At 42.7% G+C, this 144,179-nt stretch overlaps 1 protein-coding gene and 1 long non-coding RNA gene across 9 annotated transcripts; both read left to right on the forward strand.

Annotated features, from left to right (window-relative positions):
• The first annotated feature begins 998 nt into the window (after positions 1-998).
• OSR1 (odd-skipped related transcription factor 1) lies at positions 999-99,603 on the forward strand. Of its 8 annotated transcripts, none has more exons than XM_070236611.1 (5): positions 92,455-92,732; positions 93,144-93,207; positions 93,362-93,617; positions 97,234-97,933; positions 98,689-99,603. In XM_070236611.1, the coding sequence occupies exons 4-5, from the start codon at positions 97,266-97,268 to the stop codon at positions 98,822-98,824; spliced, it is 804 nt and encodes a 267-aa protein (XP_070092712.1). In that variant the 5' UTR covers positions 92,455-92,732; positions 93,144-93,207; positions 93,362-93,617; positions 97,234-97,265; the 3' UTR covers positions 98,825-99,603. The 8 variants fall into 8 exon arrangements, with proteins under 8 accessions (XP_070092716.1, XP_070092718.1, XP_001503434.4 ...); XM_070236610.1 differs by having other exon boundaries at positions 92,516-92,732; positions 93,144-93,273; XM_070236612.1 differs by lacking the exon at positions 92,455-92,732 and adding an exon at positions 94,607-94,751.
• A 14,949-nt stretch (positions 99,604-114,552) lies between these two features.
• LOC138917759 (uncharacterized) lies at positions 114,553-115,803 on the forward strand. Its single transcript, XR_011426206.1, has 2 exons — positions 114,553-114,706; positions 115,388-115,803. It is a non-coding gene; the product is annotated as an uncharacterized lncRNA (long non-coding RNA).
• Positions 115,804-144,179: the final 28,376 nt, after the last annotated feature.

Consider the following 144,179-nt stretch of genomic DNA (forward strand, 5'->3'; position numbering starts at 1 on the left):
TATCATTAGCCTCTTTCCTTTGAGGTTCTGATGATCAAGAAAATGAAAATAATAGGAATGTAAATGGCAAGTGCTTTAAAAAACAAAGGCCATCAGTGCAGGCGGAAGCATGAAGCTGGCTCAACAGCTCCAGCCCAGCAGTAGTGTTTATTCTGTTATAAGGTCAGGGCTTCTTCTGGAAACAGACACTGAGCAACTATGTGGATTTTGTTGATTTAATACATGATTGTATATATAGAAAACACTCTGCACATATGTAATATTTGGCCATGTTTCAATTAGCTTCTGTGTGTGCGTACGCACATGCACACACACACGCACACACGTGAAAACAAAGAGAATAAAGTTAGGAGAAGTTCAATGAAGTGGTTAATTTCTGGAATTTGAAATCAGAATACCTAGTCAGTTGCCACCCTCCTGCTATGAGTACCTGGGCAAGTCCCATCACCTTTCTGAGTCTCTCTTCCCTTAGGTATAAAATAGGGGTGATTATTAAACTCATATCCATCTCACAGGTAGATATAAGGATCAAATGAGGCAGTTGGTGTGAAAACACTTTGAGTATGGTAAATTGTGAACTAAGTATTAGTTATTATTCTTATTAGAAAGAATTCCCTGCTGCCAAAACTCTCACACATAAGTATAACTCTGTCAAAGGTATCAGCATTAACATAGTTCGCACATACCTGGTGTTGATGCAAATAATCCATAACCAACCTATAAATCGAACTGGGGTGAGTTGATTATGAGCCAGAGTGAGGATTATAACTCGGAAGGCCTTAGAAGGTGTTCCAGGGAAGCATGGGTTTCAGTAGTCTTATATCTTTTTAGAACAAAGAGGATACATTAAACACACCCAGGATACATTTTCGTCAAAATTTCAAAGAGTTATTCAGTTGCAAATTTAGCAGGTCAACATGACCTTGATGTCAGCAAAGGAACTAATCCGGGTGTTACCAATAGGGTGTTACCAACAGGGCGTAGGAGGGGAAGTATTCATTCTTGTCTTAAGAAAGTGCATTCTTTATTTTAATGGATAAGCAGATGTACAAGGTATGTTTGGTAGCCCATAAGTCAGGCTTTTTAGTTCAAGGCTAACCACCTTTGGACCCGAATAGTTACCCCATATACCTCAATATGTGAAAATCTCTTGTCACTGGGACCTGGAATCTGACCAGAACACTTAACATGCAGGTAAGCTCTTTTTGTTGTCTGCTAGTAAAGAGAATGCATACATTTAAGTTTTTTTCTAGAGTTGGAGAATCAAAAGTAAGTTGATATAATATGTGTTTGTACCTTTTTTGAAAAGTTGAGCTTTCATAGCACAAATACGATAGATATCTTTAAAGGGTTTTAAAATGTAAGTGTTTACACCCCTTTCCTGACTCCAACCCCTTTCCCACCTGCTGCCAACAAGTGCAGACTTCTAAAGGAGAGTCCTACAGGTTTGTGGTGCTGATCTGGATAACTGATGGAAAGAAGACTAAAGCGAGCCTAAGAAAAGCTGAATTGACTTGCCTTATAGAAAAGCCAGAGGAAAAGCAGAGATCTAGAAATGTGGGAGGAAGGCAGAGTTAGAGAGTTGAGTTTTTGGAGTGTTTGGGGCACTTTCCAGATACTGAGAAAAAGGATTTAGTTAAGATCGCCATGCTGTGATGAGTGACATTTTAGAAAGATAATCGTTTAAAAATTTTGAATACGTTTTTTCCAGTCATTTTATTGAGGTCATATTGGTTATAACATTGTGTGATTTCAGGTGTGCATTATTGTTTATCAGTTTCTTTATAGACTGCATCATGCTCACCCCTAGTAGTCTAATTTTTATCCATCACCATACATATGTGCCCCTTTACCCCTTTCACCCACCCTCCAAACCCCCTTCCCCTCTAGTAACCACTAAACTGTTCTCTTTGTCCACTTGTTTGTTTTCTTCCACATATGAGTGAAACCACACAGGGTTTGTCTTTCTTTGTCTGGCTTATTTTGCTTAACATTATATCCTCAAGGTCCATCCATGTTGTTGCAAATAGGACAATATTATCTTTTTTATGGCTGAATTGTATTCCGCTTTTTATATATACCATATCTCTATCCATTCACCAGTTGATGGGCACTTGGGTTGCTTCCACGTCTTGGCTATTGTGAATAATGCTGCAACGAACATAGGGGTGTATAGATCTCTTTGAATTGCTGATTTCATGTTCTTTGCATAAATACCCAGCAGTGGGATAGCTGGATCGTATGGTATTTCTGTTTTTAATTTTTTGAGGAATCTCTATATTGTTTTCCATAGTGGCTGCACTGGTTTGCATTCCCACCAGGAGTGTGGGAAATCCTCCACCTCCTCTCCAACATTTGATATTTTTTGTCTTGGTAATTATAGCCATTCTGACAAGTATAAGGTGATATCTCATTGCGGTTCTGATTTGGATTTCCCCAATAATTAGTGACATTAAATATCTTTTCATGTGCCTGTTTTGCACCTTATATACAAACCTCATGGTAACCACTAAAAAAAAATCAGAGCAAACCAATCATCAGCAATATTGGCCTATAGTTTTCCTTCCTTGTGTTGTCCTCGTCTGGTTTTGGTATCAGGGTAATATTGGCCCCATAGTATGAATTAGGGAGTGTTGCATTTTCTTCAATTTTTTGGAATACTTTGAGAACAATAGGTATTAAATCTTCTTTGAATGTTGAGTGGAAGTCTCCAGAGAAGTCATCTGGTCCTGGACTTTTGTTTTTTGGACAGTTTTTGATTACCATTCAATCTTTTTACTTGTGATTGGTCTATTCAGATTCTCTATTTTTTTCTTGATTCAGGTTTGGGAAGTTGTAAACGTCTAAGAATTTATCCATTTCTTCTAGGTTATCCAATTTCTTGACATATAGCTTTTCATAATATTCTCTTATAATGCTTTGTATTTCTGTGTTATCCATTGTAATTTCTCCTCTTTCATTTTAAATTTTTAAAATTTATTTGAGCCTTCTCTCTTTTTTCTTGGTGAGTCTGGCTAAAGTTTTGTCCATTTTGTTTATCTTCTCAATGAACTTGCTCTTAGTTTGATTTATCCTTCCTACTGTTCTTTTAACCTCTAATTTCATTTATTTCTGCTCTAATTTTTATTATCTCCTTCCTTCTGCTGACTTTGGGCCTTGTTTGTTCTTCTTTTACTGGTTCTCTTAGGTGTAGTTTATGATTGCTTATTTGAGATTCTTCTTGTTTGTTGAGGTGGGCCTGTATTGCTGTAAATTTCCCTCTTAGAACAGCTGTTACTGCATCCCATAAGAGTTGGTATGTTGTGTTTTCATTTTCATTCGTCTCCAGGTATTTTTTGATTTCTCCTTTAATTTCTTCATTGATGCAATCATTGTTCAGTAGCATGTTATTTAGTCTCTCAGCTTTTTTCCTGTAGTTGATTTCTAGCATTGTGTTTGGAAAAGATGCTTGATATGATTTCAATCTTCTTAAATTTATTGAAGCTTGACTTGTTTCCCAACATATGGTCTATCTTTGAGAATGTTCCTGTGCCCTTGAGAAGAATGTGTATTCTGCTGTTTGGGGATGGAATGTTCTATATATATCTATTAAGTCCATCTTGTCTAGTGTTTCATTTAAGTCTACTATTTCCTTGCTGACTTTCCGTCCAGATGATCTATCCATTGATGTAATGGGGTGTTGAGGTCTCATACTATTATTGTGTTGCTGTTAATTGCTCCCTTTAGGTCTGTTAATAGTTGCTTTATATACTTTGTTGCTCCTTTGTTAGGTGTATATATATTCATAAGCATTATGTCCTCTTGGTGGAATGTCCCTTTTATCATATACTGCCCCTCATGACTCTCATTGTCTTTTTTATTTTGAAGTCTGCATTGTCTGATGTAAGTATGGCAACACCTGCTTTCTTTTTCTTGCCATTTGCTTGGAGCATCATCTTCCATCCCTTCACTCTGAGCCTGTGTTTGTCTTTACAGCTAAGTTGTGTTTCCTGGAGACAGCATATTGTTGTGTCTCGCTTTTTAATCCACCCAACCCTCTGTGTGTTTTGATTGGGGAACTCAATTCATTTACATTTAGAATGATTATTGATATACTAGGGCTTAATACTGCTCTTTATCTCTTGTTCCAGTTGTTCTATATTTCCGTTGTTTCTCTTTCCTTTGTATTTCTGACTGCCATTCAGTTTGGTGGCTTTCTCTTATGGTTTTCTCATAATGTATGATTTGTGGCTCCGTTCTGATTTCTTGTTTAGTGGTTACCATGAGGTTTGTATATAAGATCTCATAGATAAGATAGTCTATTTTCTGATAGCTTCTTATCTCCATTAGCCAAAGCAGGTTCCATCCTTTTCTTCTTCCCCTTTTGAGCTATTATTGTCACAAATTATTTTGTTTTGTGTTGAGTTTTGACTGTTATAAGTTTTTATAGTTTTTTTAATGCTTTTGTTCCCTTTATCTTTTATGTTATAACTAAATGTTCTCTAACTGGTTCTGATAGAGAGCTGCAATCTTCTGATTTTGTCTATTTATCTCCTTGCTTGAAACTTTGTAAACTTTTGCCTTTTTGTTTCAGCTATGGGGGCTTCCTCCATCATTTCTTGTAAGAGAGGTCTAGCGGCAATGAACTCCCTTAGCTTTTGTTTATCCAGGAAAGCTTTTATTTCTACATCATATTTGAAGGATAGTTTTGCTTGATAGAATGTTCTTGGATGAACGTTTTTGTCTCTCAGTATCTTTAATATATCATTGCATTCTCTCCTAGCCTGTAAGGTTTCTGCTGAGAAATCCACTGAAATTATGATAGGGGTTCCTTTGTAAGTTATTTTTTTCTGCCTTGCTGTCTTTAGTATTTTTTCTTTGTTGTTGACTTTTGCCAGTTTTACTATTGTATGCCTTGGAGAATTGATATAATTAGGAGTTTTATTGGCTTTATGTACTTGCAAGTCCAGTTTTTTCCCCAGGTTTGGGAAGTTCTCAGCTACTTTTTCTTTGAACAAGCTGTCTACTCCTTTCTCCCCCTCTTCTTCCTCTGGAATACTTATAATCCTTATGTTACTTTTCCTAATTGAGCTGGATAATTCTTGAAGAATTTCTTCATTTTAAAAAAATCTTAGTTATCTCTCCTCCTCCAACTGAAACATTTCTATATTTCTGTCCTCTAAATTACTAATTATTTCCTCTATAACATCAGCTCTACTTTTTATGGTGTCTAGATTATTTTTTACCTCATTGATTGTGTTCTTCATATCCAGGATTTTTGTATACTTTTTTTTAAAGGAGTTCAATCTCTTTGTTGAAGTGTTCTTTCTTCTCATTAATTTTATTCCTGAGCTCATTGAACTGTCTTTCTGAGTTTTCTTGTAGCTCATTGAGTTTCTTAATGACCACAATTTTAACTTCTGTCATTTAGATTATAAATTCTTGTGATTTCAGAATTGTTCTCTGGAGACTTGCCATTTTCCTTCTTCTCTGAAGTGTTATTATAGTTTTTCATGGTGTTTGATAAATTTATCCCTTCCTGGTGCATTTATGCTAGTTTCAAGTTGTAGATTCCACCTACCACCACTGGAGGGAAGCAGGAGCTGTGTTTCTGATCCTGCCCCATCTGTTGGAAGTTGTGTTGGTAAGGATGCTATGCATTTGCATGAGCTTGCCACAGCCACTTGGAGGGTTTCTCTCATGGGAGCAGGACCTCTGTGCTCAGTGGATGGGTTGTGCAGGCCTGGGCCAGCACTGTGCTCACTGGTGATTTGGCTCAGCTGATGTGATTTGTGGGTGGGGCACCTTCACAGCGGCTGAGCTGCAGCCACTCAATGGTTAGCATTCCTACTGCCAGGCCACTGTGGCATGGTGGACACTCCTGCAGGCCAGGCTACCCTTCCAGTAGCATTTGCATGCAGGCTTGGCTGCCCCTACCTCCTCTTAGGGTTGCACCAACTGCTGTGTGAGGCTCTGCAGCCTGGCTCCCTGCCTCTGAATAGCAGAAGGGGTGTGCTTACCTAGTTCCACTGCTTTCTGGGGATCCAGTCCACCCACCTTTGGATGTATAGCTGTGTGGGTCTCTCAAGTGTCCTGTTGTGCTGTGTGGGTATCCTCTGTTGGTTATTGAATGTCTGTTTAGTTGTAATTTAGAGAGAGAGAGACAAAGGGAACACCTCACTCCACCATGTTGCTGACATTTCTCTCTGAAGATCTTTTTTTTGTATGTTGTTCATTGCTACCCCCCTTTACCATTTTCTCAGACTTTAAGAAATGATTAAAGTTTTTTTGTAATTTCTCACGAATGCCAGTCTTAGATCTCTTCTGAATTTGATTGTATTTGAACTAGGACACTAGGCAGTCAGCTTTATGTGGGTTACATAAAGATAATTTTTTAAAAGTGACCATCCTAAGAACTTTAACATATATTTTGAAGTTGAATAGATAACAAATTACAATTTCAGATATGAAAAGATTCTGGCATATTTTGCTGAGAAATATGTGGTAAAATGTGGAAACAGAAATGCACAAGACATACATGAATCTCTCTGTATCTCTGTAGCAAATGTGGAATGGCAGAAGGCTGAGAAAAATCCAAAAACTCAGGTCTATTGAGAAGTTCCTCATCATAGTGCAGACCTTCTGCACCAGTAATCAGACACCTTTCCTCTTGTCCTGCATCTTTAACTGTCTAAAGAGAGTCTTAGGCCCACAGTCTGTTCCAACTGGATGAGATTGTTGAGATCATCTACTCATATCCTCTCATCTAATGGAGAACACTCTGGCATAAAAGACTTCAAAGGGCTAACCCAAGGTCAAATAATTAGCCAGGGACATCTGCCTCCATGGTTCAGTATTTTTGGTACCACATCACATGTCCCTGCAAAGCATTCTCACAAAGACCCACAAGCTCAGGGCTCTTCTAAAAGAGATGCACCAGAGAGGTGGGTGATGGAGAGAAAAGAGTCCTGCCACACACTGGAACCACTTTCACAGGAGTGCCTGCTGTCTCCCCTGATCTCCAACCTCAACAGCATAAGGCAGCAAACTGCTGCAGGCAGGAAGTGAGATGCTGCTAGATGCAGTGTGGGGGTCTCTGCTGGTAGGGCTTTGCCTGCTTGATGAATCCATCTCTAGAAAATGGCTATCCTTGTCTATGTTGCTCAGGGCCTACAAAGTTATGTTAATAATCTCCTTGGCTGTTAAGCAGAATGGATGAGATTTCACATCTGTAACATTCACCTCTATTTAATATGCACACTGAATATTATTAGACAGGAAGTAAGCATAAGGCTGTTTCAATGACTGCATGTAATAACACATAAGATCCATTTTTCTTCTTACTTATAACAGATTGGCAAAGACCTGAGGTGAAGAGTGTAAAATTGCTGAAAAAAATGTAGCTTGAAATTCCTAGACTCTATGAAATTCCTTTCAAATCTTCTTCCTATTCCTGAAAATTTGTTTTCTAGATTTAGTGAGAAGAACTTCACTCATGGGATTTAAAAGAAAAAGTACAAACATACTATATTTCCTGACTATCATCAAACTGGAAACATCATGTAAACATGTAGCTCTTATATTTTACTTCTTTGGCTTTAAATTGCAAATCTTCCATCTCTGAATTATGTGAAAAGCAAAATGAGAACTGTGGGAAGAAAATGCATGGCTCTGTTCAAGTTCTGAGTGTTTGAGTATTGGCAAGAACTAGAGATCGACAGCATCACAGGAAATCATGAAAAATTATTTTGTATAGTTGTCTCTCCTCCTGCTCCTCCTCTCTATTGTGCATGTCTCTTTAGTTATCAAAGGTCTCTGGAAATTTCCTCTGGCTTTAAAATGGGGCAGGAGCCTACTGCCTTTGATGACCCAGTATAGCATCCAAAAATACTCACAGAAAATACATAAGTATTTTCCATATGTCTAACCTAATTTCTAAATATAGGCTTCTGCTTCTGGCTATGATGCAGTAGTTTGTGGCAGACTCAACCTCCTGCCAAGAATAACTAGCAGTTTCATTTGAAAAAGTGTCCAAGGGCATGAAGGGAGCTACTGACACAGCAAGGACTTGAGAGGCCAGATCCTGGAGAGAAAGGAAGTTCAGTGAGGCAAGCACACTGATTTTCTACTCAGGGCATTTGGAAATTTTTGTGTAGGGTAAAGGTTGAGAAGCTACTCAGAGGACCACTTCTAACGGGCAGAAAAATGGTAGAGCTTTAGGAAATATTAAGGGCTAGAGAGCAAAAGATGAGAACTCTGGACTTTCAGGGCAGCTAAAATGTGAGGACTAAGATCCTGAAGAGAAGAAATGTGCAGAGAAGTGAACCTGACATTTAGCACCAGTTTTTTTCTCCAGCCATCTGACAAGCTGTGTAAGGCAAGAAGTTGAGAGGCTAAGCAGAAAACAACTGAAAAGCAGAGTAGAACTTTTTGCAGTTATGTGATGCCAAGAAACTTTTAAAAATGGAGTTTAGAACTTGGAAAAGAGGAGCGATCATTGTAGACACCTTGGGTTCTCAGTTGGCACCACTGGAGGGTTATACACTACAAGTGGAGGCCAATCAGAGGTAGACCAAGGCTTTCAATGATGCAATCCACTCTCAATCAATTCACTCTCTGATTGGATTGAGATCATCTGTCCCTTCCTTTTTTTCCAAAAGAGACGTTGAATCCTTTCTGAAAGAAGATGACATCATCTAAAGCGTTAAATTTTTTATACACAATATCTAACATGCAATAAAAAATGATCGGGCTTGCTGAGGAACAAGATCTATTTATAAGAGCAAATAGAAAATAGAAACAATAGGTGATGCAGAATAATTGTGATTAACATGTTCAAGAAAATAGATGGCAATATGGAGAATTTCATCATAGAACTGGAATCTATATAAAATAATCAAATGGAAATTCTAGAACTGAAAATCCTCATATCTTATATTAAGAAATTGATAGATGGATTTAACAGCAGATTAGATAGAGCTGAAGAGGAGCTCAGTAAGCTTGAAGATAGATTAGTAAAAAATATTTAGAGTGAAGCGTGGAGACAAAAAAAGATAAGAATTGTAGAAAAGACTGTAGAAAACACAAATATGGTGAAAAGTCTTACAGGGTTTCTAAATTGGTGTACTCTTGAAATTTTGAGTCACATAATTATTTGTTGTGGGGGTATATTTGCCCTGGGGCAAATAAATAAATCATCCCAGTTGAGAGCCACTAGTCCAAAATAAGTATAATGTCAGAGAGAGAACGGAGCTGAGGCAATACTTGAGGACAAATGGCCAAGAATTGATTCAAGAAGCACTACAAATCCAGCACCTAGGCACATCACGATAAAACTGCCAAAAACCAAAGATAAAGAGAAAATTATAAAAGTAGCCAGAGGAAAAAAAATACATTTCTTTTGAAAGAGTAACTTTAAGAGGAACAGCTCACTTTTCAACTAATGAAGGAAACTATGTGACAGTAGAATGGTATCTCTAAAGTGCTGAAGGAAAATACATGCCAACTTAGAATTCTACAGCCAGCAAAAATATCACTCAAAAATGAAGAAGACATAAAGACATTCTTGACAAAAGCTGAGATGTCTCATTTCCAGCAGGAAATGACCTACAGGAAGTAGTAAAGGGAAATGTAGGAAGGAAGGAAAAACAATGAAAAGGTTAAATCTAAGTGAATGTTGACTCTAAAACACAATAACAATTACGTCTTATGGGATCTAAAAGGTATGTAGAAATAAAATATATGGTAACAATAACACAAGGTAGGAGGGGTTGTACAGAAAAGAGCTAACGTGGCAGGTCTGAGACTGCTCTCACTAGGAAGGCCTGCTTGCAAGGTTGACTACACAACTGGGAACTTGAATTTTAGGGAGATCCCCACCATTCTCTGAACTGAGAAGAGTGGCTCACTGTGCCTAAATTGTTTGTGCAAACAATATGGTTCATGCTGAACACTTACTTTCCTTCTGGAACGTTGGTACATGTTAAACAGAGGGTGTCTATATGGCCAGTATCCAATCAATACCGTGGGTGCTGCGTCTCTAATGAGCTTCCCTGGTAGACAAGCATTTGACACGTGTTGTCACAACTTGCTGCAGGAATTAAGCATGTCCTGTGATTGCACCAGGAGAGGACTCTTGGAAGTTTACACCTAGTTCCCTCTAAACTCTGCCACAGGAGTCTTTCCCCTTTGCTGATTTTGTTTTATATATTTTCACTGGACTGAATCAAAGCTGTGAGTATAACCATATGCTGAATCTTCCAAGTGAATCTTGGAGACCCCATACAGGATCTATTAGCCTTCAAGGTTCAAATATTCAAGGTTTCCAAGGCTCTTTCAATGTGAGGGAAATAGTGAAAGCACAAATTCGCATTAGTATCTAATAAATCAATAATGTATATTGTAATCTTCAAGATAACCACTAAAGAAAGAGTAAATAAATGTTTACTTAATAACCTAATGGGGATGGGATTTAGAATAATAACAAATACTTGATTAAGGCAAAAAAGGGGAAAAAGAGAACATAATTAATGGGCCACATGGAATACAAATATTAATATGGCAAATATAAAATCAAATATATTCACAATTATGTTAAATATAAATGCTCTATATATCCTACTTAAAACATGTATCAGACTAGGTTTGATAAAAAGTCCAAAAAAGAAGACATACCTTAAATTTACGGAGATAAAATGATTGAAAGCAAAAACATGGAAAAGATGTATCAGGAAAACCAGTGGTGTACTGGAGCTTTCTCATAAGGACTTATAAGAGTTGATTGTTAAACATTCAGGAATTTTGCAAGTCTGTTGTTAAAACTTTGGTTGCTTGAGATTGGTCATGGTAGGAGAATTCACACCATGGGAATCTGCAGATGCTACAAATCAGGGCTTTTTGCTTTTCAGAGATCTGGTTTCCAAGCACCCAAATGATGCAAACCTTAATCACAGGAAAGCTGATTCAGCTATGCCAATAATCTTCTCTAAGCCGGAAACATTAAAAAGATAAATTCATTTTTTTCCCCCTAAGGTTGGCACTGAGCTAACATCTGTTGCCAATCTTTTTTTTCTTCTTCTCCTTAAAGCCGCTCAGTAGATGGTTCTATATTCTAGTTGTAGATCCTTCTGGTTGTGCTATGTGGGACGCCGCTTCAGCATGGCTTGATGAGTGGTGATAGGTCCACACCCAAGATCTGAAGCGGTGAAACCCTGGGCCACCAAAGTGGAGTGCACGAACTTAACCACTCTGCCGTGGGGCTAGCCCAGACATTCATTTCTTAATTTAAAAAAGTATTAAGCCACTAGTAAGTTATAACAATTTCAAATTTCCTTACATCTTATAACTTATCTTCAAAAAATAAGAAGCAAAAATTAACAATTTAAAGAAGGCATATGCAGATTCACAGTCATGATGGAAGATTTCAAAACACTTTTCTAAGTATATTGGAGGGATTTTCTGCTTTTGCAACCCTTATGACATGAAATGGAAGTATTAGAATTTCTCCTCAATGATCTTTAGAATTTAGGTTTCAAGCAAAGCTATCCCAAATCACCTCATCTACTTTTAATTGTTGAGCAAAAGGAATTTTGGATATTTGATATGGGTAATGGCTAGTCATGTGTGTCTTCATGGTAACATTTACTGAAATCCACTTTGCCATTCCCTGGTTCAGGCATTGATTATACCAAGAGGAGCAAGCTACTGTCTTTGCTCTCAAGAATTTAATCTAATTGTGATACAGACATAAAAGCAAGTAATTGCAGAAAAAAGCAGTATATACTCCATGATCAGTTAGGATACCTCCCATTGCAAATAATAAAAACCCTGACACAGATTGTTTTTAATGTTATTCATCTAGAACTTGTGAATTCTATAATCCTGGAAAGTTAGAAATAGATGGACAGGATCTTTGAAATCAACTAACCCCAAGGCTCTAATTTTAACATTAAAATATAACACAACACAAATACATTAAAGTTCCGAGTGGTGACGTGATTTATGTATGCACATACAGCAAATTAATTGTAGTGCTTGAGATGAGAACCTCCTATTCTTTATCCAGTGCTATTCTTGCTCTGCCACGTTGCACACCTTGGTTCCTTTTGAGTCCATTCTTTCTTGAAGCAAAGTAGTCTCTTCCCTCAAACAAATAATCTGGCTAAAAAGATGATACAAATGATTATGAAAGATTTCATATGGATTTTCATTCATTCTGAAATATTTACACGTTCATAAACTACTGCAATTAAAGCTTCTCAAGGCAAATAATATGTTGATTTACTTATTCAACCATCAAATGTTTATTGGTATACTTATGTGCAAGATACTGTGCTAAGCCCTGGGGATGTGAGAGTGACTTCACAGGGTACATTATCAGTGGTGTGTGGGTGGAAATGTCTGAACACAAACCTAAATATTTACTATAGTGATACATAATGCCATAGTGGTATGCACCGAGAAAGTGTATATAAAAGGAGATAAGACTTCTTTTGAATAATTTTTTATGATCAGAAGGCCTATAAAATATGGTAAATACATCACAAGCTTTGTGGGAATGAATGTGTATGAGTTTGGATGTATGTATGTATATGAGAAAGTGGCTGAAGGTGACTGTGGCAGTGACATAAGAACTAGACTCAATACTGTTAACCCAAAAGAAGTTACCAAATCACTGGAAGATGGGAGAAAGACAAAGGTAGTCACTAACCCATTGGCAGATGAGACGAGGATGAACATACCAGTATAACTGAGGTAGGAGCCTGTTTATATTAAACGATGTCCAAACCATCTTTGGACAAGCTCAGGAGAATGGACTGTGGGACTCTGAGCGCCCTCCTTGCCCTTAGAACATTTGTGAAATAATTGACCACAGATGGTTCCTTCAATATATTGTATCATGTGACCATGTTACTCTGACAGATAATGGTTGCAACTAAAGATCAGTCCTCCAGCCAAAATAACTATCTATTAGTATACTATTCAATACGGTAGTCACTAGCCACATGTGGATATTGAGCACTGGAAATGTGGCTAACCTGAATTGAGATATGCTCCAAGTATAAAATACACATAGGATTTCAAAGACGAAGTATGGAAACAAAGAATGTAAAATATCTCAATAAGTTTTTACTCAATACATGATAAAATGTTAATAATGTAGACAAATAAAATAGCAACTAAATAAAATATTAAATAAAATATTATTACAATTAATTTTACCTTTTTTGTTACATTGTTGGTGTAGCTAAAAAAAATTTTAAATTTCGTATGCCTCTTACATTTGATGCTGGCATCACATTTCTGTTGGACAATGCTGCTGCGCTATGGGCTGCACCAGAAGCTCATTAGGGTACTTGGTGCAATGACTCTGCCCAACAGAGGAGCCCCATGTTGAATGGTGACTATTAGCCAATCAGATTCTTTCTCTTGGGGAGTTTTGAAACATACATAAATACGTAGAAACACAACAGAAGAGCAGAGAAGAGATGCGTGCAGAGAAAAGGAAGTTGGGTCAGAAGAACTATGGGGGTCCTTAACTTAGGAAACAGTGGATGGCCACTTCTGAGGAAACAGAACTGCTCTTAAACTATGAATACCTGTCCATTTTCAAGAGGCCTAGTTATGTGGTTTTCCATACTTTATTTCTTCTCTACATAGTCTTGTGATGTCTCTGTCATTTGAGGTACCCTAGTGCTTCTCTGTTCCATGAACCTCAAAATATCTCAACCCTTAAGCCGAGGAACAGAAAGGGCTAGAGAAGTTGGTATTTTCCTGGGAAAAAGGAGGAAAGGAGACTTTATCTCTGTGAGAAGATAGAGCTTTTTAGAGCAGCAAATCTTCTTCATCTCACTGAGTATGCGCCCTGTGTCTGCAAGGATACAATGAGAGGCGTGTAAGGGCTTAGTTAATGCAAAGTACATAGTGGCCACCGTAATCGTTATTCTTTTGATAATTTTTATCACACTTATTTTTTGTGAAGACTGAGTTAATGCAGGTACAGCACCACTTTTAACACTCACTGGAGAATTCTTTTCCTCTTTGAGAAAGAAGGTGAACGAGACTCATAAGGTGGCTAGAAAGAGGGTTAAATTGAGAATGAGTAATATTTTTTTTTAGCATAAAAAGTGATCTGGTGCACAGTATCAAAAAACAAGCATCTCTTTAAGGAACTCACTCTCCACCCTTTTGTGCTAATCCTCGATTACAGCTAAGTCAGTGCTGACGTTGGACGCCTAACAGCCATGCTCAATCCTTTCTCCATATCAGTGGTTCTCAAAGTATGGTCCATGGACCAGCAGCATCTGTAGCAGCTGGGAACCTGTTAAAAATGCAAATTCTTGGACCATCATCCCAGACCCATGGAATTAGAATCTCTGGGGGCCTATTCATCCATTTTAACCAGCCCTCCAGGTGACCTGTGTAATTAAATCTGGAGAACGACAGCTGTCTACCTTTACTGACATAGTCTCCCCAGCTGGAGATGCTCCACTCGCTTCTCTGTCCATATTCAATCTTGGAAGCTAGCTTCTTCCTCTACTTTCTCTAGGAAGTCATGCTAAACTTCTTGAGGCCAAAGGAAGGTTGTACTGTCTTGCTGAAATGTCACCACACCTGAGCTAATTCATATCCAATTTTAACTTGTTCTCCAAATGGTTTCACATGTGTGAGACAATGAGCTTGATACTCCTTGAGGGTAGGATTTTTGCGACCTCCCTCTCACCTCTCTAGTAAGTACACAGTAGATATATTTTCCACACTGAATTGAAATCACACAAAACTCCTTTGTCTTTCCATGGAAAATAGTGATAATCCTCTTGAAGGTCAGGAGTGACATCCCAAGACTGGCCTTTTTGTCTTCTTCCTGCCTGAGATGAGGACGTCTAAGATCCAGGTGAATGGGTTTTGGAAGCCTCTCTCTCCTCGCTTAAAAACTTTCTCCTTCTCTGGCAAACATGCCAGGGAAGCCAGCAGCTTTTTTTCTCCTTTTAAAACACTGAGATGTTATTGCAGCTTCAGAGGTGTTGCTGAATTTTTAAGAGAGCCTCTGAGAAACGGAGATAAGGCTTAAAAGTCCTCGACAATTTGCCTGCTCCCTTTAAGACCTTAAGAAACTCTTTAGGTACGTTAAAATGTTTTCCTTTAATTTTTAATTTTTGTTTTACGATAAGGCTAATTAAAGCAACACCTGTTTGGAATGATATAGTTGGTGCTGGGTCAACATTTCCATTCGTTTATAATCCAGCTGTGAAAACTCAATTTGAAGTAAAACTTGGGTGTATAATATCCAAACCCAGGGGGATTCAAAAGAAACACTAATATACCAGTGTGCATAATAGGGGGCAAAGAAAATAGAAGCAAAGTGGTTTCAGGTGCTCTTTAGCACTTGCGTAGTGGGCAAACCGTTTTTACGACCACGGTTTGTAGGTCTTCAGCTCCTCATGTAGGTAGGATGCCTTTGGGTATTTAAAAGGAATGAAAACAGGCCAGTTAGTCTATGTAAAATACTAGCTACTGTGCACGGGTGGTAATGAGGCTTCTCTCATCAGAAGGGTCTTAAGACGTGAAGTGACTACTCTCGTGTTTCTCTGGATTTAGGACCCCCTGGAGGCATCCTGATGTGACAGATGACAGTATGTCTTGAAGACCAATGGGCTGCTTCTGTCCTCCCTCCCTTTCGGGAGGCTGAAGTAGAGATTTATTAGCATGTCATGTAAAGAAACTGGAACTTGGGTTCAGGCTGGAAATAACACCGCACACTAGAACTTGCCCTACAGTGGTTCTCAAACACTTTTTAATACCTACAGAGAGACCAATAAATAAAGCAGATAAAAGTGGAGCTGCTCAGATTGAATTAGGAGGAGAGCCTAGAGCCCCCAGCTGCTCAGCTCAAAGACACTCAAGCCTGGCAGAGGCTTGATGGAACTGTTAAGGCTGTGAGAATCATAGTTCGAAAACTACGGTCCTGCCGATGATATGAGCGGGTGACCCAACTCTAAGCTTTATTTTGTTATGCTCTTTTGGAGCAAGAGTTTGGCCATTTGATGAGTAAAATAAGTGGTGAGCAGACTTTGCTTGAAGAAACCTTTGAGAAACCCTAAAGCTCCAAAGAACTGGTGGAGATGGGAGTTGTGGCTTCAGCTGAACCAGAGAAGTTTTATATGTGGGATGTTTTGTAAATCTCTGAGCCCCAGAATTTTTTCCCTAGGAAATGGGGATGGGAATTCCTGCCAAGTTCATAGAGTTTGTTTGTTTGTTTTTACTGGGGCCAGTCAAAAAAATGGTAGAGTTTAGATGATTTTGCTGTTAAATTGAAGCCATTGGGAAAGTCTGAGACAAAATAGAATGTGAGCTACTATGTCAGAAATATAAGGCACAGAGAAGGGAGACATTTTTCCTGGAACCATTGAGATAAGTTGTGTGGATCACATATGGATCGTCTCACCAGCCCTCCATATACCTTCACATCTTCAGTTCACTTTTTCCTCTCCTCTTTCTCACATCTTAGACGTTCATGCTGCCCACATCTCTCCTATGTTCCTCTCATTGTCGAAAAATTTCTGCTGCATCTAAAGTAACCATAGACTCTTCAAGCTGGGCAAGATATCAGAGATTATACTATCTGCCTTCCAAGTTTACAATTGAGAATTCCTAGTTTAGAACTCAGGTCCCTGGATTCCCAGGCCAGGCTCTTTTGAATAATGGTGGAGATGCCCAGTTACTCTCTAGCAGGTGAGGATGTTGCCACCGTGACACTGGCCACGTCCCCCTGGTATCTCTTGCTCTCTTTCTCTGGGATTATGGAGAGCCAGAGGATCTCATACTATGAGATTCCACGAGGGAGCAGCTGGCCATTTCCTAAAGAATTTGTAGCAGGCGGCAGCAAGGGTCCTATGCCAACTCTCTCATCTCAAATACTTTACCGTCTTCCAGTATCTCCCACCTGACATCAAACCCTTCTAAAGGTGTCAGTGACTGAAAACACTTTGAGTCTAGACGCTCTTGGGAATTTTGTTTAATTATGGATAAAAATTTGTGTCGAAGTTATGAATTTCTGATGGTTGGATTTTGAGTATCAGCAGATAGAACACTGGCGGCCAGAGGCACCATCCCAGGGTCCTCGAATCCTGCTTTCCCGGCAGTCTCTTCTGCCTGCAGGTAGGCTTGACCAGGTGTTTCCCACACTCCTCTTTCATTTTTCACCTCAACAGCACGTTAGCTCCTTGCAGTAGTGACCTGTACCAGTAAGGAGAGAAGAAGGGGAGATGTACAAGGCAGTCCCACATCTCAACTTTCTAAGATGGTCACAATTTCAATTGTTTGGATACTCCTGGAAAAGATGTTAGAAGCCATTGTAGTATTGTGGAAATAATATCTTAGTACAAAACTACATTCTCTAGACTCTCTTTGCAGTCAGGATTAGCAAAAATATTCTTTTTCAGGCTCATGTGTCCCGAGTTTTTGAGTTTCTGAAAAATATGGGTCCCGTAAATAGGGAGTAGGGGACGCTCAGATGATTATGGCCTATCTTGTGCTTTGGAGCTTATGAAGCTAGGAAGAATTCAGGAGAGGAGGTGAGGGCAATGAATGGCTTTTGTTTGCCGTTTGACAACCCGGTGATGACTGGAGAACACTCTGGAGGCCCAAAGAGCCATCTGTCATGTGAGCTCAACAGCAACCTAAACCTACTTGATGGGATGAGGCTGGAGGCAACTGAGGGCTGCCAAGTCTCCAGCCCCCTGGGAAGAAGCATGTAGTATCTCTCGAGAGGTTAGGAGCCCCTTATTTCCCCTGGGCTTCCCCACATTTATCTCACACGACTCACCAGGCTGGAATTTGACCTGTGCAGTCCTAATTCCTTTTCCATGTGACTCTTCTGAGATATGGCTTCCCACATAACATTCCCAAAGCCAATCACACTGTTCTATGACTGTAACAGAGAAGCCCCAGAAACGAAATCAAATGGTAGCCACTTAATAAAGCAGCTGGTTGATTGAACGGAATCAGTTATGAACAGCCAAAACCCTTCATTTTGCCAGTGCCAAACTTGAGGCATGGAAGTTGAAATGGTGAACCCTAGTTCCCAGAGAAGTTAGTGGCGGAACCAATCTGGGAGCCCAGATCTTCTGCTTGTCCATTCCTAAGACTGGACCCATCCTACAAGCACAGTCATGGGGAAAAGAGGATTCTTGTTCAAAGGCATATTCCTGGGGAATTTCTGTGAAAAATGCCAGGAATGGGGCTTTTCATGGGCCATTTTTCAGGATTAGCTCTAAGCTTTCATGCCAAAGCAGAGGCTTCTGGGCCCAAAGGTTGAAGAGCAGTTGAGGAAGGCCAGTGTGGGTCCATGTGTCATACGGTGCCTCCACCCTATATTTCTGTTTAACCCACGAGAATCTGGCAATGGTACAGAGAAAGCTTTGATTTCTTTTCTGCCCTATTGTATTTGCCAGGAGTCAGGAATGAGGATGGGGTTCTACATGGAGGAAAAGGTAAGGAATTTAGGAGTTGGTTGATCTGACAAAGTTTTACCAATTATCACCTGTGACTGAATTTAAGTGCTGTTTAGCAGGTAAAAATGACAGGACTGAATGGGTTGAGGAAAGAGAGGAGCATGGCATGAACCTCAGACTAGGCATCGAGCTGTTCTGCCTAGAACCTTGAATGACACGTGACATAATGAATGAATAACATAGACTCTCATAAGATTAATTGCTCTATTGTGTGCTGGAGACTCCAAATATTGTAATCTCCTTTATCTTAAGCAAGGGAGACAATAATGAAGATTACAGGCTGAAAAAAAATAGGAAATAAAACAAGAGGTGGAGCTTAATTTCCACCCTCCACCCCCGCTCTCCCACAGGAGTGTGGACTGGACTTAGTGAGTCACTTCCAAAGCATAGAATCAGGTAAGGGGAAAGCAGAAAGCTTAAAGTGGAGCAGCCTGGCTGACACTACAGTAAGAAGGTGATCAAAGTTAATATCATCAGTGTTGTCATGTGGATCTCCTATACTCCTGATATGAAGTGATAACCATGAGAAGAACCCAAATTGGGAGTCATTTTACAGACTACCTGGCCAGTACTCCTCAAGACTGTCAAGGTCATGAAAAACAAAGACAGACTGCCCAGAGGATATTGGGGAAATATAACAACTAAATACAGTGTGGTACCCTGGACTGGATCTTGGGACTGATAGTGGAAAAGCTGTGAAGTCCAAATACATTCTGGAAGTTAGTTGATAGTAACGTGCCAATGTTGGTTTCTGAATTTTGATAAATTTACCGTGGTAATGTAAGATGCTAATGTGGGGAACTGGACTGTTTTTGCAACTTCTCTGTAAAACTAAAATCGTTCCAAAACAAAAAGGTTATTAAGAATCAAAGAATCCACCAACGAACCAATAATTTCCTTTGGCCCTATCTCTCTCCTCCCTTGGCTGACCTCCTGAAATACCACATTTACTGTCTCTTCCAATTCGTTCCCAACCCACTTCTTTCTGGTTTCTGCTCTACAGACTGCACTCTCTGTGCTGTAGTTGGCACAATTGACCACTCTCTCCTTGAAACTCTATCCTCCTTTGGTTGTGATTCTCCAAGTCTCATGGCTGAATCTTCTCTGCTCATACTACACCTGCCCTCTGGATGGTCTTATCTTCCCTGTGTCTTCAGTTTCCACACACTGTATGCACCAATGATTTTCCTTTTTCCTGAAAATTCTCCTGCCTACTAGAAAGTCCGTTTGAGTGTCCCACAGGCACTCACTCAAAATATCCCCAAACTCGATTCCTTTTTCTCTTTCCCCTTCCTTGAAAAACTCCCTCTACTCCCTATATTGGTGAATGGCGTTGTCATTCATCCAGTTGTCCAAGCCAGAAACTTCAGAGTTTACTCAAGTCATCTGTTTCCTTGCTTCCCATGACCGCCCCAAAGATCTCTTGACTCTGTGCCCTCCTCTCAGTCTCCACTCTGCTGCCTTCCAACCATTCTCATCTGCCCTGCTGGATTCTCTCCCTTATTTCTGCATCTCTTCAACCTCCACATTTCTAACGATGATATCTCTAAAAACAAAGTCTAAACATGTGACTCCCTTCTTAAAACTTTTGATGACTTCCTGTCACTTAAAAAATACCTAAATTTCTCGTACATGGTGTTCAAGGGCTTTTGTCATCTGACTTTCCCATGTCTCTGCAGTTTCATCTTTGTCTGCTCCTCCACCGTTCCCTAAATTTCAGCCACAGTGAACTCCTTGGAATTCTCCAGTTCTTGGACACATCATACCTTTCTCTCTCTTTTGACTTCTGCACACCTAGAGCGCCTCTCCTTTGCTATGCCCAGCACTGCCCAGTAAGTGTTTTATGACTAAACTTCTTCAGGCCTCATCCTGTGATAAACTGAGGCACAGGGAGATTCAGTAGCATGTTCCATCTTAATTCATGAGCAGCCGTCTCTCTCATTGAGGACCTTGAGCTGGTGGGAGTTTTCCATTATTGATTCATTGTTTGGTGATGACTTCCCAGAAAAACAGAAGGGATTGGGGCATATGATCTGGTGGTTACCGGGATTCTTTATGCAAAGAGGAAGAAAAAACTGGGAAGGAATAAGTGGGCCTTTTATAAGTTTGAGACATGTGAGATTAAGAGAAAAAAGGCAAAACACTCTGCAAAATGGCAGACTACTCCTCAGATTTAAAACATTAATTTATAATGATAATCCCCAAAGAAAAACATCCACTTTGGCAAGTGATTCCCAAATTGGAACGGCTGATGGATGGCCAGGGAGCGACTGCTGAGATGAGGTATGGTGCTGTCCAAGGAGAAGAGGGGCGGACATCAGTGAATTATGGGCTCTAATTCCACCTGGGACTGCAAGTAAATAACAAAGTGCCAGAGTGAGGCTCCAGATGGTTTGTGTAGTGAGTGTGACCAGAACTCCACTGAGGAATTGGAGCCTGGTAATTCAAACCGGGCCTGTCTTTTTATGTTGTAGCAATTCACAGACTGGCCAGATACTGTCTATTGGGTGTGCTGGTGGCCCCTTACCAAAACAGACTTCCTTGGAAATGGCTGATACAAAATTTGGAGGCCATGTCACATCCTGGCTAAGCCTACTGCTTCCTGGAAGGTGATTATTGATCATTTCAAGGAAACCTCAGGCTCAGATCAATAAACTTGTATACATGTCAGTCCTTTCCATCTCTTGCAAAATGAACATTCTAGGCTAGAGGAGACAGAACTGGAATAAGAAATTGTCCTTTTCAACCCCCACCATGGTACGATGTTTTATACCTCCCACTGCTGGCTCTCTCTTGATTAGACGATAATGAGGACTTGTTTTCACAGAACTGCGTGAGAAACGTGGAGGGCCTCCAGAGGCCTATACCATCCTTGGGTCACAGGTGTAGCTATTCAGCTGACAATATAAGTGAGCTTTTCCTGTGCCTCCTCTCTATACGCCCCAAGGGGCTCAAGCACCTGGAGCAAGCAAGGTTGGGGGAGACGCACTCACTTTCCACATGTCACCTGGAGCAGAGGAAGCCTGCAGGCCAGTGTTTAACAACCTTAAGGAGGAAATGGAACAGGAGGAAACAGTGCCTTAGGCGAGCAGGGAGGGAACACAAGTAGCAGACTGCTGCCTAGGGACTTCAGGGCATGATGAACTACTTAAAGACAAAGTCCCATGTTGACATCATTGACATTCAGACATACGTATGCCTGAGGACAAGGCACAGATTCTTTAAGTTGAGGAAACACAGCTTTTTCACTTATTCCATCATTGACAAAACACTTTTGAGGATCTACTACCTGGAGGATCAAAAAAGGGATAATAGCAGGGCCAGCCCGGTGGTGTAGTGGTTGAGTTTGCACCTTCTGCTTTGGCGGCCTGGGATTCACAGGCTCGGATCCCAGGCACAGACCTAGCGCTGCTCATCAAGCCATGCTGTGGTGGCATCCCACATAAAATAGAGGAAGATTGTGTGGGGGACTGGTCTTGGCCACGCCAAGGTACGTCTCTTTGGCATGAGGATTATTGGGCTGGTTGCTTTTGATAAACTGGGACAGGGAAGAAGGCTCTGAGGAGTGGAACTTGCTTGCACTTTGTTAGGAGACATTTACATTGCAAAGGTAAATCTCTATCTGTAAAGGTGCCTCCCTCTCTGTACCGGGAAGAAGAAAGGGGATGACCTTCTCTCTAGAAACTCTTGATCAATGGGAAAGGCAAGGACTTAAATCTGCATAATAATCTTATTCTTGTTTCTGGTAACCTGCTATAACTGACTTCCCCCACCCCCAACATCCTCCTTTGTTGTTAGCTGAAGATGATATTTAAGTGGGGGCTTCAGCCATTTTGGCAAGTTGCTCAGCTTGCCTGACCTCTCCCATGTATACATGTTGTAAAGCTTTGTTTAATTTTCTCCTGCTATTCTGTCTCATGTGAATTTAATTCGTTCTGCAGCCAGATGAACCCAGAGAGGGTAGAGGAAATGACTTCCTCCCCTACAATTGGCATAGATGTTAGCTCAAGGCCAATCTTACTCACGAAAAAAGGAGTACAGCATGTTTCCTGCCCTTTAGAATCATTGAATCAATACACAGTCATTGAACACATTCTATTCACGGTGCTAGGTGTAGGACTCAGAGAAGAAAGTTATTGTCCCTAATAAAGTGCTGCTCACAAACTAGCCTGAGAGACAAATTTTTAAAAATGGGTCTCAATAGAGGTCATTTTAAGAACGTGATGGATCTCCCTGTGGAGGGACATTCAGTACTCAAGGTTTGGAGGAGCCTAGAAGAATTTTCTGGAGGAGGTGGCGTTTCCCCTGAGACTTGGGCTATTTGAAGAGGGGAAGAGGTTTACTCAGAATGGGGAAATGAGTGTTTAACAGTTCAGAGGTGAGAGAGAATCTGGACTATGCATGGCTTTGCATGGGGACTTTATGCTGAAGATTCTGAGGAGCCCTAAATAACTCCATGTAAGGGCATGATACATTCAGAGACATGTTTTATATCACTTGTCAGCTAAGTGAAGGATGGATGAGGCAGGTGAGACCAGAAAACCAGGGGAGCCAGAGAATGAAGAAAATATGCCCCAGTGTTCCTTAGCTTGTGTTCCAGACTTCCCACCTCTAGCAATTGCACAGATAGCAGAATATATAATGTTAATTTCCAACAACTGCTGTGAGTGATTTAAAAGTAGAATGGCTTGTCCATCCTCATAGATTTCCCAGGCAGCTTTTGGTAGGATGGAGGCCCATCTGCTTCCCTTGGCTTAAAGCAAAGACAGCAGTGTGGATAAACCTTTCCATGTTGTCCTACAGGCAATTTGTGGGCGTGTTCCTTCTCCATAGGTCCAGGCATGGGGGATGGCCTGGGTCACCAAGGGTCTCTCCTTGCCAGAGAGGCAGAGGACTTGGGGGTGGCTGCTCCCTGCTGGCACAGGCTCTCATATTTTTCTCGTGCTGAATTGCTGGGGAAGTGGTTGAAATCAGAAGCAAAATGCCACATTGTACGCCCACTGAAGTCTGGGCTCAAGGGAAAGTAAAATGATTGCCAGAGTGTTAGCTGTTCCCAATCCACTCCTGGACCTTAAGCTGTCTTGAACAGAGTTGCCAAACAGCTTGGGAGAGACTGGCCTTTGGGTGGGTGTGGGCAGTGGAGGGGGAAGGGAAGGGAGCAGTTGGCTCTCCATCTCAATGATTTGTTCAGAAGCAGCTCCCTTCCCGCGAGGCTCCGGGATCGCTGGTCTACAGCGGGGTGAGTCTTTGACTTTGTATGAGAACTAGCTTAGCTGTCAGATATGCTGATTTGACCGTATATGCAAGTAAAGGGTCGTTTAAACTGATTTGGAGATTTTAATCTTCCCTTTGTCATTTTAGTTGGGAATTTGTGGGTAAGATCAAAATCTAGTGCTAAAACCTTGGAAAGGAATTATCATGTTGTGAAAGAATGGTACTTTTTCTGTGGATTTCTGGATGGTGTTCTGGGTGTTCACATGGAAGAGTCTGTGATTGGGAGGTGATAATTTACACATCTGGCAGTGATCAGGCACCGTGGAAAGAGCCATGTCCTGGGCTCAGTAGACTGGGGTTTGCTCCCTGTTCTAATTCAGTGTATTACCTTGTGCAAGTCCCTCCATTCCTCAGGCCTTGCTTGCCCTGGGTGAAATGAGGGCACTGATCCTCCCAGTCAGTCCGACTCTTAGATTTTAAAGTGGAGCAGACTGGGGCCCGGAGACAGTACTCATGCAAGGTCTCGGAGTGAGTAGATGTCAGAGCCATGAGCAAACTCATTTACCATACACCATAGTGAAAGCCCTTCCATCCCACCATGGCATGCCCGTGTGCTCTGCCGTGAGAATGGTCACACCAAGATCACAGATCTCCACGGTTTCCCCTCTTGTGTGGGTGCTGATGTGAGACTGGGTATAGCTGAATAAGAGAAGTATTGGAGAGTGAAACAGCAGGAGCCTTCTCGCTTTCCCACTGCATACCGATTTCATAGGATGAAGGTCAGAAGGTACAGGGCAGAGAAGAGGGGACAGAAGGGAGGGTCCTCTTTGGCCCTTGCTAGTGAAGAGTTGGTTCCTAGAATGTGTCTGCATGTTTCTTTCATTCATTTTTGAAACACAGAGAGCTCTGTCTGGGAACCTGGCAGGACAGCAAGTCTTTTCACGATGACCACAGTGATCTAGGATGATTTATGACTTGTTGCCTTGAAAAGCACACGCCCAAAGTCAGGCTCGGTGCATTCTGGGCTGCAACTGTGGTCTCCAGCCACAGGAGGGATTAAAAAGTGGTGTAGACCACTCCTTAGACACCATTCAGAGGTGTGGGAGAGAGGGCTGGAGCCCAAGCCCTCCTGTGGTTCCTGTGTTCACTGACATTTTCTATAGGGAAGGGAAGGCACAGAAATTGGTACATTTAGGGCAAAACTGAACATAAAATTCTGACAATTACTTTATATGAAGAAAGAACAGAGTCTTCAGCAGTAGAGCTCAAGGCAAAATTTGTGTACTCCTTGACTTTTTCTATTTTAATTTCTAAGAAATATATATATTAGTTTAATAATAACAGTAATAGCACATAGTTATAAAACACTAAGTGCCACTCTGCTAAGTGCTTTGATTTATTAACTGATTGAAGCATTATTATTATTTCTGTTTGAAAGGGGAAATCAAAGCTCAGAGAGGTGAAGTGTCTTGCCCAAGTTCACACAGTCGACAAATGTTGGAGCTGAAATCCAAACCCAGGCCCAGGCTTGGAAGCCCCGTATCATACTGCTTCTCTGAACAGCAAAAGTTAAATAACATTACAAATCTTATAACACAAAACAGCAGTTCTCGCTCACCCTTCCCCCCCCCGATTTTTGTTCTCCAGAAGTAGCCATTTGCAGTCTTTGCTGTTGTTTCCTCTAACGTTTGCTTCCATATTTCCAAATACGTCTATACTATCTGTCTCAACTTTTCAATGTCAGACATTATCTATTGACTCTGTTCTGGGGAAGATGAGGCTTTAGCTCTCTTTATACCACTTTCTGCCCCGGCCCTAAACACATATGTGTTTCATCTCTCCATTCCTCCTTTATACTCACAGCACCATTTTTAGTCAAATCAATATTCAGTATCTAGCATTATGTAATTATTAAATATTATTCAGAGAGGAGCCATGCAATCTACGATTACTCATTACCCTCTCTACAACCTTTTGTTGTCAATAATTCCTTCTTTTGTTTCATTATTGTTATCTGTGTAACTAAATCTTCCCCAGGTTTTCTAACAGAGCTGTAAAGCACTTCTCGATATGAAAAGATACTTCAGGCAATCCTTCAGGCTTTGTTTTTTTCTCGAGTTATTCCTCCTAGAGCCATCTGTCCTGTCCTTCTCTGCCAGTCAGGATTGTTTATGCTCTAGGGCTAATGCATGGCTGGTCGCCTAGGATTTGTCTGGATCATCAGCCTGGGAATTTCCTTCATCTGACTTCTAAGTTGGATTCGTGGTTTCCTGAACCTCATGTCTTCGTCTTTCTTACTTTAGACCCTTATATTGGGGGGATCATATCTTCCAGTAGCTTCTTAAGAAAAAATACAAAAACCAAAAAGTTTGTAAAGCCTAGCATGTCTGAAAATATCTTTATTCTACTCTCGTATTTGATTGTAGTTTGAGTATAGATTTCTAGAGTGGATATAGCTTTCTGTAAGAATTTTAAGGCATTTCTCTACTGTTAACTGGCTTTCAGTGCTACTTTTTGAAAAGTATGAGGCAATTCTTTATTCCTAATTCTTTGTGTGGGAAAAATTCGTTGTATGATTTTTCTCTCTGGAAACTTTTAGGGGCTTCTTTTTATCCCAGATTTCATGATGATATGCCTTGATGAGTCTTCTTTTTAGTTCAACATGCTGGGCATGCAACATTCCCTTTTGATCTGGAAAACTGTATCCCTTGTCTCAAGAATATTCTCTTATATTATTTATTTATTTACTTGAGGAAGATTAGCCCTGAGCTAACATCTGCTGCCAAGCCTCCTCTTTTTCCCGAGGAAGACTGGCCCTGAGCTAACATCCGTGCTTGCTTCTTCTACTTTATATATGGGATGCCTGCCACAGTGTGGCCTGCCAAGCAGTGCTTAGGTCCACACCCGGGATCCGAACCCTGGGCTGCTGAAGTGGAATGTGTGAACTTAACCACTGTGCCACCAGGCTGGCCCCTCTCTTATACTATTTATTTTTTCCATTTCTCTCTCTGATTAATTCCTTCAGATTAGCTCATCAGTTGAATGTCAATCTTCATGGGTTTATCTTTTAATTTTCTAATGTTGGTTTTGCTTTCCATCTATCTTTTTTGTTATACTTTCCAAATTTCCCTAAACTTAATCATCTATGTATTCTGTTGAATTTTTAAATGCTAATTTTAAGTGCTATAGTATTTTGAATTTCTGAGAGCTTTTCTTGTTCTCTTTTCTTTTAGTAGCACTTATTCTTTTCTGCAGAGATTTAATGTCTTTGATTATATCTGAGAATATTCATTCCTTTAAGAAAATGTTTCTTGATTTCTCAATTGCTTCTGCGTCCTCTGAGTAACTTTTTCCTCTCTCACTCTTTTTCGTTTACGGTTTGGACTTCTATTAGAAACAGTGCAAACGTCTTCGTGCAAGTGAATGCACAGAGATTCATTTGTAAGTTGAGGCCCTAAAAAGCCGATTTGAACCTGTGTACATGTTGAGTAGCTGTGACTGGGGTGGAGAGAGGAGGAGTGTTCATTAATCCGTGGGCTTTGCCTTGGGATTACTGGGTAAGGACCTGCTCTTTCACTCGGTTCCAGGATAAGAAGGTTTCTCTTCCCTTAGGACTGAGTAGATTCCCTCCGGAGGAATTCTCCAGCCCCTGCCTGGGCAGCACAAGTCTGGCTCCTGGTGTTCTGGCTGCTGAGCAGGGAAAGGTGGTCTCACCATGTGATGTGCAGATGGTCACTTACACTCCCTTTTATTTTGGTGCCTCACCCCTACCTTTAACTGGGCCCGGGTCCTCAAGTCCCAAATCTCTCCAGAGAGTAAATCTGTCTTGTGCCTGACTGGAAGAAAGGCAATTGTCTAGTTGCAGTGGGCTGAGGGACGGTTCTGGGAACTACTTCTTATATAAGCCTCAACCAACCCCTGCTTTCAGGCTCAACTCACATCCCGGCCCTTAGAGATACTTGACACCTTCCAATCTCTATGCCTTTCCAGGGTTGTACTGGGTGAATCAATTGGTATCTTTTTGGGCCCACGGTCCTTTTACTGGCAGTCAGATTTTAGTTACCACCTATTTATCTGTTTTCTATTTGCTAAATTTTGTTGACCATCTCTTGCCTGCTGTAATCCTGTCTTTCACTTTCTTTGACATTTGGGGTTCATATCTTCTATTTTCCTTTATTTTAACAATGTTGGAGGAGGGAGTGAAGATAAGTACCTACTTGACTTTCAGCAGACCTCTTCATCCACATGCTGTTGGTTTTCCATGTGTAAAACGGCTGAAAATATCAGCTCCATTTCCCTTGCAGCATCATTTCTGTGGTTCACCAACATGTCTCATGCACACGTTCACTGGAAAACGATCCCTGACGTTCAGAGCTTTAGGGGATGTAAAGGATATAGGGGACCTGGTTTCTGCCCTCAGGGGGAGGATAGCAGACCACTCCTGCAGAACGGAAGGTGGACCACGTGGGCAGGAAAAGGGAGATTTCTCGGTTGGGAGGTGATGGGGTCACAGAGTAGGTAAATTTTGAGTTGTACCCTGAAATTAGAGATGGGATTTGTAGGTGAAGAGGTGAATGGAGCATTATAAGTGGTAGCAGAGTTCAGCAAATGCTTGGGGTAAGAATTCACAAGGCTGTTGGGAAGAAGAAGGTAGGAGGCCAGCCTGGCTGTAGCAGAGAGCTCTTGTGAGCCTGCTTGGGAAGACGAGACAAGAGAAAACAATTAGAAACAGATAGCAAAGCTTTTTTGCTAGAAAAGAAAGTATAGACTTAAGTCTACAGGCTTGGTCTCCTTCAGTTTTGTAAGGAGGTGAAAGAGTCCTCACGTTTTCTCACAGCTTCCACTCCAGAAATTAAGAAGTTTCACTAACATTTGTGTAGCTCTGATGCAGATGTATAGTCCACTGTGGGTTCTAGTTAGGTGTGTATATTTTGCTCCACGTTGCACCATTCTTTGCTTCTTGAAGTCACGTCCTCCTTCCTTATGCTCTTTTGAGTCTTTCGGTGCCTCATCAAGAGACTCACCCATAGGAAGTGCTCAAGAAATATTCATTTAAATCAGTGGTTCTAGAATTGGGCTAGTGGTTCTAGAAGTGGGTAGAAAAATATGGGGTGCTTTTCAAAAATACCAAAGCATAGACCCCACCCAGAATAATTATATCAGAATTTCTGGGAGTGGGCCCAGACATTGATATGCTAATAAGGTTCCTTGGGTGATTCTAATGTGCATCCATGTAATTCAATGGGCAGGGGTAGGCAGAAGTGAGAGGAGCACTAAGGCAGATTAGCCCAGGGGGCCCTCCCTAGCTCACAGTTTTTCGTGGACCCTGATTCCCCACATCTCTGAAGATTCACCATTGCACCTGGAAAAGTTTTGGCTTCACTATGACTTTGAAGTGAACTTTAACTTCTGAAGAAATCTGTGATGACACAAAAGGCAGGTAAGATATATAGTTGAGAGATCAGCCCCCACATGTGGAAATGGTTTGTTACACTCTGGAATGTACCTGTGAAAAATGTAGCTTTGAAAATGTTAGTAGCAGATGCTTCTGTTCATCCGCGTGCAATTTACTGATTATGATGTGCAATCACTTCCTCTCCAATTCCAAGTCAGTTGTCTTCTGGAGCTGTTTCCCTCAATCATGTCTGTGGAGCTAACATGTGGCCTGGCCAGACTACCCCTTTATATGGTCATGATTCCTGGAGGCATCCCAGGCTCCCATAAGTTGCCTGCCCCCTGTCCCGTCTTTACAAGCGTAATGACTAAGGTGAGACCTATTTCTCTGAGAGGCCAGGATACTTTGTTTCTAGGAAGCAAAGCTTCTGGCACTAGGTCAGTGGTTCTCAAACTTGAGCATGCATCAGAATTACCTAGAAGGCTTGTCCAAACACACATTACTGGCCCTCCCCCCAGAGTTTCTGATTCAGTATGTTTGGGATAAAACCCAGAGAATTTGCATTCCTAAGTTCCCAGGTGATATCAATGCTGCTGGTGATATCAATCCAGGGACCACACTTTGAGAGCCACTGTTCTATGTACAACAGCAAAACGCTAACGTTAAAGGGAGTAGAAAAATAGAATTGGTTAGGTTTTCAAAGTGGTATGGATTAAGATAAATGCTTATAAAGGCTAAGAAGAGAGAGGAATGGCTATGATTTCTAATGTTTTAAGAATTATTATGTGGCTAACCTATGTTACCCTCTAGCAACAAGGAATAAGGAGTAAATGTGTACATGATTTTCAACCACAGGCTGCTCTGAGTTATGAGTGTGCAGATGAAATTACGCCATGAGATGAGAATTCAGAGGGAGGTTATGTCTTTGCCATAGAATATTTTCAATCAGAAGTGTGAAGCTTTATCACAGCCTAAACAGACTTTTCTAATAAGAAAACCAACTTTGCTGACCACGGTCCTTACCAAACACACAAAGCTCACAGCCTTTGCCTGAACCTCTAGCAGGACCAGCTCTTAGCTGCATCCAGAGGGTACGGTAGAGTCAGAGTGAAAACAGAGTGAAAAAAAGGAAAGAGTTCTTTCTCTGATTTACAACTCACATTTTTATCTACTGTTTGTATCAAGTAATAACTCTCTCCTAGGATATTAAATGGGTGCTGAGGAAGCCCAAAGACAAAACATTAATCAACCCTGTGTTTTCTCAATACCCCAGTAGAACTCATCACCTGCTGTGTACTCAGGAAGCCCTGTGTTAAGGCTGTGATTGAGAAGATAAAAAATAAGTCTAAGAGATGATCTCACCCATCAAGAAGCTACAGACTATTTTGTGAATTCAGGAAAGACAGAGCTGACAACCAAATGCTAACACAACCTTAACGGGAAGTAGAAGTAGAGAGAAGGAGAGTGTTGGGGAATCAGATTCCTGTAAATAGTTAAGCTGATGCCACCCTGAAGACGAGGCAAATCTTTAGAGTTCTCGTTAACAGAAGGACAGGATTTGGGGCTTTGCAAAGGTTGGACTGCGTCTTCAAATTCCCTTTTCAGCTTTTGCTTCCCAAGCTAGTCCCCATAAATACCTGCCCCCCCCCCTTCCAGTCCAGTAGCACATAGAGTATTCCCTTGTACGTAAGACGGGGTGGAAAGGGCTGTGAGCTTTAATACCAAACAGCCACGGGCTTTGCGAGAGTGGTTTCTACACCTTGGCTGGCCCCACCCACACAGCGACTGGAAAAAAAATGTATGTTGGGCGGGAGGGGAAGGGCAGAGCCTATAAGGAGTACAGGAGATGGAACATTTAGCTTAGAGCACTTAGAAATACCAGCTAAATCCCTCAACGGTACTGGAGTCTCCCACTTTCCTGGAGTTTAACACATGTCCCTGGAGTCAGGACCAGTGGGAAAGACCCATCAGGTACTTCTCGTTCCTCTCTCTGCAGGTGAAAATACTCCTGTGTAACCTCTACATAGGAAATCCTGCACATCTATTTGTTTTTCACCCAGCAAAGGGTAGAGGATCTTTTTAAGTTGTATTTTTTAAATACTAGGGTGCTCTTCTAAGGACTCATTAGGGGAGATATTTAGATATTCTTTCCATTGGCACCTCATGATCCAAATTCTTGCCTGTTAAATATAAAAAATGAAAAAAATAATAATAATCCCAAAGAATTATTTCTTTTAAAGGATCCAACTTAACATCTGTGGAAACTAAGCATAATTTATTTTTAAATTAGTTTAAAAATGTTTGCAGTATATGCCCAAACTTTTCCAGATGTTACAACAAGTAAACACTATTAGATCAAATTTAATTTGGTTTGGTGTTTTAATCAACTTTTACCTTGATTTTTCTTTTGTGCTTATAGCAAAGTTTACTTGAGTGTTGGAGGTGGTCTTAAAAGTGTTAATTTTAGCTTTTCTTTGTAACACAAATACACACACCAAGGCATTTTCTTATTATAAACTGAGTTAGATAAACTTTCGGTGTAGCTCTGCTTCATTAAACCAGGAAGTTTATACACCCTAACAAAAAAAATATGTATTTCCATTTCATGTTGGCATCAATGGTGGTACTGTGTATAATGTTGTTAGTACTGGTAGCTGGAATTCTCCCTGGGAGACTGATGAAAGACAGATGACAATAAAAAGGGCATCAGAAACCAAAAATAAAATGTGAGATGTGGCTTTAGAAGCAAAGGCACTATTTCCTAAGGCAGAAATTGTTTCTGGGACGTGGCCTGCAAAGCTCAAGAGGAGACTGAGTTTGGGTCTTCCTATGTAACGTGGCAGCAGTGGAGGAGGCTGGACGTGCTCAGGGAGAAGAAAGGGCATCCCCATCTTCCGGATTTACAGAGAGGAGAGGTGCTTTATGGACTGTGTGTTACTATGTTACTTTTCAAGAATAGTGTTCTGAATTGTTTTGAAGGTCATGAAATGTGCCAATTAAGCTCCTGTTTAAGGGGCTGAATGACACAAATTATAGTTTAGCCATGTTAAAGGAGTGGGCCAAGGCGGAAGTCGACATTTGATCCTGATTATAGCAAGTCTTGTTTGAACAAGGTTCTTCTGGATTCTGTGTGTTAATAAAGGTAGATGACTGTGCGTGTCTACGAGTGTATTTTAATTATGCATATCTATTTGTAGTTAAGAAATAATAAAAGGCAATGTTAACGGCTTCCATCTTCCTTTCCACACTAAGGATAGCTTTGTCTTTGCTGGTTCTACTCCTGGAGTTGATGCACAGATATGGATAATGGGTGAGAAGGAGAAATAAAAGCAACGAAACCAATTTAACTGACTTACTCTGGAAAGGACAAAGAAGGACTTGCAGAAAAGAGGAGAATAGATTGTGAAGGCATGAGGATGTGGGCAAGAGTGACAAGGGCCAGCTCAAGACAAATTTTGGAAAAGTTTTGGGGGTACATTTTGAAAGAGAGGGAGAAAGACTGGGCGAAGTCGTCATGCTAGGATAAGAACTTTGGGGTAATGACAGAAAAGGGGGGTTATAAATAATTCTGTAGTATGTTAAGAATGGCTTTTGAAAAGACTCACTCAGTGTTCCCAGCGAACCCCCAATAACCAAGCACTGTTCTTCCTTGTTTTTCTTATGAAATCTTTTCTTTCCCAGGTTTCCCTGGTTGATCAATCTTCATTTTGGAAATATCTTTCCTTGGATTTCCAGAAACTTTACTAGATTGCAAGCTCATAAAAATCTGTGATAACTTCTCCTTTACTAACATGGCAGTACCACACAATTTTCGTCTCAATTTTTTTAGATACGGTGGGCTTTTACAAACCTACTTAGAGTGAAAAATGCCACTTTTGTCTCTTGGAAAGTGGATCCTAGTCTTATAGACACATTTGACTCTTGTTGTCTCTTTTTTCCCCCTTAAATGGATCAGGTTGCTCTTTGTTTTTTAACAGCTTCATTCTGTTTCTCTTTCTTAGGTCATTGATATACGCTTTTATCTTTAGTTCACACCATATTATTTATTTTATTTTGAGGAATTAATAAAATCAGAAAAATGAAGTGATTAACAGCTCCATTCAACCCCAAATTAATAGCTACTATATGTCACTATATTTCCTTCAATTATGATACCTTTTTTAAACTATCCTTCACAGGGGTGATGTAATTAGTTATCGCAGGCCTCTGCTCTGATTGCCAACATCAGAAAAGCCAGATAAAACACAAACATCATATTTTAAACACATTGGAAAGCTCTGGAAGCAATGAGGACTAGATGGACTGAATTTTCAGGCAACAGAGAACCATTCAGAGGGAGCTGAAGATCAACAGAGACTAGGAATCAGGGTGCCACTGCTGGGGCAAAGGAAACCCAGCAAAGCTTTTAGTGGTCTGATGGAGCTAAAGTGAATTGGTGTCTTAAGAAACCTCATATATGTGGCCATTTTCCCCCATAACACACTTGATGAATTTAAGGCTATGTGGAAAGTTAAAAAAAGTCTTAAAGCTTGTGGAAGTTAGGGAGAAACTAATTGCAATCTCTAGTTCTCAAAAGCAGAGTCAGCCAGAAAACAAAAGCAGCAAGAGTGAACCCCCTAGAAAGTGTGGTGAATTAACACTGGGCATCTGTAGGTGCTTCTCCCTTCGGGACTTTCATCAATTCTGGCCCTAGAGTGAGGTTTGAAATCCAGGCTTGGTTTCTGGCAGAAGACTGGGACAGGGGACAGAAAAGCAACAAAGCTTTTGGTGCTCCCCTGCAGTTGGAGTGTCAAAACTGGGAGACGAGCCTTTAGCACATGGCTCGTAACCCTTCAACGTATCTAGAAAATTTTGAAGCACATGGTGGGGGCAGGAAGCTACAGATTAACTTTTTGTGTTTCAGAGTAAAGGCCAAAAAGGATTGTAAGGCTATGGTAGTTAAGACCGTGGTGGTAGCATAAGCAAAGACGCATTCCACATGGAACAAAATAGAGAATACAGTCTAGAAACAGACTTACACGTATGGTCACCTGACGCATGACCCATTTTATTGATCTACTCGAGATTCTAAATGTATTTGTTACGTTGAGCTTGAAAATCATGTTATTCAAGATTCCTAGATGTCTGCTTTTTTTGATCAAAATAGTTTCTGAGAGAAGTAGGTTAAAATCCCCCTCTCTGATAGCGTTTTTGATAGTTTTCTTCCTAATTGTCGTATTGAGTTTCGCATATTTTGGAGGTGTTTGCATAGGAATATATTAGTTCATAATTGTCCATTTCTTTATCGGTCTGTGTTGTTTTCTGGTAGATTTTCTCAATTCTGTCTTACAAGGAGCTAGTCTTTCTTCAGAATATCCTGTCTATTCTTTTTCTAATTCTTTTACTTCAGCTCTAATTTTCTAATGGATTTTAATGTCTACCTTTAATCTCTCATAACTTCTAATTCTTCCATGATGTTAGCTCCTCCTTTGGCTCTTTGAGAATTTTAAACATCCAGTATTTATTTTAAAGTCTTTTCGGAATACCTCTATCATGTCTATGTGGTCAAGAGCAAACAGTCCCAGCTGCTGGTTCTCTTGACTTCCTTTCTTGGCACCAGAATCCTCCTACACTTTTCTTCATTTTTCTCCCTTCCGATCTACTATTGGAAGGATCAAGTTTTCTCTGTTCCACCTTGTCTCATGCTCCCTTGGGTTGGAAGTTTTATGTGACATTTTTATTTTTGAGACTGGTATACTTAAAATTTTAACAACCATGATTGACTTTAAAATATCAAGGAGTGTCATCTCCACATTCATAGCAGATTTGCATCACTTCAAGACTACATGGGAACACTTAAGCCTCCAGCCATGTTGGAAGCTCGAGTAGTAGCGAATGTTCCCCTTGTTGGTTGGATAATTCCCACAGCGCACACAGATCTGAGAGAATTTCAAGTTCCAACAAGCCAGAGTGGAGAGACCAGACTGATCACCCAATTCCTCAATATATTTTTATTTCATGAATGATGACTTTTAATAAAGTAGCCTGCACTTGCAATTCTCATAATTGCAAGAGATCCACTACCTCTCCTTTCTTCTTGAATACCTTAGTTAAGAAAATGGTGACAATTGGTGAAAGGGCCAACTTCAAATACATCTATTCCTATGATTTCTCTTGCCATCTATACATCATGGGTCCCAAACCTTGTATTCCTTCCACCCAGATTCAACCATCTATTGGACATCCCCACTCAGAAGCATCTCAAATGGATGGAAATCATTAAATCAGGAAAGAATGAATTAAAGTAACTATAGTGCTGTGATACAACTTATAATTGTTTCACATGTTTAAATTTTATCTCTCTAGCTAAACTGAGAATTCTTGAGGTCAAGTATCTGGGTTGTATTCTGGCTTTGCCACTTCCTGTGTCTCCTTGAGCAATGTTTGGTTTTCTCACTTATATAGTGAGGACACGCCTTTCTCAGATTTGTTTGAGGGCCAAAATTTAAATGAGCTACTGTATATGCAGTGCTTTGTAGACTGTAAAGGATTGTGAAAGTGTAAGATACTATATTCCTGCATTCCCCAACAGCACTTCGTCCACATGCTTCTGCATTCCCCCACAGTCACAACAGCACTAGACAAAAAGAAGGAGCTCCACAAATGTGTGCATGCTGATGGACTATTCAGAGATTGCAGGTTGAGACTAGGGGAACACCAAACCAAGAATAAGAGGACCTGGCTTCACTGTCATCTGGACCGCTAACTTCCTATGTGAGCTCAGGCAATCTCACCTCTTTGAACTTGTTTTTTTTTTTTTTTCTTTTTTAACCCAGATAATCTCTAGGAATCCTTCCTGTTCCCATGTTAGGTATTTCTGTTAGCCCTGCTTTAGAGCTCTCACAACGAGACCCCAGTGATTCTTCCGACCCCACATCCTATCTCTACCGCCAGATCAACATTCTGTTTTCCTTCTGTGTTCTACTTTCTCCACCTTCTCAGGTGAGGCTCTGGACTGTGACAGTGGATTCTCCATTGAAATCTCCATAACAAAAGGAAAACAAATGTGTCATGCCCCATAATCCCACAGAACTCTTTGCCAATGCTAGTCATTTCAGTGCCCATTCCTCACAGTGGACGATTGAGGAAGAGCAGCCAGCTGGCAATTTTTTAAGATAGTTAACAAGTTTCTTGATTTAGAAAGTTGCTTTTCTCTTCTTCTGTCAGCTGGAAGGGGCTGGGACCTGTTTCTCCCCCCGGCATGGGGTGCTGCCTGTGTCTGCCTTTACACAGTAAGTCCTCAAGGCTCGTATCTGGCTCCATCCAATCTTGGCTGTGTTCACCTGGATGGCCAGTGACCAACTTTCTGTCTGACTTCTATTTGTACTCAAGGTGGAAATGAGGGTCCCACAGGCAAAGTCTCTTCCACTTCTGGGGCTGTTTCCAAAAATAAAGTTACTGTAATATCCCAAAACACCAGGCACAGGACAGAGTAGTCACAGTTGTTCACTGGCCTTCCACCTCCTGGTGGCCATCAGCCAGCAGACTGCAGGGCCCCTGAAGGCTGTGTGATGAAATGTGGTCCCCAGAGTCCTCTCTCCAACAGTTTTAGACTCACCATAAAATAAACTGCCACAGGATGCCACCTCCCCCAGTCCCTCCCAGGGCTTTCAGAGGGCACTGGTGACATACAGATGGCCCTTGAACTTTCCTCTCACAACTTCTGTTTCCTAGCAGTTCTGCTTTGGAACTTTTCCCACGAGCTTCAAAAGTATTCTCCTCTGCTCTGTTTTTATACTCAAAAGCTATAAAAATTTGCAAAACATTTTTTTTCATGTAGAGGCAAAAAAAAAAAAAAAATCACTTCATGTATAAAATTTCCCCTCCTCTCTCCTGTATCTCTATCATCTCTATGTCTATCTCCACCATCTCTTTCTCTTCTCTCTCTCTCAAACATGACCTGCACTCAGGGATCTGAAATTCTTTGAAGAAGAAATGGAAGGAGAAGAAGCAAAGTTGATAGAAAAAAGAAAAGAAGGTCTGCATTTAGATCTTGGCCCCAAGATGCCAGCCTTCCAAGAAGCCCAGGTTCTTGGGCGCCGAGTGTCCTATGCTGAGATTGACCGAAGCGTGTCTGCAATAATTTAAACCCAGCAGCAGCTTCGGCACTATTCTTCACAAGCAGAAACAGAATTCTCTTTAGGGATCTAGACCTAGGAATTTGAAACACATACATTTCTGCTGTCGACGGCAGGCTGGAGATGGTGTAGGGCAGAGGGGGTGGGGGTGACAGGTGTGCAGAGAGATGGAAATTAACTGGAACCTCCTGAAACAGAGTTGAATGTGCCCGGATTAGCCAAAGGACAGAGTGATCTGGTGTGGCCAATAGGCTGCAATAGTGGAAAGAGATAGTGAAGAATTGCTCTTTGTAAGGACGCCCTCTGTGCCACAGTGTGCTACTCAGTTGTTGGGTACTTTTGTGCATCGTGTTCCTCATTATACAAGAAAATTGTAACCAGAAGGTGAGCTGTTTTAGAGAAAGGGTTAGATTTGTTGTTTCCCTGTATCTCCCCAAGCTAGACAGAGGAAATGTCCTTAGACTCCAGCACATGACTCTCTCAATTCACTTTATGAAAAATTTTTCTGATAAATGTTAAAAAGATTTTCTATTATAACCTTGCTCTATTCCCAAACTCAGAGACTAAGGTCTGCACTAAGTACTCAGTGGGCAGCTGTCCCTCCCCTACCTGGACGTGACACATAGGACTGCTTTGTTGTTGTTGTTGTTTTAATATACAACTCCTTGCACAAAAATCTTGAAAATAGGTCTAAATTAAGTTATCAAAACTAACTCCAGATGAAGTAGAAAATCTAACTAGGCAGTAGGGTTGTAATCAACATAAAAACTTAACAAACTATACCACCCAAAAGGAAAATGGCCATAGGCCCAGAAGTTTTTCTAGTGAATTCTGTCAAGGCTTCAAGCATAAATTTTTTAATATTCTATCTAAACTCCTTCAAAGGATAAAAATGAAGTTTGAGCTTCCTAATACATTTTTAAAGCCAGAAAACTTTAATACTAAAAAACAAAATAGGAAAACAAGCAATAGATCAGCATTACTTGTGAATGCAGACCCACAAATACCAGATATATTAGCTAATTAAATCCAGCTATATGTTAAAAGAACTACATACCCCCCCAAGTTGAGTTTATTCCAGAAATGAAAGGATGTTTCCTCATAAGAAATCAATCAACATAATACACTTTGTTATTAGGTGAAAGAAGAAAAGCCATGTGATCATTCCTTGAGTTGTTGAAAAGGTATTTGTTAAAATATCTATTTATACAACAATAAAAAACATCTCTTAGAAAACTGAATGGTATCATGCTTCCTTAACATGATAAAAAATCTGAAAACAAGAATTGTATTTTATAATGAAAGCTACAATAATACTTCTTAAATCCATAATTACCACTCTGTCTTAATTACTAAGGCTTCTAAATTATAGCAATAATGAATCGTGTGCCTTCCTCCATGTTATCAATCAATATTTTGTTTGTTATTGTCGTTCCTTTACTCTTTGGTGAAAACTCTGTCTGAGTTGAATTTGATTGTTATTGCACTAAATGTATAGATTAATTGAGGGAGAATGGAAAAAATTATGATATTATCTTTCTGTGAATGAAGTTTCTATATTTTTCCATTTATTCAGGAAATTATTCCTTTCAATAAGCTTGGTAATTTTCCCCATAAATTTCTTAAACACATACTGTTAGATTTATGCCTGAAAGTGCTTTTTTCCCTAAGTTGCTACTTTAAATGAGATATTTTATTTCCTGTTACGTTTCAATTAGACATTGCTAATTTATGACTGTATGAGTTTGTTAAAGCTGCCATAACAAAATACCACATACCGGGGGGATCAAACAATGGACATGTATTTTCTCACAGTTCTGGAGCTAGAGGTCCAAGATCAAAGTGTTGGCAGGGTTGGTTTCTCTTGAGGCCTCTCTCCTTGGCTTGCAGATGGCTGCCTTCTTGCTGTGTCCTCACGTGGTCCTCTGTGTATGCGTATCCCATATCCCCAGGGTCTCTCTGTGTGTATCCTAGTCTCCTCTTCTTATTAGGACACCAGTCCCATCAGAGTAGGGCCCATTGTTACAGCCTCATTTTAACTTAATTACCTTTTTAAAGGCCCTGACTCCAAATGCAGTCACATTCTGGATTACTGGAGGTTAGGGCTTCAATGTATGAATTTTGGGGGCACACAATTCTGTGATATCAGTACTTTCTAGTAGCAGAGGAGAAGTTATATACCTGATGACTGTTATATAAACATGGAATCAGCCCATAACAAATACTATTATTTATTTCTGTATGTTAACCTTTCTTATTCAAATTAATAGTTTATATTTCTGTTAGCGTTTTAAGATGGACCATCACATTGTCTGACAATAGCACTTCCAGTCTTCCTTTCCATTTATTATTCCTTATGTAAAAATTTTTCTAGCCTTATTGCATTGGCTACACTTGCCAGGGCAATGATGAATAGAACCAGCGAATGTGCTCATCCTGATCTTTTCTTTGACGTTAACAAGGGCACTTCCAAAGTCTCACATTAAATGTGTTCACTCTGTTTTGGAATCAACAGTATTTATCGAATTTCCTAGTGTAACCAACTTATTGAACAGTCTGGATTCAGCAATATGCAGGCAGAAAGAAATTTTCCTTTTTTTCTCCCCTTATCACTCAGTTGACTTAGCTCTGTTGAATAGTTCTTTCCTACCTGGGATGGAATCCTAATCAGAATCCCTAGTTTTGCCAGTTGTCTCAGTTAATAAAATGTCCTCCATCTACTTTAAGGTTATGAACAGTCAAGTCCAGTTTAATAATAAAACTCCAGACTTTAATCCAACTTCAAATTCTCCTGTGCCATATGAGGCCCATCTCAGGCTGCAAATACTGCAATGAGAGGAAGGGGCATGGCTGCCTCCTCACTATTTCCTCATTGTTCCTTTTTGCAGACTCGCTAGTTGGTGTTTCGGCCTTTCCAGGGTTGGTCTAGGGTGGGAGCAAGAAGAGGTAAAGGTAGAAAATATCTTCCTTGACTATCACTGCTATTCTCTGGATATGGTGGATGTTGAAAAGCTGACTTTTCTTTCTTGGAGTGCTTTTATGCCCCTTGGAAGTGGCACTGTCAGTGGGATTTCTTGCATTTAGTTCCCTTCACTCAGGCAAATCCTCGTCCACTGGTCTGTTACGACTCCACCTTCAGGCTGCTGGCTTCCAGTGGCCCACCACTCTGTAAGATACCTTCATCTCTTCCATTGGCCTTTTGGGACAGTGTTCCTTTCAAGATAGCCCATTCTTGGTTCCCTTCTGTGGAACTGTGAGACGGCCAATAAGAAACACACTCATGCCTGCTCTCACCAAATCAGGGGAGCAGGAGCTCCCCATATGAGGCATTGTCTGTGCTACTCCAAGGTGCCTCCAGATAAATCTTCTTGCTTTTAGACTTCCCAAGGCAAGCACCCACCAATCCTAAGTGCCCAAATTAAGGGACACATTCAGATTTTCCAAATGGCTCTATCAAAGGCCCTCTCATTTGGTGTGAGGTGGAGATGAGCACCTTCTTCCTCTCCCCAGTGCATGCATATGAGATTGCACAGTACAACTCTGACTTTCTAGCCTTCTTAAGGAAATTTTAAAGTTCTTTTATGTTGACTTGAGATGGGTGATGCTGATGCTGACAGAATAGGAACTGGACTATCCTCTTCCAAGTTCTTCATGAGTGGTCGATTGAGCAACTTACTTTAGAATGTGAAGATTCTTAAAACTTGTCGCTTTGCTCTGAGCTTTTGAAACCTCACCCCTAATCCAGAGACGATAGGAAAGATCTGATGTCACATTCTGTTAGACCAACATCTTTTGTTTTCTGTTTAACATAAATGGATATTAAATTTTATCAAATGATTTGTCTCTCTCTCTCTCTCTATATATATATATATATTTTGTGAGGAAGATTAGCCCTGAGCTAACATCTGTGCCAATCTTCCTCTATTTTATGTGGGATGCCGCCACAGCATGGCTTGATGAGTGGTGCTAGGTCTGTGCCTGGGATCCAAACCGATGGACCACAGGCTGCCAAAGCAGAGCACATGAACTGAATCACTATGCCACCGGGTCAACTCGATTTGTCTGTATTTACTGGGATGATCATGTAATGCTTCTCTTTAACAAATGGGATCATTTGTATCAGTGGATCTTCTAATGCTGAACCATCCTTGTATTCTTAGGAAAAGCTCTACTTGTTTATAATGGCTTGTTAATATTTAATTCAGGACCGTTACATTCATACTCATAAGTTGGATTGGTCTATAATTTCATTTTCTTGTACTGTTCTTGCCAGATTTTGTGTCATGATTATGCTAGCCTCAAAAAAGGTCTTGGGAAAATGTTTTTCTGTTATTCTTTTAATTATTCTTTTCTCAAATATTTGGTGGTCTTTCTTATAAAATAACTGCAGCTTGAAGTCTCTATGGAAGAGAGATTTCTGAGTACTGATTTGATTTCTTTAGTACTTATTGGTCTATTGAAATGTTTATGGGTCTTCAGTAAATTATTTTCATTCATATTTTTCTAGAAAGTTGTCTTTTCATCTAAAATTTCAAATTAATGCTACAAAGTTACTTTTAGAAATTTTCTAAGATTACTTGTATCTCCCCTGAATCTGTAGAAATGTTCTATTTTTTCTTCTTAGTATTTTTTATTTGTCTCTTTTCTCTCTTTTCCTTGTTCCTTTTTGTTAGAAAAGTGCCATCTTTATGTCTTTTAAAAATGAAAATATTTTCTCCTGTTGATAATTTCTATTTTATTGAATTTGCTATTTGTTAAATTCTCTTACTGTAGTATCTTTTTATCTCTATTTTTTTGAGTTTTCTGTTCTTTTTTTGGCTTCTATTTTTTGAGCACCTATAATTTTTATCTTCTTCTTTTTAAATAAATCATTGGAACGGATAAATTTCCCTCTAAGTACAACTTTACTGCAACCCATGTTTTGATATGCTGTGCCTTTTAGTTATTTAGTTCCAAATATTTCATTATTTACCTCATTATTTTCCTCTTAAACCCATGAATTACTTAGAAATGTGTTTTTAATTTTAATGCATATACATTTTAAAATTATCTCCTAAATATCAGTTTCAAATTTAACAGGATTGTGGTAGAGAATGTGATCCTATATGATCTCAAGTTTTTATGGAATTTCAAGTCTTTTTGGCTCAATAGGTTGTCAATCTTTACAAATCTTTTGAGTGTACATAAAAATAATGTCTATTTTTTATTTGTTGGTGTGCAGGGTTCTATATGTACCTATCAGATCAAGTTTTTAATTTTATTGTTCACATTTTCTGTTCTCACTAATTTTGTATCCAGTTGTTTTGTCTGAGTCTGAACAAGGCATATTAAAACCAGCCATTTTGAACAGTCTGGACAGTTTGACATTGACGTGCTGTAACACAGGCTTCTTTGGGTTTACGATTCTTGGTGTTCATTTAGCATCTTTTTCTGTAAATTTCTGTCTTTCATCAAGTTTGTATGTTGCACTGCTTAATATTATCTAAGAGATCCCCAGGGCCCTGTTCTTTTTAATTTTTTTTCTCTCCGTTCTTCACCTTGAGTAATTTCTATTGCCCTGTCTTCAAGTTACTGATGCTTCCTTTGCCTTGTCCTTTTTAGCTGTTAAATTCATCTGCAGATTTTTTTTTTACTTTCTGAAATAGTATTTTTTGGGTCTAGAATTTCCTTTTTTGTTCCTATTTCTATTCTATGATTTCTTATTTCTCTGCTGAGATTTTTATTCGTGGAAAGCATGCTCTTTTTCTTCATTGAGCATGGCTATAATAACAACTTTAAAATCCTTGCTTGTTAGTTCCAACATCTGGTTTATCTCAGCGTAGGACTCAATTGATTTTCTTTTCTCTTGAAAATGTATTCCATTTTTTTGGTTCTTTGTATGTTAGATTTTAAACATGATGCTTGTATTTTCATGGCATGCAACTTGGAGATCATGTGAAAGTAGGACATATTTACAGCTCCCATCTTGGGTTCCCCTAAGGCTATACATTCATGGGGGAGATGGTAGGAGGAATGTCACAAACTATCTTTCTCTCTCCTCTAAGTAGATATAATCAAATTCATGTCAATTAGATATGTTTATGTGACTGCACTGTGTGTGTGTATGTGTGTGTGTGAGTACAGTTAAACTTTTTTTTTTAAAGATTTTATTTTTTTCCTTCTTCTCCCCAAAGCCCCTGGTACATAGTTGTATATTCTTCGTTGTGGGTCCTTCTAGTTGTGTCACATGGGACACTGCCTCAGCGTGGTTTGATGAGCAGTGCCATGTCTGTGCCCAGGATTCGAATCAACGAAACACTGGGCTGTCTGCAGCGGAGTGCGGGAACTTAACCACTCGGCCACTGGGCCAGCCCCGAGTATAGTTAAACTTTTAAAAACTGTTTGTATGTTGCTATCATCTTTGAAGATTACACAGAACTTTCCAGTAGTTATGTCACAACCAACCTTAAGGTAAAATATATTTCCCAAATATCAAAAACTTGTCTTCAAATGAGCCCAAGAGACTTTCTTTAAAATCACGAAGAAGTTCATAAACAAAGGCAGATTTGCTTTCAATTTTTGGAAATTCAGTTTATGCCAGTCAACTTTTAAATGTCAATCATGCATCAAAGAGATGAAGCCAAAGTCATTTTAACTTGTGGAAGATACTGCTGAACACTCACTGCCTTATCTGAGTGGAAGGAAAGAACGTCCCCATATCACTGCTTTTGTGATTTATGTAGGGAATTTGTTTGCAATACTTCAATATGGTACTAAGAGGTGACAATCCTTGGCAGAAGATGCTATTTGTATGTGAAAAAATTCTGTTCTCCTTCTCAGTACTTTCTCCCTTATGCTAAAGTTGCTCCGTTAGACTCACTTATTTCCTTAGAAAAATGTTGATAATTATCTAAGCTGCATGATGACTACAGAGAATCCATTATACTTATTCTCTGTACTTTTGTTTGTGTTTGAAAATTTCTGTAATATAAAGTAAAAGAAATTACTTCTTTGTGGTTAAGACATAGAATCACCTATTAAAAATTTCAATGAATTTCCAGAGGGAGATGATTCTTAGTATAATGCTTCAGAACATCCCATTTTGGGCATAAATATGAGCTTTGGAGATTGACTGCTACATTTGAATTCTGACTCTGTGTGACCTTTGTAAAATTAATTAACCTCTCTGTGCCTTGGTTTCCCCTTTCTCTTCCCCTTCCTCTTCCCTACTCCCATCCCCTTCCTGTTTCCTTTCATTTTCTTCTCCTCTCCTCTCCTTCTCATAAAATTGCAAAAGAGCCAGTGCTGGGTACTGGATAAAGCACTGAATGTGGCATTAGCCTGAGTTCAATCCTGACTCTGATTTTGTCAATCTCAATGTGTGAACTTGGCAGCTGAGGGCCAGTTTCCCATCCATATAATGAAAAGCTTAGATTGAATGGTGTCTGAATCTATTCTCCAGCATACAGATGTTGACTTCTCTAAGGGGACAACCAGTAGACACCTTTCTTCCATATCTGGATTCAAAAAGAAACAAAACAATAAAGAAAACAAAATGAAAGATAGAATCAGCAGCTTGTAGAAATAAAACACCACCTGTAAAACTAATAAAGACTACGTGGAGAGATATGGTGCAGTGTGAGAATCCATTGGATTTGCTAATACCCATCTAGTCACAGGCTATGCTGGACCAGAGCAGCCTCTCCATTTCTTTGAGGAGCATCAGAGAACATGTGCCATTTGACAGCATTCTGGCCAAAAAAGAGTGAGCAGAAGCGTATGTGGGTCAGCCAGAAAGTCTCCATGAAACGGAGGTGGGATGCATCCTTCTTTCCTTCCTACTTCTGCTATCCTGGAATGAGCTTATGATGTTTGGCGCTCTTGAAGCTATTTTACACTATGAAATTTTTCATAATATCCTCTTAATAACTTGGGATCTATAGTAATATCTCTTTTCATTTCTGACACAGAGTATTCATGTTTTATCACTTTTAAATCAGTCTTGCTAGGGGTTTTTCAATTTTATCAATCTTTTCAAAAGACTCTATTTTTTGATTTGGTGATTTTCGTTGTTGTTTTATTTCTATTGTTATTTTCTAGTTCCTTGATTTCTGCTCTTATCTTTATTATTTCATTGTCTATACTTTTGAGGACTAAATTTGTTCATCTTTTTCTAGCTTCTTGAGGTGAAATCTTAGATCATTAACCACAAACATTTCTTCTTTTCTAATATATGCATTAAAGCTATAAATCTTCCTAAGCACTGCCTTAGGCACATTCCACAAATTTGACTATATTATATTTTCAACATTGTTGTGTCAAAATATTTCCTAATCCTCTTTGTGATTTCTTATTTGACCCATGGACTATTTAGAGTTGTGTTGATTGATTTCCAAACATTTGTGTGTTTTCTAGATTTTTTTATTCATTTCTCATTTAGTTTCAGTGTTATGGAGCATATTGTCTATTTCACCATGAGACACATAGTTTGGAGAATGCCTATTTTGTAGTTCTTGAGTGCAGTATTCTGTAAATGTCATTTAGGTCACATTGATTAATAGTGTTATTAAAAATCTTCCATATCTGTACTTCTTTTTATGGGCTCATTCTGTCATTTATTTAGAGAAGTATGTTTACATCTGAAATTATGATTATGAAATTTCTCTTTTCATTCTGGCAATTTTGTCTTCCATGTTTTGAAGCCATATATGAAATGAATATATATTTAGAATAGTTAGGTCTCTGTCTTAAATTGACTCTTTTATCATTATAAAACACTATTTGCATACCTGTTAATGCTTCTTGCTTTTAATTTTTTTTAGTCATTCTGGATTTCTTATGGCTGGTATCTGCAGAGAACATCTTTTTCCATTCTTTTGTGTTCAACCTATCTCGTATTATTATATCTAAATTATGTCTCCTATAAATTGGGCTGCCGAAGTGGAGTGCGTGAACTTAACCACTCGGCCACGGGGCCAGCCCCCGTTGTATTATTTTAATAGCAACTTCAGAGGTTGCAATTTGCATCCTTAACTTAATTCATTATAACTTAAATTAGTCCTTTATTGCTTTATTAAACAACACAGAAAACTTTACAACAATGTAACTCCTGTTACCCTTTTCTTCACTTTTGTTCTCTGGTGGTCATATATTGTGATTCTACACATATTTTAAAAACCACAAGACATTGTTAAAATTGTTGCATTAAAGAATTGAGTCCTGGCCCGGTGGCATAGTGGTTGAGTTTGTGCGCTCTGCTTCTGCGGCCTGGTGTTTGCAGCTTTAGATCCCTGGCACGGACCTGGCACTGCTCATCAAGCCATGCTATGGCAGCATCTCACATAAAATAGAGGAAGATTGGCACAGATATTAGCTCAGTGACAATCTTCCTCAAGCAAAAAGAGGAAGATTGGCAATAGATGTTAGTTCAGGGCAAGTCTTCCTCACAAGAAAAAAAAAGAATTGAGTCCTTTATTTATACTCACATACCTAGGTACCCCTTCTGGAGATTCTCATTGCTTCTTCCCATTCTGTGCTGTCTTGTAGGATTATTTTCCTTCTGCCATAAGAGCTTCCTTTACTGTCTTATACCTTGAGTCTGCTGGCAGAAAATTCTGTTGACTTCAGTTTGTCTAGAAATATCTGATTTCTCATTTATTTCTGAAGGATTTTTCTTGCTAATTGTTGAATTCTAGGTTGTCTTTTAGCTCTTTAAACATGTTATTTCAATGTCTGCTGACCTCCATAGTTTTTGTCGAAAGGTCTGCTATAATTTGCATCATTGCTCCTTGAAGGCAATTTGTCTTTTCATCCCCCCCTATGGTGGCTTTTACAGTGTTTTCTTTATCTTTCGTTTCCAAGTTCCTTTTGTGGGTTAATGTGCTTCATCAGTTATGTAAAATAATTGGCTATTATCCTTTTTGTTTTATTTTCTCTCTCCTCACTTTTAGGTATTTGAATTATATATGTTAGAACATTTGGCGGTGTTCTACACACCTTTCAAGCTTGATTCTTTTTTTTAATTCATTTTTTCCTCTGTGCTTTAATTTTGATAATTTCTATTGATCTGTATTTGACTTGATTAATTCTGTCTTCTTTTCAATCTGGTATGTTCTGAAGCTCACCCAGTGAGATCTTAATATCAGATCTTATATTTTCCAAGTCTACAATGTCCATTTTGATTCCCTTTAAAAGATTTTAGTTAATGGTCTATTGAAATCCTCTGATTTTATATCATTTTAAACCTTTTCCTCTAATTTATTTAGCATATTTATAGAGGTTATTTTCAAATCCACATCTGCTAATTTCAACAGGTGAATCATCTGTGGGTTTACTTCTATTGTCTATTTTTTTCCTTGGTTATCAGTCACATTTTTATCCATCTTATCTCTCAACTTTTAATTATATTTTATACACATGTATGAAAAAACCATAGAGACATCAACCACAGAGTTAATGTTATTTTGTCTCAGAGAGAGCTTACCCATTCTTTATTAGGCAGATAGAGTGAGGAACTGATCATCTTCATTCAATTAATGATTGAGCTGGGTCAGGGCTAGGTTGGAGTTTTAATTAGAATCGATTCATTTTTCAATTCAAATTTCATGAGTGTTAGACATGTTGCAGTTTATTTCAGGTGTTTCCCAGGATTTGGGATTCTAAACTTCAAGAGACTATAGGAAATTTTATTCTGCCTTATCAGTCTAGTCCTTCAGCCTTTCCCACTAGCCTAGCACTTAGCAAAAAGTTTCATGGGGGAAAGTGGCTCTAGGTTTGAAACTCCTCCAGACTCTGATTCATCCTTCAAGCCCATGCAAACATGAGAAGCTCTGCTAGTTTCTCTTTTTATCCAGCAGAATTCTTCTGCCTATCAAGCCTGATCTTCATTCTGTGCCGAGACTCAGTAAATTTCCCCAAGGTGGAAAACATTTCTCAATCTCTGCTCACCTAGGAAGCCCTCACTGGAATTTAATTTAATTTAAACCTCTTTGCCTTCACAACTCTCTTGTGTCTTTTAGGTCTATTGCTTTTGTAATTTATCCATTTTTTCTTGTTTTTATGAGGTGAGCAATGATCACTCACTATTTTCTACATCCTAACCTAAAGTGCAAGCCCTGCTCTTGCATTTTAAGTGACTTTGAGAATGGAAATCATATGATGAGCTTGGGAAAATGGTAAGTACGGTAGGCAAAATAACGTCCCCTGTCCCCACAAATAATCCCCATGTCTCTACCCCTGCAATCTGTACGTATATTACTCTACATGGCAAAAGAGATTTTGCAGATATGATTAAGTACCTTGAGATGGGAGATTATCCTGGATTATTTGAGTGGGTTCAATGTAATCACAAGAATCCTTAACATGGAAGAGGGAGGCAGAAGAGGAGGTCAGAGTGATGAGATGTGAGAAGTAATCAACTTGCCATTGCTGGCTTTGAAGATAAAGGAAGAGAGCCTTGAGCTGAGAAACCCAGGTGGCTTCTGGAAGCTGCAAAAGGCAAGGAAATGAATTCTTCCCTAGATCCTCCAGGGAGGAACGCAGCCCTGCTGACACCTTGATCTCGTCCCATTGAGCTCTTGTTGGACTTCTAACCTACAGCTGTAAGATAAAAATTGCATTGTTTTATATCACTGCATTTTTGGTAATTTCTTAAGGCAGCAAGAGGAAGCTATCACAGTACTATAGGAGCCCAGGACCCTGATGACAGAGTTCCCTAGACTGCTTAAACCTGGGCTTCTTTTACAAGAGAGAAAAACCATCTTCTAACTTTTTTGAGCCCCTGGCATGCTAGAATAGTCTGTATCAAACAACCAAAGCTAATCCTAACTAAGCAGTGGCCTCTCCCTCCAATCCAACCCCTGAACCGCTGACTCTACAGTCATACTCTGAGGCTTATCATCACCTGACATTCAAACTCTCTCAAAAGTTACACTCTCTACATGCTAGCTCATGTTATTCCAGTTTTGTCTCTTCAATTTATAACACTACACCTGTTATTCAAGTGCAATGTGACCTCCAATGCACTGAATAATTTACTTTTTTCCCATCCACAGGCCTGTTCTTTCTTTACTTCCCTTTCTATACTGCTTAGCTTTCACATACAAAATTTTAACCATCTTCACAATATCTTGGGTTTTTTTGCCATTATTTTCTTTTGTTATTCCTCCTGGCAGAACCCCAACCATTGCTGAGTCCAAACTGCTCTGTTTGATCTGGGACTCCAGAACATAGCGAGAGGAAAAATCACATCTTAACGGATTGAGGTAGGGGTATGTGTGTGTGTGTGTGTGTGTGTGTGTGTGTGTGTCCGTTGCTGTGGTCCAGAACTGCATATATATCTACCACCTTAGCATATATATCTACCACCTTAGCATCTCTACTTTGGATTCTTCAGGTAGCTCATACTCAAAATGCCCTAAATTGAATTTGAAATCTTATCCCACAAACCTACTCCTCTCCTATTATTTCCTGTATTAGTAAATGGTACAACCATCCACCCAGTTGTTTATCTAGAAACCTGGGCATTACCTTGACATCTCCCTTTTCCTTCATAACTAATCAATTCACCAAACGCTATTGATTCTACTTTCTAATTACCTTCCATATGTATCCATATAGCTCCTTCCTTACTGCAGAATCCTTAGTCCAAGCTTCCCTCATCCTTTGCCCCTATTTCTTCTGTAGCCTATTTCACTTCTCTGTATCTACTCTTGCCACTCAACCATAATCATTGTTCATCCAGAACCCAGGTTGTTTTCTTTAACCTCTTATTACAATAAATAAATACACATGGATAAAATCAGACAGAATATTAAAATAAAATAAAAGCCATATATACAATACTTAGATGTATATGAATGTGTTACTTTGAAATGCTTCAGAAAAAAAATCACAGGCTTCATACCATTTTGTCTCTAAACACGTTAGCACACGTCTCCAAGAAAATAAGGATATGCTCCTTCATAACCACAACACTATTTCTACACCTAAGAACATTTAAAATAATACCATAATATAATTTAGTGAGTAGTCTATAGTAAAATTTCCCATATGGTCTCTAAAGTTTCTTTTATAGCTGCTCCTTCTGAAGTCAGGAGCATACCTTGCTTTGATTGTGATGTCTCTTCAACATTTTTTAAAGGACTGTTGTAATAGAATATTCCCCCTTGGTCCCCATGCCCACACAGAGGTTTTTTGTGATGTTGGATTTCTAGAGAAAATAGGCCAGTTGTACAGTGTAATGTCCCATAGTCTAGATTTGCCTGTTTCCTCAAGATGATGAGGGGGTGATTTTTGGCCCTCTGGACTCCTCTGTCTTTTGTGCAAATACGCACTTCCTTCCGTTCTCACAAAACCCAACGTCATTTCTCTGCCTAGGAAACTCTTACCATCACTTCGCCTGGTTGGATCCTATTTACACTTCAGCCCTCAAATTAAATATTGCTTCTTCTGACAAATCCTTTTCGACCTGCTAAAGTAGGATACACCTCGCTTTTTACATGTTCTCAGAGATCTCAGAAATTCTCCTCCACGGCCCTTAGCGCAGTGTCATTTAATTGCCTGTTACTAATGATTTCACATGTGTCTCCCTCACCATCCTGTAAATTCTATGAGCACAGCGGCCATTCCGATCTTGTTACCTTTGTAGCCCCAACACTCATCACTGAACTGAGCTCACGCTAACCGATCAAAAATTTGATCAAGTTTCTTACTCTCTCTGTGCCTAAATTACTCTATCCATAAGAGGTGAATAATAATAATAATACTCGCCTTATAGACTTTTAAGCAGTAAACAAGATAAACCCTATAAAACCTTTAACATAGTACCTGGCAAACAGAAAGAGGCCAGGAATGGAAATTCATGGTAATGAATTTAGTAATTCTGAAAAAAATGCCATTTTTCAGAATTACTAAAAGTTCAATATGCAGATATCGTTTGCCATTTGTACACACACAATTTGTAATTTATTAGAATGTTTACAATCTCTTACTCAAAGCTGCCATTCACCTAAAATGTGTATTCCAGTGTCTCTTGGTTGATAGGCTCAGCTGTCACACAGTATTTCTTTGGCCAGTGTTTCAGAAGAAATACCTGTAATTTGTGTTAGGAGAATAAGATACAGACAAGAGAGTAGAAGATGATTTTCCATTGCATAATTTAATTAATTTGTGTATTTATTTGAGTGCCAGGAGTATTGTATTCGTGACAGTTCATCAATGATTGTATTAATTAATTATTTTGACATGTAGTTGACTTATCTCTTGGAGAAAAATAATACATTTCAAACTTAATTTCCCACTGTGTCAAAATCTTGTAGACGGGATTGCTTGGCACCAGGGTGCAGAATCCCAAACACATGGAATAGTTAAAAACCAACTCTCATTAATGATTTGATTGCCTCAGCTCCATTTGTAATGTAAATCCTTCAGGGATGCTTTCTATTCTTAGAAGAAAAGTCACAGTCTGGAGGTGCGTCACCTTCACAATCAGCACCCCTTTTAGCTCCTAATGTGGAACATATGGTGGTTGAAGAGGTTACAGTGTTACAAAAATGTCATTACAGAATTTCTCTATGTTCACATGTATCATCTGTCATGTAATTGTTTGTTTTACAGCCCATACCTATAATGGGCTAAGTGGGGACTATTTATATCAGTTCACAATGAGTGCCTTTAATTAGTATTTCATGCAACTGGAACATGTTAAGAAAGCTGACACAAATCTGGCTGGGTTGGGAGATTCCATGTGAATTTCATTACGGAATTGCTAAGATATTACAGTTGCACAGGTACCAAGGTTTCTTCAGCTGCCATAAATGCTGTGTAAGTTCAACATGTGTGAAAATGACAAACCATCACATTGGGTCTCACTCAGCTGATGGACAGGTGCAACTTGTCCACTTTGTACCCTAACCCCAAATTCCTCATGAAAGCTCATCCAGGGGCCTGCATAGGCATGCAGATAACACATCACAGAGTTGTGCAAACCTTGGGAAGAATGCCGGAAAAAGAAACAATGGGCAAAGCCTTTGTGGTACAAGTGCTTAATGCTCAATGAGAGGTTGGCAGTTGGATAAAGTATTTTTGTTAACTGGTGCAAATGGTTTCATTTTCCCTATTCTCATTTTTAGACACTTTTATTGATTCAAAGACACCTCATCAACATCCTAGATGCACTAATGCAAAACTGGGTTTAGTAGACAATGAAGACTTAGTTACATGTCTAGACCTATAAGAAAGCATCTCCAATTAAAATATTGAAGAAGAGAGCTGTGTCAGCAAACCATCCTTTGATTCCTTTGAAAAGGAATCCCCACCTCTGACTACAATAGAGGCTGGCAGGCCATTCTAAACAAACTCTGAGCAAGTCCACATGACGTGCCCTCTCTCCCTTTTAGGATTTTGTAAGGTATGCACAGTATATTCAATCTGTCATCTTGGTTTACAGAATCAGACAACATTTTCACATGTTGATCTCAACTTCAGAAAGAATGCTAATTGTTTTGTCAAACTAAAATGAATTTTCAAACAGTGAAGTTTTATAATTTTTTTTTCATGGTGATTTATTACTGGGTGGAAAAACAATCCTTTTTTTTGACAACATGGTCAGTGTTACTCACAGAAGTTAGTAATAGCTTTATGATGTTTTCTGTGAAATCTTTAAAGTACTGTTTAGTGATGATTTATGGAATTTCTGGTGGGTATAACTTGTGTTCAGAAGCTGCTTGTGCAGGCCAAAGTGTCGTTGGTTGGTAAATATACCCCAGACCACTAAATTTCTCTTTCCATCACAGAAAATCCAAGAGTCTGAACCACTGGAAAATTACTCATAGGTCCCTGCATCTGGTCACCTATATTAACCCAAAGTGCATAGATTAGGACAGTAGTTGCTGGTGAACATGCGTCACCTCTGCCCGACAACAAATTCAGGAGGTCTTATTCGTAACTGTCCTCCTCATTCTCATTTCCTCTGGGCAGCAAGAGGACAAACACCTAGTACACATGTTCTTACCACATCTTTAGCCATGCTGGTCTCTCTGCAAGCTTTGTGCTGTGGATTTTATTCATTTCCAGAGAAAACCATCAACTTCTCTGTCTGCATCAGTAGCAGGATCTCTATGTATGACTCTGTCTACTTCCACATCTACTAGACGACATCATCTATATGCACATAGTCATAACTGACCTCTGACTTTAGACAACACATTCACTTTGAGTCTCTTTAGGTCTCAAGATTTTAGTTGTATCTGATATAAGCAGCAGATAGTTGATTGTGAGTTTTTAATGCAAACAGCAGCTCTCTTTTTCTTACAGAAGTCTTGTCCTCATTATATTTGCTGTTACATTCAAATGATGGTTATCATCTTTCAGTGTTCTGCATTTATATATGATGTGATTCTTGTATATCTCTTTTTGCATAAGTGGTATCCATAGTAACTTGTACATTTTTCATTTCAATTGAAATCAGATATGAATATAAACTTCCTTTATTTTTGTGTTTTTCAAACATATTTAGCATTAACACTTCAACACAAATACTTTAATTATTTCCTCTATTGGTCACATTAAAAAGTAGATTTTTGAAGTCCTATTAAGGCGATGTATGGCACCTTGCTGCCTCCAAGTCAAGATACAGAATGTAGCACAGAACAAGATAAAAATAAAAGATTTCACATATAGAATATATCCACGGCCTGTATTGAGCTTTTGGGGTCTCTGAGGTTACTCTAAGTCCTCTTCTGCCCGTAAGAGCCCCTCCAGGGTTGGTTCATGCATCCTCACTGAAAACAAAGCCTGGGGTTGCAGCCTGCACAGGATAGCTGACTTTCATTGGATTTCTGGTGACATCAAATAAATGCCATGGTCATACTGACTGGATGCATGCAGAACAATCCAGTGAGGGAAAAAGAGCAGATAGTATCATCTCTGAGCTGGGAGTTCTTGTTCCAGTGCAGGAAAGTCCCTATTGAACAAGTGGACACTGGACTAGAATAGGAGAGGGAAGCAGAAATGGATATATCAGGAAACAGACCCAAACCACTAAACTGAATGGCATATGGGACGTAATGAACAGGGAGGTGAGATATACGGCAGGGCTGGGGCTCAGGATGGTGAATGATGCAGGCTAGGAATTAGCTCTAATGCTCCAGGTATATGGTCTTCTTACTAATTGAGTCCATTGTACCAAGCCAGAATCTTGGTGATATGCTGACCCAATTTAATGAGAGAAAGTGTCAGGATGTTTTTTTGGGAACCTTAGGCAAACTGGAGGATCATGGTGCCATGAAAAGGCCCTCAATAACTGCTTGTTTAATTGGCTTTTACTCCCTTACTAAATTCTAACCAAATAAAATATCCTAGGCAAATGATGATTGAGACAGAAATGTATCTCTAAAAAGAATTTAGAATAACTATGATGGCACACAAAATAATAGAGCATCTTCTATCTAATATATCACCTGTATTAATAAAGTTCAAAGACCTTTTATTCTGAAATCACCGAGAGTTGGATAACAAAAAAGTTTGTCTTACATGTAAGTCAAGTAGGGATTAGGTTCTGGCTAATCCCCTTAAAATCTCTTATTGAATAGAGAAATTGAACCAGGAAGAGTTTAAGTACTATGAAGACAAAACCATTCTAACTTGTTTCATTTGCTTGGGTTTGTAAACGTGCATACACATCAACTAGATCAAATTGGAAGGAAGACAATGTAGTTGATACCAATAAAATCCTCTGCCAAAAATGATCACTAGAAATACAGTAGCTTGTAAACTAAATATGCTTAAAGCAGCAGAAAACTATGACAACCAATGTATTATATGAGATTGTATGATTAAATCTAACTATGTGGATTCAATTATAATTGCAGATGTAGGAGTGGGTACATTGGCCAACAGACTTGCCAAGCTCAGCATGCACAATAAAGTAACAAAAGCTGGGACCACAGCATGAAAAGAATCTCTTTGATAGCATGCTGCCCCAGGAGAATAATTATTGCGAGGTGGACTAGGGCTAGAACAGGCTAGAATATGATTAGATATGATGATGATTAGATGGCTCCTTGCACAGTTAAAGGAGTGCATAACAAATACTTGAAATACCAAGTACAGCACTGTCAATAAGGCCGTGCCCTGCAGCTTGTTCATGGGCTGATTTAAGACAGCAGAGCTCACCACTGTCTCTGCCACTATGCTGGCATAATTGATGACACTCCTGGGGGTGGGGACAAGAAGGGGATGTATGTGTGCCTGAATTAATAAATGGCTTCTTTGCAAATAGTATGACTTTCAATCAATAGACTCAATATCTCCTTAATCCCTTGAACTTTTTCTTTATTAGGGCTTCAGTATGTATTCTGTTTTATTGACTGGATTCTTCACTTTGGAGACTCTACTCACCTTTAGGTCAGATTATCACCCCTTTTCTAATTGCTTTAATATCTTGATCTTTTTTTCCCCTCCATGTCCATTACGATTATTTTAGAACTTTTCTACGTCCCAGTAATTCAGTTTTAAGTAGTCAGCTCTGTTACAATCTGTTTCTAATTAATTCTATTTTCTGTGATATAGAAAATATAATTAACTAGTGTTAAGTGATGTTTTGGTCCCTGGTTTGTTTTCTTAACTCTAGAAACTCTCTTTCTATCTTATTCTGTTGTTTGAACATCTCATTTCTGAGATTGCCTTGACTGGATCCTTTGTCTTTCTTTTGCACCTGGTATCCCGTTTGTCTCTCATCTGTTATCATCAGCTTCAACATCTTCTCTTCCTACAATGTATTTGCAAGCTTTTCTCAACCTTTTTCGTGTTTAAGTTGAGCAGCTCCATCCAGCTCTTCTTTTCTTTGTATTGATACAGCATGGGTAAACTCTCTTCAAGTCCCTTCCCATCTTGGCTGAGAGCTGTCTTTCCTCTTGAAGGTGCAGTCCGGGGGGTTTTCTGTACCCTCAAGCCCAGAGGAGGGAGAAAAGGGGTCAGCAGTTTGAGAAAAACCTCAGCCAGGTGTATGTGCAGCCTTAGTTTGCAGTTGGATTTTAACTCTCATCTTGGGTTTTGTTAAACTATCCTTTCCGCCAAATCCCACAGATAATTTTGTGTAGGAATATCCTTACATTGTGGTTTGATCCATTGAGCTTTTCAATGTTCCTTGTAACGCATTGAAGCATGAAATTATTATTTGTATCCAAAGGACAAATAGAAAACTGAAAAATTAAAAGTAATGATTTCTTAATAGATGTCTATAAAATGTCACATTATGCCAAATGTTTTCATTGTTAAGTTTGATATTAGTAAAAAAAAAAAAATCCGTTATATTTGAAAGGAATTACAGGTTCAATTTTTGTATTTTGTAAGAATTCCTGAACTTGCATGATTATTCTGAATTAATTACTATAATTTTTAAATGTAATAAACTACTTGAAACAAAAATAGCTTTAAAAATAAAATATAAAGGAATTTCCAAAAAACTTACAGGCAAAATTTATATTTAATGGAGGATGAAGGTGAATTTTAATATATTTGTTGTATTAGAGTAGAAATTCCAAAATAAGATTGTCTAGGAACTACAAGCATATAAATGTCCCAGTATTCTTGGGCTGCAGTTGTATTCCCAGTCCAGTCAAAGGGTGCTGAATCCTCTGCTTCAGTCAGAGAATTGCCTGTCATCATTCTGTTACCCAACCTCACTTTTCTGATGCCAGCAGCCATTTCAACATTCTTCCAAGTGAAACAGGGAAAAGAAATAGTGTAAATGCTTGTAATAGATCCACGTCATACTTATGGTGGCCCAAAATCTTTGGAAAGCCTCTCATGTAGTTTGGTATTTTCACACATTATGGGTCCTGTGTCCCCAGCATAGGAACCGGAAACTAATTTGTTAATCTTTGTGTAGCCAAGGCATATATTCGTATATGACCCCAGTTGCCACCAGTTATACTCACCACCCCAGGCTGCAAGAAAAGAAGATGGATCTCCTAGTGAAATCTGTGCTTCTGCTGCCTATTTTGCATGCTGATGAGGAGGAAGCTCAATATAGAATCTGTTTTGCTGGTCTAAGAGGAAAATAGAGCATGGTGGAGACATGAGGTATTCAAATGCAAGGAAGGCAGAGATCCTAGCAACAGCACACCTGGTGCAGGATCTGTGTGTGTGTGGGGTCCCACAGCACCTGGGCACAGAGATGATGAGATCCCCCTTGCAATCAATTCTGTGATGTGCTTGGGTGTTGTTCCAGACTGCACAGCAGCCAGTCTGATTCTCAGCTCTCCTAGAGTTGCTGTGGGTTTTCTTCAGGAAAAAAAATTTAAAAACAAAGAGCCCAGAACTGAGGAGGAGAGTGACATCAGCAACATGGCAGAGTAAGTTGTTCCTTTTGTCTCTCCCCTCTAAGTTACAACTAAATGGGCATTCGTTAATCAACAGAGGACTCCCTACACAGCACAATAGAATTCCTGAGAGATCCAGAGAGCCATACATCTGAAGGTGGATGGGCTGGATCCTTGGGAAGTGGTAGAACTGAGTGAGCAGACCCCTCCTCCTCTCTGCTGACAGCAATCCAAGTTGTGGACCTCACACAACAGCCAGCATGACTGTAAAAGGAGGTAAGGGCAGCCCAACCTGTGCCCAAACACTTTCAGAGTGGTGGCCCAGCCCACAGGAGTGCCCACTGTGCCATGACAGCCCCACCGATGGGACTTCTCCTTGCTGAGTGGCAGCAGCTCAGCTAGCGTGAGGGAGCCCTGCCCACCAAATGAAGTGGCTCAGCCAAGCCGCTCGTGAGTGCAGAGCCAGCATATGTGTAAAAGAAGTGCCTTTCCTCTACCACCTAGTGCAGCAGCTTGGCCTGTCCCCTGCTGAGCACAGTGGTTCCCTACATAAGAGTGACCTGCTGGTAGAGCACAGGGGCCCCATCTGTGCACGACTAGCCAAGTGGCTGAGGCCAATTTACAGAAACACTAAGCAGCCCCACCAGCACCACTTCCAGCAGACAGGGTGGGATCAGAAAACATAGCTCCTGCCCTGCCTGATGGTGGCAGGTGGAATCTGTGACCTGATACTCCCACAAATGTGACAGCAAAGGATCAACTCATTAAACACCATGAAGAACTACAGTAACACTTCAGAGCAGAAGGAAAATGACAAGTCTCCAGACACCAATCATAAAGTCACAGAAATTTACAATCTATATGACAGATAATTCAAAATGGTTGTCATAAAGAAACTCAATGAGTTAAAACTTGAAAACATAGCTCAATGAGCTCAGGAATAAGTTAATGAGCAAAATGAATCTTCACCATAGAGATTTAAGCACTAAAATAACCCAAACAAACAGAAATTCTGGATGTGAAGAACACAATTAATGAGATAAGAAATAATCTAGAAACCATAAAAGATAGAGCTGACATTATGGAGGACAGAATTAGTGATTTAGAGAATAGAAATGTAGAATCCTTCAGGTGGAGAAGGAGAGAGAAATAAGATTTTTAAAAAATGAAGAAATTCTGGGGCTGGCCCCGTGGCCGAGTGGTTAAGTTCGCGCGCTCCGCTGCAGGCGGCCCAGTGTTTCGTTGGTTCGAATCCTGGGCGCGGACATGGCACTGCTCATCAAACCACGCTGAGGCAGCGTCCCACATGCCACAACTAAAAGGACCCACAACGAAGAATATACAACTATGTACCGGGGGGCTTTGGGGAGAAAAAGGAAAAAATAAAATCTTTAAAAAAAAAAAAAAAAAAATGAAGAAATTCTTCAAGAAATATCCTACTCAATTAGAAAAGCAACATAAGGATTATAGGTATTCCAGAAAGGGAGAAAAGAGTAGAGAGCTTGTTCAAAGAAATAATAGCTGAGAACTTCCCAAACCTGAGGAAAGAAGTAGACTTACAAGTACATGAAGCCAATAGAACTCCTAATTACATCAATGCAAAAAGACCTTCTCCAAGGCATATAATAGTAAAACTGGCAAAAGCCAATGACAAAGAAAAAATATTAAGGGCAGCAAGGCAGAAGAAAATAACTACTAAGGAACCCCTGTCAGGCTTTCAGTGGATTTCTCAGCAGAAGCCACATGGGCTAGGAGAAAATGGAATGATATACTCAAAATACTGAAAGACAAAAATTTTCAGACAAGAATACTCTATCTAGTGAAACTATCCTTCAGATATGATGGAGAAATAAAAGCTGAGGGAGTTCATTGCCACTAGACTTCCGTTACAAGAAATGATGAAGGAAGCCCTCATAGCTGAAACAAAAAGGAAAAGGTTTCCAAACTTTGAGCAAAGAGATAAATAGACAGACAAAATCAGAAAATTGCAGCTCTCTATCAGAACAGGTTAGCAAACAATTATAACATAAAAGATAAGGGAAGGAAAGCATCAAAAATAACTATAAACATTTCAATTTGGTCGCAAACTCACAACATAAAACAGAATAATTTGTGAGAACAATAACACAGAAGGAGGAGAGGAAAGGGATAGAAATTACTTAGGCTAATAGAGATAAGAGAGTATCAGAAAACAGACTATCTCATCTATGAGATCATTTATACAAACCTCATGGTAACTGCTAAACAAAAAATCAGAGCAGAGCAACGAATCATAAACAAGAGAAAACCATCATAGAAAACCACCAAACTGAAATTGCAGTCAGAAATACAAGGGAAGAGAAAAAATGGAAATACAGAACAACCAGAAAATAAGAGATAAAATGGTAATATGAAGCCCTCATATATCAATAATCACTCTAAATGTAAATGGATTGAATTTTCCAATAGAAACACACAGAGTGACTGGATGGATTAAAAAACAAGATTCATATGGATGGCCGTCAGACATATGAAAAGATGTTCAACATCGTTAGCTATCAGGGAAATGCAAATCAAAACTACAATGAGGTATCACCTCACTCCGGTCAGAATGGTTGTAATTAATAAGACAGGAAACAACAAATATTGGGGAGGACGTGGAGAGATGGGAACCCTTGTACAGTGCTGGTGGGAGTGCAAACTGGTGCAGCCACTATGGAAAGCACTATGGAGTATCCACAGAAAATTAAGAATAGATCTACCATATGATCCAGCTATCCCACTGCTTGGTATTTATCCAAAGAAATTGAAAATGCAAAGGCATAAAGATACTTGCACTCCTATGTTCATTGCAGCATTATACACAATAGCCAAGACTTGGAAGCAACCTAGGTGCCCATCAAGGGACGAATGGATAAAGAAGATGTGGTATTTATGCACCATGGAATACTACTCAGCCATAAGAAATGATGAAATCCGGCCATTTGTGACAACATGGATGGACCTTGAGGGTATTATGCCGAGTGAAATAAGTCAGAAGGAGAAAGTCAAATACCATATGATCTCACTCATAAGTAGAATATAAAAACAACGACAAACAAACACACAGCAACAGAGAATGGATTGGTGGTTACCATGGGGGAAGGGGAGGAAGGCAAAAGTGGTGATTAGGCTCACATGTGAGGGGATGGACTATAATTATTTTTTGAGTGGTGAACATGATGTAATCTACACAGAATTTGAAATATATTATGATGTACATCCGAAAGCTATATAATGTTATAACCCAATGCTACTGAAATTAAAAATAAATAAATAAATAAAATTGAAAAAAATAAAAACAAGATCCACAATATGCTACCTCCAGGAAACACATCTCAGCTCTAAAGACAAACATACGTTCAGAGTGAAAGAATAGAAGACAATACTCCAAGCAAATGGCAGGCAAAAAAAGAGCAGGTGTTGCCATATTTATATCAGACAAAGCAGACTTCAAGATAAAAACGACAATGAGAGGGGCTGGCCCTGTGGCGCAGTGGTTGGGTTTGCATGCTCTGCTTTGGTGGCCCCGGGTTTAGCTGGTTGGGATCCTGGGCTTGGACATAGCACTGGTCATCAAGCCATGCTGAGGTGGCATACCACATAGCACAAACAGAGGGACCTACAACTAGAATATACAACTACGTACTAGGGGGCTTTGGGGAGAAGAAGAAGAAGAAGAAGAAATAAAAAGATTGGCAATGGATGTTATCTCAGGTGCCAATCTTAAAAACAAAAAGACAATGAGAGACAAAGAAGGTCAGTATACAATGATAATAGGGACATTCCACCAAGATGACCTAACACTTATGAATATATATATCCACCTAACACAGGAGCATCAAAGTATGTAAAGACCTAAAAGGAGAAAGTGATAGCAATACAATAATAGTAGGGGACCTCAACATTCCACTTACATCAATCGATAGATCATCCAGACAGAAAGTCAACAAGGAAATAGCGGACTTAAATGAAACACTGGACCATATGGACTTAATAGTTATATGTAAAACATTCCATCCAAAAACAGCAGAATATACATTCTTCTCAAGTGCACATGGAACATTCTCAAAGATAGACCATATGTTGGGAAACAAGGCAAGCCTCAATAAATTTAAGAAGATTGAAATCATATCAAGCATCTTTTCCAGCCACAATGCTATGAAACTAGAAATCAACCACAAGAAAAACCCTGGGAAAGTCACAAATATGTGGAGACCAAGCAACATGCTAGCGAACAACCATTGGATCAATGAAGAAATCAAAGAAGTCAAAAAATATGTGGAGGCAGATGAAAATGAAAACACAGCATACCTACTCTTAGGGGATGCAACAAAAGTGCTACTAAGAGGGAAAATTATAGAAACACAGGCCCACCTCAAGAAACAAGAAAAATCTCAAATAAGTAATCTTAAACTACACCTAGCAGATCTAGAAAAAGAAGAACAAACAAGGCCCAAATCAGCAGACGGAGGAAAATAGTAAAAATTAGAGCAGAAATAAATGAAATAGAGGCTAAAAGAACATTAGAAAGGATCAGCGAAGCTAAGAGCTGGTTTTTCGAGAAGTTAAACAAAATTGACAAACCCTTAGGCAGACTCACTAAGAAAAAAGGAGAGAAGGCTCAAATAAATTTAAAAATTTTAAAATGAAAGAGGAGAAATTACAGTGTACAGCACAGAAATACAAAGGATTATAAGAGAATACTATGAAAAGCTATATGCCAACAAATTGAATAATCTACGAGAAATGGATAAATTCTTAGACTCATACTATCTCCCAACCAAAACTGAATCAAGAAAAATAGAGAATCTGAATAGACCACATAAAGAGATTGAAAGAGTAATCAAAAGCCTGTCAAAAAACAGAAGTCCAGGACCAGATGATTTCTCTGGAGAATTCTACCAAACATTCAAAGAAGATTTAATACCTACCCTTCTCAAACTATTCAAAAAACTTGAAGAAGATGGAACATTTCCCAACTCATTCTATGAGGCCAACATTACCTTGATACCAAAATCAGACAAGGACAACACAAAGAAGGAAAGAAGGAAAATTACAGGGCACACTGATGAACACAGACGCAAAAATTTTCAACAAAACATTAGCAAAATGAATACAGCAATACATTAAAAGGATCATACACCATGATCAAGTGAGATTTATACTGGGGACACAGGGATGGTTCAAGATCTGCAAATCAATCAATGTGATATACTACATTAACAAAATGAGGAAAGAAAATCAAATGATTATTTCAATAGGTTCAGGGAACGCATTTGACATGATCCAACATCCACTTATGATAAAAACTCTCAATAACATGGGGATAGAAGGAAAATACCACAACATAATAAAGGCTGTATATGACAGACCTATAGCCAACATCATACTTAATGAGGATAAACTGAAAGCCCTCCCCTGAGAACAGGAAGAAGGCAAGGATTCCCACTCTCGCTGCCACAGTTCTTGAGGTTTTGGTCAGAGAAATTAGGTGAGAAAAAGAAATAAAACATATCCAAACTGGAAAGGAAAAAGTGAAATTCTTGCTGTTTGCAGACAATATGATTCTATATGTAGAAAACCCTAAAGAATCTACCAGAAAACTGTTAGAAATAATCCACATCTACAGCAAAGTTGAAGGGTACAAAATCAACTTACAAAAATCAATTGCATTTCTATACACTAATAATGGACTAACAGAAAGACATTCAGGCATACAATCCCATTTACAATCGCAACAAAAAGAATAAAATATCTAGGAATAAACTTAACCAAGGAGGTTAAAGCCCTATACACTGAAAACTGTATGACACTATTCAAAGAAATCAAACAAGACATAAAGAAATGGAAAGATACTGCATGCTTATATATTGGAAGAATACACATAGTTAAAATGCCCTTATTACCTAAAGCAATCTACAGATTCAAAGTAATCCCAATCAGAATCCCAATGACATTCTTCACAGAAATAGGATAAGGAATCGTAAAATGCATGTAGAACAAGAAGAGACCCCAAATAGCCAAAGAAATCTTGATAAAAAAGAACAAAGCCAGAAACATCACAACCTCTGACTTCAAAATGTACTACAAAGCTATAGTGATCAAAACAGCATGGTAGTGGCACAAAAATAGACACACAGATTGATGGAACAGAATTGAAGGCCCAGAAATAAGACCAGTCACCTATGGACAGCTAGTCTTCAACAAAGGAGCCAAGAACATACAATGGAGAAAGGAAAATCTCTTCAATAAAAGGTGTTTGGAAAACTGGACAGCGACATGCAAAGGAATGAAAGTAGACGATTATCTTACACCATATACAAAAATCAACTCAAAATGGCTTAAAGACTTGAATATAAAATCTGAAACCATGAAACTCCTAGAAGAATATATAGACAATACACTCTTTGACGGTGGTCTTGGCAGCATTTTTTAAAATGCCATGTCTGCTCAGGTAAGGGAAACAAAGGAAAAAATAAACAAATGGGATTACATCAGACTACAAAGCTTCTGCAATGCAAAGGAAACTATGAACAAAACAAAAAGACAACGCACCAACAGGGAGAAAATATTTGCAACTCATATATCCGACAATTTCCAAATATATAAAGAACACATACAACTCAACAGAAAAACAACAAACAACCAGATCAAAAAATGGGCAGAGGATATGAACAGACATTTTTCCAAAGAAGATATATAGATGGCCAACAGGCATAAGAAAAGATGTTCAACATCACTTATTATTAGGGAAATGCAAATCAAAACTACTATGAGAGCTCACCTTACACCTGCCAGAATGGCAATAAGTGCCAAGACAAAAAACAAATGCTGGAGAGGATGTGGAGAAAAGGGAACCCTCATACATTGCTGGTGGAAATGCAAACAGGTGCAGCCACTATGTAAAACCGTATGGAGATTTCTCAAAAAATTAAAAATAGAAATGCCATATGATCCAGCTATCCCACTGCTGGGCACTTATCCACAGAACATGAAATGAACAGTACAAAGAGATCTGTGCACCCCTATGTTCACTGCAGCGTTATTCACAATAACCAAGATGTGGAAGCAACTCAAGTGCCCTTCCATGGATGAATGGATAAAGAAGATGTGGTATATATATGCAAAGGAAAACTACCCACCCATTAAAAAAAAGAGACAAAATCATCCCATTTGCAACAACATGGATGGACCTTGAGGGTATTATCTTAACTGAAATAAGCCAGACAGAGAAAGACAAACACCATATGATTTCACTCAAATGTGGAAGATAAACAAATACATGGATAAAGAGAACAGATTAGTGGTTACCAGAGGGGAAGGAGGTGTGAGGTTGGGTGAAAGGGGTAAAGGGGCACGTATGTGTGGTGATGGATAAAAATCAGAGTATTGGTGGTGAACATGATACAGTCTATACAGAAATTGATAAATAATAATGTACATCTGAAATTACGCAATGTTATAAACCATTATGACCTCAATACATAATTTGAAAAGAAAATGTTCTCCTTAAACTAGCCAGAGTGACTGGCTGCACGCAGGTTTGGGTGCCTGTGACAAGAGTCCACAGCATGGTGGGGGGACACTCTTCCTGGTCCTCAGAGTGCCACTTTCCCCACCTGCTGCAAGTGACTTATTTTCCCTTTGATTCTCTTTGATTAAAACTACTCTTCATTGCTTGAGACAATTGGCTCCAAGCTAGGGCTATCACATTTAGGAAATAAAAACACAGGATGCATCATGGATTCTATGATTCAATTATATGAAATGTCCAGAGAGGCTAGTGTGTAGAGACAAAGCATAGATTAATGGTACAAAATGTAGATTATCATTTGCCTGGGATGGGGGCGGGGCTACAGAAGGACTACTATTAGATACTAGTCTCGTTTCTGGGTGATGAAAATCCTCTAAACATAGATGCAGTGATAGCGCTATAACCCTGTGAATATACTAAAAACCATTAAATTGTATCCTTTAATTGGATGAATTTTATGGTCTTTGAATTATTACTCAATAAAGATATCAAAAAATTTAAGATACCTAGTTAAATTTGAATTTCAGATAGGCAAGAAGTAATTTTTAGTATATCCTATATAATATTTGGAATATACTGAACAATCATTTCTTGTTTATCTGAAATTCTGATTTACCTGAGTGTCCTGTATTTTCTCTGGCAAACCTACTCTAGATATTTGTGATGTCCTTGCTCTCCTCTCCCACTTCACTTCAAGTAAAGATCACCAGAATGGCAAAACCCAGACAAGGTTTTATTTATTTTTTATTTTTGTTTTTTAAATGTCAGGCTCTTAGCTGCACCAAACAAAACCTTGTGAACTCTTGGAAACTTATGTCTTATTCTCTCAGTGGCCACCAGTCTTTTCTTCTTCTATTGTAGTTTCAGTTCCCTGAAAATATCTGGTTTAACCATACTCCTCTTGTTTTGTACTGACTCTCTCCACCTTCCTCAGTGTTGGTATACATAGGGCCAAAAATATCATGTGAGAGAAAATGTGCAGTTAACTTACAAAAAGTGACTAATTACTAGCAATCAGAATATTTTCTCAAGAAACCTTCCTATCTATGAAACTAGCGAGCTTTATGCACAAAGTAGGGAACAACTGCAGTGAGGCTTCAGTTATAGAATCAAAACCCTGGAGTGGAGGGGCGTGAGACAGTTGCAAAGCTCCATCCAAGTTCAAGGGGAGGGGACACAGGCTCCACTTCTTGATGGAGAAGTGACAAGTTCCTATTGTATAAAAGAGCATGTGGGACGGGAGATATTGGTAGGACCGTCTTTGGTAAATACAAGCTGATGCAGCATATTTCGTCATCAACCTTTTAATATAAGGCCACCTCTTTTTAATGAAATATGGGTTCACTAACTGGAATTCCTTATTGTTTCACTTATATAAACCATGCCAATGTATAGCTTCAGACTTCAACTTAGAAAAATGAGTTAAGTGTGTTAGGTGATGGGTGTGTGAATTAACTTAATTGTGGTAATCATTTTACAAGGTATATGCATATCAAATCATCCTGTTGTACACTTTGAATATACAGAACTTTATTTGTCAATTATTCCTCAATAAACCAGTGGAAAAAAGAATTATTTGGTTTCTTTCTGGAGCTAGACAAGTTGATTACAAAATTCACTTGGGAGAATAAAGAAGTGAGAATACTGAGTAAGCCCCTGAAAAAAAGAAGTGATGCAGGAGGCTAGCCTACTAAATATAGAAAACATGCTATGCAGTGTAACACTTGTGCATGAATAGACACACCAGTGGAAAAACATAAAAACTCCAGAAATATTTTTTTAAAACTTAGCATATGATAGAGGTGGCATCTCACATTGGGGAGAGCAGGGATGGACTTTAATAAGCAGCGGGGAGATAACCAGATAGCCACACGGATAGAGATAGAATTGGATCTATTCCTCACCCTGTATGCCAGAATAAATTATCAGGATAATATCTACAATGATCATGCATTTAAAATGTAAATTTTTTTTGCTGAGGAAGATTAGTGCTGAGCTGACATCTATGCTGATCTCCCTCTATTTTATATGTGAGTTGCCACCACAGTGTGGCTGATAAGTGGTTATGTCTGCGCCCAGGATGTGAACCCGTGAACCCAGGCTGCTGAAGTGGATTGCGCCAAACTTAATCACTATGCCATGGGGACCAGTCTCTAAAATTTTTTTAAAATGAAACCACAACAAATACTAAAAGCAGAGATGGGTAAATTCCTCATACTATGGCTAGAGGGAAAACTTTGCTAGTTATGACTCAAAATCCACCAGCAATAAGGAAAAAAAGTAATTTGATTACTCAATATTTAAAAAAATAATTTTGCATGGAAAAACCAATAAGAAAAGTACAAAAGACAATTAGCAGATATTGGCAACTTATATTACACAAGAGTAATATACCTAATGTTCGGGTCCAAACTTGCAAAACTCTTCACTTGTTGATGTTCAAAAATGGCAATTTTTATATTAGTTAACCTAATATATAAAGAACAGTTAAAAGACAGAATAAAAATGTTAACAACCTCATAGAAAAATGGTCTAGAAATATGAGCACACGCTTAGCAGAAAAAAGAAATGCAAATTGCTCCTAATCCAAATGTAAAGTGTTCAGCCTCACTTGTGATAAGAAAACACATTTAAACGACAGAGAGATACGATTTCTCACCTATTATATCGGCAAAAATCACAAATGTTCACAACACATGCTGTCTGTCATTGAGGCTGTGGGGAAACAGGCACATCATTTGTTTTCTGCGGGGATGCAAACTACACAACCCCGTGGGGAAGAGGAATTGGTAATATCCAGCATAATTATATATGCATTTATCCTTTGACTCAGCAGTACTACTTCCAGGGATATTTAGGCGTTCATTATATTTTTCTATTTATTTTTGAATATGTTTCAAATTTTCCATAATAGAAGGTTGGTTAAAAATGCAAATAAAAACAGGAAATGGAGAGTGTTAATTGAACTAGTCCATTGGTTAAAAGGAGGTCAATTAAGAGAGCTTCCACTCCATTTTGATGCAGGGCCATCCAGGTTTGCAGCTTCACGACAAATATACTTTGCCAGGGTTCTGAACAAGCTAAGTGTAAAGTAATCAAATGTCCCTTTGATTACTGTGGTAGAAACTAAGGCGGTGGATATCAGTATAAGAAGCAGGCCAGGTTGGTGGGTAGAAAAGGTCCTTCTGGCTGTGTCTTCAAACATCCCTTCCTCTCCAGGAAAAGGTCCAGTTTTAGCCTCTCAGGGTCTAAGAGTAATCTCGTGCACAACTCTTAACAAACCTGTCTCTCTTCCACAGTTAACAATATTGTATCCACCCAAGAAATTTTCTTTGGAGATGCTTTCAGAATTGGCCTCATCATAGTCCCCTGCTCTTTCTCAAAGCGGTCGAGGGTTCTGAGAGTCCGACTTATCTCTACACACCAATCTTCTCACAGAAGCATGACTGCAACTCAGGATGACTTGATTCTCATTCTAGTCGAGGGTTGGGATCAGTCTGTTGTGGAGATATGCGCTGCATTAGGAGTTTTAGAAATCCCAGATGAGTCTGTATAGATGGCAAACATGAGTTCGCAAAATCAGAGGTGGCAAAAATATGACTGTTTTTAATTTTTCCAATAACTAAATAATTGCATTTATGAAGCCCTATCTTATTAAGTGGTGGAAACTTAATTCAATCAATTCACTGCCCCTGTTCCTTTCCCCTGGACTATGCAGAACCAAGGGGCTTACATAGGTCAAGGTATTAGATACAAGGTGAGAGTGTTGTCTGTCTGTCATGCTGACATCCCCCAAGATGCCCTCACAGATCCACGCAGACCTCTGCTGTGCCTCCTCACCAGGGCCTATTCCAGTCTGCTCGTTCTCTCTGCCAAATTCACGTGGAGCTCAGTGATAGGACACTGAATGTGCTCGTATTACTGCACCTTGCTGGACAGATGCAGGACCTCAGGAGTTTAGCTCAGATCCATCTGCCTAGACCTACCAGCAATTTCCACCGTAAATCTTGTTCCTTTCCCAAAACCTGCCCAAGGAAAGGAATGGGCATGAGACAGAGACCCTCTCTATCATCATGGTCACCACCCACAGAGCCTCCTTTCTTGGAGACACACAATTCCCATTCACTCCTTGTTCCATTCTAACTTTTTTCTCTCCCCCAAGCTCTTGAAATCTTTATCTAGACTAGAGAGATGATTGTGAAGCCTTTTCCTGCTTGCTATGAAGTCTTCCAAAGAAATGTACTTGAACTGTATCTTTCAAATATGTAAGTGGTAGAATTTAGATTGCCAAACTCAGAATCAACTGAGAGACACAGGAATCCATCAGAGATAAAATATCATCTATATTACTAATATAGCTGATTTGGAAGAGTGTGCTTTAGATCAGTGGTCTAATTGCTCTCCCTCGCATTTTCCCTAAATTATACAATTTTGCACAGGTTGCTGGCATAGTTCACAATCGTGGGCTTTCTTTGCAAAGGGCAGACCTCTGCCTCATGGTGGAAGGAAGCTGATTGCTTGCATCCTGCAAAAATACTGACATCTAAAATAGAGAAAATTCAACAAGACTGCTTCTTTCAAACTTGCTATTCAGAGGACTCACTTCTCACCCATGGGAAGGGATGAGTAAGGAAAGTGCAGAGGCTCAGAATATTACTGTATGGAAGTTGTTTCATATGGAATCATAAAGCTAGGGAAATAGAGGTTCTCTGTACTGTCATGATGAGTAGGGATAAAATAAACCTGGAGAATAATGTACACTAGGAGTTCATTTTTGTACGTCTGTGTAAATACATAAAACCTGGAAACTAGAAGAATCCTGCTAGGTTGCTTTTAGGGAAGACAGGGGAGGGAATGAGGTTGCAGAACGTCAGTTTTCAATTAAAAAAAAAAAAAAGACCAGGAGGAATATGAGAAACCCAATGATTTTTAATTGAGGAGGTATAAGTATAGATTTCTTTTTAGTATTTTATCCAATAGATTTTTGTATAGTGAAGTATCATTTCCCAGTAGTGCTGAACATCCATTTCCTTGCTTCTCTTCATGTTCCAACTTGTGGTTTCAGAGGTGCTCACGAATTAGGGTGGCGTTTACCATAGGCCCCAGTCAGTCCATCTCTTAGGAGTCCTGGGTGGGGAAACCATGGGGGCTGTCAGAATGTTTAGAAATAGATGGACAGCTCTGATGCTAGTCCATAGGGGCTGCATCCTCTTTGGCGGTTACTGATAGATTGAAGCTTTTTATAAGTTTCCAATTTGTGGATCCCCTCACCCTGCTCTGGGGCAGCCTCATTCCAGGTAACTGCTCTTACATCCTTCATCTGGGTTTCAAGAACATAAAGACTTCAAAGGAGAGCGTCTCGCTTCTTCACAGTGGCAGCTCTGACAAATCCCTTCTCCATAGTGGAAACAAAGCATCATTGGCTTGATTTCATGAGATAGTTCTAGGGAAAGGTGTACTGGGCAGATTGGTCTGCGAAGCCCAGAAAGACTTTCCCAATGAGCACTGTTTAGGCAATGTCCAAATGGAAGCCTTTCTCATTCACATTTGCTTTTTTAATTCTAATTCAGAACAGTTGCAGTTTGTGTTCAATTGGGAAAACAAAAGGGAATTCACTAAAACAGAGACCATGGGTAAGAGCATCTCCGTGTGCTTCTGCTATGAGTATACAAGCAGACATCTGTGACTGCGGACGAATCATAGGTCTGGGTCTCCGTTTCCTCACCCAAAAACAAGAAGTTTGGTTAAGATGGTGTCGAAGGGTCCTTCTAACTGTAACATGTGCAAATTCCATGAAGCTGCATCCCTAGAGACTTGACCTCCAATGCAGTAGCATTTGGTGGCTGCGGTGAGAGGAGACTTAGAGTGCTGCTGAGACAATGTTGGGTGACAAGCTGTCCCTATCTAGACCCTCAGTCATTGCTCTGACCAGCTTGGAGAGTCTGCTCCAGCTTAGAAGTAACCCTGCTCTGGAGCTCTGCTCGGCATTTCTTTTTATGAAGCCCATTTGAGTGTTTCTGTTATACATCTTGGTTGCCATGCAAACTTGGCTCGCAGAAGCCTGAAACAAACCCCAAACACCTCCTTACATACTTGCTTTATGACATTTTATTTGAATGCCAATATAACAAGTTTATAGTAAATGGAGGATATGGCAGGAGACTAAAATAACACCATAGTCTTTGAACACTCTAATCTGAGCTTAATAATTTTAAGATTTTTAGACATTTGTAACTCAACCTATGGGCATAATCTAGTAGTAATGGCACTTGGGTAAAGATGTTATGCATGGAGCTCAAAAACATTGTACTGGATCAAATAACACAGTGGTTCCAAAGGAAACTAAATCTTTTTAAAACCCTCAAACATCAGTTTAAACTGTTAAGTTTAATTTTATTTTAAATTCATGTTAAAGTAATTGCATCAAGCTGGGATTAGGTACTGTCTCTGACTCTCCTTCTACGGAGTCAAGCGTTTCACATATTAGAAATACAAATATAGTTATTTAAAAGGGGAGGAGGTTAAAAATAAGCTAGAGGTTTCTGCCTCCTGTGATTCTGCATTAGCAATAGCCCCACGTGCTTCTGTCCCAGCCTGGACATCAGCCACCCATCTCTTCATCTGTTGGAAGACCTGAGCATCCTCCTGAGCAGATTACCTACTGGAGAGACCAGAAAACAGTACTCAGATCTCTAGACAAAGTGACGTTTTAGCCAATACCTTGCTCATTAAGAATGTGCGTGTTCTAAGTTGGTTTGATGATGTTCTTAAAGCAGCAACTGTTTGAAGGTGCAGCATTTTAGAGTAGAGAGAGCACTGGGCAGGGAGTCACCCAGATCAGGATTCCAGGGCCTGCTCAGCCAGTCTCTATTATCCTAATTTAGAAAATTTATCTCTCTTGGTCTCAGTATTCTAAACTATAAAATTAGGGGGTTAATAAAATCTCAAGGGTCCTGTCAAAGCTTTCTGTTCTGGGATTTTTCATTTAGCGAAGCTCTGCAGAGGTGAGCAGTGAGAAGGGAACCATCCATACAGAGCATGGATGGTTCTTTCACTTACTACTTTTTTTTCCCTCTGATCTCAGACTCGGCCACATCAGAAAGTGCCCAAGTGCTCTGACTTAGGCAATCGTAGGCTGCTGTGGGACAGCATCCATGTCATTATGTGGGAAAAATCAAGAAACAAGGAAAGTCTTAAGTCAGCTTTTTCTTGACAAGACAGTACTCCAGATTCCCATATATGAGGGACACTGCACTGTCAGGAAAGGCTAGGACCCTCCAGCAGAGGAGCTCTGCTGAGTTCATCAGAGCCTGTAAGAGAAGGCAGTCCGGTGAGAGGAGTGCATGCGTGTGACAGACTCACTGAGGTCAGCTCTGGGTGAACGGAGGCCAGCCAACAGAGAGTGAGATCAGGAATGCAGGAGAGCAGTCAGAGAAGATGGCCAAGAAACACCCCAAGTCAGGATGGAGGCGCACTTCCTGACCCTAGCCATTTGGGACCACAGCCCCTTTCTTGTTCTGTTGGCCCCAGTGGCACAGTGTAGACATGAGTGAGATCCCAGAAGAGGGTGAGAATGTGATGTTTACACCCCATCATTTCAAGTTCTGGTAAGCGTCTACCTGCAGTGGAAAAAGAACACTCCTTGGAAACCAAGTGTCTATTATTCCACTTGGAAGAATTTCCACATAACTTCCTTTTGTGCTCTTAAAATTTAAGTGCCCAGATCTTCCTGATCTTGGAGGCAATCAGCTGCTCGGAGACTCATGCTTCACACGGAATCCAAAGTCTTTGATTTTTGTTTTGAACATGAACATAAGAATTTGAATTGGTAGCTTTTTCCCTGCTGTGGCCCTCAACTTAATTTTCCCCAATAATTTTTCTTTTGCTAAATATAGAACAGAGTAACCTGTAGAGTGGCTTCAATAATTCTTTTTAATGTATGATGTCTAGAAGAAAGGAATAGAAACTCATCTCAATGTCTTTGTTATAAATGGGGACTTTGAAATGCAGCCACATCAAAAATAAGATAAAAATTTTAAAAAGATATATGACATTTTTTTTAAATGGCACGTATTTCCTGTATCTATACAGCTAAAGCCTTATTTTGACAGAGAACGTATAAAATTAGGGTTTGTTTAGATTTACACAATCAAATGTAATCACTTATTTTAGTTACACTCTTCTTCCTTTGTTAAAATAGTTTGTAGTTATCCCACAAACTATGTACTTGAATTTCTTATGAGCTTATCTGAATTTCTGCTCATGGTGTAGGGATCTAGGCTTAGACAACTCTATCCTGTATGAATTCTTGTGATGAGACACAAGACCTCACTTAAACAAAGACTGATGACTTTGTGATGGATTTGTGGATTTGTTTAAAGAGACTATTCTCCCTTAAAGAGCACAATGTGTATCAGGTAACAGTGCCAGCTGAGACCTAGAGACTTTGTAAACTCTTCAGCATCAGTAAGCTGAGCTTTGGGTGAATGGTGTGTGTCTGGGGGAAGGGGATTCCCTGCCCTCATAGAACTTGAAGTCCAACTGGGAAATAAGAAGCAATCAAGAAACAGTAAGAATTAGAATTACTTGTGTTTGGGATACAAAACATCCCCAGAAGTAACCCTGCTCCTACCCAGTCTCCAGTGTACCTACACTGACTCATATCATTCTTGAAAAAGAGTGAGGTAGGATACCCTCTGTTTCTTCATGCCCTGTTCCTTCATTTTACTCCACCTATTAACACCTTCCAGGAGATAAGACAAAGGAGGTAGGGGGTTGTGATAGTTAATTTGATGTGTCAACTTGACCAGACCACAAGATACCCAGATATTTGGTCAACTATTATTACAGATATGTCTCCAAGGGTGTTTCTGCATGAGGTTAACATTTGAATCAGTGAATTGAGTAAAGCAGATTGTTCTTCCTAACGTGGGTGGGCCTTATCCAATCAGTTGAAGACTGACTAGAACAGAAAGTCTGAGTAAGGAACTCCTCCTGCCTGATTGCTTGAGCTGAAACATTGGTCTTTTCCTACCTTAGACTTGAACTGAAACATCTGTTCTCCTTGGGTCTCAAGCCTGCCATCTTTCAGACTGGAAGTTGTACCATCTATGCTCCCAGTTCTCAGGCCTTCAGATTCAGACTGTAATTACACCATCAGCTCTCCTGGGTCTCCAACCTGTCAACTGTAGATCTTGGGACTTCTCAGCTTCCATAATTGTGTGAGCAAATTCCTTATAATAAACCTCTTAGATAGATAGATGATAGATAGATGATAGATAGATAGATAGATAGATAGATAGATAGATAGATATAGATAGGTAGCCTGGAAAACCCTGACCAACACAGAGGTCTTAACCTTTAGTTTATCAATATTCAAAGAACACTTTAGGCATTTTCCCAAAAAGAAAAAATTAGAGAGACAGAAGAGTATCTCTCTTTGCAAATAGCCAACCAATCCCAGTGTGGACTGAGCTTTTCCAGCTCCATCTCATGGCTCCTTCATTCTATCTTGAGCTGCTGCTGCCCTGGGTCCCTAACTTTCATTACCTGGAGAGTGTGACCATTTCTCTCACTATGAGCCCTGGTGTCCATCACCAAGTGTGGCTTAGACCTCATTTCTCTGCCATCTGGAAGTTGTTTGAAGCTTCAGAGGAGTCTGCTGCGTGACTTGGACAAGACTTGCTCTTGCTTCTCCCACCCTTTGAGGTCCCATACTGTCCCCATTCTATCCTGGGCCTCCTATTATGTTCCCCACTTAACTTGAGGCACTTTGCCTAAAACCTCGCTGAGGGACAGTGTCCTAGAAGTGTTACACACCACAGTTTTCTTGGCTGCACAAGCTGTCACCCTACCAGACTTTTGGCATCTTCATGAACAACCCCTTCCAGTAGACAGCATCCTTCCAGAAGACAAGACAAAGGAGGGAGGGAATTGTGGGACCCTAGGTTCCTCAGGCCCTTGGGGATCTCACTTGGGCTTAGCTCTGCGTCAGGAAGCCAGTGGCTCTCAGCCAATAGGGCACAGATTCTAGGAAAGACACATGCTTCAGGCACTGGTTTTGCACAACAAAACCAGTTGTGTGTGTGTGTGTATCCCGTTTCAAAGAACTCACTTGGTCAACCAGAGTAAATTTATGTTTGGGAAAGCCTGAAGCTTATCTTATTTGGGGGGGCCTCCTTTAAGAAAAAGTTCAAAATTGCAAAACAAAATTAGGTTTGAAAGTAAATACTTATTTAGAATGAGAAAAAAATCCCAAACCTACATAGTTTAAGAGTTGACAAATGCCACACACGTCAAAAAATCTAGAAAAATAATTTAACATTTTTTATTGAAGTATAATTGACATACAATGTTATATTAGTTCCAGGTGTACAATATAACTTAATACTTTTAATAATTAATTGCCTGATTTACCTCCATAGTGGATTGTCCCTAAATTTTTGGCTACATAGTCTTTGATGACCTTTTCATATAAGAAGAATTTTGGTATAGAGAGAATAAAATATAATTTAGTCTTTCTTCTGGCATGATTGATCAAAATTTATTTTTCACCATTTATAGTTTAGGTGACTTTATTTCAGTTTTACACCTCACTATTGGTAATATTGTAAATTTTTAAGGGTTAGGAAAACCTCTATCAAGGGTCTCGTCTAAGAGTAAGTAAAATTTGAAAGAATTTCCCACAGACTATCTTCCAGCTCCATCCACGTCCTCCTCTTTTTTTGCTCTACCCACATACTTCCGGTGGGGGCACCTCAGAACACACGCACATGCCAATGGCACCTCTGGTCTTCAGCTTCATGTTACAGTGCCTGGTCATTCTGCAAAGTGGGGACAGGAGTCTTCCTGGTAGCCAAGCCTGTGTCAAGGAAAGTGTGACTGACGGAAAGTCAGAGTGGAAAGGAACAGCAGGCTTAACTATCTCAGTTAAATATCTTACTTTTTCAAAATTTACAAAAATATTTGACAATACTGTACATTGCTAGACTCCTGCCAGGGTCTCGAAAAGGGCCTGGATAAGTGAGGGGAACTGAAACCAGCTTTGTCAGTTTCGTGGTCGATCTCTCCCTAGACAGTCCAATTAAGTGAGGCCTCCTACCCCTGCTCTTAGGCTTTTTATCATCTATTCCTTATTTACAATCCATATCCCTGAGTCTGATGTCACCTGGTCCAGGAAGACCCTCCTTGAACTCCTAAGACCAAGCTAGGTGCTCCATCCGTGTCCTCCTATAGCACCCTGTGCTCCCCTCTTATGTAATACCCACCACCCAGCATTGCCATGGTCTGTCCCCTAGTCTGTCCCCCTCGGTAGATTAGAAACCCCAGTAAGGACAGCGACTGTGCCTTCTTCACCACTGCATCTCCGTGGTGATACTGGTACTCAGTGATGCTTGTTAACTCTACTTTAAAGAAATGAGAGAATCAGCAGTTTGCTCTGGTTGTTTCTAGGATTTAGCCACCCTACTGATGATCCATCCTTTGGTTTCAGGCCCCCTGGATGAATGCTTTGGCAGTGACTTCTCATTCAATTCAAACTTGACCTCCGTCTCTGGAATTTATCCTTCCCAAATTTGTTTGGGCTTTTGCAACTGGCCTCCTGCTGCCACCTCCTTCCGGAAGGCAGCCAGGGCCTATGAAATAAAAACATCCACAACCTTTCCTTTCTAACCATGACCCTTTGCTTTTGTACATGCTACAGTCTTCACGGTATTTCCACACACATGTCTTTAGATCCTCCCCACAAAACAGGCAATGCAGCACGGCAGGGATATTTTGTCCCCTATTATAGAAGAGCAAGAAGCAGGAGTAGGGGAGAAGAGAAAGAGGAGAGGGAGGGAGGGGACAAAAACTCACAGATCTGAAATGATTTAGCCAACATCACAAAGGGACCTGGAACCAGTATGTAAGCCTTATAAATCCCAGCCCAGGCCTCTTTGTACTAAACCGTCCTTTTGAACAATGCAAAGAAGCGCTACGCTGGGAGCCATTCATCTTCAGAGCTTTAAGAGAGAGTTCTAGAAGCCAAAATGGGTGATGAAGCTTTTTAGGGGAGGTGGGATTTAAATTGAGCCTTAAAGTTTGGAGGGAATTTGGAAAAGATGCATTCTTGGGACAACAGGAACAGCAAATGCTTGGGGAATGTTAGAATACTCATGAGTGCTCTCATCATTGGTCCCCAATACCTCTCCTTTCCAAGAAGAGGAACTCACATTGTATCAGCATCGCGAACTAGCCAGTGCGCCAAGTGCACTTTCAAGTGACTGGATGCCTACACTGTGTGCAACTTGTCTTTGCACAGAAAGGTGAGCCAATAGTGCAGGGCATTCTAATCACTGAGTGGGGCTATGGCGAGTGCTGAGTGTGCAGGTTGCTCATTGCACTTGACCCTTGCTTTCCTCTACGTGTCTGTCCACAGCAGTAGCCTGCCTGCAAATCTCAAAGAAAGATGGAGAAACACAACCTGCAAAGACAGTTGAGGCCCCCACAGGAGCATAGAATTGCCTCAAACTAAGTACAAGGGCTCGTGAATATTTTACACCCCCTTTGGAAGTCCCCTAAACTCTCTGCCTCACTGGTTTCCTGGTACAAGATCTAGTAAATCTGCACACTCAGCTTAAACTTAGTACCAGGCCTCATAATGGAATGATTACATGTGTTTTGTGTGTCAGAGACCTGACAGGAAGATTATACAGCATCGTGAAGCAATCGTTGGGGTTTTGGCAGGGAAAGAAGGAGATAAATATGTGTCCAGGGGAGAGAAATGGCAGCTCATGGATTTGCTGCCTCGATGTCATTCAATCATTCAGCAAAAATGTATTAAGTTGAGGTCAACACACATTTATCAAGTGCCTCCGATGTGACAGGCATTGTGTTACATCCTGTGAGTACAGAGGTGCACAAGACACACCATTTATCCTTGGAGCTTATGGAGAAGTCCACCAGAAGACACAGGCATAGAAGAGGTGATTTCAGTATAACGTGGTGAGGGGAATGAAGAGGTTGTGACAGGGTGTGGTGGCAGCAGAGAGGAAGGGTACTCAGCTCAGCCTAGAGCATCAGAGGAAGCTTCTGCGGAAGACTGGAGAGATGACCAGGGAGAAGGGGGACGAGACCTCCAAGCCACAGAAACAACATGAACAAAAGTAGAGAAGTGCAAAATATCCTGGTACGTGGGTGAGTTTGGAAGGGGGAAGGAGAGAGGGATAGACATAAAGGGACTAGATCGAAGTTTGATGTTACCAGAGTGAACAAAAGATTAAGTGCTGTAAGTGTGAGAAATGCTATGCTTCAAAGATGAAGTATCGACAGTTCTATCAAGGAACCGACCAGTTGGTCAAATTGATAAGTTAAAGATGCCTTTAAAGCTATAAGACCCTATTATAAAAGATACCAAGCCCAAGAGAAGCGGTAAAGAACCAAAGGTGAGTTAGAGAATTACATGGAATGGGTTTGTTAGAAGGCAAAGGCACTGGCTGGGAGGAAGGCTTCAAGGAGTTGGTGATACTTGAGTAAAGAGAGAATAATCCATGAGTGGGTTGAAAAGAAGGAGAATGTAATTCCAGGAGAAGAGGACACTTTGATTAGAGACTCGGAGTTAGCATTGATTCTGGTCATGTTAGGATTGCATAGGAAGCGAGATGATGCTGTGAAAAAATTTCAAAATAAGGTCTTTGTATAGAAAGCTAAGTGGGAAAGATGACTTCCCGAGTAGATCAGGCTGGGAAGGGAGCATGAAGAGAGCCACTCATGGGCTAATTTGTACAATTACAAGAAAGAGACGGTATGGGCAATGCTCTTGTAATCCAATATTAAGCTGCGTCCAGAAAGCTCCCCTTTTTCTACAACTGACGGGAACATCCTGTTCCAAAGTAGAGAATACAAATAGGGCTCTGGATCAAAGAGAAATTAAAGAAATCTGCAGCAAGAAGCCTAATATATGCAAGTGCTTCAAGGCCTTTGTCTGTGGCCTTTTAAAGGGGATGACTATATCTAAAGTGACCTTAGAATTTGTCATGGAACCAAGACAATTTGTTTGGGAGAAACGCTAAACAAGACAAGATGCCAGGAAAACTGGTATAAATCAGGGTAGTATAGGCAAGCTGGGACACGTGGTCCCTGTATCAGTCAGGGTCCAGTCAGGAAAACAGAAACCATGCTAGGCATTCCAACAGAGAGAATTTAATAGAGAAAATGGGTGAAATGGGAGTCTAAAAATCACAGTGGGAGCTCCGCAGTAACACAAAGGTAACAGAGGTGGGGAAACAAGGGCAAAGGTGGGCTTATCAGAATGTAGAAGCTTGGTGAAGGGACCCTGCTGAGCTGGGGCTCAGCCCTCTGGGGAGGGAGCGCATTGCTTCTGCTTCTGGAAGGCTTGGGAACTCAGAAGAGGAAGTCTACGGAGCAGGGCTCAGCTCCCTGAGGAGAGGACACCGTCAGTTGGCGATGGCACCTTCCCAGGGCATGATGAGGCTGCTCTGGGAGAGCTGAACAAAGGTGGAGACTGGAATCCCCTGGTGATGCTAAGCGAAGCGCAGCGCCGGGCAATGCTGACAGAAACAGGGAGCAAACTGCCTTCTAGTCTCTCCTGATACTCCCTCTTCTCAGTCTAACAGAAAAACAGCTGGAAAAGGAGAAATGTAGTTTTCAGGGGTCCAGCTCCAGCATCACAAAGTGTAGGAGGGTTGGTTGGAACTGAATGACATTGGCAGAATAACTGGCACAGTCTGACTATCCTTGCAGCATCAGGTTTGAAAACTGTCCTGATTTTGATGAGAATTCTCCTAAAAGACAACTCAGTTCAAGAAGTGATGAAACCACAACCTGGTCCCTGAAGAAGAAAGAAATAACATTCATCGGTTATTCCCTCTGTGCCCGGAGATTTACAAATATTGGTTCATTAATCACAATAATTCCATAGACAGGCGCTCATCCCAGATGAGGAAACAGAAGTTTCAAGTGGTTAAGCAGCTTGCCTAAGACCAAGTAGCTACTAAGAGGCAAGATCAGGACTAGAAACCAGTTCTGTGTGATCCCAAAGCCCAGTTCTTTCCACCACTTCTTGGTCTTTCTGTGGGGGAAGCTGCTTCTTCACAGGGCTGAGAACCATGATCCTGGATGGAAGAATGGTGGCAGGACCATCCCTAGGGACCATGGGACAAATGACCTCTGCCACCACTCTTGAAAGCTCAGGCCCCCGGAGGTCATCTGTCCTTTGAGTTCATGTCTAGCCAGATTCTAGCAACACCTAAGTGACTGACTCCTGCCCAGTGCTGGCCTCACTCCCATCTGAAGGAGCCAGAACTTTGAACGAGCTCACCGCATCTCGGAAGAAGCATCACGCTGCAGCCATCTATAGCCACATTAAGTTGTGTAATGTCACAAAAGCATTTATATCTGTGTGTCTGTCCATGTATTTGCATGTCTTATAAATTCAACCTTACTCAACAGGATGACATTCTTGGATAATAGGCCACTCAGCCAGAGAGCCAAAAACTGCAAAGGCGAGAGTTATTTTTTGGCTGAATCAAGTCTCCAGTCTTAGCTGAAGATGGAAGCAAATTGTGCCTGTATTTTCTGGAAACGCTGACGCTGAGATGGGACCTTATTGAGGAATTCACCAAGGCCCAAGGGAACTGAGAAGATAAATGCTACCAGGCGGCTGCAACTTGAGCAAAATTCAAAAACAATAGAACGTCAACTTAAGATCATAGACAGCTATGGCGAGGGTGACAGAAAGCAAGGGAAACGACTTGGTCCCGAGACCAACGAGGACGTACATAATGGGTGATGGCACTACAAACACTGCTTTGAAAGGGAGCCCGAAGGGAAGGAGGCTGAGGCGGCTCATCACCGAGGAAGAGGGAAGGGCAGCCGCGGTTTGGCCACCTGCCCGCCCAAATGCCCCTGTTCCAGCCTTCACCATGGTTTCCCGAGCAGCTCGGGAGAGCCAGGTATGGGTTTCTCCTGTCATCTCAGTGCTTTTGCTGGGAGAGCTTTTGGGCTCTTTAGGAAAGTGACTTAGCTGGAGCCACAGTTCTGCCAGCGTGGCAGCTGTTACCACTTATACCAGGAACATCTGGCCTGAAGATTGCAGTAAAAGTGACACTTGTCTACAGAGAAAAAATGTTGAAGTATACATTTTGGACATGAAGAAATAAGTAATGACATTTAATGTTTTCATAAAGCTGCTACACTGAGCAGCAATCATCTAAAGCCCAGGGCCCAGCATCCGTGCGTCTGGACACCGCGGCGTGCCTGCGGGGTTTGTGGAGGGCCCCTTCCCCGGAACATCATTGCCTAATACAGGCTTTGTCCTCTGAAGACAGAGAACAAAGAGAGGCCCTCGTAAGACCCCTCCCTTCAAGACTTAACTCACAAAGATGGGGAGCAGGGAGCAGAACGTAAAGAGCACCCGCCGGATGTCAGGAAAGCTGGCTCTGAGTTGCAGTCCTGTTACTGGGGAACGCATATTTCGAGGCTCAGATTTCTCTTCTGTGAAATGGAGGTGTCAAAGATGATATGTTTAAGGTTCCTCCAAAAGTTTATACTCTGTGCTTTTTGGAAAAGAGGCAATTCCACCACTTCTATGCCAATCCCGTAGGTTAAACATGATTCTTTCCAGACCTTGCTCTTAAAATCCACATCTCCCTTGATGTGGTGATTCTTACAACCCCTCCAACCTCAGAACGAGGGAGTCCACCCCAGCTGGCCTGAAAGCCCTGGGCTCCTGGAAAAGAAGACAACAGCTCGAGAGGGAGACAGTACTGCCAACACCCATCATGTCCCCGTGCTGCCCTGCTGATGCTCTCAGCCGAGCTGGATGTGTGGCAGTGTGTCTCAACTTTGGCATCCTCTGCGTTTTGTTTTTTTTTAAATGTGGGGATGCTATGGAAACATTCCTATTGTCTTTTTTCCCTTAGGTATGCTGTTTTTTTTTTTTTTTTTCTTTTTTTGGTGAGAAAGATTGGTCCTGAGCTAACAGCTGTGGCAATCTTCCTCTCTTTTTTTTTCCTTCCCAAAGCCCAAGCACATAGTTGTATATCCTAGTTGTAAGTCATTCTAGTTCTTCTATGTGGGACGCCACCACAGCATGACTTGATGAGCAGGGTGTAGGTCTGCTCCCAGGATCCAAACTGGTGAACTCCAGGCTGCCAAAGTGGAGCACACGAACTTAACCACTCGGCCACAGGGCCAGCACCCTGCACTTGCTTTTAAAGAGCAGGATTGAGAAGAAGATGAGGCACACTTGCGAAACTGGATTCCCTTTAGTTGGCAGAGTGTTGATGAGGATGACATCACTATACTGACTTCGGCAGAGACTGGGATAAGTAAGTCAATGCATATTTAAAAACTTTGTGATTTGTGAGATATCAACTCTTTGCACAATTTTAACATGCTATCACTAATTATGGATGCTTTTTGAATTTAAAAATGTTACCTGTGCCAAAATTACACATGAACAATGAATTCTTAATGTGCAAATATCATCAACAATATGTACGTTAAGGTGTAAGTTCATGACTCACCCAAGAAGATCCTATGAGCCCCTTCCGATTTTCTCTTCCACTAGGAGGTGGGAGGTAGAGGCAGGTACCATTGCTCCCAGAATATCATCAGGCTCCATGACATGCTACCTCCCTCACTTCCCACCTCCTAACAAGTTCCCAGGTGCTGCTGAGGCCGCTAGCAGACCACACTCTGGGTACTGAGGGTACCTTCACTATCGACTTGGGCTTTGGAATCAAACACACCTGGGTTTGAGTCCTGACTCAAGACTTACTTAGCTATGTGACTTTGGGACAAGTTATGTGACATTTCTAAGCCAACTCCCCTCAAGCAGAAAGTGAGAATAATCATCATACCGACCTCTTAGTTGGCTGTGAGGATTCCGGCAGATCAGGCAGGCGCGCAGGACTCAAGAGAGGAGAGGACCCTGGAAGCACTGTGTCAGGCTGTGCCCGCTGGGGCCTCATTCTACTGCCAGGACTGCACGTGTGAGCCTCAGCCCGGCCTCAGGAAGGCCCCCTGGCCGTCACTTCTCTGTTCTTGAAACAGGGTAAGGGAATGATGCCTTCTCCTGGAGGCACCCCACAGCAGAGTCATGTGTGCTCAATCCACTTGGCTCCTTCATGACCAGAGTCACTCCAATGGTGCTAGTGATGGAAATCACAGTCCTTTTGGTCAGTCAAACCAGGGGCCTCATGTGCACCTGACTTCAGGAAATCAATATAAACCCTTTTGAAGAGACGTGCATTACCTCATCTACATGTACGATAGGTGACTAAACTTGATAGTACTCATAGAGAACACATTACACAGCTTTTAAAATTAATAGACATGTGAGGCTGGCCTGGTGGCACAGTGGTTAAGGTTGCATTCTCTGCTTTGGTGGCCAGGGGTTCGCTGGTTCAGTTCCTAGGCACGGACGTATGAACTGCTTATCAAGCCATGCTGTGGCAGGTGTCCCACATATAAAGTAGAGGAAGATTGGCACAGATGTTAGCTCAGGACCAATCTTCCTCAGCAAAAAAAAGAAAAAAAAAAGAGGGGGATTGGCAGTGGATGTTAGCTCAGGGCTAATCTTCCTCAAAAAAAAAATTTAATAGACATGTGAAGTGAGTTTTTACCAAAACAAAATTGGAAAGGATTGTCAAAATAAAAGTATTTTTAAAAAGACCTATTGACTAGGGGCTGGCCCTGTGGCCGAGTGGTTAAGTTCGCGCGCTCCGCTGCAGGCGGTCCAGTGTTTCGTTGGTTCGAATCCTGGGCGCGGACATGGCACTGCTTGTCAGACCATGCTGAGGCAGCGTCCCACATGCCACAACTAGAAGAACCCACAACGAAGAATACACAACTATGTACCGGGGGGCTTTGGGGAGAAAAAGGGAAAAAAAAATAAAATCTTAAAAAAAAAAAAAAAAAAGACCTATTGACTAGCACCTAATGTCCTGATTCAAGTGGCACAAAGGAATAATCAGCTCTCCAAATGTCCCCTCTCCTGTCTTCAGCTGTCCGTGTGGAGAGTAACTGACCATCACATGATGAGATCTGGAATATGCAGGGTGAATGGGCAAACCAAGGACTCCTCACTGAGACCGCAGCACTTCCTTCTCCTTGCAGCTTCTGATAACATTCATAGAACAAACTGCAGATTGACAAAAAGGCCCACCAGGTGACTTTAGAGGCCTCATTTCCCTCCATTTACCCCAAACCTCATCAGCTTCCCAACACCGAAGCTAATTCCCACTTCCTGAAGCTACACACCCCCTGGGCCTCTGTCAGACCGGACTTTAGAGGGCAGCTCTGCTCCTTGGTTCTCTCCTGGGCCTCCGCCTTCCCAAGGGAGCTTCTCCTGCAGAAGTGACTTTTTTCTCTGTCGGCTAAGATGCGCGTTTTTTCCAAGACCTGGGATGGCTCACTCAGTGGGACAAATCCTGCGTGCTGGCAGTGCAGAGCCGCCTCCGTGATGTGAGGGGAAGGAAACCCCAGCCCCGGCCTTGAAATCACTCATGATTCTGCAGCATGCAGTGGAACTGAAGTTTAGGAACAAAGAAGGCTTTTGACGATTATCAGGTAGAGTCCTGAGTCTTCTCTTAACAGATAAAGAAAAGGAGGTTTAAAAGAAGAAACGCCTACTCAACCGTATAAAATGCTTTAACGAAGAGCCGTTTCTTTGACTCTGGATAACTTTTCCATCCTCAGAATTCTCCTTAGCAAGAGCCGACTATCAGGGGGCAGACTCACACTTTACCAATGGTTCTCAATGTATGTGCTCAAAAGATCACCCGCATCCAAATCGCTTGTGGAGCTTTTAAAACATGCAGACTCTCAGGGCCCATTGCAGCCCTCCTAAATCAGAAACTCTGAGGATGTGCCTGGGAATCTGCATTGTGGCAAACTCTTGGAGTGACTTTGTGGCGTAGGACTTTTGAAAAGCACCTTCTTAAACCATTAATATGTTAACTGTCAGTTACCGCTCCAGCAGGAACTAGGTGACTGGTCAGCTCTTAAGCTGAGTCTGGTGATATTTGCCCAACTTCCCTTTCCTCAGTGGGTGGCCCTTGTACCAGGTTGATTAAGACTGAAATGCCCAGTGGCAAGCATCCTGCTGTGTCAAGCATCCTGCTGTGACACTCCAAGCTCCCAGTCCCTTTGTTGCCTGTGCAGGACCACTGAGAACCAAGCTCCTTCCATTCATATGGGCCCAGTGGCCTTTTGTAGCTCCCTCTGGCTATCTCCTCAGAAAATGAAGAAAGAACAAGCCCCACTACAATACATGACTTATCCTTTTTTAGATAAATCTCCTGAAATATTTGTTACAGACTGAATTTTTGGCAAACCAAGTCCTGATTCCAGAAATTCTTTATCTGGAATACATCAATAATAATACTTTAGTTTTAAGTTTTCTCTCCATTTCCTTATTGTTGACATGTGATATGCAAACTAATACCTAAATATACTGAAAGATCCCAACTATTAGTCATTTTGAAGTGAAAAATCGTATGCGAATAGATTTCTCATTTTTGTATTTTCGATTTGCTCAAGTGTTTCAGCAAATGCTTTTCAGAGGAAAGGTTCTCATGTAGGGAATTGGAGGTGTAATCAGCAAATTGATTTGCCTGGAGTCACCTGAGAATATTGGGAGATATGGTGGGAGTTGGTATTCTAAGCGCTGGCACCAACTTCTAGTGGAGACCGCGGAGGAAGGGCGCCTGGCCCCTGTGGCTGGCTAGGACAGGGAGAGTGGTTTCCTGTTCTGTGCAGATGTTCCGCTCCACTGTGATGTGGCTCACATCCACAGATACCACTCCTTCTCCTCCTGAGTCTAACTTCTTACAAATCAGAGAGTGGAGGGTTGTTCTAGCAGAGGAGGTGGTCCTCTCCCAGCTTACTGGTCACTCTGGATTTCCCCAAGGGGCAAGTATTATGGAATATTATCCATTCTACTCTCTCACCCGACCCCACACCTCCCCAAAGCCAGTGCTTGGGTTTCAGTTGCCCCTGGTGGAGGAGCAAACACTTACAGCTGCATCCAATACCTTCCATGTTTCCAGGGCAACTGTTTCTCTCCCAGTTGGGCCACCACTTTAGGGACCCAGTACTGAACAGTGTGAACCTAGAAAGCCCCGGGTGCCGTAAACATTGAAGAGGCAGAAGCCTTCCATCCCCTTCCATCCAGTCCCTATCGTTGTTATTCACGCATCAAGGTGAGGCACCCCACAGCTTCACACCACCCAGGGAGGGTTGGTGGCCTTCATAGTTCTTTGGAATGTCTAAATTGGGTCTCTTCCCTTTCCACCCCTCATTGCAAGCTCAGGATGAGGAACTGGGAGCCCCTACCCGTTAACTGGAGCAAAGTGAGCCATGGGTGGCAGGTGAGCTGAGTCCTCCTCTAAGAGCCTGCAGCAGGAGCAGGGGGCTCTTTCCCTCAGCTCCCAGCTTGACTTCTCTTTCTATGTTCTCAAGCCTTTGCTCCAAGGAGTGGTGTAAGAGCTAACAATCGGTCTTGGAAAGCCTGACGTCGACAACTGACACTTTGCCTGTGAACTTGGTCTATGGACTGTGGCTTAAAGCAACCTTATCCTCTGTTTTCTTCCATATTAGAGATTGTGCAATTTCAGCTCTGAATTTCCCAGTGTGCCTGCAAGGATTGCTGTAAGGAAGGTGGATGGAGTCCTGTGAGAGCCGCACGACTGAAGCTCCCAAGGATCTCCTACACTGTGTTTTCTTCTATAGGGAGAAGACAGACCGAAGAGCACGTTAACAGGTATATTCTTGGGACTTCTCTCTTCTGGTCCCTATCCAGAAAGCTGGAGCTTTGATGACAAGGAAAAAAGAGCATCAATGCAGACCTGTAAAGCAGAGAGGAGAATGGTGATTACCAGGGGCTGAGGGATAGATGAATTGGGGAGAGGTTGTTAAGGGTACAATCTTGCAACTAGTAGCTAAGTTCTGGAGATCTAATGCACAGCATAGTGATTATAGCCAATGATACTGTATTAGAAACTTCAAAGTTGCTAAGAGACTAGATCTTAATTGTTCTCCCCACAAGAAAGAAATGATAATTGTGTGAAGTGATAGAGGCGTTAGCCAGCGCGTCGTGGTAATCATGTAGCAGTATGTAAATGTATCAAACCAACACGTTGTACACCTTAAACTTACACAATGTTGTATGTCAATTACATCTCTATAAAAAAATAAAAAATAAATTTAAAAGGTTGTAGTTTTGATGCCAAGGAGAAGAGAGGGTCCAGCTAAAATATTTTATGCCGCAATTCGAGGAAGCAAAGGGAGCTGCAGAGGATCTGGAATCTAACGGCCTAGGAGGAAGGAGGCAGTAGGAGGCATTCCGTGCTTCACGGAAACCAATTCACAGACAAAGTCCCCCTGTCTCCACTCCTGTGGTTCTCCAGAAAGCCAGAATCGGAGTCCGAATCGGAGTCCGCGAAGGAGCCGGACACAGACCAGCGCGGAGCTGCGGCGGGAGCGAGCTGGCGCGGAAGCCGGTCCCTCCTCACCTCCGGGCGCCCTGGGAGCTCGCTGGGAGGTGGCTCTAAACGCGCTCAGAGAGCGCAGAGAAGTTTCACAGCAGATCCTGGCTCGTCGTTTCTCCCAGGACCAGAAACTGACGGTGGTAGATAGTTGCCAAGGAGATTGGATTATTTTTTAAAAACCAAACTCACAAATCTGGTTTGGAGCAGGAAAAACAGAAACCCCGTAGTGAAAGGGAATTCCTCTTTTGTTTTCTGTTTGGAAGGGAAAGAGTGTGCGTAGTTTTAAACGAGTAAAGGAGAATTTCGTAACTTAGAAAATTTTAAGAAAAGAAAAGAAGATTTTAGAAAAGAAAATGTAAATCAAAAACCCTACTTTTAGATAAGACTGAATAGGGATAATTGGATTTGAGACTTTTCGAGGAAGGGGCAACGGGAGATGTCACTTGCTCACCAGCAGGTGGCGCGTTTTCTTTAGGATTGCGTCTCTGAATCTCTCCACAAAACATTGCAGCCAGACTTGCTCCGGGTCCCCTCGCCGGAAATTTCTATGCAGATAATAACCCTCGAGTGTCTGGAAGTGTTTAATTACTGCGAACGCTCATTCCTCCAGCGCCAAACGCCGCCGATGTAGCCCTTCGAGGACGTAGCGCCGCGGGGGTGTGTGGTAAGGTGGTTCTATGCGTAGGGTTTCACCCTGACTGTATATAATTCAGTGAAAATAACTTTTCTTCATCATCCTCAGTTTGATTAGACACTGCATCGTTTCTGATACATTTATTTCCATCTTTGCGAAAAGGAAAAGTTCAGTCATCTTAGAACATAGGTCTGTTGTGTGTCGAAAATCATTCTGACAGCTCATATTTATACAAAAAGTAAAACTCACCACGCCTTTTACACACATTTAACATTTGATCCTCACAACACAAGGCATTATCATCATTGCATTTTACTCATGACAGTGTGCCCAGAGTTCATGCACTTCCACAAGCATATTCGTGCTTCCTATACATTCTTCTCAAGAACCGAGGGTAGATCTATGCGTGTGTGTATTGTTACATTTATTAAGGTGACAAATAGTTACAAGATACTTATGTGCTCGTAAAGAACTTACCAAACGGGAACTGCCTGGAAAAACAGTTCACTTTCCCTTTCAGTTTTGGTACTGTAACTTGTCTGTCGCTGTCACAATAAACACTCGCTCTTGCGTTCACCTGGGGTCTATTCTCCGAAGACCCTGGAGTTGTCTGTACGTTATCAGAGCGTGTTATCTGCACAACTGTGTGTAGATGTCGTGTTACCTACCTCCCATGCTTAAAAACTTCCCCCAAAGCTGGTTTTTGACCTGATTGATCGTAATGGTTCCAGAGGAACTATTGAGCCATTACAATCCATCATCTAAATGAATACAGAGGGATACCTAAATCTCCTGGTTATTTGAAAGCTCTGTACGTGCGTAAAGGGGGGAGGGGGTCTAATGAGAAGACCCCCAATTGTCCGCAAAGTAGTTGCAGGATACCTTGCTCTGGAAGCAAAAACACGCAAGCGCTAAGTAAATTCTAGTTTTTAAAAATGAGGTCATTTTTGTGTGGCTGGTGAGTGGAGAAAGGTGGGGTTCATTTTTTATCCAAAACACCCCAAAGCAATATAGGCCACGTTCTAGTTAATTTTCTGGAAGCTGCTCAATTTTCACTCCGAAGCCAGGCTGGGGCACTTTCCTTCTCAGTGAGCAGGAGGCGGGAGAGGGGCTGGGGTTGGGGCGCGGAGACCGGCAGAAGCTGTCACCACCCGAAGCGTGCCCAGCAAACGGCGGCGGCGAGGGCTAGCTGCGGCACTGGATGCAGTGCGGCCAACGACCCTGAGGCTCAGGCCGCCGGGGCGATCGCTCTCTGCGAGACCCTACCGGCGCTGGCGGGGAGTAACTCGGACCTGGAGGCCTGGTCGCTACTCGGGGGACCTTTCCCCAAGGCTGCTAGGTCCCAGTCGAAGTTGGGACCCCTTGGGCGCCCGCGGTTCCGCCCCTCAGGCAGCGGGCGGGAAAGCCAGAAGGAGCAGCGGCGGAGTTTGCGCCGGGTCTGGCTGCCGGCTGGAGTTCACGGGCTTAAAGCGAGCAGAGAATGCAGCCTCGGGTGGCGGACGGAGTGCGCTGGACCGCCAGGAATCAGATGGGCGTCCACACAGGAGTTTGGCCACCTTCGCTGGGCTCCAAGGGCCGTAGGCTACCCAGGACGTTTAACAAATTCGAAATGAGACGTCCTTGCGAGTCCTAAACGAATCGGACTTTGTTAAAAAGTATCCTGGTAGCCCTTAGGTGTCCTGGGTCCTGCCCTCCTCAGTCCATCCGAGCTGCAGTCCCGGCGCGGTGCTGCGACCTAGGCCGGCATCAGTTTCATCTTAAGTAGGCGGGGGGGAGGGGATGCCTCCATCGCTCCCCCTTGCACAGAGCGGCAGAGGGGTTCCTGGCTTCCCGGGCGGGCTTCTTCCTGCCCGTGCTGCCCAGAGGGAACCATGACTCTGGTTGGCCTCCAGTGGAGAGCGAGGCCACGGTTTAGAGGTCATCCCCTTGGGATCTCCGACTGGGATGGAGGAATCGTCAGCAATTAGCAAATCTTGGATTTTGTTATCCCAGCTTTCTGGGGTTGTGCTTTGTCAGGTACCTAGAATAAGCCTCAGTGGTGGAAGCCAGGTGTTTGAAACAGGCCTACTTTGTCTAGGCTGTGTAATGCCATAGCCCTGCATCCCCCTCACCTTGTCCCATGCTACCCTGCAAGGGAGGCAGCCAGGACTCCTCTGGGAGGCAAACCCTGAGACGCTGGGCCGTCAGGGGCCAGCTCCAACCTTGCTTCCTAATCCTGCCCCACACCAGCTACGTTCCAGAAGTTGGCCTGGGTCAAGATCCATTTTCCAGAAGACCTGGCAAAAGTGGCATTAAACAACCAAGTTGTATGGTCCTTTCTTTAGGACCCTAGAGATTCTCTTTCCAAGAGCTCTTGAGGGATCCTACTACTTGGAGTTTTCTAGAAGTCTTTCAGGCACGTTGGCCAAAGGCCCTGGTTCAGAAGAAAAAGGCAAAGAGAAAGATGGAGGAAGCACAGTTGCGCTTGCTGTGTGGAGTTCTCAGCAAGAGGTGGGATTTGTACATCCCAGGAGGCTCCATCCCACCTGAACTTCCTTTTCTTAGGAGACATCCCCCAAGCAGTCTGGATGGCCAGATGCCCTGTGGCAGAGGCCTCTTGGATTCCTTCAGTGTTGATAACGGAGGTGAGGTTCGAGGAGATTTGTCTCTCAGGAGAGCCTGAGACTGGTACACACGAACTCCCTGGTTAAGGTGGCCATGAGGGCAGTCCAGGGATGCCCTGCTGGACGTTCCCTCCAGGCCTTCCCCTGCTCTTGGAACTTGCTGCTTTGGAATCTCAGAGAAGGGAGTGATCTCAGCTCCCTTCTGCTCCTAAGGGGCCTTGTCTTGGCCAGAATGTCGCCCCATACTGGCAGCTGCACAGGCAAACTTATGTGGGTCACTTCCTCCAGCACTAACCTGTGGCGGGGGGTGAGTGCAGTTCCCTGGGGCAAAAACTTTTACCCCCTCGTCCTCCACCCTGCCCAAGCCAAAGTTACCTAAGGCCAGAGGCCAGGTTCTGTTCTAAAGACCTGGAGATAAGACAAGGGTCTCCCCCAACTATGCCATTTGGGGCTGCTTCCCTACCATTTCCCTAGGTCAGGGAACCATAACCTTAAAAAGTCAGATCCGACTTGCAGACAGAAGCTGGGTGTTGTGGCAGCTCCTCCCCAGAGAGACAGTACCAACATGCTAGAGACCCAAGGAGGCTGGGATCTGGTCCCAAGGGCTTGGAGGGGTCTCTCAGCAGCACCCTTGGGGCAAACTCCGGGAGTGCAGTCCTGTGAATCTGGACCTACCCGAGCCTGGAAACCAGCCCATCCTCCCCACTCCATGGCTGGGTGTTCCAGAGAGGTGGAAGGGAGGGGTCAGGGCTGGGGTCAGCTGGAGGTCAGCTCCTAGAGCAAAGCAGTCAAGAGGGCACTGGGACTCTCCCTAAGGCGTCGTAAACAGTGAAGACAGAATTTCTCACAGCCGGACCCCTGGCCGCTTTTAGATCCCAAACTCCACCTGAAGAACTTTGCAGCTTGTCTCGCGTGCCTGTGCCGCAAGCTCTCCAAACTCCCATGTATCCTCCCCAAATAAATGAATATGTGATTAGAGGGTGCGGCTGTGTTAGGGTGGGATCCCAGAAGGTTCTGGGTCCTAGGCAAATAACTTTCTTGACCTCCTTCCCTTCTGATCTTTCTACGGAACTCCATAACCCAGGGTCTGGGGTCAGCCATGGGCATTCGGTCTGGGTTACCGCCCTGGCGCTGAGCACGTCCAGGGGCGGCTCCGCACCCAGGGCCCGCCGTCTCTGGGAAGGGATTCTGGGAGAAGAGGCGACTCTGCCAGGGACGGAGTGCGCTGTTGCCAAGACTGTGGCGGGGGTATGCCGCTGCAACCCCCTCATCCGGCACAGGCTGTGTCTTAGGCGCGCAGGAATAGGACCTCGAAACGCGCGGTTAGTCTGTTCTCATCTGCTAGGGGCTGTTTGCTCTAGTGCGCAGGAGTGCCGTCGTGGGCCTAACAACGCAAAAAGGGTCGCACGGGACTGAAGAGCAGGGTATGCAGGTTCCGCGAGGCCCGGGCCAAGCTAGCACAGCTGCCCAAGTCGGCTGCCCGGGTCAGCAAAACTTTCTCTCTCAGTGCGCAGGCGCAGGGCCGTGTTGGGGGGCAGGGGAGGGAGGGGAGGAATCCTGAGGCAAGGAGAGGGAGAGGGAGGGGAGAGGGGGGAGGGAGGGTGGTGGATTAAAATAAGTAGGCGGCTCGGTGCTAAGGGATGAGTGAGTCGGAGCTCAGTCTCTCCCCAACACGTTCTGAGCCGCTCCCCGTTCAAACCCAACCAGGGAGCCGCGAACGAGGCTCACCATCCCCCGGCCGGCAGGACTCCGCGGCCGCTGAGCGCTCCCGCGTGTCGGGCGCTTGGAGTCCCCGCAGCCCGAGAGGGGCCCGGACTCTCGAGCTCCGGGGGGTGCCTGTGGAATCCAGCGCCTCGGGCTTCCCGGGTTCCCCGCAGCGGGAGCCCCAGAGAGGCACTCAGCCCCGGGACCACCGCGGAACAAGGTAACTGCAGCCCTGGGCGCCTGGCTCGGAGAGGGCAATGCGGGCAGGACTCCCGGGTTCCCTGTCATAGCGCGGCGGGTGCCTCCTCTCTCTCAATGTCCCAAAAGGAAGCTCCTCTTGCCAAACGAAGGCTGCGGGACCTTTGTGAAAGTGAGAGCAGCTGCAGCCCCGGGTGGTTGGGGGTGCTGGCTCAGGGACTTCCCGCGCGGGGTCCTCGGCCTCTGACCTCCCGGGAATGAGGGGGCGGGCTTCCACTGCTGCTTCTAGCGGGGCCGGGCTCCTTGGGATCCGGGGCGAGGTGCCCGGGGACTTCGGAAGTCAGGCTCTGGGCCCCCTCTAAGAAACCGGAGCAACTTCATCGGGCACAAACTTTCCCGAGACGCGCGCCTGGCTCAACCTGACCTCCCTTAGCTGACGAAGAAGGAGGAGAGAGTGGATGGATGGCCACGGCGGCGGCAGACCGCGCCAGGGACAGGTGCATCCCCAGCGGGTCGCGGGTCTCGCTTTCGTGTGAGTTTGTCTTTTGCGGAGTTGTGCTCAGGTATGAAGCCGGCTCGACCTGTGAGCGCGGGGCCGCCTGCCTGACCCCGCCTCGCACTTGCGTTCTGATTTCGGGTTGTTGTCTATAGGGTGATTGCTCTGGTGTGGTCAAGGCCTGGAGTGTAGTCCGCAACGGTCCGGGTGCAGGGAAGCATGCTGGGGGCGCGAGCACTGCTTTCCAATTTGAGACCCGCACGCTGGAGTAGCAGTAGCGGAAACACTATGGAACTGCGGATGTCTCCGTTTTGGGTTTGGGGCTTGGAAGGGAAAGATTCGTTTGCTTCCGTGACTGTCCCCTGATCCAGACTTCAGGAGAGGTGGGAGTCCGAGGAGAGAGAGCAAGAGGTGAGGGGCTACGTTTTGAACTAATTTCTTCCCCGAAATGTCTCTGATAAGAATGAAAACCCACATCCAGTCGTTTTTCAGCAGCTCGGGCAGCAGCGAAGTAGGCTCTCGGAGTGTAAAGTGGCTGCCAGGGTTTCTTTGTTGCCACAATTTGGTAAATTTCACCCGGGCTTAGAGCTGCGCGCTGGCTCTTGGGAACAGAAACCACGTGCGAAGCTAGTTAGTCTCCCAGGTTCACGGCCTCCTAGAGAAGAGAAGGGCTGGCAGGGACCGGGGGCGGCTAGTGGGTAGATGTTCTCTCCGAGGCTCCTCGAAGTAATTGCGGTTTCACTACGGTTGGGGAGCAGATCGCTAAGGACGCGGGGGGCGTTTAAGTGTAACGGGATGGCCGCCTAGCCGAAGGGTTCGTTGATCTCGTTCGTTGGGAGCATTCAGCAGAAGTATTCAGTGCTGGTCAGTCTTCTGCCGGGGGTCCGGATTCCTGTCACCACTCGTATTGGGTGTTCGATGTCAGGGATGATTTTCTGAGGCTGCTGATGGGCTCCTCCAGGCGCAAGCTTGGGGAGCTCACTCCGTCCTCATTAATGCAAGCAGTTAACTCGCTCACGCTCAATTAGCCCCGAATAAACCACTTTAATAGACTCTGCACACTTCATTAATGCCCGGCATAGGGCTGGCGGCAGACCGGGGATTGGCGCTCCACTGCGCGAGGGAAGCAGTCCAGGCACCTCGCAGGGATCCCGGCTTCTAAGCGCTAATTGCATCTTCTGAGCGTAGTCGGGACCCTTACCCGCACGTCCCAGGTCCCGAGGCCCACGTTCCTTGCCGAGCGGATGCCTGCCCTGGGGAGAGGTGTTCCCTCTCTTGTTTAAAGATCTAAAGCGTTCTCGCTGGGGGTCCGGGGTCAGGGCAAGCGGACCCGCGGGGTTGGGCGTTCGCTCATCCTCTCCGGCTGGAGAGGCGAGTGTGAAGCTGTGTTTTTCTCTTAGCTGACTGCCTAAAAGCGGATCATGCATTCGGCCCATTCTTGGTACTAATGTAAAGAACCACGTTTCGAACGAATTTCGTCCCCGGGAAAGTCGTTGGCTAGAGCGTGGGGAGCCCTGGCCTCGGAATGCGGCAGAAAATAAGAAAGTGAGTGCGCCGCTGAGGAAAATAAATTGAGTGTTGGGGGAAACAAGATCGGGCAGATAGCCCGGAAAGGCAGGCTCCTAAGAGCAGTGATGGCTGCAGGCACCCCCTCCCCACGCCGAGCCTAAAGTCTTCTCCGCTCCTGGGGGTAGGCGAAGAAAGGCCAGGTTAGTATGCGTGGTTGGTGGGTTCTCCCACCCGGGCACCGAGCGGGCTCCAGCCTGTGTGCAGCCCGAAATCCCGCCGCCAGCACCGCTCGCTTGGCCGGGGATTGGCCGAGCACCGACAGGAACAAGCAGAGGCCCCGGCGGCGCCCGGCTGGCCCCGGGGAGCCGGAGATAAGGATCTGATTTCCAGCTCCCGGAGGGGAAGAAGAGGTGACAGCAAATCAAAGAGCGCTCACCTCGCCTAAGTCTGGGCCGACCTTTGAAGTTGGCAATCTTCTCTTCTTTCTCCCCTCTCTCTCCTCCCCAACCCAAACCAGTGCCTGCTTTCTCTCTGGCCCAATCCGTATTTTGCTTCGCCGTGTCTCAGGGCTCTAGGAAGGTCTGCGTTCGTCCCCGGCAGGACCCGTAATGCAAGCAGTAGAGAAGACCGCTGCAGAGGCCATGGCTCTGCTGGCAGGGCCCGTGCTGCTGCTCCAGCGGCGCGATCGCTACAGATTTGTACCACCTTTAGCCCCGAGGCGGAATTAATTGCTGCGGTCCGACTCGGTTTTCCTTCGATTGCTAATTTACCCTGCGCATGCAAATCTCTGCTGGCTCTTGGCGGTTTGCATCCCCCACCCCCAGCAGAGCTTCTTTCCTTATGGCCCCCTACACAGCAAGTGACCTTCCTGCCAGCATTCAGGGAAAAGGATTTCTGGGTCCAGATTGTCCTCACTCCTTTCCAGGACATGGGCCACACTTCCCCGCCATTAGAAGCTTTGCTGTGGTGGAGGCATCGGAGTCTAGGCCTGAGCCTTGCAGGCTTGGGCTTAGGGTAAGCTAGGCTGGAGAAACATCCTGCTTAGGTGTCCGTGTGCGCATTGAAGGAGGGAGCAGAGCAGGGGCCTGCCCAGCCCAGGGACAGGGACTTACCGCAGGTTAGAGGAGAGATCTGAGGAAGAGGAGAGGAATGAGGGGAAAAGGAAGAAGCGGTAACAGAGGATTGAGAAGAGCAAGGGAGAAGGGCCCCCCAAGGCCCCTGCTCCTGCAAGGACTTCTTGAGTAGCCCTCAGCTCAGAGCGGGAGGGAGTAGGGAACTTGAGCTGCCCAAGGCCCACTGTGTACTTTCGGCTTTCCTGCTCCCTTTTTGTTCCTCCACTGGACAGACCTGAGTGTCTGGGAGGGGCAGAGATGAAAGGCCTCTCAGCAGAGCCCAGACCCATCCAAGGAGACTGGGGAGACTGGAGACCTTGCCCAAGGAGGCCAGCAGATACCAGCCTGCTAGTCACTTCAGCATGGCTTCCCTTGCAGTTGGAGGGTGCACAGACCAAAGCGGCTGAGGCCCATGGCTCAGTGCTCTTGCCCATAGGCACACCCCCCTTCTCAGGCTTTCCTCACTCACAAACATCCTGAGAGCCCAGAGACCCTGCCCCGTTCCTAAGCGGGGAGGGGGGCAGCACTGAAGCCCCCTTGCATGCAACTGCAGGTGTCCTCGCTGAAACGAAGGTGATCCCAAGAATGCTGGCAGGGAGTCAGTCCACAAGCAGCTGCACAGGGTGATGTCAAAAGGTGCATTAATAGTGAGGCAGAAAAGCAAATTTGAGACTTTTGAGGAGAAAGATGACACAGCTTCTAGAAGCCAAATTGAAGGTCAGCTAGTAGAGCTTAATGCGCAGGAGCCAGGAGACGTGTGGATTTGTGTCATTTGTATGTGTGTAGTCTGTCTGTGAGGCTCTCCGTGGGTGCTGTGTGATCCCAACTGTGTGTGTGGGCACGCGTGCACACGCTGGTCCCTGTATTTTGTTTTGGAGCACAACACTGGTCATCCCAGTTTATCTTTGCACTTTGTTATCAACTCCACTTCAGAATGTGGGAATCTGTGTTTCTCTGTCAGTGTGTATTTCTGTGTTTATCTGCACATGAATGTGCAAGTGTGCATACGAGTTCTTGTTGTCTTTTCAGGAGAGTGTAATTCGGTGTGGACTCTGGCTTGGGAGGATGTAGGTTTCTACACACCACTTCCCCTGCGCCTCTGCCTTTCTCAGTGTCCTGCGCACCATAGGCCCTCATTTTAAATTGGTTGCATTGCACAGGATTTAGTTTCCTGATGATTTCTGTATCAAGTTGTGTGTCTCTGCCAGAGGCCACTTGGAGGGAACCCTCGGATCAGAGAGGGTTCCAGTCTTTTCTCTGAGGGCAGTGGGTTCCAGGGGTAGGGTCTTAGACTCCCAGCTCCTGCCCAGGGGGAAATAGAGGGTGTGGCTGGGCTGGAATTCAGGAGGAGGATACCTGCTCTGAATTTCTCTTTTCCTCTCCCGGTTCCTTTCTTTTCTGTGCAGATCGAGACTGAGAACCCACTGCAACTACCAAAATGGGCAGCAAAACCTTGCCAGCGCCAGTGCCCATACATCCATCCCTTCAGCTCACCAACTATTCCTTCCTTCAGGCAGTGAATGGCCTGCCCACAGTGCCCTCGGACCACCTGCCCAACCTGTATGGTTTCAGTGCGCTGCACGCTGTGCACCTGCACCAGTGGACGCTGGGCTACCCCGCCATGCATTTGCCACGCTCTTCTTTCTCCAAAGTGCCCGGTGCAGTGTCCAGCCTGGTGGATGCGCGCTTCCAGCTTCCTGGCTTTCCCTGGTTCCCTCACGTCATCCAGCCCAAGCCAGAGATCACTGCAGGAGGCAGCGGCCCCTCGGCGCTCAAGACCAAGCCGCGCTTTGATTTTGCCAACTTGGCCTTGGCCGCCACGCAAGAAGATCCATCCAAGCTTGGCCGGGGGGAGGGTCCTGGCTCCCCTGCTGGTGGGCTTGGTGCCCTCCTGGATGTGACCAAGCTATCCCCAGAAAAGAAGCCCACGAGGGGACGTCTGCCTTCCAAGACCAAGAAAGAGTTTGTCTGCAAGTTCTGTGGCCGCCACTTCACTAAGTCCTACAACCTACTTATCCATGAGCGGACGCACACCGACGAGCGGCCCTACACCTGTGACATCTGCCACAAAGCCTTCCGGAGGCAAGACCACCTACGGGACCACAGGTGCAGCACCAAGAGAGAGCTGTCTGTCTGCCTCTGTCTTCCTCATCCTCCTCCCTAATGAGGAGGTTCATGAGACTCCCCTACCTGGTCCAAGCCTCCTAGCTTCTGGGCATTTCCTAAAATCTAGAAGGAATCCATAGAAGGCTCAGGGACAGGTTCTTGAGAACATGGGTGGAGAGAACATGAGGATGAATACGACCTAAGACTAAGTCAGGGCTCCATGAGCTCCAGACAGGCGAGCATAGCTTCCTCACGCCTTCCTCCATTGACAGCGCTGTCCAATACAAGTTCCTGGGACCATGGAAAGTGTTATACGTGACAATCGAGCGCTTGAAATGTACAACTAGTGTGACTGAGAAACTAACTTTTTAGTTTTATTTAATTTTAATAACCACGTGTTTAATAACCAGGCTACTGTCTTGGACTGTGCAGCTCCAGCACATTGTCCCACCGCAGGTCCCCTCCCTCACCTTTAGCGTTCACCCAGGCCTTACAAGGAGACCGTGCTGGCCCCTCCTCAGCAAGGCAGGCAGCAGGTCTAGCTGGACCTATTTGCAGATCAGACGTTGCCCAAGCCTCTTCTTCACCTCTCTGCACTAGCCACAAACTCAGCACTTTCTCGCCCCACACTAGGTACCCCACAACCCCCTTTCTTTTGAGGGCAAGCGCCTCACAGCAGTGGGAGGGGACCTCAGGCAACTGTTTCTAACATTGCCTCACTCTGTTAAGGATTAATTCTCTGTTTTTGCTTTCAGATATATTCACTCCAAAGAGAAGCCTTTCAAGTGTCAAGAGTGTGGGAAAGGATTCTGCCAGTCCAGGACTCTCGCTGTCCACAAGACGCTACACTCACAGGTGAAGGAGCTCAAAACCTCCAAGATCAAATGCTAAACAGAGCCTCTGGGTCGCCAGGACCCTGGGTCATGCCGCCCCCTCCTCCAGAGGGACCAGAAGCCGACGGCGAATCTGGCGGGCAGCGGGAGGGGCTCCCGGGACCTTTCCCCATCCCACACGTGTCCCCTGGGTCCCCGGCGCACGCGGAACTCCAGAGCCCCGCCCAGGGCCGTGACCCGGGGCCGCCCGGGCGGCTCCCCCAGGACGCGGCTAAACTCTTGGCCAAAAGGCGGTACTCACGTGGCGCAAGGGAAACTGCATTAAAAAAAGAACGAAAACTCCGCGGAGCCGCAGCGGCGCCTCTCCCAAAAGTATTACTTTTTCTATTGTTATTTTATACATTTTCTTTGTTAATTTTTTTTTCTTTGACCATATAAGCTTGTAACTCTGACTGCGGAGAGAGAGGGGAGAGCAAAAGAAGTTTTCTGCGCGTTGGCAGCTTCCAACCCCTCCTCCCGCCCCCTCCCCACGCTCGGGAGCCTGCAAAAGTGTAATCCGTGTATCTGCTTCAGCCGCCCGGCCCTGGGGCCGCGGGCCCGGGAGCGCCCCCTCCCAGCTTTGGCCGCGCTGCCGGCCAGGGGCTCTCAGCTCCGGGGCCCCGGGGATCCAGGGGCCCGGCCTCCGGCTCCCCTGCTCCGCCGCCCGTCACCGCGTGCGAGCAGCCGGCGAGGAGCAGGGCGGTGTATTGCGATTGGCACTTTATGCTGACCATCGGTAACGGACATTTATCACTGGAGTTTTTTTTAAATATTAAATAAACGGTTATTTTACAGGCATTGCAGGATGGGTAATTTCCCTCCCCAACGCAGGAAACTGGGCGGCTCCTTTCTTTGAGAGGAGCAGGTTTCTGTGCCCTTCTCCAACCTGTCCCACTCTCTGAACCTCTGCCTTATGGGGGTGCCAGGGTTGGGATGGGTGGAGAATCCCCGTCTTTCTTGGTGTTAGTCGCCTTCGGGCCCCACCCATGTTTATTTTCGTCCTTGTGTCCTCCGCTTTGGTCTCAGGGGCTCAGTCTCCCCACTGCTCACCTCCAAAAGGCTGCGGGCTTACAGAGAAGCCGAGCCCGAGGCCAGTCAATCGGCCGTGAGAAATGCCAGCGTCTCCGGGGGGGCCGGGGTCACTTAGGGTCCACTAAAGGAACAGAATGTCACCCACCTCCCCCAGCCAAAGGACTCCTTACTGGCCTCTTGCTTCTGCTTTGGGGTGGGAAGGACGCGCCCTCACAGACAGCCTCAGACTAGTTATAGTCCCCCTGTCGCCTGACCCCCAATACCCGGCTGCAAATATGTAATCACCGCTGCCTTCCCAAAGCCCCAAACCTCCATCCCTTCCTCTGCTAGGATCCCTCAGACATAGTTCTCTGGCCTGGGGCTTGTCCCCTGGCGGAGCGCGGCTCCATGCTCGCGAAGATTCCCTACAGTTTTACAGCCTTGTCAGGAATGGCGGGGGCGGGCGCCCTGGGAGGCCCGGGCAGTTTAGCAGGAGAAATCTGAGTCCTCCCTCCACAAGTTGAACCTTCCCCGGGGCGTCTAGTTTTCCCACAATTAAAGGCCAGGCCGCCGGGGGCTCTCCTGCTTGGGGCGGGCGGGGCTCCCCCAGCTCCCGCGCTCTGACCGCGGGGCGGCGCAGCCGGTGGCACCCGCGGCCGTTCCCAAGCCGAGCGCGGCCGCCCGGGCTTCTGTGCCCGGCGCTCGGCGGCCGCGGAGATGGCCGGGCCGAGCTTCCCCGAAACCGGGACTCAAAAATCCCAGCCTCAGGCAGGAGAAAGCGGGCTGGGGCTCTAGGAGTTAAAATGCTCTAGCCTTTCGCTGCGCCACCCCCCACCTCCTCCGGGAACGCCTCCTGGCCCTGTGCGGGCCTGAACACTGCAGTCCGGGAACCCAACTTGTCACCGTGGCCTCGGCTGGGCCAGCGCGGATGAGCCCCGCCCTCTGCTTTCGGAGCCGCGCTGCCCCCTGCTGGACAGACCTGGAGGGGCGGCCCGGGCCTCCAAGCACCTCACCGTGTCCTGCCTGCAACCCCCAGTCATTCTCGGCTGCAGCCTCTCTGGGTCACTCATGTAGATATGTGGTCTCGCCCTCAGAACCGTCTTGACTGGTTCCAGGGCCCACTGCGAATGGGGGGCAGGGCGCTGCCAGGTTTGGACCGATCTGTAGGATCTTGGCTGCTCAGGCAAGATCCCAATCCCTCTTTCACCCGGGTGCGTGAAGACATGCCCCAGGAGAGAACAGGATGTGACCTCCTGGTGCACGCAGGGAGGGTTAGTCAGTGGGTTTGGGGCTTCGACGGCTTGGTCCCAGACAGCGCAGGCCGTGGTGTCTGAGCTTGGCCATGGCTTGTGTAGGGCTGATGGCATGAGCCAAGTCGGTGAGGTTGGGGGATGTGGTGGTTACAAGACGACGAGAGCACGTGAGTACACACACACACACACACACAGTCGCTATGGAGAGCTTTGGGCACCTCTCAGGACCCCAGAGAGAGAGAGCCCCACCCAGTCCCTTTGCTCTTTCTGGGATTCCACCTTTCCCAGGGATTGCCCATCTCTTCTCTCACATTCCCATTTCTCACTCCCTCAGGACACATAGTGCCTCTGCGGTTAGCCAGGCCTCAAGGACGTCGCATAGGCTTCGAAATGAGGAGATTTGCGGGGGAGGTTTTTCCTTTCTGGCCCACCCCACCTCTGGTACCACGAATCCCCGCCCTCCCACCCCTAAACCCTTCAACTTGGAGACTTTCAATACCAGTGTGCATTCTTGGAAGAATGGGTTCCCAGCGCAGAGTTTCTGGAAAGTGGTAGGGAGTGGGGCAGAGTGCTGCCCGGAGACCTCCAGCCCACTCACAATGCCTCTGCCTTGGCTTGCTCTACCCACAACTGCTATCATCCTGTGGACGCAGAAGGCACTTCTCAGCGTAGCTCGTTGCGGTCTATACTCGTGATTGGTGATTTCAAACATTGTGCAAAAATAGCAACTGCCAGTGAGAGGGTAGGCCAGGGACGCAGGCTACCAGACCTCACACAGTCTACAATTCCCGGGCGACACGTTTGGGGAAAGTTTCTCGCTCATACGCATTGTTGGTCGCACGAAAAGGGCAATGACAAGGCAGAAACGCTGAGTGGGTTTTCTTGCCTGCACACTCTGCAGGGGCCAACTTTTTCCCCGCTACACCCCTAGAAAGTCCTATCCCCCCTCATTCCGTCTCGGGGCAGGTTTTCGGGAGAGAAAGAGGCCAGTGGCGCTGGCGCGCCGGAGTTCAGCTGGGGCCCTTCCCAAAGCTGCTCGGCCTGCGGTTCGTGCGCAAGGGTTGGGGGTGGGGGAGCTACCCGGCTGGACTTCTCTGCAGGACGGGTAGAAGGCGCGAGAGACTCTCGGCGTAGCCTGGAGCTTCCCGGTGCTCGCTCTGGGAAGAGATCAGGAGCGCCCCGGGGAAAGGACAGCCCGCAGGGGCTTCGCCCTAGGAGAGAGGTTAAGGCTCCGCCGCCTCCTTCTGGAACGTAGCTAGGGGTTTGGGCGCAAGAGGCGACGTTTTCCTGCGGACGTCCCTGCCGCAGGATTCAGGGCTCGCATAAGGTCGTGGAGAGGAGGAGGGAGAAACGCATTGGCATGGTCTAGGGCTCCCTGACGTCACCTCAACTCCAAGAACGTGGGACCTGTTACCTGTTATATCAAACCCGCCCCCTGTCCCTCCCTCTGAGGAATCTCGGTGTCCGGAGAGCCGGCTCAAAGACGTCCCATCCCACCTCCCAGAGGACTACGGCGCTGTGACGTCACGGCATCCTCCCGCGGACACAGTGACGTTACACATGCCTTTGGCAAGAGCGCAAGGGCTCCGCGACGTCTACAGCGGTTTCTCATTTACGTAGTTCTATGACATCGCAGATGGGCCTCGCCTGGAGCGGTGACACCACGGCTCCCACATTTCCCGGTCCCGCCCCCACGAATCCTGCCCATAGAGGCGCCAAGAATCAGTTCGTCCCCACCGACAGGATCTGCAGGTCCGAAGCGCTGGCAGGAGGCCTGACTGAGGGAGTGTGCCCGGCAGCGTCCCCCTCCGGAATCTGGTGCCTTGGAACTGTCTCCCTGCCGGCGGGGTTTCAGGGCATCAGCGGCCCCGGGATACTAGCCCCGCCCACGGGTCCTACCCCACCCACCCACTACCCCACCCACCCACTTCCCCGCCCATTGCGCAAGCTCCGCGCGCAGGCGCAGATGGAACTCGCTGCCCGGAGCTGCGGGTGCTGGAGCGCGTGGTCCGGCGGCGGGCTCGGGGAATCGCTGAAGTTTTCGGTGTCCCGCTTTCCGGGATTGCAAACTCAGGGTAACGCTAGCCCGGCGGGCGCGTCCGGCAGTCGGCGTATGTAAGCGCTAGAGATGCAGACGAGGAAGAGGACAGCTCCGGGTTAATGCGGGCTGGAGACCCTTGGAGTCACTGTGGCGTCTCGAATCCACACAGCCGTGGTCCGACGGAGGTCCCTGGGATTGCAGCCGGCAGGGGTGGTGTGGCCAGGCCCTGCCCTAGATCAGGAAGTCCAGTGTGGCCTCAGTCATTTTGGGCAGGGTCTCTGAGGCAGAGGTCTTGGGCCCCAGCCTGGCGGGGCTCTTAGAGGCACAGGCGTGGTCACTCTTGTTACCCGTTCAGCCCGGCTTTCTGGGCCGCCGCTGGTGCCAAAATGATGGTTGGGGCCAGTTTGCATGTTTCAGATGAAAAATCCACTGCTGGCGTGAATGTTAGGTAGAGGTCAAACCTTATGTCAGTGGCAGAGGAAGAATTAGAAGCTGTGTTTCCTTTGTGGCAAGAGGCCAGCAGACCCATTTCTAGCTTTTCCTGCTACTTAGAAACTTTGGGAAAGTCCCGCACTTCTCTGAGCCTCAGTTTTCTTCCTACTGTGGGGATAATATTTTGCCCACTTACCTCGTTCAGTTGATGTAGAGGTCAAAGTCATCCATATTTTCTCAGTCATTTGTTTACTACTTGAACCAAAAACTGGACCCTCATGTTTTCTAGAATAACTGCTCTTTATGAAGCACAGGGTAAGAGTATTACTAGTCATGCTTCTCTGAGCATCCTGAAGTAGCCTGCCTCCCAAGCTGTGTTATTCCTAGGAGAATCTTCCCCCATGTTCACTTTATCATAACCCAGGGATCTTGAAATGGGGTGGAAGAAGGACGTCACTTGCACTGGTGGTCTTTTTCTTTTTTTGATTTTTTTTAAGATTGGTTCTGAGCTAACATCTGTTGCCAAGCTTCTTTTTTTTTCTTCTTCTCCCCAAAGCCCCCCAGTACATAGTTGTATATTCTAGCTGTAGGTCCTTCTAGTTCTGTTATGTGGGATGCGCCTCAACATGGCTTGATGAGTGGTGCTAGGTCCAAGCCTAGAATCCGAACTGACGGCAAAGCCCTGGGCCACCGAAGCAGAGCCCCGAACTTGACCACTTGGCCACCAGGCTAGCCCCATGGTGGTCTTCTTGAAGCCTCCTGGAAAACATGAGAGAAGCTTTTTAACTCCATGGAGACCAATGGATTAATCAGTTCAAAGATTATTATGTGTGGTTGAGAGAGGAAGTTGGGTGACAGAATGTAAGTGCCCTACTCACCACTGCTTTGTGGTGTATGCCTAGGGAGAAAAAAAAACAACCTGGGGCAGGGTTGGGGCAGGGGCAGGGGCCTATGTCTGTGGCAAGTGTGACTGCATAGGTTGTAGAGGGTCTTCCACTCTGCAAACACTAGCCTGCAGAGTGAAAGGCGCCCTACTATAATCTCCTTCAGAGATGTCCTTTCTTTGACCTGTGCTAGGACGTCCTGGTCTAAAGAAAACTGGTCACACAATGCTATTTCATGGACACATCTGCAGGAATGTTCTTCTCACTCGGCCACCAGAGCCCTGGCTATCTGCTGCCATTTTTCGCTGTTTTTCCTGGCCAATGCTAGTTCCAGCTCCAGCAATGAGACTGTGGAAGGACTAACCCAGAAAAGTGGGGTAGATGGATGAATGGGTTGAAAGTTTTGTTTCTCTTTTCCAAACACTGAGCTGGCTCTTAGCAGCTCCGCCATCTCTGGGGAGATATAAAGCATAATTAATTTACTTTCAGTGTTTGGTTTGATTGAGCTCTCTTGCTAGTGAGATAAGATAAGGAGTTTTGTCATGACAAGGGCAGGAATGGATTGCTCTTTGTCATTTGCAGGAGTGAGTTCCACTTGGAGCCTGTAGGTAGATGGTGCCACGGGATGAGAAATTTTATTGGGGATGTGGAAGAAAGCTTGAGGAGATGGGGCAGGAATGGCTAGATCCTTTTCCTTTCAAAGGACCAGAGAGGGAAAACAAGCTTCCAGAGAAATGGAGCCTTGCCTTAAATAATGAGATTTACTTGGGAGATTGGTCCCTTTCTTATTACTCTGAGCCAAAAGCTGTGCATCAGAGTCCAGAGTATCTTCAGTATCTCACACCATGCATAGCTCCTTCTGTGGGTCAGCATCAGGCCAAGAACCAGAGCAGGCATGGTGCCGTAGCTCTCAGGAACAGTCTCGATGGCCTGGTCATTAGAGAGATCGGCCAACACGAAATATTTGAGCAGAAACACTCTAGGGTGGGTGCAGCAGCTCGAAGAGTTCTTGTTAACTGTTACAAGATCCGTGTATCAAAAGATTCATCTTTTTAATTATAAGATTCATATCTTCTATATTGTTTTTAATTTTTCAATTTGTTCTTAACTTGGGACTTTAGTATGTTAAAAACTCCCACTATGATGGGAGAATTGTTTTTTTGTGGTAGTTCTATCAGTCATATACATAATACATATATATTCCCAAAATATAAATATATTCCCCAAATATGTGTATAATCCCAAATTCATTTGGCTTTTCACCATCATCACCAATTACCCATTTAGATTCCATGATTAGTGTTTTACTGTACTTGCTTTATCACATATCTATCCATTAATCCATCCTTCCAACTTTTTAAAATGAAAATTTACTAACATACAGGATAACTGAAAGACTAGTAGAAGGAACACCCTCATATCTTTCTCATCAATTGAGTCATCAGTGGACAACGTTTTGTAATATTTGTTTCTGTCTACTTTTCTCTTTGAACCCTTTGACATTTAGTTCCAGACTTCATTATATTTCATCCCTAAATACTTTAACACACATCTGTTGGGAATAAAGACATTATTCTACATAACCACACCATTATTATCACACCAAAGCAAATTGACAATAACTTTATCTCATCTAATATCATCGAATCTGCCATCAATATTCAAATTTCCCCAAATTTTCCAACCTTTTGAATTTTTAAAAATCAGAATCCAGTCAAATTAGATTTTCACATTTCATTTGCTTCTTTAGGGTCTTTTAATCTAAAACAGTTCTTGTTTTTTACAAAAACTTTATTTTGAAGTAATTATAGATTTACAGGAAATTGCAAAGATCATACAGAGAGAGGTTCCATGTACCTTTCACTCAGTTTTTCCCAATAGTTGCATCTTGCATAATGATAATACAGTGTCATAATCAGAATATTGATATTGGTACAATGTGTGTGTAGTTTTACGCTATTTTTTCATGAAAATAGCAATAAGAATAGATTCCTGTAGCCGCGATTACAATGAAGATACAGAACTGTATCATCACTGCAAAGATCTGCTGGTGTCAGTGTTTTTCCAGTTTGAGAGAACATCAAAATCTTGTCTCCTTTTATGGACTGAATGTTTGTGTCCCCCCCTGCAATGCCTATGTTGAAATCCTAACCCCCGATGTGATGGTAGTAGGAAATGGAGCCTTTGAGAGGTAGTTAGGTGATGGAGGTGGAGCCCTCATGAGTGGCACTGGTGCCCTTACAAAAAGAATTATGAGAGAACTTGCTTCCTCTCTCTGTTCTCCATCATGTGAGGACCAGCAAGTAGACTGCCTTCTACAAACCAGGAAGACAAGCGTCACCAGATGCTGGATCTGCTGACACCTTGATCTTGGACTTCCAGCTTCCAGAACTGTGAGAAGTAAATGTGTGTTGTTTAAGCCAACGAGCCTATGGTGTTGTGGTATAGCAGTCTGAACTGACGAAGATACCTCCATTTAAGCTCTTTTATCCTCTCTGTTTATGACATAATAGTCTTAAATATTTCCTCTACATACATTGAGATCCAAGTCAGACAACGCTATACTTTTTGCTTCGACCATCAAGGGTAATTTGGACAACTCAAGAGGAGATGGAAAGTCTATTGTATTTAGCCACGGTTTTGCTTTTTCCATCGTTCTTTCTTTCTTCCTGCTGTCCCAAGTTTCTTTGTTATCATTTCCTTTCTGTTTTGAGAACTTTTTTTAGCCATTATTTTAGGGTAGGTCTAAAATGGGTAGCTGATGAAAAATTCTCTTCGTTTTCCTTCATCTAAGAAAGTCTTTATTTTTCTTTCATTCCTGGAGGCTAATTTCACCTGGTACAGAATTCTGGGTTGACAGTTCTTTATTTTCAGCACTTGAAAAATGTGCTACTGCATTCTAGCTTCCATGGTTTCTGATGAGAAATCTACTGTCATTTGAATTGTTTTTCTCCTATATGTAAGGTGTCATTTCTCTTTTGCTGCCTTCAAGATGTTTTCTTTGTCTTTAATTTTCAGAAGTTTGATTAAGATGGTTCTTTGTATGGATTTCTTTGGGTTTATCCATTTTGGGGTTTCCTCAGATTTTTAAATCTATAGGTTTGTGTCTTTTTCCATATTTGAAAAAATTTAAGCCATTATTTCTTTTGTATATTTGAAAAATGTTCAGCTATAATTTCTCCAAATACTTTTTTCAGCTCCACTGTCTTTCTCCTCTATTTCTTGGACTCCAGTGACACAAATATTACAACTTTTCTTATAGTCCTACAGGTGTTTAGGTTCTGTTCACTTTTTTCAGTCTATTTTCTCTTTGTTGTTCAGTTTGGGTGATTTCTATTGTTCTATCTTCCAGTTGACTAATGCTTTCCTATGTCCCCTTCATTCTGCTGTTGAGACTTTTAAAAATTTCAGTGATCCTATTTTTTAAATTCTAAAGCTTCCATATGGTTTTTAAAATATATATATTCTGTTTCTTTGCTGCGACTTTCTACTTTTCAGTTGTTTCCGGGGTTTGTAATTGCTCATTGAAGTATTTTTATGATGGCTGCTTTAAAATCCTTGTTAATAATTCCAACATCTGTGTCATCTTGATGTTGATGTCTGTTGATTATCTTTCCTCTTTCAAGTTAAGATTTTTCTACTTCTTGGTCTGACATATGACTTCTGATTGTGTCTCACTTTTAGGAAATATGCTGAAGCATGTGGGCATTCTGACTTGTCCCAGAAGCACAATAAGTAAACCAGCTGCTCTCAAAGTAAGAACAATTACTGAAACACAAATGTTGAAATAATGAGCACAAAGGTTTGAATGGTAAATATTTATTTCTAGAGAAACAATGAAGGCAAACTCATTTCCAATTTCAGAGGAAGAGGGCCCAGTAGTAGTTAGACCACACCAACCATATTGCTGAGTTAAGATGGAAGTTCCTGCATAAGGCCATCTGTAGGAGACAAGAGGTCCTGCTGCCACCCCCATGGTGGCAGGATGTCTCCTTTCATCTATGGGCTGGTTCTTAGTTGTGGCAAAGAACAAACACAGAATCCCTGCAGATTTTATCTTCCATTCATAATCTTCAGAATCTGAAATTAGGGAGTGAGCCAAAGCTAGGTATTACATAAGCTTTAGCTGGGGATATTAAGGCCATTTCACAATTGGCTGCAAAGCGCATTTTTGACTGGCAGAAAAAATATGAAGCAATGTTTAGAGTTTTCTTTATGTGTCTAATATTGGTTTATTTCCTTGCCATATAAATCACTCTGAGCAGCACTATAGGAACGAGCCAGGAGGGCATGGAGCATGAGTATCGGTGAGGATGTGTTAGCGTAGCCTCTGAAGAAGCTGGGTGAAATCCATTCGGCCCTTCCCAGCCTGTTGCTTTCATTGTTTGTCACGATAGGCTGATCATCCTTGGCCTGCTTGGCTGGCACCAGGTTCTTCGAGGTGCCCAGAAAACCCCCAGGTAAATGTGCAGTCAGAAAGTTGAGTGCACAGCTGGCTTTGTGCCTCATGGGGCCCTTGGGGCACACTCTGCTCTGGTCTAGGAGGCATGCCTCTGGGTCAGGAACAGAAACCGCCTTACTAGAAAGCCCTCCTGTTGGCAGGGTGATTTCAGAGGCGCCTATCAGCGTCTTCCTTCTTTTGAAAACAAACAAACCCTCATCTGCTCCCCAGGGGCCTAGGTCCCTCACTTTCTCATGAGAACCCTTCATTTCTCAGTGCGAGCTGACATTTAGAACGCAGACCCGGGGGAGGAGATATTCTGTAGGACTTCCATTTATTGAGTCCTTACCACATACAAAGCACCGTCTGAGAGGTTGACATCTATGGATATTTTTCTTCTCATTTTTCAGATGAGGAAACAGTGGTTCAGAATATACGTAAGCACAAGGTGACAAAGTATGTCTTGGAACCAGGCCTTGGGATTGGGGTTCTTTGGTCTCCAAAGTCCCTGCACTGTGCTAGGGCCTCCCTGCAGCTGAGATTCATGGAAGGGAGGCCCCGCCCAGAAGAGAAGAAGGACGAGGAGCGCTGGGCTTTAGCCCTTCCTGGGAAGGAGGGAGCAGCTGGAGAGGTGGGCTGAGAAAGCTTTGGGCCTCCCAAGGTGTGCTGAGCACAGGCCCAGGAATGACGAAGGCTGGGGTCCTAGCCTCGACCTCTAGGCACAAGGCAGATGCTCTCCTTCTGCTCCGTGGGGTGACCTGTCAAGGTCTCGTCTCAGGATGGAGCCCCTTCTGGGCAAGGGGGAGCAGGTGCGTGTGGCCATGCATTAGGGCTCTCATGCCTCTGCCCAGCAGGAGAGGGTGCGGCTTGTCTGAGACAGCAGTGTGGTGTGTAAGATGTTCTTCTGTGATTCTGTTCATTTCACCGTCTAGAGTGTAAGCTTGTGAGCCTGAATAATGTTGGCACACCTAAGCTGGGCATGTCAAGGGCGGACAGCAGAGTAGAGAGGGAGGCCTCAGATGGCTCCCTGGGGGCTGTCCTGATGGGACATGGCTAAGACTTTCCACGGCCCTTTAGAGGTTCATCTTGCAGGCAAGGCGCCAATGATCAGTGTGGCTGAAATCCAGCTGGAGAAGGCAGAAAAGTGGCTTAGGTCATCCAGACTAGACTTTTTGGGATATGGCCTCAGACTCTCTCACCTTCACTGTCTGCTCCAGGGGTCTGTCCCATGTGCTTCTACAGAAATCTCAATCATAACACTTCTGACACTGTATCCCAATTGTCTCTTTACTTACAGATTGCAGGCTCCTTGAGGACACCGGCCAGTTCTGCTGGTCTCAGCATTCCCAGTGTCTTCTGTGGCACCTGAGCCTGAGGAGATTTTCCTAGTTAAGGTGGAACTCAGAGCAAAGCCTTGGCCCGATTATAAGTACGAGGAAGACTTCCTGGGCAATGGAGAGAAGTAGGCAACTGGCTAACTGTGTTTCTTGGAAAAGTCTCCTTCTGATCATCTGGGCTGTGAATGAGGACGCTGTGGGTAAACTGGAGTAGAAGGAACTGTCTCCTGCTGCCTGTCCCCTGGCTCCAGCTGGAGTGATGGGGCCTGGCTCAAAGGGAGCAGCAGCCTTGCTCTGGAACAAATCCTGTATTGCTTTTGCAAATAATTATAATCCACTAGCATGAAGGCTGTACCTTTTATTTCCATGCTACCTTGTGTTTAAAATGACAGAGTTAAAATGAAACCCCTGAAAATTTAGAAGGCAAATAAAGCAATCCTGCTAATTTAATGAAGACCAAGCTGTAAATGTAGCTTTTATGGAGTGTCAACCACTCACTGAGGAGGCTGGTAGCCAGAGGGAAAGGAGGGGAAGGGGTGTGCTATGACTCATCCCAAGAGGCTGGAGCTGTTTCCAGTTTTCTACAGCATGTAGGCCTTCTAAAGAGGAGGGGAGCTCTGCTATTAAGAAACCATCCAGAAACCTCAGCCTTGTGAATTTTCCCTTCAACTTGCCTTGTTTACCTTCTCCATGATGAGACTGGAGGAATGACACAGCTGTCAGAAAGCACTCATCCCTCTGGGTTGGTGAACGTCTCCCTCTGGTACCTCTGTGCCAGGGGGTCCGTATTGAAGACAGGCTTCTGTCCAGTGGCCTCTGTGGTATGTGGCCTATCTACAAAGCTAGTCAGAACGCAAGGCAGGGAGGGCCAGCCTCTCCTTCCGGACGTCCTTTCAGTAATCCCCTTGTCACAGCCACCTCCGAAGGCTGCTCACCCTGACAGAGGGGATGTGATGGGCAGCCTGTCAAATAGATTGTGAGTGCATTAGCAGGATTAGCAGTGAAGGCTAATATTGCAGCATTTCCAAAGTTCATTCACAGCATCTGAGACCGGGCTGCTCAGCTGCCAAATTGGGCAGGCGCAGGCTTCACAATTAATGTCACATCTGGGACTGGCCCTGAAGTGGTCAGAGGCACACAGTTCCATTGTGTTTGACTTGTGTTTATGTATTTTTATTCCACAACAGAGCTTAACTTATAACATTAGTCAAAAGATACCGTCTAAGTGTTCTTTTGCATCTTGTTGATAAACTAGCTGAAATACATTAGCAGCCCCTCCAAACCAGATGCTTTGTTCTTGGCAGTTGCTGAAGAATTGCTGATTTTATTTCTGCTTATTAAAGCAATATACCCTCATTTTGGAAAAATTGGATCAGAAAAGTATAAGGGAGAAATTTAAAATACTTAATCCTTTCACCAGATATTACCTCTAATGCCATTTTAATGTATTTTCATGCAGTCTTTCTTCTATGCATAGGTAGTAAACAAAATTGTGATTATATTGTGTATTTAGTTTTATTTCCTTTTAAAAAAAACCAAAGCCAGCCCTGATGGCCTAGTGGTTAAAGTTTGGTGTGTTCTGCTTTGGCGGCTCGGGTTGCCTACCCCGGCGTGGAACCACACCACTTGTCTTTTAGTAACTATGCTGGGGCTTTAGGGGGAGAAAAGGAAGAAAGAAGGTGGAAGATTGGCAACGGATGTTAGCTTAGGGTGAATCTTCCCCTCAAAAAAGAAAAAAATTCTAACCCCCCCAAAACCCCCAAATGTTATATCATAAACATTTGCCAATTTTCTTACACTTTTAATGATAACATCTATGAACTATTTTATGTGAATATATTTGCATTAGTTTTCTACGAATATACAACAAATTAGCACAAACTCAGCAACTTAGAACAGCACCCCTTTATGAGCTCACAGCTCTGTGGGTCAGATGTCTCGCATAGCATGGTTGGGGGCTCTGCTCAAGTCTTCTGGGCCAGCATCACAGTGTCAGCTGGGCCGAGTTCACATCTGTAGGCTTTGAGAAGAATCACTTCCAAGTTCATTTTTGTTGGCAGAATTCAGTTCCGTGAGATCGTAAGGCTGGGGTCCTCTTGTCCTTGCTGGTTGTTAGGGAAAGTCTACTCTTAGCAGCTGGAGGCCCTTATCTTCCATGACGTGTGGCCCCCTCAATGTGCAAGCTAGCATTGGTGCATTGAATCTTTATTTTTGTCTCTCTGACTGCTGCCTCTGTGATCAACTGGAGAAAACTCTCTGCTTTTGAAGGGCTTGTGTGATTAGGTCAGGCCCACCTGAATCATATCCCTAGGTGGTAGGGCTTGAATGGAAAGCAGACGACATGGGTATAGTTATTTCAGCAAAGATTGGGAAATATGGCTGGGCTTTTAGGTAGCATGCTAGCAGTGGGCTGTGATGTCAGGTTTTACTCCTAACTCCTGCAGATATCCTTGTTAAGGCTATGCCTGAAATTTCCTGATGTACATTCTTGGCCTGAGCTTTGGCTAGTGGCGCTGAGGCTCAGTGAGCTGTATGCTGCAGACAAAGGGCAGATAGACTGAGGCTTCTCTGACAAGTGGTCGTGGAAGCAGTGACTAGGGTAATGTTGGAAAATCTGTTTCCCCCCCTCAATCTTTCTGTTTGTGAGGATAATTGCTTTTGCCGTTGACTTACATTTCCATGGTCCTTTTTAGTTTGGAGAGTGATTTCACAGTTTACAGTCTCCCTTAACTTTCACATCAACCTTATGAAGTTGAAATTACTATTTCCTTTTAGGTATGGGGAGGTTAAGTATTATTATACAATAACTGCCAACACACTAAAAAGTAGATACTATTATTTTCTTTTTACAGCTGAGGAAATTGAAGCTGAGAAAGGTTAAGTGACTTGTCTAATGACACTTACCTGTAGAATTGGGACCAGAACTCAGGTCTGTGTCCTTCCCAGTCTTGTGCATTGTCCCTGACGCTATGCTACCAAGTAGACCACTAGCTTGGACCTGCCTAGAAAAGGTCAGCATGAGCATAGCTGATATATATCCTTCATTTCTGAAGGACAACTTTGCCAGGTAAAACATTCTTGGTTGGTATTTTTTTCTTTCAGGCCCTTGAACATATCATCCTACTGTCTCCTGACCTGTGAGGTTTCTGCTGAGAAATCCCCCGATAGCCTTATGGTGATTCCCTTGTATGTGAGGAATTGTTTTTTTCTCTTGCTTCTTTTGAAATTCTCTCTTTGTATTTGATTTTAAACAGTTTCATTATAATGTGTCTTGGAGAAGATCTTTTTGGATTGAAATTGTTTGGAGACCTATGAGCATCCTGAACTTGGATGTCCAGATCTTTTCCCAGTTCTGGGAAGTTCACTGCCATTATTTCTTTAAATAGGTTTGTTGCCCCTTTCTCCTTCTCTTCTCCTTCTGGGACTTCAATAATGCGTGATTGTTGCTTTTAGTAGTAGTCCATCATTCATGTAGGCTTTCTTCAATTCCTTTCATTCCTTTTTCTTTGTTTCCCCTCTTGCTAGATAATTTCGGAAGATGCGTCTTCTACCTCACGGACTCTCTTTTTCTATTCTACTCCATCCAGTCTGCTATTGATGCTCTCTATTGCATTTTTCATTTCATCAGTGTATGCTTTAGCTCGAGAATTTCTGTTTGTTATTTGTACTGATTTCTATGTCTCTGTTAAACCTCTTATTTTATTATCATTTTCCTGATTTCATTGAATTGTCTTTCTGTGTCTTATTGTAGTTCACTGAGCTTCGTTAAAATGACTATTTTGTGTTTTTTATTGGGAAAATCTCAGATCTCTAGTTCTTTGAAGTTTGTTACTAGAAAATTATTGCGTTTTTTTGGTGGTATCCTATTTCCTTGATTTTTCATATTCATTGAAGTTCTGCATTGCTGCCTTCACTTTTGAAGAAGAGTCACTCCTCCAGTCTTTACTGACTGGCTTCAGTGGAGAAATACCTTCATCTGTGTGAGGGATTCTGAGGCTTTCTTAGACCTTTTCTATTGATACTCCTGCTCCATACTTCTTGTTCCCTCTTGAGGGAGAGTTCCTAAGATTGTATGCCTTCTCTTGATCCTTCAAAGCCAGACTTGGTGCCAACAGCCTCCCATTTGCTTTCCCAGGACTGTGCTGAATGCTCAAATTTGTGTGCTTTCTCACAATTCTGGAGAGCTGGGCTGGCTTTCTCTGTGTGCTCACTAGCTGTCTGAAAGCATTGCTCTTGCTGCCATAGGGGACATGATATTCAGGGAGCTGGTCACAGGGTGGGGTGTGTGTGTGGGTGAGGTCACAGAGCATTGGGGGTGCCTGCAGACCACTTGGGAGGATCCATTGGTGAGACATTCACAGTGGTTTATTGGTGGACTTCCTGATGGAGTCTGCAACTCTGTTAGTAGGATCCATGTCCCTTTGATGCCTTCCAAGAGCTCTAGCTGCTGTTCTCCCAGCTACTTCCCTCTCCCGGGTCATGCAGTCAGTATTCTGGACAGGGTGAGAAAGAACTGAGTCTCTTTGGCAGCAACCCGCACATCTGGGAAAGCTGTGTGATCACTCACACACTCTCACTTTCCTTCATGGGAGAAATCATGGGTCAAGAAGGTCTCTCTTGGCACTGAGCTGTGCCATCTTGGGGGAGAAGTGATATGGGTAAAGTGAAACTGTTCCTTTTACCCTCTTTAATCCTTATTAATGCATCCAATCTAGGATTTTTTTTTTTTTTTTTTTGCTCCAATGATATGATGGAACTTCTCTCCTTGATTCCCAGACTTCCATAATGGCACTCTTGCCTAGGAGTGATCGTCTAAATTGGTATTCTTTGGGGGTAAAATGGTAGAAAACTCTTATTCTGCCATGTTGGTAATGTCGCTCTTCTTAACAATTATTTCTTGAGCACTTATATGTCAAGCACTGTTCTGGGCCCTGGAATTATAGCAACATAAGATAAAGTCCTTGTGGAGTTTGTCTTCAAGAATTGCATCAATTTCATTATTTGTAAAACAGGGTTAAGAAAAATATATGCCTAATTAGTTGTGAAGAGTAAATAAAATCATTCATATAATGAGCTTAGCCTACTGCCAAGCACATCATAGTTTTCAATAAATATCAGCTATTTATGTAGAGATCATACACGGTGGGAAGTGAGCCTAACTCTTGACTCTTTTGGAACTGCAGTGCTCCAACATGGGGAAGGGATGCTGGATAATCCAGAGAATGTGGAAGCATGCCTTTTCCAGATCTGAGATTGAAATATCACAGCTAGAATACGGTGGCATCATGAGGGCAATGACAGGGCCTCCCGAGGAGCGAGACCTGGAGGGCACACACCAAGTTCATCTACTCTTCCAGCATATGCTTCTCTGCTCTGATTGCCCAGAACAGCAGCCAGAGGGGAAGGATTCCACACTGCAAAGCAAGGAATCATTGAGGACCAAAATCAATGTTACACAAGTTTCATTGTGTGGAGCGCATTGCTGTTTTTACATTTTGGTTTGTCTAAATGATCCACTGTATTAGATGCCTATCTTAAGTTCCTGCACCTCAATATGCAGTATTAACTCCAATAAAAAGACATGCAACTGGCCCAAGGCCAACAGAGTTTAAGAAATGTAATATTTTATATGCCTCACATTTTTGAAAGCTGTTTTTTGTTGAGGAATGGGGTAACCACCACCGGACATTTTACTTTGCCTTGGGGATACAATTCTGAGAGTTGGAATTTCTACCATAATTTGGCTAATCTGCTCAGATTCAGCATCTGTAACTCCTTTAAGTGGCATTTAACATTATGACAGGAAATCTTTACTGTTTTTCTATCATAAAGAAACATTAGTAGACTATACTGTATTAGGTACTCAAATTGGCTTACCATCTATGATGAACTGTAGAAGTGGAGACAGATAGTGAGTGGAGCACGGTTAGTCCTGCATCCTGCAAGGGTGACAGGCCTGTAGCCTGCATGTTGAGCCCACAGATCAGGGCTCAGATCAGGGCTAGAGCTCCCTGAGATGGCAAAAATGATTTCTTTCTCTCAGGTTGGTTGTGATGCTTGAGTGAGATGATACGAGCAATAAACCTGACACAGCATAGGTATTCACCAAAACCAGTCTACTCTTCCTTTTTATCTCCTGTTATATGAATTCAGTTTTCTTCAGTATTTTTTTAAAAGCCGTTATACATTAAACAACATTAGTTTCTTATTCCTAGATGGAGGGTATGGCACATAGAAAGTGACCACTGGGAGTTTGAGGGATAAGTTGCTTGTGGTGCTTGTTGTAAAAGTGTTTCCCATCCCAGTCCCTTGTTGGCAGCAGTAGGGAGTGGGTTTGGAGATGGGTGCTGTCTCCCTGCTCTTGGTCAGCACATGCAGACAGGTCAGACTTAGCTGGTTAGGCTCTTTCCAGGTAAGGCTCGTGGGAGAGTTGTTCTCATTTTGTTATTTGAGCCATTTATTGCACATTCTTTGCCTTTCAATCCAGCTTTCAAATAGCTGGCCATATTCTGCATGCCTGGAACAGTACCAGAGTTTAGAAATTCAGGGAAGAATTAGAAACGTTCCCTAGGAAGTCAACAATTAAGTGGCAGAGAATACAAACACACATATATAAACATACACACACTCATGCATAGATATACATATGTCTCATATGTGTGTGTGTTTTGGGAAGTAGTTTTCTGGGGGAACGAGAAATACTCAACGTGAGAGATCCAAAGCTGTGAGTGTGGCGACCATATTTTATATGCCAACATTAGGATCCAAAGAACATAGCTTCATAGAAAGTTAAAGGAATGATGCTTAAAGTTAGGGTAGTTCCAGAATCAAGGCTGCCTCCTTAATAGATAGTTCTTGTCCTCAATAAGTTTCCAGTCTAGTTAGAGAGATAGTTATTTGCATATCCCTGGATAAAAGAGACTACAGCTCTCTGTGATGTGACATAGAGGCAAAAGGAGGGCCCAGAGAGAGAGATGGCTGCTCAGAGCTATGGGAGATGAGGAAGGGGAGGGAGAGAGTTTAATATCAGAGAGTAGCAAAGGCCTCTGGGAGAGTGGGAAGTGCTGGATCTGGAAGGATGCTATAAAAAGGCCTGGCTGCAATCTTGTGTAAGCAGGGAGATCAAAGAGCCTTTACTAGATTTAAGATAATAAGGCACATATCCTTGGGGAGCCAGGTGCTTCTGTGGCCAAGGACTTTGCAGCTTGCCTGGCTGGCTCTCAGCAACATGGTTGAGAACAGACATGCGGGACTGATTAGAAAACTGCTATACTTGGGAAAAAACGTAGACATCAGAGACATAGAAATGAAAACATGCAAGCGTTTGTAAATGGAATGTGCCTATCATTGTGGTTTATGTGCCCCGGAGACCTTGTGAGCAACCTGTATATATTTCTTCAGAGGTCCCTTCTCTCTCCTTTGCACAATGATGACTTTCCTTGGATGGCACCTGATGGTTATATTTTCTTTTCTGAGATGGGACCTTCTTTTCACTGGTTGTTATCAGGAAGTGAACTGTTGCTCCACTAAACTCGAGCTTCATCAGATTCTTGGGAGGAAACCTTATGTGTTTATGTAGGGGTCGAGATGGCATAGCAAAGGGATCAAGAACTCACTCTGGAGGCTTATTATTGACATTTGGAAAGTTACTTAGTATCTCTGAACCTTAGATTCTTCATCCTTAAGTGGAAATAATAATACCTATCTTGCAGAGTTTTTGAGGAGACCAAACATAGTAACAAAGAGATTAGTACAATGCTTGAAACATTTTAGGTATTCATAAATCTCACCTGTTATTATTGCTTTTTTGGGTACAAGCTGGTGTAATATGGGTACATGCTGGGTATAGTTAGAACACACTTAAAATCTTTTGTGGGGGGCACACAAGCATACACATTGCTGTCCGTAGTGCTGAACTATCATTACATGTGGCGTGGCTGTCACTCCTAACCTCAGGCCACTGTCGACGACTGCTCAGTCTCTCCCAGGAATTCTGAGCCAGAAATGCTGAATGAAGAGACCAAGATGATAGAGAAGCAAACTAATAGTGGCTTTTGGATAAGTCACTGAGAAATTTCTATGGAGAGAAAAAGAGACATTTTAACTCTTTTAGATATTTATATTACCAAAGAAAAAGTCCAAGCCGACACAGCTGAAAATGCTGATCAAAGTAAGACGTGTGTTATGTGATGGAGGGCTGCACAAGTGTTAATGTGAATAATGAGTTTGGGTAGTTAGCAAAACCCTAGAGAGGCAGAGATTGTTTAAGTGAGGTACCATTATCAGCTAGGTTAAAACAACATTTTAGTAGATACTTGAAAATTTTGGCTTAATAAAATATTTGTAATTTTCACAGTGCCACAGAACAAATAAAACCATTACTTTATAATGTGTGTGGTCAAGTTCATGTAATATTGAAAATTTAAGCGCACTTCTGAGTGTAGTTAAGCCTTTTGGAGAATCAGAAGTTTTGAAGGGCAGGTATCTCCCATATTCCTTTACTTGGATACTCTGGAGATGATTCTTGGTATCTTGTTTTCTCTGCACTGTCATTCTCCATTTCCCTTTCCTTCTCACAAAGGCCCAACCTGCTTGAACAGCTTGGCTAGCGTGCCTCCTAATGTCTTCCCATTAGTCCATTCTTCCTTCCTTCCATCCATCCATTTATGCATCCATCTGTCAATTAACCAGTTACCAAACATGCAGTTATTGAGCATGTACTGCATATTATATCATCTGGTACTCTGTTGTGTGTTTTGCACCAGGGGAGTAGCTTGTCTAATCTACCTGTTATCCTGACAAACCCTGACCTTTGACCCAGTCCCTCCAGAATCTGTTGGTGCTGCATTTATCTCTTCATTCAACAGCCTTCCTCAAACATTTACTATAAGCCAGATACTATTCTAGTCAGTGGAGATACAGCAATAAATACTGCTATCTAGTGTCTGGATTACTGAAATAGGCTTCTGATCTGTTCTGTTTTTACCATTGACCTCCAGCAGTTCCTTGTCAATATAGCCAGAGGTCCTTTTAAACCTAAGTCATGTCATGTCATTTCTCTGCTCGTAGTCTCCCAATAGCTTCCCATTTCACTTAGTTGGGGGTAGTGGAGGAAGTGATGAGAAGAGTCATATTCTCTATATTTTGAAGGTGTAGCCTGTAGGACTCACTGCCAAATCAGACATTGGGTATGAGCAAAAGCGAGGAGTCAATAATATCTCCAAGGAACTTGACCTTTGGCAACGAAAAAGATAGAGTTACCAATTACTGAGTTGGAGGAGACTGACAGGAGCAGATTTGGAAATGAAAATTCCAAATCTGTTTTTGGACATGACAATTTTGATGTACTTATTTGGCATTTAAATGGAGATCATGAGCATGCAGTTGGATTTAGAAGTCTGGAGTTCAGGCTGGAGATAGACATTTTGGAGTCATTAGCGTGTAAAGGGCATTTAAAGTCACGAGTCTGTATGAGATTGCTGATATAGAGAAAAAAAAGTTCACAGAACTGAGTTCTAAAGCACTCGTCATTTAGAAGGTGGGAAGATGTGGAGAGACTCAGGAAGGAGACTGAATTGGAAAAAGGGAAGAATTTGGAAGTGGACCAAGTGAATTGTATCTAGGCAAAAATATATTTCAATAAGGAGGGTGGAGCGAGGGCTGAATATTATGGAAATCACAGGAGGTCCTGATAAGAGCTGGTTTGGTGGAATAGTCAGGAGTCAAAACCTGACTAAATTGTATTCAAAAAGAGAATAAGAAGAGAGGAGATGAGACAGAGTAATGACAACTCTTTTAAGGTAACTTGAAATATGTGAACGAATTTCATGATTTTCAAAGGGCTAGACATGAATAAACCGTGAATAGCTTTGTTACTGCTGTGTTGTTCTAACGTTTCCAAATACTGCATTGGCCTAAAGAGAGATAGGCATCAAAGTGTGAGTCTCTCTCAAAACTAGCTAGGAAGGTGTTGAGTCCGTAAAAGGCTGCACCCCCTATAGCTTCTCTAGAAGTAACTCAAAGCCTGTCAGTAATACTGAGTTTCTTAAAACAACACCACCACCAACAACAATAACAGCAACAACTAATAATAGTGCTTTAGAGTTCTCACTCTACCCTAAGCGTTATACTGGGTACATGTCACGGATTATCTCCTTTAATGCTCACAACCCAGTGAGGTCGATATCGCTGTTATTTCTGTCTTACAGACTTAGTGGCTTATAGGTAGAGGTGTAGTCCTTTGGAATATTTGGTGAGACCCTGATTTTTATTACTTTTTCCATTTGGCATTATTTCAAGACCCTGCTGAAGAGCAATGATGTGAAATGGTTGTTAAGACGTGAAGTAGGGGATAAATAAAGGCTGTTTTTCCCAAGGGCTACCCTGTGGATTGAGACCTCACTCTTCCTTCCTACTTCATTTCTTACTCATATCTCTTGGGAATACAGATGCCATTTTTAATGGATGCTCTTAGGCCATTAATAGACAAAGGGTGCCGTCTTGGGGGGCCTTGTGTGGTTGTGGAAGAGGCCTGTCCTGCTCGCGGTCCATCTCCTCTTTGACTCTCCCTCTGATGCCTGTGGCTCTCCTCGCCTCTTCTAGAATGAAGGGCTTGCTTCATTCGGAAGGAAGCAAAGTGCAAAGTGAGGTCACTGGTTCCTGCTAACTCGTAAGACCTTAACTTTCAGAAACATTTCAGAAATGTTTCCTAAACATTTACAAGAAACAAGAGGTATTTTGATAGGCTTATAAACTTTATTTAGTTTTAACAAATACTGAAGTTACTGGTTTACTATACCGATAGGAATTACATGTTGTGCTATAAAGTCAAAGGCCAAAATAGTTCAGATAGCTATGGCTCTAATTAAGACGTCAGCGCACAGTGGAGAGTGGGGGAAGTAACACTGCACAATCTATGGTCTATTCTTTTAAAAACAGTTTAGCTGCTCAAGTTCCAGTCATTTAAAAGAGCCTTTTATGGAAAACTTAGAGAACATTGGATTCATTAACAGCAATTACATGTTTCCATGAGTAGCAGCTGGATCTATTGAAAGGGCTGGACGAACAAGTATGAATTGACCATGACCTTGAGAAATTAGCGGTCTGTTTGAAACATGTTAGTGTAACAGTGGTTTTGTACAGTAGCTTTAACCTTTTTCTCCTTGGATGGGTTTAAGGACTCATATTTTCCTTTTGCTTGCTTACTAGCCTTTTCTCCTTAGTTTACATGTATACATATACACTTACATTTCATATTGTATTCACACATTGTGTAATTTTCTCTTTACTCATATTTCAGTGCATGTTTTTGTTTGCTTGTTTTTATCCTGCAATTGCTATTCTTATGGATGGAAATGCATCTATAGTTATTGTGTGTTTTATCCCAGCTTTATTGAGGTATAGTCGACAAAGTATATATATTTAAGATGTACAATGTGATGATTTGATATACGTATACACTGTGAAATGATTACCACATTAAAGCTAGTGAACATATCCATCACCTCACTTAATTACCTTTTAGTTATTTTTGTGGTAAGAACACTTAAGTTCTGCTCCCTTAGGAAATTTCAAGTATGTAATAACTATAGTCATGCTGTACACTAGATCCTCAAAACTTATCTCATAACCAAAAGTTGGTGCCCTTTCACTAACATCTCCCCATTTCCCCCACCTGCCAGCCTCTGGCAACCATCATTCTGTTCTGCTTCTATGAATTTGACTTTTTTAGATGCCACATATAATTGAGATCATACAGTATTTTTCTGTGTCTGGCTTATTTCACTTAGTATAATGTCCTCTAGTTTCATCCATGTTGTCACACATGGCAAGATTTCCTTCTTTTTTATGGCTGAATAATATTCCATTGTGTGTGTGTGTGTGTATATATATCACACTTTTTTTATCCATTCATCTGTGATGAGCTCTTAGATTGTTTGCATATCTTGGCTATTGTGAATAATGCTATTGTGTTATTCCTCCAAAAGACTGCCTCAGACTTCACGTCCCCTACTAACCCAGTACGAACAAGACCAGAAGATAACTAAGATATTTAAGGAGGGTTTTCTTTACTTACTTTCACTCTGAAAAGTTTTTGGAGATGAAAACGGTTAAAAGCATCAAGGAAATAAATGAGCTCTATGTGATTCTGGTTTCCCATTATGTCATCCTTAAGGGATTTTAAGGAGTTTTTAGATGCTTGTTATGAAAATTACAAAATAAATATTATTTTATCACCATTATTTTTTATTCCTCTTTCCTTTCCCCTCTTCCTTCTTTTTATCTCTTTTTCTGCCTCCTCTTTATTATTATTATTATTTTAAACTAATTTATTTATTTTGGATACAGCACCCCTATTCTTTTAGAGTTATTTACAGACTCCTGACTATAAAGAGTCTTGAGTGAAAAACTCCCCAGAGTTGTAAATGTCTTTGCTCTTTCAGCACAATCATGTCAAAAGTCTTTTTTGGCCCTTGATATTGATCAAACACACTTTCCAGTGCATTTCACAACTATCCAAAGCACCTTCATGTAACAAGGCTTACCATTTTTTGGTATGTGTCTCTACTCCCAACTCCCATTGATGGGACGTGTCTAATGTAAAAGGAGCTCTGGGGGTAGAATTTAAGAACTTGGATTTGAATCTCTTCTCTGCCACTTATTAGGTATTTGATCTTGGACAAATCAGTTAATCTTTCTGTGTGCCTGTTTCCTTATCCATAAAATGGGGATCATAATATCTAGCTCATATATTTGTGCTGATTAAATGGGATAAATTTGATAGAAGAAAAGTTCATTGTAAATTATAAAGTTCTATCTAATATTAATTATAATAGTAATAATAATTTAATTGGAAAAAAATCCTTCTGTTGAGAACTAGAGTTTTTCACATGACACAGCCTATTTTAAGCGGTATGGTATAGTTAGACCACAATTTATGTAACCATCTTCTAAATTGAGCAATTAAATTGTTTCAGACTATTTGGGCCTATAAAGAACACTGCATTTGGCATGCTTATGCACAAATTATTTGTCTCCCCATTTCTGAATATCTCTTTGGAGTTTGGCTCCAGAAGGCCAGGCTGTTCTTGCAGGGCTGCCATTGCTCTGGGCTCCTGTCTTGTCAGCTCCGCTGCCCTGCTCTGTTTATCCGCTGGACTAATAATGCCCTTTTGCTCTGGGAGATCTTGGTGTAAGGAAAGAATAGGCTCTGCTTTGAGATCGCATGGGCAAAGCAAAGAACAAGGAGAAGGAGGGCACGGCGGTCTCTGGGGTGCATGTTCCTGCCTAGGGTCCCTTTTGGGTCCCAAGGGCTCTCCCAGCTGGGCCTTATAGGATTACAATTGAATTCACTATTCAATCTCTGCCAGAGAGAGCAATTCTGTCTGTTCCCCTGCTCCCCGCCCCTCAATGTTGTATCCAAAGTGAGGAGTGGGGGCAGAAACCCTCCAGGCTGTTAGCAGCTCTGTCTTTGAATGGCCTGTGAAATGTTAAAGAAGACCTGATTCGCTCCTCCCTGGGTGCATATCACCTTCTTCCTTTGGATTTTATAAAGAACCTGATCCTCTTTGCCTGAATGGAGCCAAATAAACGGGAGTCTCAGAGGAGGTTGATGGCTCAGCCATAGAAGTCCCACAGCGACGTCTGGTTTTGATGTACTGCTGATGGATACGATCAGGCTTAGAGAACGAGATCACTTTTGCCAGTTTGAGAGAAAGGTCATGTTTTTAATTTAACTTAATTTCCTACACCAAAGAGAATTTTCAATAGGATATTCGACTTTTGCACCTTTAATGAGACCAGATGCTCTGGGGCCTGCAGCAATGAAGAGAAAACAGATTTTCTAGTTTACACTTCCACTTTGTGCATTTTCTAAATTGGGCGTGTGCAGTTCCTGTAAGGATGCCATTCCTCATGGGCGTGTCTCTCTTTCTTTCTCACTTTTTCCTCTTTCTCCCTTTCTCTCTCCGTCTTCCTTTTGTTCTTCCCATCCCTCCTTCCTTCCCTTTTCCTTTCTTCCCTTCTTTCCTTCCTCCCTCCCTCCTTCCTTCCCTCTTCTCTCTCCCTCCCTCTGTCCTGCTCCTTCTGCTGCTTCTCCTTTTTAGGGTTATCCTTGAGCACTTAACATGGGCTAAGCAACGTGCTTAGAGCTTTACAAACACATATTTAATTTCCATTTTACAGAGGAAGAAACCAAGACTCAGCAAAGTTAAGTAAGGAGTGTGGTATATCTTGTGTAGTGGAACGATAAACTGAATAACGTGATCATTAAAGCTTGGATGCTGAAACTAGATCATCTGGCTTCAAGTCCAGGTTTGACCATTTATCTGTAGTGACCTCGGAAAAGTACTTAACCTTTTGACTACTCGTCTATGTTGATTGTCTTGAACTTACAAGTTTAATTTTATTTTTAATGATGACAATTATACATACAAAAGGGCATATGTATGGTTTATAGACTAGTAAAACAAATGCCTGGATACCTTTCAACCAGATTAAGAAATAGAACATTGCCCATACTTTTGGGGCCTTCCATGTGTTGCTACCTATGGTAACGCCTATCCTCACTAAAACCCCAGAGCTAACTATTATCTTGGATATTGTTTTTATGTTAATTTTCTTGTTTTTCTATACGTGCACTATGTACACATACACATCCCCTTCCTAAACAATATGTTGATTAGTGTTGCTTGTTTTTGTACTTTATTAAACTGAGAAATACTAGAATATATCTTTCTTTGACTTTCTTTTTATGCTTTTAACTATATTGATGAAATTCAACCATGTAGTTATAGTTCATTTATTTTCAGTGCTAAATGGAATGCTGTCATATGACTTTATCTCAATTATTTACTCCTTCTTTTCTCACTGGACCTTTGGGTTGTTGCAGCTTTTTGATATTACAAACAATTCTGTTCTGCTCATTCTTAGACTATCCTTCTGGGGCAAATCTGCTGAAGTTTCTCTAGGGTATATACCTAAGAATGGGATAGTCATAGTTGTGTATGTCCAAGTTTATGCCCAACTGCTTTTAAATTTGTTGTAACCTGTTTACTCTCTGACTGGTAGAATGGAGAATTTCCATTCAACTTCTTCACCAGCACTTGGTGTTGTTCAATTTTAAATCTTTTACCAATATGGGGAGTGCAAAATATATCTTATTTTCTGATTACTTTAACTAGCAACTTTCACTTCCAATGAAATTGAACAACTTTACATATGTTCATAGTTATTTGCATTTTCTCTTAGGTAAAGTACCTGTTTTTGTTTGTTTGTTTGTTGCCCGTTTCTCCTTTTACAGTCTCATCTTCCCCATTTATTAAATGGAGGACTATTCTGGAAGCTAATGGCACTGCAGATCGATGCTCTATGATTCGAAGACTGAAATTTTGATGCAGCTAACTCTCTGCTTTAACATGTGTTCCTCTCTTGGAAACATGCTTGTATGTCTTAGGGATTGATGCCAGCTCACGGCCTATCTCCTAGGTCAAGGACAGTATGGAAAAAGTCTCCCATCGGATAGTCCAAGAGAATTTTCTGACTTTCATTGATTATTTTAAAATTCCTGTTGACAATTAAAAGTAAGATTGCTTTTTTTCCTTGTTTATATTCCCTCAAATATTTATAAGTTGGGCACATATTTATGACTGGCCAGAATCCAGGTTTCTCTGCCAAAGACATAATGGGGGTGCCTCTCCTCTTTTTCTGCTATTCCTTCCTGGGTGGTATAATGACAAAAAAAATTTAAAGCCTGGGAGATAAATTCTTCCTGTTTCTACTAAGTTAAGTACATGATCATAGTTTATTTTTAGGATAATTTATTACATGCCTCTCCATTGCTCTGTTTCTAACTCATGTTTTCCTTCATATCAATGGTTTCAAAAACAACAAAATATTAAAACAAAACAAAATTCCCCCAAACCAGTGAACCAACTAACCAACAAAAACCCAAACCCAAACCACCACAAAAGAACCCCAACAAACATTGTCAGTTCTAATATGACCCTTTGATTTAGATCAGGAACTACATAGGAGCAACTAAAATTTCTCACACAATTGCCAGTGTCTGCTCCTACCATACCTTGTCTTTTAGCAGATCACTGAGCCAAAGCAGAAAAATGGGATGCAGCAAGGTGGTGCAATAGGAGGTTTCCTACTCTTATCTCCCAATACCAACAATAATCTGGCAACTATCAATGGACAAAAGTGCCCTTGTGGGAGCTCTGGGATCCAGGTACTAGGTTGTGAAAGCCCAATGGAGCCCAAGACTGAGGAGGGCCATTTAGAGACGGTGGTCACACACTCATGTGGCGAGCTTGCCAACCATGGTCCTGGTTACAGACTTAGGAAAGAAAACCATACCCCTGTGGTCTTGGCTACAGCCTCATTTGTACTTGGTCTTGCCAAGGCCATCTGCCAGCACCATCTGCCAAGGGACCTGGGAGGAGCCACGTCCACCCATGTCTTGGGTAACAATCCCAGGTGTGGACCCTAACACAGCCTATGACCTGGCTCCAGCCCTCTCAGCCATGGTCTAAGGTCTGTCCTGCTTACCAAGGGACCCATCAGGAGACACACATCTCTGTCCCTAGAGGCAGGCCATCTGACCTTAGTCTGATTGTGGATCCTAAAGTGGTGCTGTGATCTGGCCCCAGCTGCGCTTAGCCTGGTCCATTGGAAGTCCTGCCCACCCAGAAACCTGGCAGGAGGCAAGCCTGTCCATATCCCCGTAGGCAGGCCTGAGAATTTGGTCCTGGCTATGGATCCTGAAGCAGATGTGTGACTTGGTTTGAACTGCGCTCAACCATGGTTTGGGGCCAGTCCTGCCCATCCAGGGACCCACCCAGTGATGCAGCAGGAGCCCACAGGGACATGGTGGGAACCCAACCTTTCCACACACCTGGTAATAGGCCCACTATCTGTGGACTCAACTGCAGACCCTGCAGGGGACCCTTGTCTCAGCACTAGCGGCACTGACCAAGGTCCTGGAGGCAGTCCCATTTTCCTAGGGACCGGGCAGGATCCATACCTGCCTAAGCTCCTGGTAACAGATCTGCCAACTGCAGACCCCACTGTGGACCCAGCAGCAGCCACATGACCCAGCTCCAGTCCTGCTCAACTGCAATACCAGGGACAATTGCACCACCCAGGGATCTGACAGCAGAAGATCTTTACCTGCCAAAACCAGTCTGTGAAGACTAGAAGAGGTGTCTGCTCCTTCACATGCACAGACAAAGACACCAGTTCAAGGCCACCTGAATCATGAAAAACTGGGTAAACATGACACCATCAGAGGAAACTAATACAGCTTTGTACAACCTACCATGAAGAAACAGAAATCTACAAATTGCCGGACAATGAGTTAAAAATAATCATCTTAAAAAAGCTCAGTGAGATGCAGGAGAACACAGACAACTAAACAAAATCCAAAAAACAATATATGAGCAAAATCAGAAATTTAGTCAAGAAATAGAAACCATAACAAAGAACAAAAAAGAAATCTTCAAGCTGAAGAATGCAATGACTGAACTGAGAAACTCGATAGAGAGCTTTAACACAAACTTGATCACACAGAAGAAATCAGCGCACTCAAAGACAAGTCATTTGAAATTAGAATGGTGACTATAGTTAATAATACTCTATTGTATATTTGAAATTTGCTAAGAGAATAGATCTTAAGTGTTCTCAGCACAAACAAAACATGGTAACTATGTGAAATGATGGATGTGTTAATTAGCTTGTTTGTGGTAACCATTTCACAATGTATACATATCAAGCATCACGTTGTACAGCTTAAATATATGTAATTTTTATTTTTCAATTATATCTCAATACAGCTGGGGAAAAAAGAACAAAGAGGAAAAATGTGATGCAATGGGAAATCAGAAAGTTCAAGGTTTGACTCCTTGTTAAGCATCCAGCAATGCTCTCATGTTATCAGAGGCTCAACTCATAAAATTGCCAAGTGGCTGTGATGAGAGTTTTTGCATCCTAAGTAGTGAGTAATGCCTGATGGTGGGGAGGGGTTGTGGAAGTCATTTGAAAGCGCATTGCCTTTGTGGAGTTTCCATCCTACATTAGAGAGGCCCATGTTGTAGAGTGTCTTGCCTCTGCCTCTTTCAGGCCTTGAAACAGAGCTCAGGATCAGATCGTAAAATTGGGCCCAATCTTCAGAAGAATGGATTATTAAACTCTCTGTCCCAGGGAGGTATGTGAATATACTGAAACTGGTGGGAGTACTTGTGAGGGCACTTGGCTTTCATAGGGAGGTTACAAGAAAAGGTTAAAATGACTTGCTCAGGTCTTTTAAGGCAGACACATGCTGCCACCTGGTTCCCATTACAGCCTTGAGACAGTGAGACTTGCCCACTGAGGCACCCAGGTGGAAGAATGAGACTGAGGCCTGGTGTGCTTTTTATATATAAAAAGAGATTTATTATAAGGAATTGGTTCAAGTGATTGTGGAGGCTGAGGAGTCCCAAGATGTGCAGTCAGCAAGCTAGAAACCCAGGGGAACACATGGTTAAGTTCCAATCCAAGTCTGAGTCTGAAAGCAGTGGAAGACACCAACATCCCAGCTCAAGGATGGGCAGAGAGAGAGAATTCTCTCTTACTTTGCTTTTTCGTTTTATTTGGGCCTTCAACAGATTGGATGAGACTCACCCGCCTTGGGGAGGGCAATCTGCTTTACCCAGTTTACTGATTCTAATGTTAATCTCATCCAAAATTCCCTCCTAGACACATCTAGAATAATGTTTAACCAAGTGCCTGGTTACCCTGTGGTCCAGTCAAGTTGACATATAAAATTAACCATCACAAAAGCATTCCAACATTTAAAAGCAGGAAAAAGTGAAAATGCTTGGTTCACAGCATAGTAAGGTGGTAGCAATGGTTGTGGGGATGTTGTATAAATTGTGACAGAGGCCCTGTTGGCCAATTTTCCCAACCATGCAGTCATAGTTTATCCTCTAATTGTTGAGAGGTCTTTGCATGACATCATATATCAATGGTGTCTAAGTGTTTTAAGAAACTATCTGCATGCATAATCTTTGTGATTTTCCAAGACTTCATCAATTCTTCCCCTTGCTAGCTCTTTCTACTACTTCTGTAAATCCTTGTCCACTCCTACCACTGAATGCCATGAGCCTTTGCTACACTGCACTGCCCGGTATGTCCTTCTTGCCCTTCTCTAGAAAAATCAAGTTGGATAATTTATTTGCCTCAGATTGGTTTTTGTTTGTCTGTATTCAAGATCATTGCTTCTGGAGGTTTAGTGAGTATCACTTGGAGATACACAGAACCCTGGGCCCTTTTCTCAGGTAGTAGGTCTGGAGTGGGAGTCAGATAATTTACATTTCTAGCAAGATACTAGGTGATGCTATTCTTGCTAGTTTGCTAGTACCTTAATTAGAGTACTGCTTCTAGATGGTACTTGCAGAACCAACAGAATCTGTTTACATTTAGTATAATCCATGATAGCTTTTTCACTGCCGCCTTGTGGTTTCAAAATAGATAATATTTTATATTATTTGAATCATTTTTAACCAGGGGTTGATTCTCACTAAGTTGTTGGCTCTTTGAAGACCAACTCTTACTCAGATTTTAATCCATTATAAAGTCAGTTCCCACCCTGCTCAGGAAGTATATGTTGATTAATAAAAAATGAAGGAAGAAATGATCAGATGATGGACGTCCACAGTACTCAGGGCTCCAGGCTCACCCCTCACACCCTTATGCCACATTTCATCAAAAGCCTGGAAATTGTGATCTCTCTCACTTCCTGTAGCAACTCACTGGCAGCCTTAAGACCACCCTGCCTCAGGCTGAGAAGTGAGAAATTCTGAAAGCAATCGAACACTGTAAATTTTCACAGCAGTTCAGCTGAAAGCTGTTGGGCACAGATGTTTCTGTAATTGTGATATGCTGGGAACGTTCTCTGGGCTCCAAGCACACAGGGCCTCAGTCTCATTCTTCCACCTGGGTGCCTCAGTGGGCAAGTCTCACTGTCTCAAGGCTGTAATGGGAACCAGGTGGCAGCATGTGTCTGTCTTAAAAGACCTGAGCAAGATTCATGTCCCAGTCCCAGTCACTCCTTCCCTCTTGCCTCAGCTCATTCCTCCGGGAGCTATCTTTGGTGATGGCGGACCCCTCTGCTTACTTCAAAGTGGTGTGATTCCCAGTCCCTTGTCCAAGATGGAAACGGAATCACATGTTTGCTGTTGAGTGGAGCCATGCAGGCCTTTCAGCTGCACTTTGGTAGGCTGTAAGAAAATAATTAGGAAAAGGCCTCAATGGTGTGAAAAAATATGACTATTCCAAAAGACCTCTGTGTGATCAGGATCACCACCATCATTTTAAAATCTGCAGAAGGATTTTGAAACTTGTGATGTATTCCTTCCAAACTGAATTTGCTTTTAGCATATGGTATTCCTGCGTTTAGCCAGAGATCGCTCTCATTTGCTTTAGGGTTCTTCCTGCTTGTGGAAACATGAGGATGGCTATGCATAGAAACGTGTGCCACTGCTTGAAATGTATGCAGCAGAACTGACAAAATTTCAATGAACCAGGAACATTTTTCACAAATGTTTCCAGTTAAGATCATTTTAGCCTGTGCATACTATAGCCAAAGGTGCAGAGGACAGAGGATGAAGGAGGGGACCTGGAGACCTAAGAAGAGGAAGCAGTGTGCCATCAGACATTTCTGGGGAGGACCACAGGCTGTAGTTAGTGTCCCGCTCTGGTGGCTCAGGCTAAGTGGCTGTCCTTGTGCTTACAAATGTCAGTGTTACTGTGTAACAAATATTCTTCCATTTCTTTTCACAAGATATTTTCTTAACACAAGCTGTTGAAAGACCTGTTTTTCTAAATCCTGGTATAACCTTTATGTCTTAATTTTATTACCGATGTGTAACATTATCTATATAACTGTTAAACAAAACAAGTTTACCCTAAACAATATTCACAAATCTTCTAAGAGCCAAGAGGAGTATTCACTTCCAGTTGTAGCTTCTATGTAGAACATGTTCCACATTAAAATATAGTTAGATCTTTCTTCATGGTGACCATTATACACCATGCAGTTGTTATTAATTTTTTCTTGCTGGGGAAGATTTGCCCTGAGCTAATATCCGTTGCCAATTTTCCTCTTTTTGCTTGAGGAAGATTCACCCTGAGCTAACTGAGATCCGTGCCAATCTTCCCCTATTTTGTATGTGGTTCACTGCCACAGCATGGCTGCCGATGAGTGGTGTAGGTCTGTACCCGGGAACCCAACCCAGGCTGCAGAAGCAAAGAGTGCCAAACTTAACCGCTAGGCCATGGGGCTGGCCCCTAGTTATTTTTTTATGACTTATTCACCTTTTTGAATCTATAATTTCCATATAACAAAAAGCAAAAAAGATTGTGAGAAGGAATATCTGCTGTAACTCAGTGAAGTAATTGGTAAGATAAAATTTAAAGAAGCTTCTGTAAAAACTAAAACCAAAAAACACCCAGACAAACTATTAGAAGTAATAAGAAAATTCAGTAAGTTTTCTGGATCCCAAATCAGGTTAAATATATTTAATAGTATTTTTCATCAGCAATGATCAACTATCAACTAAAAACATAGTAAGAAAAGAAGGTAACCTTCATAATTTCAATAAAAACTATATGAAGTATCTAGGAGTTAGCTCAATCAAGAGTACATAAGGAGCCGGCCCTATGGCTGAGTGGTTAAGTTTGTGTGCTCTGCTTCGGCAGCCCAGGGTTTTGCTGGTTCAGATCCTGGGTGCGGACATGGCACTGCTGTCAGGTGATGCCGAGGTGGCGTCCCACATCCACAGCTAGAAGGACCCACAACTAAAAAATATACAACTATGTATTGGGGGGGTTTGGGGAGAAAAAGCAGAAAGAAAGAAAAAAGAAGAAGATTGGCAACAGTTGTTAGCTCAGGTGCCAATCTTTAAAAAAAAAAAAGTACATAAGATTTCTATGGAAAAATGTTAAATTCTATTAGAGTATATAGAAGATGATTTATTTCAATGGAGAGATGTTCCTTGTTCCTGTATCAAATGAGTAACTATTATCAAGCTGTTTTCTCCCCAAATTAATTTACAGATTCATTACAATTTCATGTAAAATTCCAGTGACATCTTTTGAAGGACTTGCTAAACATATTCTAAAAATTATATGGAAGAATTAAGGTATGTGAATAGTTAAGTGAATCTTAAAAAAATAAAGAGGGAATATTTTTCTTGCCAGATTTAAAGATACGTTACAAAGATTGATATTCATGTGAAAGAGACAAATAATCAATGGAACAGAATAGAGAACTCAGAGACAGATATATATCTATGTATCTGCATTGACATCTATATCATATCTATATCTGAAATATCTATGTCTGTCTTCTATATATAATATGCAAATCTATATCATCTATATATGTATGCATTGTATATGTATATCTATATGTATATTTATATCTACATCAAGAACGTAATATTCCAGAAAACTGACATAACGAATCAGTGAAGGGGGAGCAGTAAGTAGTTTAATATTTGGATTTGGGAAAACTGCCTCACAATAGAAAGAAAAATAAACTTGACAGCAAACAAAGGTGAATTTCAGATGGATTAAATACTTAGATATGGAAGAAAATGCTATAATGTTAACTGAAGAAAATACATATAGGACAATACTTTTAAGGCATAGGAGGAAGGAAGAACTTCTTAAATAAAACCATTAAAACACAATGCATGAGGCGGAAAAGTTGGTGAATTTGATCCTGTCAACTTTAAAGACATCATGAATAAGCTTAATAACAGTTTAGCAATTGGGACAATATTCTTGCATTGTCTGATATAGCTAAGATATTAATATCTAAGACATAAAAAGAACTCTTACAAAGTAATATGTAACAGAGAGGAACTCTAGCAGAAAAGCGGGCCAAGGATATGAATAATCATTTTACCAGAGAAAAGACCTAAAAGGCTAAGAAGTAAATGAAGAGATGCAAATTAAATGAAAATTAAACAATGAGATTTCACTTTTTGCTTGTTATTTGGGCGAAAATTATAAAATTCAATAAGGACAAGTATTGGGGGGGGTGCAGCCTATAAAGTGACTCTTATGTTCGGCTGGAGGAGCGTAGACTGACGCAGACATTCTGAGGAACAATCTGGTAGTGCTTGGCTAAATTAAATATACAAAAATCTGTGATCCAGCACAAAAATACTCACATGGGTCCATAGGCGACCTGCATGAGGATGGGCATTGCAGCGTTGTTTATAGTGGAAGGTATTGGAGGCAAACCAGTGTCCATCCCTGGGGGAGTGATACTTAAAATGTGGGGTTGCATATTACAGGTTAGAAGCAATGTACTGAATATTGATGGACCTTAAAATATAGTGCAGAATTAAAAAGTAAGAAATAGAATGAGATCCATAGCACAATACCATGTATGTACAATAAAAAAAAAATCATGCACTGAAACACTGCATATTTAACAGAACAGATACAAACAAAGGGATGTGCATTGAACACATGAGAATGGTTCCCGTGTTGGGAAGGTTTAGGGTTAGGGTTAGGGTTAGGAGAACAATGAGTCAAAAATGGGCATTAAAGGGGAAAAAAATTAAAGGAGAGGGTGTACAGACTAATGATGATAGCATGGCCTAAGCTGAGAAGCATGATTAATTTACAACTTTAGATGTTAAAAAATGAAGAAGGAAAAAGTAAAGAAGCTTCCATTTGAAAGGTGGCAACTCCTCTGCTTTTCTGTTTCTCTAAGTGGAATTGGGAAAACATTTTGGAGCAGATCTTATTCCTTTCAGAAAAAACAAAACAAAACAAAACACTTGGGTGACAACTGCTTGTGCAAATGTAAGGCCAACCTCTCGTGGCTTCACCAAGTCAATCTCTCCCAGAACTGGTGGATAGGCTTGCTGTTGGGTAATTTGTATGGGGCAAAAAATCCTTCTTTAGGAGTAAAGGATTGAAACTCTAACTTCTCTTTTTTGGAACAAGATAAAATTGAAAGAGTTTTGACTAAAACTATGTGCTCCCAAGGGGAACTTAGTGGAGTCTTGTCTGGTGACCCAGGCTCATGCCAGGGCTAGAGGATGGGCCTAGGGCTGGAGGGGAGGGAGGAGGTGGGGCTGCATCTGGCATAGAGTTAGGCTAAGCCTGGGAACTCCTCCCCTTATCCAGCACCTTCCATCCCTGCCATCTCAAGCCAGCCACTGCTGAGTGGCTTTGGGGAGCAATAGCTGAGCATGTGGGAGTAAAACAAAGATCTTGGGATCGCCAAGCTTGGGTGATCCTTGGTCAAGCCCAACTCTGCAGTAGGTGGGATTGTCTCTCTTGAAGAACCTCTGCTGTTAGCATAGGGATCTGGACCAGAGAGGGTATTATCACTGTGGTGCACCAAGATATACCTATTTTTGACAGAAATCAACGTGGTGAAGACAAAAGCCATAGCAGTCAAAACCTGGGGTTTTAGTTGCGGACAAATTTGATTCTCTAGTTCTCACTTTACTTGGAGTTTGAAAGTTGGAGTAGCCCCTTTGATTCAAATTAGCACTGGACTCATGGACAATTCTAGGCAAAAGAAATCCCAAGAGAGAGAATCTAGATATTCTGATAATTTGGATAGGATAGAGACTTAAATGGTCAAATTGAATGTTAAGAAGAAAAGTGATAATATTTAGAGTATCCATTATGTGCCAGGCATTATGCTAGAAAATGACGTGGATTCAAGATGACTAAGACATGACTTTCTCCCAGAGATCACAATGAAACGACTTTTTTGTACAGTAAGGAGTCCAGTTCCTTGGGGTTCACTGGGACCTTATTTGTAAAGTGAGGTTGACCTGGAATCCACCCTCCGTAAAGGTTAGCATGACCAAAAGTTCCGCTGTGGATATCCCTTAGGTAAATCAAGTACACTTTAGAAATAGTACAACCATAACTCCCCAGTCATCCATTTAACTCTGTCTGTTGTGGAGCTCTGTGCTTGACGTTCTGAGATGCCTGGGAAGGTGGTGTAGCCTTGCCCTGCTTAAGTCCTGCTGTAGCACTGGGTCAGGGCAATTGCTGGAAGAGCTTCTCTGACAGAATTATCTTAAACTTCTGGGAAAGAAAGGTTTCACCTTGCAGGGACCTCTGTGGTTCTCTTTCTCTTTGGTCTCTTTGCCTGTCATATCCGTGTTTACGTACCACCCAACCCTCCCATTAAAAATGATGGAGATGATGGGGCCCTAATGAATCACTCTCCAAGCATCCAAGCCACAATAATCAATTACAGCTCTCTGTCACCAAGACAATGATCTCTGTGAATCGGTGATCTTTACATAAGCTTGTTAAGAGATCCATTAGGAAGGGGTGTGGACTCTTTCCTTTGATATATTATTCCAGCAAGAAGCCACAGGCCTACGAGGCCCTTCACTCACAGAGCTTAAAGCATTGAGTCACAAATTGGCAGTGTGGGAGTAAAGAGGACCTCTGGGATTCAACAAATTCTGCCTGAGAGAAGGTATCGGACTAAGTAGAAGGGTGTTTCCTTCCTTCATGTTGTGGGGAAGGCTGCAGTATTTGGGGCTTTGCTTTCTTTCTCTCCCTGAAGAATCTACCCTTTTGTCATCTCTAGAGATGAGATAGACCTGGCAGAGCTGTTGGGGTGGACGAAGTGAGTCAGCTAGCTGGAGTGGTGGTGAGCCTAGGGCAAAGGAAAAATTCAGATCCTGTTTAAAGAAGAGATCTCAAGGGGATTGAATATAAGAAGTAAGTTCTCTAAGAATCATATATGTGAATGGAGGAAGGCAGCTCTTTTAATTTGGGAAGAGATAAGAAGACACGGGATTTTGATCTTGAACAGGGAGAAGTACCTAGAACTTCCATTAATGAAGTGGTGACCTCATGGTATATGTGAGTTCAGAGCACAGGGTTGGGGTTGAGGCCTCCAAGCAGCATTGCCCTGGTATCTTCCCTTTCTGCTTGGTCCACTGTAGAGTCTGACACGGGTGCTGCCTCCTCTCCTTCTCTGGAAGACCTCACTGCAGACTTGTGGAAGGAGAGTGAGTAGGGGATTTCTTTTTGCAGAAATATGCACTCGAGGAATTCTAGAAGAGTGATCACTGGGGCACGAGGGTCCTCCTTGGACTTGCCAGTGTTTATTGCTAGCGTCTCCTGGTCTCTGTGGCCTTCAGCCTCTACCTTCTCCAGTCCTTCATTTGGCCTCTATTCTGTAGCTTGCGTCCATTCCCATGGAGGCAGGAAGAACCAAGTCAGCCCCATCATACCCTTCCTCCCGTCTCTACCCGATAAAGACCTGCTCCTGAGACCCTTCCAGGTTTGATTCAGGTTCCCCAGAGACAACCACCAGGCTTCCATGTCCCTCTCCCTCAGGTCAGTGCCACTTAATCCTTCTTCTTAGTTACTGAATGACTAAATGGCTAGGCCTGCACCACTGCATTTCATTTAATATTTGTAACAATCCAGTGAAGGAAAATTAGTATCCCAATTTTATAGATGAGAACACTTAGGTTCAGAAATTTTAAATAAATTGTCCAAGGTCATATAGCTAATAAATGATACATCTGGGGTTTTGTCTCAAGCTTGTCAGATTCTACATTTTTTGCTTCTTTCTATTACTCTTTTAAGTTATGTGACAGTATGGATTAGGTAGTTTCTTTCTTCTTAACTTGAATTCTTGGATTGTTCGCCAGTTCCCCACCAGGGGCCTCTTTGGCTCGTATGTCCCCTCCATACAAAAAGAAACTTTTAAGACAGGCCAAGTGGTCTCTGCTTCCAGCTCATGCCAATCTATGAAATCAAGTGGCAAATGTTAGTAGATGTTCTTGGCTAGGGATTTTTAAACCAAAGGCATCTCTCCTTTAGTGATTATGCAAATTTGATTTGTTTTCCAATATTTGCTCTTTTTTTGCAAATTTCAGAATAAAACTTTTCCTACCATTGCTGTCTAATTGAAGATTATCTTCATTGCAAAATAATTGGTTAAGAAGAACTGTTATCATTTGCAACAATTTGTCTCTGTGATCAGGATCTTTTTTCTTCTGAAACTATAGCACCAAGACAAAATGCTGAAATAAATTGGTTGCTGAGGTTGGTACAAAACTGCAAGTATCATCTTCCAGTTCAAATTTGCATCTGAATAAAATTGAGTTCATTGTTCGTATCAATTGTCTTTATAATTATAAATGTACTGATTTACTAATAACTGATTTTAGAAACTGTTTATGTGTTAGGGGGGTATATCTTTCATTTGTAAAGGAGTTCATCCACTAAATGTGTTTGAAAAACACTGCATATTTCAATCACTCTGAAAGCCCTCATTTCCACCTCATTTTCACTACCCACACCTTTGTTGACCCCTTACCTGCTTGCTTGCTCCATTCTTCAGAACTTGACTTTGACCCCTGGATTTAGGGGCTTCTTTCATTCCTTTCTCTTTTGAAATATGCCTGAGTTTTTCAACTTTGCAAGTCCCAGCATCTGTCATTTTTTGAGGTCAGGACTCTCTTCTCCAGCCCAGGCCTGCAGGAGCAATTTTTCTGAGGCTGATCCTGCAGGTGAATCCTGAGCTGGATTCCCACCTGAGAGGTGTAGACTAGTCTAACTCTCCGTTCATTACTAGCGGAGGGGGCCATCTGGAGTTCCAGAGATGAGTGCCTGAAGTTTGTGCTCACATCTGGCACCTCTGAACATGTGCTGAGAAGTAGGCTTCTTGGCAATGGCACCTACTGCCCATTGCCCAATCATGTTTTGGGCCATTTAAAACGCAAAAGTTTGCACTCTTTGAATAAGGCAGTATTGGAGGAAACACAGAGTTTCTGACACTATGCCTTGCACTGTGCTAGGTGGTTCCTTGTGCATTTCCTCTTGTTTGCTTCTGGCCTGAACTAAGTGGAATAAACAAATCAAAGAACCCATTAGAGAACACTTGTGATATTGGGTTGGAGAAGTTTGCTTTTATAGGGGAAGAAGTAAAGGGGAAGTATTTGCCACCAGGGGAGGGATTTATTTATTCTGCTGGTGTTTCTCAGATTACACCTAAGGGCTCTGATGCCTTTGGAGAGTCCTGGAGGATTCCGTGTACATGCGTGGGATCATTGGTATTTTGAACAGAGCCAGGGGGATGATTTCTGTAAATGTTCAGGGCACCCTTATTTGCCAAAGAACAAACAACATGAGAAGGCATGATATCTGGTTTCAAGGAGCTCACCAGCTGGCTTGGAAGAAAAGGCACGATAAGTACAAGATCATTAAAGATACTAGACAGTGTATAGTCATGTGTGGCTCAAACCTTCAGGGTTCAGGAGAATGAGTACATCCTATAAGCTGGGAGTCTGGGAAGCCACTCAGGACAGTAGGGCTGGTCTGGACCGTGTTTGATGGGGCACTTCTTCATGTCCTCTCCTTTTTGCACATTTTCCATGTCTTGTGTGTAGTCCTTGTCTCCACAGTACTTTCTGCTCCTGTTACAGAGAAGAGATTTACCCGTGTTACTGTAAGTAATGGACGGTGGGCATAGGGGATAGCTTGAGGGTTTATTATAAGGAACTGAGGGGACAATAAGGGCAATGGGGAGCTCATGGTGTTTAACCATTCTGTGACTCAAATTCTTCTTCTAATGGGACTAATAATAGTACCCACTCATTGGGTTTTTGTACAAAATAAACAAGATAATCCATATATTGCTTGGCTCAGTGGGTGGCGCATAGTATATCTTCAATGCATGTAATTTCTACTGTTACTAATAATTTCTGGTTTCTCATGACTTCTACTTGCTGTGAGCTGCTGTGGCTCCAACACTGAATTCCCCTCAGTGTCTCTCTCTTGACTTCAGGGCATTCAAACCCCTTTCAAACTTCTTGTTGACCTTGCCTGATTTTCTTCTTGTTTCCAACAATGTTCTGAACAGAGAATCTTATTGTCTTAGCTTATGTTTTTGGTTGGGTCATGTCATATGGGACAGGCCATTTTATGAGCAGACTTCCATTGGGACTGTGCCTTCTTCTGGTCCAATTATCAGGGACTATTGGCAGGACAAAAACATACTTAGAAGGGAGTATGGACATAACATGTCAGGTGGTTGGGTCTTGGTGTTGTGCTGTTTACCCCTCATAGCCTAACTTTGTACAGATATCTGCCCACTTCAGATCAATATACAATCTTATATGCTCAGTGCTGAGAGGACACATAGATGAGAAAAATACGGTCCTTGTGAGACCCCTCCATCAGGAAGGAGTTTGAGGGTGAAGAAAACAAAGTGCCTACAAGACTTTAATGTATGTTAGCTTCTGAGAGCAGAGTGAGGGGACAGGCTGCAGAGGTCAGTGTTGGGCCCTGAAGGCTGGTGGATCTGGAACAGGCTCGTGGAAAAAGAGATCCTGGGGGAGGGCCTTGGGAGTCTTGCAGGCAAGTGGCAGCAAATACACGAGATTTGGAGCTAAATGCTTTCATGATTCCTTACAATATGCCTATGAGGTAAGTACTATCACTGTCTGAATTATGAAGGAATGGATGCTCAGAAAGGTTAAGTGATTTGCCATAGGTCACACAGTGTAGTAAGTGGGAAAAAGTGATTCAAACCCAGGCACGAAGGTTTCCACAACAAGAACAAGGACACAAAGGGAAGAAATAGTTTAAGCTCATTCCATCAGGAATGGCCCTTCAGTCTGTTTGTATGGAACCCAGCCTGCCTGCTAAGGAGTGTTGGAGGAAAGACTGGAAAGGTGTGTGTGGAAAAGCCTGTGGAAGGTCCTGAATACTGAGTAGATTAGGGTCAGGACCAGTGTCTCAGATTCAACCCTGGGCACTGGGCCTTGCATGTTGTAGAAGTTCAGCGGATGCTTTTTGACGTGGAGAAGGAGTTAACTGCCAGGCACAGTGGTTCTTGGGGTATTTCTTGGACACCCAAGCCTTGTTCCTTGGCCCTGCTCTCCCTTCCTCTGTAGCTCCTGCTTCACATGGACACCGGAGTGATCCGCCTAAAATCTAGACCTCTGTGTCATTCTTTCGCTTCAGGTCCTCCAACAGCTCCCTAGAGTTCTCAGAACAAAGTTCAAACTCCCAGTGCAGCATTAAATAAACTTCCAGTCTGGACTCATCCCACGTCCTTGTCCTCTCCTTGCTGTTTCTGAATCTGCCACATTGAACCATCACCCTTCCTTAAACAGGCCATCTAATTTCAAGTCTCCATGTGATGGACAAGCTCTCATCCCTGCTCTGCCTGGAATGCCATCTCTTATCAACTAGCCTTGTCAAGTAAGCCTCTTTACAGGAATTAATTTGTTAGCCTCCACAACAACCCTGTCAAGCAGACTCTTTTATTTCCATTTTACAGTTGAATAAACTGAGGTTCAGATAGGTTAAAACGCTTGGCCAGAGTCACAGAACTAGTAGGAAGGACCAGAAGCAGAATTTCAACCCAGAGAGCTTGACTCCAAGGCCTGTACCCTTCACCACCATCCTATGTGGTCTCCCTTCTCTACTTTTTCCCCGGGTGGGCTCTTTCTTCTTCTGCATGGCCCAGATAGGATCGCTCTCTATAGCATTTTCCCTGATTAATCCTTCATTCCCAAGCCACTCTGTCAGATGAGTCACTCCACAGGATGTTGCTAAATTCTCTAACAGCATTTATCACCTGTCATTAGAGGTGTTTTCTAGAGCTCCGTTATGGATTGGATGTTTGCGTCCTTTCCAAAATTCATATGTTGAAGCCCCAACCCTCAATGTGACTGTCCTTGGATGTAGCTTCTTTATGGAGGTAATTAAGGTTAAATGAGATCATAGGATTGGGGCCCTGCATTGGATTAGTGTCTCTATAAGAAGTGACACCAGAGAGCTTACTTTCTTTCTCTTTTTCTCTCTGCTATGTGAGGACACAACAAGAAGGTAGCTGTCTGCCAGCCAGGAAGAGAGCTGTTCTCACTTTGTTAAATTAACATTTGTTAGCTTTTGGAGCACATGATGCCTGATGGTAGGCCACAGTTCAACAAAAGAGCAGAAGAGAAATGAGAAGATTATTACTCATAGGTCCTGGAGGAAGTACCTGGCACGCCTTGAGGGGCCACATGGGGAGGTCAAGGCAGAGTGCAGACAGAGAGGCAGGAGCTGGGGCTCAGGCCTTTTTAGAGTCTGTGGGTGGAGTGGGTTCCTGGGCTAGGGCTGAACTGGTCAATTCAAGCCCAAAGAGCGGGGTTTTGGCAAGTCCCAGGGGCTCTTATCTGAAGGGAGCATAAGACAGACACTGGGACACAGAGGGGACTGTTAATCCCAAGGGCTGTTGGGAAGTCCTATCGGGAACTTACATTCACTTGTGACTCTGCGGCTGCTGTCTAGGGCGGGCGCATGCTTGGGGGGGGCTCATGTCAGTTTGAGATCCCTGCAGGCCTCTTGGCCAAACAAAATGGATGCCAGGCAGCAGTCCCGTGGCATGGGTTAGCTCAGCTCTCAATAAGAGTCTTTATCAGAAACTGACCCTGCGGGGATCTTGATCTGAGACTTCCATCCTCCAGAACTGTGAGAAAATAAATTCGTGTTGTTTAAGCCATCCAGTCTATGGTATTTTTTATAAAATATCATAGACTAATAGAAGCTCTTTCTTCCCTGAGTAGGTCTCCCTTCTGGAATGTGAGCTCCTAATTGGCAGGGATCCTCTCTGTCAGAGGCCCTGTCTTCCCAACATCCGGCTTGGTGCTTATTGATTGAAAGTGCAGCATGCAGGACGCGCTCAGGAAGTTTCCACAAACTTCCCTGCACCTTCACTACCTTGGTCCCCAGGATCCCACAGCTGCAGGTGACTCAGAGCACTCTCTTCCTCCCCTGCCCCCGTTCACCTGGGCTCTGGGCCCTGTGAGACGCTGGTGGTGGGGCTGTCTCTTCTGCACAGAGCTTCCACTGACTGCTGATTTACTAGCTTCTTGCAGAAGGCTTGGCGGCCTGCTGTCTCCTCTGGCCCTCGTAAAGCGGCATCCCCTCCCCTTTGCCTTGTGCCAGCAGCCACCCTGCCGACGGCCTGGGCAGAATTTATGACAAGGATTCATCAGATTAGGAGGGACAGACACGGTACGTCTTCCATTGTGTGCAGAATGTAGTCGGACCACATTGCAGGCCCCTCTGCCTGCTGAGCAAACCCACGTGGTAATGCTTGGCATTTTCCAACCTGAGGAGTCATTTGGAAATATTTTGATTTGACAAAAAATAACTTTAAAATTGTTCTGGAGCTGAATAGAAATTTAACTCTTTGGGGCCCCATGTGTGCTACCTCCTGCTGGGCTTTGGGACCTTCCAGTGGTCTGCTCACAGCAGTATTATCTTTATTAGGACCCAAATGTGGCCTGGAGCTTGAGCCCAACCTCCACTTGCTTCCTCTCCTAAGAATGAAATAAAGAGTCTCCCCCAGTCCTGAAAGGCACTTGTCTACTTTCTGCTTGTTGGTGTCTGTGAGAGGGAGCTCACAGCTGCCCCCCTGTCATCCTCTGTCAGTATTAGATGGCTTTGCTTCATAGAAACTTCTTCAAAACTGAAAAACATCTTACCTTCCTCTGGCTTTTGTATCCACTGGCCTTACTTCTGCCATCTTGGACAACAACTAAAACAATAAAAGATCCATCTTTCACATAGCAGTTTTTCACATATTTGAAGATAGCAGTGGGTCTCATTCATTAAACATTTGTCATCAAGAAGCTGCTCTTCTGGGCAGAGCAGATGGAGAAAGGAGCACAGGGCAACCACGTATGACTTTGCACTTGTGTACTGCACAACTCTGGGAAGCTGCATTCACATAGACTGCAACCTGTGCAATCAGAGGGGGCTGTCCTGCATGAACACTGCTTAGTTTTTGCCCCTGAGGCCCTCACAGATTACTGGGGACCTTCTGAGTCTCCTTTGCACAGCTAACCCTCCTTGGCTTTCTTTCAACAATGCCCTCTGAGTCATTGCTTTGAGTTTACTCACCGTCTTGTTCTTCCTCCCCTGAATATGTTCTCATCGGTCTGCATCCTTCGGCAAGTGTGAGGCCTCCAGGTACAGTCCAACTACATCAGAGTGATTTGGGGCTGTCATCTCCCACTGGACTTTGAACTCCTGTTAATGAAGCCCTCAGGAAGAGCCATTGCTAAGGTTTTCCTTTAGTGAGTGATTTCTGAAGGTTAACAAGACTTGGAGGTCATTTGACATGGATTCAGGGAAAGAGATATCTACCCTTCGGTTACATCTCACATGGGTTCAGCTATATTGAGCATCCTGTGTGTCATTCAGGATGGTAATTATCCATTTATATATATCTCCCTTAACAGCTTCTTTATAGAAGGGGCTGAATTTTATTTTTATGCTTCTTTAAAGACAGCAGAGTGCCTAGCCTAAGCAACTACTATGTTCATGCCTCGTTCTATGTTTTCGGGGTGGAGGTGTCATGATGGAGAAAACATGGCACCTGTTCTTACAAAGACTTTGATATGGATTTCTCATGACATAGTCAGTGAATGACTATGTGGTGAATTTTGATAAGTTGATTTTGGGGGAGGCAGTGCTCCTGAATGGTGCTCAACATCTCATGGGTTTTGCTGTGCTCTGGTGAAAGGCTATGGCTTTATCAGCAGGATGAGTATCTTTTTGAATCTCAACAATGGTGTACAAGCAGAGAAGATGAACTTGTAGCTGTGTCTGCAAAGTCTAGATTTTTAGGGATCATCTGAGGCACCAAGAGGAAAAGGTTTTGCAAGATTTAGCTTTCAACTGAGCCCCAGTATTCCCGGGGACACAATCATCAATTTTTTGAGATTTCAAAGCTCTGTGGGGGGGCAAGATAAAAGTATGATTGGACTCTCTTGGAGGTCACAAAGCCTTCACCAGGTCACCCACTCAAAGATATGCATGTGGGCACCTATGTGAAAAAATCAGACACATCGAAAACATCAGAATTAAATAGTGAAATGGAAAAAACTAGGAGGGTAAGAGTTTCTATTG

Source organism: Equus caballus, chromosome 15 (genome assembly GCF_041296265.1).
Source record: "Equus caballus isolate H_3958 breed thoroughbred chromosome 15, TB-T2T, whole genome shotgun sequence".
Taxonomy (NCBI): domain Eukaryota; kingdom Metazoa; phylum Chordata; class Mammalia; order Perissodactyla; family Equidae; genus Equus; species Equus caballus.

Bases quoted from the DNA above. Each gene is read 5' to 3' on its own strand.
- OSR1 (XM_070236615.1), top strand. From the start codon at position 97,266: ATGGGCAGCAAAACCTTGCCAGCGCCAGTGCCCATACATCCATCCCTT. The intron at 97,934-98,688 runs GTGCAGCACCAA...TTTTGCTTTCAG, and splicing joins GACCACCTACGGGACCACAG to ATATATTCACTCCAAAGAGA.